Source organism: Cryptomeria japonica, chromosome 5 (genome assembly GCF_030272615.1).
Source record: "Cryptomeria japonica chromosome 5, Sugi_1.0, whole genome shotgun sequence".
NCBI classification, from domain to species: domain Eukaryota; kingdom Viridiplantae; phylum Streptophyta; class Pinopsida; order Cupressales; family Cupressaceae; genus Cryptomeria; species Cryptomeria japonica.
In genome coordinates this window covers 353,993,383-354,137,561 of record NC_081409.1, presented here as the reverse complement: position 1 = coordinate 354,137,561, position 144,179 = coordinate 353,993,383, and the positions used below count along the sequence as shown (strand labels likewise).

The following is a 144,179-nucleotide window of genomic DNA, read 5'->3' as shown; positions in this document are numbered from 1 at the left end:
AGGAATATTAGTACCATTGTGGCCTTTGTTGGTTTTGACAGTTGTATCACGAAGTTGACTATGGGAGATTTGGAAGGGATGTCGGTTGGGTCTAGAACAGAGGTTTAGAATACTTTTTCCTTTCCCTGTGTTATCCATGGAAGAATCCAGAAGGAGCTGGGCTATAAATGAGAGGGAAGATGGATCAAAAAGTTATCCAGATTGATTGGGAGATCCATGTTGGCGGCAGACGTTGGGAAGCTTGTTGTAGAGGAAAGGAGTCATCACAGGGGAAGCATGGTTCATCAATTCAGGGTGAGTTGTATGTGTAGAGATGAAAATCTGTGAATGCAATGCAAATAGTTATTCCATACGGATGAAAGAGTGTTTGTCATGGTGAAGAGCTTAGTTGAATGCATGCTTAGTGTAGGAAGGCACTGGTGTGATGGATTTGTGTATGAGGTTGTAATTAGCCCGCTGGTAGATCATCTGGATTCTAGGGAGGTGTGTATCTAGAGGATTGACAGGTTCATTCGGGTAGTTGATGGGCATGCAGTAGCCAATTCCATCCTGGAGGAGGCTGACTTGGGGGCTAGTGTGTTTCGCACATTTTTCAACCCTGACAACTATGTTTTGTTGGACTTGGAGGATGATACAGAGGAGGATGGGTATGTTGGATCTGAGGAGGAGGACAAGGAGACTATTAAGCATAAGGAAGAAAAGATATAGAAAAGATCGTTCATTGAAGAAGCTTGGGAGGTTTATTGGGTAGGAGTGATAAACAATAAATTGGCTCCATTTTAGAGGATGATCGATAGGGGGGATAACTGGCTCTCAGAGGCTTCCTCTGGAGCTGTGATGGAAATTGGAGAGCAGTTGGCCATCATTCTGCAATATATCTAAAGGGGATGAGGATATGTGTTTTTCTATGTTTTGGGAGGGGGTGGTCTCTAGCATAGGAGGGTCTATTAATAATGGAGGTCGGATGTAATGGGTAGTGTGTTAGGAAAATATGATGTTAATATCTATGTAACTTCATTTGATTTTAATATGGGGAGCAAGAAAGTCATTTCAAATTCAAAATTTTGGATAAGTTCCTGAGAGAAATACAGAATGAACTCAACAATGCAAATAGATAGAGATGAATTCAAAATAATATTATAACACTTCAAAAATATGATCACCTACCTTTAGGTCACTAGCAATCGCCAATGCAGTCAGCAAAAATGGTTGTTCCTGGTCTGAAACTTCGTTAGTGATCCGAATTGAGAGCTCAGAACCGACCAATTTGTGTAGAGATAAATCTGATCATTCACTATATTTATATCAATCCTTATTTGGCGAATTCGGTGGGAATTTTATATGGTATACAAATATTTGGCGAATCGCGCTTAACTATAACATGTCTTATGTAATTTTTGAGGCGATTATGGGTCGTCCAATTAACTGGCAATTATAATAGATTTGGCAAAAATTGGGGTGAATTGAGACACGCTTCCGCAAAATGCCAAGCGAATTGGGTCCTCCTAGCCAATAAATCTTTATATGGCTATTGGCGAATTATGGCCGTCTATTAAGACAACCTCGGAAAGTGTAGGCGAAAATATTGAATTTACCATGTGATGCAAGAGCATCCCCGGTCTATGAGCAATCTTGCATCAACCAAAAATATTTCCTTTCAATTTAGTTCTTGTTCAGTTCTATGTGCAGTTTTTTGTGTTCCTACCGGTATGTTCTGGTGGTGGCTTTCTTTTCATTGCAAATCGTATTTTCGGTTTGCAGGCTCGTTTATGTGCTTAATTCCATATTTTCAGTCCATTTGGATTCTTTTCCGGCAAGATATTGCTTCCGGTTTGACTGTTTCTGGGTTCCAAGGTAGTTTTACCGGTTAGAGATTCTTCTTTTCTAGAACAGTTTCTTTCATTCTTGGGGCTGACCTATTAACACGTTTCATTTTCCTGTCTTGGTAAATGTAATCTTTTGTGGTCGACCCGTATACGTTTTGGAGGGTATATATATGGCATTATGTAATCATTTGTAGGGCAGGAGAGATCGGAAGAAGGATTTAGATTCGTGATTAAAGATCCGGTTGACTCTGAGAGTTTCAGATGGATTGTATCTGGCATGTTAGCCTGCATGTAACTGGTTGACTACTAAACGTTCTATGATGACTGTATGATGATAATAGGTTGATTACCAGAGGTTCTAAGACAATAATATCATCTATTTTTGTAATCTTTCTATGTTTTATTATTTCTTTCGTTGTGTTACTCTTGCTCCATAAGCCGGTCAGTTCTCTTTTGAGGAGTCATCGGTTATGGCTGCATCACCATGTGAAAAATGTAGATTCTATTGGCGAAAACTTGATAGAGATACAATTAATTACATAAAACAATGGGCGATTGGGTCGTGCATTTGACAAATATTTATAAAATTCGGGCGACATGGCCACCCCCGATCAATACAATACATTTGCCATTTTCCAGATCATCGACGTGAAATATTCATCATTGGCGAATATTTGCCACTAAAGTAAACTCTAGTTTAGTGAAAGCGCTATTCTGCTCTGTCAAAGGCACTTTGATTATTTAAGCAATCTCTATTATTTTTATTAGTTCTATTCTTGTACCAGAGGCATTTGTTAATCTTTTTGAGTTTCTTAGAGTTTGTTGTTGTTCATATTTGGGTTATTTTACTATTGTTTTGGCTCCGACAAGATGGATAATACCTTGTTGTTGAGGGATGTTCATATATGTTGTTCTAGCTCCAGCAAGAAGTAGAATTCCTTGTTGTAGAGATCTATGTTGTCATGGCTCCAACAAGAGGATCTATGCCTTGTTGTTGAGGATTTGTTTATGCATGGTTGAGTAAGAGGGATATTCCTTACTCTTGTTTATGGATTTGATTTGGTTTTTTGTTGAGGCTCTTGATTTATCTTGTTGATATTGTGGCTTTGGCCTTGTCCTTATTGTATATGTGTATGTGGATATTTATGATGTTATGGTTGAGCCTCCTTGTTATCTTGGTGTTATTATGTTTGTGTTACCCTTAAGTTCATGGAACAATATTAAGGAGAGTGGCCTTCCACGTGATGGCCATGGTCACGAGAGAATAGGCTATCAAGAGGTTCCTTGTAAGGATGCTTGTAGTCTTGACCACCAAGAACACGTTAGGGGTTTTCCTTGATTTAATTAAGTGAAAACCATAATAATTAATTAGTTGTGTTGGGTAATTAGGACTCACCTAAACAAGATAATGAAATGGATTTGGTACCCCACCTCATGGCCCTTGAGTGGAGACTCAGGATGAGCTTGGGAAGACCATAGAGAAGGTAAGTCAATCTCCCTCTATTCTCTCATAGGTTGAGATGGTTCCACATGTCTATCAAGGTTTGGTGTTATCCCTAATTTTTGAGGATGGAATGCAACGACATGTCTATCAAGGTGTGGCATTATTCCCTTCTATGTGAGTATAGCATATGATGACACTCTTTCCCTACATGTGTCCTTGTTCCTTGTGCCTTGATTATTGGTATGCCTCTGGGAGTTTCTATGTTTTATGATTATCTTTGTAATGTGATTTGGCTTATTGTTTATATGATACTTCTTGTGTGGTTGTTTGTGTTGTTGTAGTCTCTTTGATTGTTAGGTGCCAGCCTATGTCTAGAGTGTCAGTGAGACCTTGTGTCATCTCCTAGCGTGGGGGGTGGTTCCTTTGGTTCCACATGGTTGGGTGGTTTGATGCCTTCTTCCATTGGGATACTCTTTGTTGGATGCTTGAGTGTGGATTAGATTCTTATCTCTTCAGCATATGGATGGTTCATGTAGCAGATTGGTGTAATATGATTCATATGGCATTTGTAGTTATAGAATTGAGAGATAGATGTAATTATAGTTTTAAAGCTATGTAATGATGTAAAAGAGATTGTGTATTTATGTAATAAGAAATATGTATTAGGACATGAGATTGTAATCATCGTTGGATTCATTATATAATTTAGATATGTTATCTATGAAATAAGAAATTGGGAATTATGGTTAAATAAGGATGTCATGGGTTATATTTGGATGCATGGAATAATATGCTCTTAATTTGGAAAGTCGGTACCTCTTAGATGTGCTTGTCTCTTGGTTAAGATGATGCATTGATATCATGATATATTATTGGTCTTTCTAAAAAGGAAAAAGATTAGGCACATTGTAGGTGTTATGATTATTAATGATTTGATGGTAAATGTATAAGGTAGTAGGAACATTTGGTATTGGTGCTTTTAGAAAGAATCCTAAATGGATTAATGGGATTTGGATAATGATAGGTTGCATTCATGATGATTGAAGTAAATGGATATTCCTTATGCATTATTGAAGGCTAATGTTGGAAAGGAAATGTTAAGTAGGGCTGATTATGGCAAATGAATGTGATGTTGTTATGTTATGTTACTTAAGTAATGGCATTGAGATACCCTAGGGAGTGCTTCATGTTTGAGTTTCTATGTATATTTATGCTTCCATAATATGTTCATTCATTTATATTAATTGTTTAGATGTGCATCTATTAGATGGATCGTTATTTGTGTTTGAGTATTGTGTTATATGTATGTATTAGTAGATGTTTTTTGTTTTTTTTAATTATCTCTATTTTTTAGTTAGATGGTATATTCTCTAAGTTATTTTGGTGGGCGTTACATTCATAAAACACAATCAAAACTCAGAAATCAGTTTTCAAAGAGCCAATATGCCATGTGTTTGATGAAATGTCAAATCTATTAAATGAAAAAAATCATACCAAAATTAGTTGGGGATTCTTACAATGGTATCTTTGCGATCTTGCTTGAGTAATTAATATTGTTATGTCTGAATGAGAGACTTCTTAACAATCACATGAGCATATGTGCAAACAATCTCAATCAGCCAAAGACATTACTAAGAGTAGCAAACTATGTGATAGATTGTCTTAACCAGTAAAGTAGAGTGGGTGCAAAAAATTTGGTTGCAAACGTGGGGTGGTCATTATAGTGGTATCAAAGCTATTGAGCCTGACAGCCTGTGGAGTTTGATTTCATAGTGTATACTAACAGTGGTGAAGGTTAGAAAAGTTAACTCGGGGACAACAAGATGAAGCCAACAACAAACAAGTCATGGGTCCTCTTTCAAAATAATTTAATAAAACTTTTCAGTGTGAGCAGCCAAGGAATTGGCAGAAAGGAAAGAAAGTGGGAAATTGGCTCTATTTACTTGGATTAGAATTGAAGTCTATGAAAGTTTTAGATGTTGTTATTTCTCAGTTGGAGGAGTTAGACTCATATTTGTCCAAGGTAGATCAATCAAACTTGAGGAATTTGAATTGGGCTTTGAAGCCAGCAATGGTCACTTTGATTCGGCACAAGTTTTTGGAACATCATTGTGAAGAGGTAAGACTTATAGTTTCTTCTTGTCTTAGTGAGATCGTAAGAATAACAAATATGGTAGCACCCTATAATAATGATGTACTAAGAAAGGTTCTACAACTAATTGTGGAGAGTCTTTGTGGGTTACATGATATCAAAGCCCCTACTTTTGGTAAGAGGGCTAAGATCTTCGAAATTATGGCATGAGCTAGATTATTTGTTATTATGTTGGATCTCAAATGTGATAAATTGATTCTTCAAATGTTTCAATGCTTTTTAACCAAAATTAGAAAACAACATTCAGGGCAGTGTTAAAGCAAGTATGCAAACTATTTTGTCTTTAATTGTGGATGAGGATGATGATATCTACAAGAAGTTGCAATTAGATTTGTTAGCCATTTGGAGAAAGGAGCATAATATCTCACCTATGGCTTATGAGTTTTCAAAAGGGTTGATTGAACAGAAAATTGAAAAGTTCAAGAAACAGATGACTAAAAATGAACTAATCTCAATGGGATTATAGGTTACAAGGTCTCCCAAAAATAGTAAGAACCAAATGAGAAAAGAGTAGATTTGTTTCACATGTCAGGAGGCTTGGACACCTAGTCATAATTGTGGAGTTAATAAGGATAAATATCTATTGCAGCCAAGTAATGATAAGGACAAAGATATAGTTGTGAATGATGCCTTGACTCATGAGGAGCAAGCTACAACAACAATCTTCAATACACCTGATACGGGGCATGTTGAACACAAAATGGATGACGGCTATTGATCAACTAAGGTTGATATTATGGAGGAAGAATCAATTTCTAAGGAGAGGGGTATGCAAAACTCTTAATTGGTGACCTACAGATAATTATTGAAAAAAAACATGAAGAGAAAAAATCTCATATCCATTTGTGGAAGTTCTATCGAATCATCGTGGTTATGCTCATTATTGTGGATATTCCCATTTGTATTTGTAAGAAAATTATTTTACACTATCAAGTTGGCATTATTGATCAAAGGTTCAAGGATTTTGATGAGATTATAAATTGTCCTATTTATTTAATGATTCATGACACTTTATCCCATGTTTATAATGCCATTCTAATACATTTTCAAACATTACCTTGATCATATTAAGCATATCTATGATTAATAATGTTTCATTAGCATTTGTATGTTTATCTAGTTAATGCTAATTTATGATAATATATTATGATGAGTGGTTATTATTAAATGTTATTTATTTTGGAAGGATTATCATGTTGTTTGTGAGAGACTTGAATCCTTCATGCAGTTGGAAACAAGAAGAAGAAACATGTTGATAGTTGTCAAATGTAGTTGTTGCTAGAAAGTGTGAAAAAAGTCGAAAAAACAAATTAGTAAAATAAGCAATATCTCCCTCGTTTCATAATGAAATTAAGACCTTAAAATTGATTTAGAAATTTGAAAAAGAGGAGAAACAAATCTTGAAATCATTTGAAGATATTCACAATAGTAAAGGAGTTGTATTCACCAAAACTTGACTGAGTCAAAAGTGGCGAAATTGAAGGAAATAATTAATGAATTTGGTTGCAGTTTGGTTTTGAATCTTCCACCTCTTGTTGTTGTCGTGGATTGGGAGTAATTGCATTCATAAAAGAAGGAGAAATATATGGTAATGATATAACATCCAGCTCATAAATTCTTATGTCTTGTTTCTACACAATCTTAGCCACAATTGTTTCTTAATAATGTAAGAGTTTGATTGAGATTGTGCCACCATCATCTCATTTTAGTTAAGTCCTTATTACCATTTTTGGGTAGAATAAGTCAAATCCACATTGTCATGAGAGAATGGACCTATGTTATAATTTATTTAAGGTATGTAGTTAATCCAACTCTCAAGCTATTTGAGTTGAAGAGAGGAGAGAAACCAATTAGTATTAGTCTTGTTAGTAGTGTATTTGTTCTATTAGAAAGTCTAATATTAATCTATGTAATCTCTTTGATTTACAATAATTAGATGGTTTTGACAATGAAGCATTTATATTGAAGATAGAATGCTAATAATTAAAATTGTAACCACTCAAGCAAGGGCCACTTGAGGTACTCTATCTCTTTAGTAGTTTAGATTGAAGTTTAAGATGCTTAAGTGTTAGTGATCGGTTGTTTAGAATAGGATCATGTGTTGCAACATAGTTAATTCTAGTAGTTTTGCACCACCTGCAACCACTATTGTGTCAATTAACCAACCATCCTATAGAAACTAATATACGCTTAGATTTACTTTCAGCAATGTTATGTTTTCATTTCAGTTTATTATTTTTAGTTCAATTTCCTATACAGATCAATAGAACAACGTAGAAGGCTTTGCTATTGCACATATAGTGCCAACATCATCCAAGAAGGAACATCCCTATAAGATAATTAAATGAGCCTCTCTATATGACAATAAGTTACATAATTTGGATATTTGTTGCCTCGTTAATCATTTGCATCGAGTTGTCTATATCAATCTACTGCACTTAGTAGAGTCCAATCAAATTTTAAGATCTTTCACTATTGTTCCTAATTTGAAATAACAAATTACAATCATACATTTTAGACTGAGGTTTTATGCATCCATATTTTTGTGCCATATTTTGCAAGTTGCCACATTGGTTACCAACAAAATACATTAGATCAACAAGGTTTTAGCACCAATTTTCACACACATCGGCCACCAACATACTTTCTATCAATAATCATGCATCATACATATTGTATGTGTGCCCTTATCATCAACAGTTTCATATGCTTTTAGAGGTTATTTCCAACCTACACCAACCCAAAATCAATAAGATTTGATTGTTGTACAATTATTTCTAGACCAGTACCTCTATTTGCAAACTATACAAAATTATTCAAGTTGAGTTAAGGTGTTATATACCTTGCATGATGCTTATAATGTATTACTTTATTATTATGTGTGTCAGGCCTAGAGGAACCTAGATGGACATGCATCACTAGGAAATAAAATTCTTTGGGTCACTTTATCTTTTGTTTTGTAATATTAAAAATTATATTTAATGTGGGTGTCACATTGAGATAATTATTTAATATTGGGGAAAGATATTTAATAAAGTAAAAACTTAGTACCTAGTATTAAAAGAAGGGTCAATGGTATTGTATAAGTCAAGAGATGAAATTTTGAGGGAGTACATGTTTTTATGAGATATTCATGATACTATAGTTGATTATCAGACTTGGTACGTCCTAGTACATGTTTACAAGTCATTTTTAGAGTTAAACTTTGATGGTAACAAATACACAAGTTTTCTTTATTTTAGGACATGATTGGACATGGTTTGGGACTTGGAGTCTCATGTGGGTGTTAGTTGAGTGCAAGTGCAGTGATGGTGATGATTATGGTGTCATGGTTATGTAGGTAGACTTTTTTCATTAACATAACATGATCATATTTGTGGTGTTTTGGTGGTGTTTTGGTTTGATATTAGGAGATTGTTTCTTATCTCCTTGATGCTTATTTGGTTCCTTGACTATGGTACTTGGATGTAGACATGTTTGGCAAATCAAATCAAATGTTGATTTGGTGTTTGAGCCATTTAGTCTACAAGGTTATTCTCTTTGATATCTCACTTTACAGGTTATTAATATGACAATGAGTTTGCATGCTTCAGTGTATGCGATCTATGTGTTGTGCAATGTTATAGGTTGTATTTACTTACATGTTGCATAGATGACTCACTTGTGGACTGTCTACATCCGCATGATTGTTTTAGTGTTAATATTGACTTTGTTTGTGGTCATTAGTGCATTTGTATTTTTTCTTTGAGATGAGAGCATGGATATGATTAGAGTGCTTGGATAGTTGGTTGATTGGGGCCTATAGCATGTGGTTTATCATAGTGTCGTGACAGCTTGCTTGTTCATTGGTTATACATTTCAACGGGATTTTTTGACAGTGATGGTTTGGTGGTGCAGGATTGATTCCTGATGGTTTGTTGGTGGTTGTACCTTCTTGGCTTGGATATTGTGGTTTCACTTGATGTTACTGACATTTTAGTTGTGTGTGTAGGCTTGGATGATTTTCATTTAGGAGAAGATTATCATAGTGCCATGTATGACTCGATATCACAGTTCAATGGGAGTTGTTGGCAGTGATGTGGATTCACCATTAGATGGTAGATGATCTTCTTTAGTGTTGCAGATGTTTGGATGAGCTTTTGATCATGTTGTTGTAGAAGGGTCTTTCACATTTGCAGGTACATTAGTAGGATATGGTGATCTTTATGATGATTGGAGATGTTTACATCTTGGAGAACTCATTAAGTCTTTGGTTGAGGTGGTGTATATGCTTTGACATGTTATCATGTTTGCTATTATATCATGGTTTCTCTTAATACATGTTTAGAGTTGTGGCATGATACAACTACATGTTATGTTCATTAGAGCATATGTTTTTTGTTTGTGGAGATGTGAGATCATGTTGCCATTTTTATGTTCTTGATTCCTAGGTATGATTTATAACATGTAACATTAATCCTGGGTGGTTCTCTATGTTTTGAGTACATGATCATTTTCTTGATACTTCATGATGGTGCTATTTTGCATTTGGAGTTTGGCATGGATTGATTGGTTACATATGCTCATGAATATGTGGAAACATAGGTGAGGTTGGAGTTCTCTTGTGATTAGAGACATGTGTTGAGATGGTTGATGGTTTTAGTAGGAAGATCAAGGAGATTTTACCTAGTATTGAACATAAGAGGAGATTATTCTTAGAGTGAGTCATCATGACTTGGATTTATTGGAGGAGCATTCTCATTCCCACTCTTGGTCTACTCGTTGGTTTACTACTTGAGAGATATTGCCCATTGTTCCTTTTAGGTTTATTACATGTGCTTATCTTTCATATACATGGTTCTTCAGCTATGGATAGATAGTTAGTTTTGAAGGATTCAGTTTGAGAGATGTTTGACATTGGTTATATCCTTGTGCATTTGAGTTGATATTATGATATTCATTATGACGATCTTAGGAGGTGATTTATTGGGCTTATTACCTTCATTGAGAATGGTTATTATGAATTTGATCTTCTTGCTAATGAGAGGATTACATCCTTGTTGGCATTACATGGTATATATGTTTGTTTGATCTGAGAGATTGAACAAGTTTGGGTGTTGTTGTGGCTTTTCATTTGGGATGTTTTGGAGACCACACTTGACATAGAGTTGCTTTTTTGATGTGTAGGTAGGACAAATTATGGTTTACAAGTTTTATCTCTTCACTCTATTGTTTCTTCCATGAGATCCATGACTATATATGATATGGGTGGATGGTAACATAATGTGGGAGAGTATGCACCTATTTGGGTTGCATGTGTGGATCGTTGTGATTCTTCTTAGTACTTCATGTTTTGATTTACTTATCACAATTTGATATGTGCATTGATTGGTAAACTTAATATACTTTGAACTTCATTTTAGATTCGGTTTTGCCCATATAGTGGGAGTTCCTAGATATGTATGTACTTCATTAACAAGTGTTGATATAGGGAACTTGATTGCGGTTTATGGGTTGATATGATATTGGCACGAGTTTACCGATGCTAGTTATACCTACAAGGTGTAGATGGTTGCATGTACTAACATGTGTTGTGGATGTCATTTCTGATCATGTGGATTTTTTCTTTATGACAACAAATCAAAGCCTTTGTTATCGCACTAGATTTTGGTGCTTGTGTTCTAAGATTGGTGCATCTTCACTTTGGCTTGTTCATTTTCTTCCATGGGTAGCATATTAGAGGATGAAAGCAGTTCTTGCTTGAGATGGTGGTCACTTGGTTTTATTGCAAGTATCTTGATGGAGCACAAGAGCATGTTGGAGATTCATTTGCTTTCATGTATGGCTATGATGATGTATTTCATTAATTCTTATGCAATGTATACAACAAGTGGGAGAATGTTGGGATAAGGTGTTGTACAACTTGCATAATGTTTATTGTGTATTACTTTATTATTGTGTGTGTTGCACCTAAGGGAACCTAAATGGAAGTGCATCACTATGTGTCATGTCGTAAATTACACCTTGTGAAATTTCATATTACATAGGCCTTCACTTTAGTCGAATTGAAGACAATGATTAAGCTCGCATTCTTGTCTTTTTGTCAATCTATTTCATTATGTTATCTTCTTATTTGGCACTTTCATTATATTTAAAACACATAACAATACACTGGTTGTTTTGTACCTTTTGGTATCATCCACATAGGACATTTGTGCGATGCACTATCATCCTCGACCCGCACATGCATCCTAGGCAATCATCCAAGTGGTCCTCATAGCCCGTGTTTTCATCTTTTGTAATCTAAATATATTTATATGTCAACATATCACAATTGCATAGAGGTCGCAGTGCCTTGAAGGTTTGCTAAGACTAGAGAGTTGGATTTTGAGTCCTCCTAAAGTCTGACCACCCTTCATAGCGGTATGATTTTCCTCCTATACACTAGGAGATAACATTCTTTGGGTCACTTTGTGTTGTATTGCAACATTATCAATTATATTTAATGTGGGTGTCACATTGGGATAATTATTTAATATTGGGGAAGGATTTGATAAAGTGAAAACTTAGTACCCAATATTAAATGAGGGGTCATGGTATTGTATTCACATGGTTTTGTGGTTCATGGATTTACTTTAGCACTAGTTATCTTTTGTGTGAGCTTGACTCTATAAAAGCAAGCACATATTAGTGGTTTAGATTAGTTGATAGAGTGGGTTGTCATTATTGAGTCTTTCTTAGGAGTGCATATGTAAAGCATAAAATGGAATGTGTGGATTCATGTTTGGACACATGGAGGATGAATGGGAGAGACTTGATGTTTCAAAAGTGTTCATTGTAACTCTATAAGTACAATGTATTGCTTTATGGCTAATTAATAGGATGGAACATACATGCTTTTGGAAGCTGGGTTTTTTCCTCAAGAGGGTTTTCCCAAGGTATATTTTGTGTTATCGCTTGTCTATTTGATCTATGTATTAAATGGTTATTTTGTAAGCTTGTATGCATGCTTTTCTCTTATAAGTTATGTAGAAAATGGATTAAATGTAAATAGGTATGAAGCATTCTTTCCTAACAATTCAAGGATTGTAACAAGGTTTGAATAATGTAATAAGGATTTCCAATGCATCATAGAGGCTATATGACGATTGTAAGTGAATATATTAATATTTTGCAAGCCAAAATTGTTATTATTATTGATTAAGGGTTTCTTTTTCATTTGGATTAGAATAATTTAAATGTCATTAGAGATTTTTTCTGCTCATTTGCTATCATTATTGATCCATGTTAAGATCTGAAGTTTTCCCTAATTAATTAGCATTAATTATTGATGATATTTTTCAACTACTCATTGTTTTTATTTTTACTCAAAAACCTAGGCATGAGGGAGTTGTACTCCATATAAATTTTGAATAATAAAGGATAAAGTGCATGCCCTATGCATAGGGGTGCATATAAATAACTACAGTACTCTAACCTTCTAAATAATAACTAATGCAAAAAGTTGCAGCCCATCTAGACATGTGAGCACAAAGACATTTAATTTTCAATATTCTTCCCATTCTTGGAGGATCTTAGCCTCATTTGGTGTAAGAAGGTTTAATTTCTTCCTCTTAGCTTTTGTCCAATCTTGGTATGTTTGAAGGAGTATCTCATTGATTTGTTATGTTTACCTCTAGTGTACATTTTCATTGAGTAAACCCTCACACGAGAAGCCAAAATCCTCGAAGAATTCATGGATTTCTCTTTAGGATTGGAGTTGTCATTCATTGAAGAAGTGTTTGAAGCCTCAAAAGTTTGGATAGAAGCATCCACATTTTTAATTTGCATGTTGCTCTCATTTTTCTCATTTGTCACCTGCAAAGAAGGGACCATCATTGCCTTTAGGAGAGGAGTGCAGAGGATCAAACACCTTCTCAAAGTGCTCAGGAGGAGCGTCCATAGTATAATGTTGTGGAAGCGCATCAACCCACCAAGAACTTTGATAATCGACTTTAATCTTTAGCTTAGAACAATTGTTAACAATGTGTCCTATTTCAAAACATCTTCGACGTTGGAAAGGAAAACCTTCATAATCTAGAGATTGTGGCCAAGTGTGCTCAACAAACTTGAAAGTGATACCAGCTAGAAGATCTCTCAAAGTATCCAAATCCACAAGGATTCAGACTAAGGTAGTGTGTGTGAAATTGGTAGAGTTTGTATCTACTGCTAGATACCTAGACAAGAACTGTAACGAAAGATTTGGGAGACAAACCCAAGTAGGCTTCACCATGAATAATTTAGTAAGAGGATTAAACTTTATATACTAGGGTTTGAGGAGGAGCAAGTTTTTTCCTCGGCACCATTTTTCCCAAAGATTAGCATCCAAAACTGCAACAAAAGAGCTATTGGCACATGTGCAGACTTCCAAATTAACATCAATTGCCATGCATCACTAAAACAATTGTGGAAGTCTGAGGGTCCAAGTCAAAAACAATTAAATTGGCCAATTAAACTACCATAAATGAAAAATTGCTCTCCTTTGATAACCTCTTTTTCCAAATCCTCATAGAACACTAAGATTGGGAAAAGACTATCTATCTAAGAGGAATTACATTTTTTGTGTTGTCCTTATAATGCACTTGAGCATCCAAGATTCCAAAGCTTTCCAACATTTTTTTGGCTTCACATCCCATCCAAAGGGTTTCGCCCCATTGTTCGAGGCACCATGAACAACCGCATCCCTAAAGGAGGAATCCTATGTTGCACCAAATTCCTGATTGTCACCTAAAACATTTGCATTCTTTGAAGGAGGACATAAAGCAACCAAGGTCGACAATGGAAGGTAAAAAATTAAGTGCAGAGGACTTCGAAGGACAAGGCCGTGAAGATGTTACCATGGTCAGAGACGCTTGTTGTCCTCAAAAATGTGACAACCCCTACAAATTTTAGCTCAAAATGTGTCATTTTTATCTCTAAGGCTCATTTTACGAGGTGCAAAACTTATATTTGATAGGGTCAAATCATCAAGGGGTGTCTTTGCCATTGTTGTCCAAATTTTGGTGAGTTTTGGCCTTCATTTTCCTAGCTTTTTCTTCAATTTCGAGTTTCAAAGCAGTCATTGCAAGTAGAAGATTTTTGTTTGCAATTTGAGATTTTAAGGCTCTAGGGCACACTTCCCAAGGTGGAAAGTCTACATTTTTGGATGGTAAATCAATCACAAGCTTATCTTCCATCTCTGTGAAAGTTTTGGTTAGTTTTTGCCTTCATTTTGGTCACTTTGTGCAATTTCATGTTCCAAAGAAGTCATTGCAAGTTGGTGGTTTTCTAAGTGCATTACAAGTGAAATCTATTCACTTGTAATCGAGTCTTTAAGACCCAATTACAAGTATAAAGGGGGTTTTGTTAAGTTTTTTCACTTGCAATAATATCACTATAATAAGCTTAAATCGGGTCTTAAGCATCATAATGCAAGTTTTTGAAATGCAAGTGTTGATTGCTTGTAATCAAGTATCCAAGACCCAACTACAAGCAATGAGATTCCCTATCACGCCATGGTAAATGTTTTAGCGTCCAAGTATAAACCCCGCTGTGAATCTTCCCATTCATTCAATGCAAAGTTCATGTTCTTCCCCCTACACATTCAAGAATGTGCTCTCACTTTGAATCCATCACCGGCCTTGTGTTTGCGTCATGTTCTTTTCATTATCGGTTCACATATTTGCAATCGGCTCATCCCTCTTCAAGTGCAAGTCTTTAAATACAAAAGACTTGTAGTCAGGTCTTGTAGACCCAACTACAAGTAGTTCTCATGCATTTTGATTCCTAACAAAGTTCTTGTTGTATTCAATGTGTTGTGCAATATCAAGATGACTTGCAGTTAGGTTTCATAACCCCAACTACAAGTAATGTATTATCCATTTGGATTGGGTTTTATATTTGCAAGTACAAGTTAAAATATGCAAACATATTTGCAGTCAGGTCTCCAAGACCCGACTACAAGTATGCTTTGGCATCTTACTTTCCCTCATATGTGCTTGGTATCGGATCACAAGAAGAGGATTGCAAGTTGTATTTGTAAACCTTTGTAACTTCACTTGCAGTCGGGTTTTTGAGACCCGACTACAAGTAAAGATTGTCACATTCAAAGTTGCATCTCTCATATTCATGTCATATGTGTATCATGCAAAGATGAACTAAGCATTTCATATGTTTGAAAACTCATATCTACTTGAAGTCGGGTCTTGGAGACCCGACTCCAAGTGAAGCACATTGTTTTACCCCAATCTTCCCCCCCCCCCCCCCCTTGCACACTTGCAATCGGGTCTCCAAGACCCGACTGCAAGTATTAAAATTGTCAATACACCTTAACTTGGTGAGCTCGTTCCATTTGCAAGTCATATCTCTCCATGCTCAAGTGTTTTCCAAGAAGTTATATTGCATAAATGTTCACTTGAAATCGGGTCTTCAAGACCCGATTACAAGTGGAAATGTAAAAGCTTTCCTCCACATTGCTCTTGCAGTTAGCCTCCCAGAACCCGAAATTGGTCCAAAATGCACTAAAAAAACACTTGAAAATGAATCTCTAGGATGCAATTACAAGTGCAAACTTGTGTTTTCCCATTACACATATGAAGTTGCATGTTCATCCTCCATAATTGCAAGTCAATGCTCTTGTTTTTCCACACATGTAATGCAGTCTTTAAAACCCGAAATTGAGCTTTGACCCCACTTTTGCAGTCCCTTTGTCTCACCCATGTCAGTCATGTTTGCACACACGACCTACCAAATCAACAAATTAAGGCATGGGCCTTTTTTGAAAGCAGATTTCAAGATTGGAGGATGATACAAAGAAAGAACAACAACGTGACAAAGCCATAGAAGAAGATGGATAAGTGATGATAATTGAGAGCATAGAATGCTTTCAAGACAGATACAAGCTTCTTACTTTAGCCTTGCAAAGAACTTCCCTCCTGAAAAGCCAATACTACCCCAAGCAAGAAGATAAGATTGAAGTTCGTTGGCCAAAGACTCAAAAATCATTAAGGATTCAAATTCTCATTCCGATTCGAGATGTCTTCACCAATCCTGAATACTACAAGTTCTAGCATCCTAAAGCAGCATGAAGATCATCACAGACAAAGGATGATGTAATTAGAGTCGTGTCTTCAGACACAGAATAGTTTCAATTATGCATTTGTAATTTTGTTTTGACAAATTACATGTAAAAACAAATTTTCTTTCACTTGCATTTTTGTAAAATGTAATTACATGTAAAACAACTACAAGTTGAATTAAATTAGAATTGTAGTTGAAATAAGTTATGGTGGTTGAGAGAATTTCTCAAGTTAGTTGGGATCCTCCCACCTTTTTCTCAAGGCTCCTCTCCTATAAATACTTGAGGGGGTCTATTGTAATCGATATCTTTTGGGCAATGCAACAAGACTCTGTCAATTTGTATGTACACTCTACGACTTTGAGCTTAGTTGTAAATCAGATTGCAGTCAATTAAAAGATGCAAATTGCTTTCAAACTTTGTGTTGATTCAAAGTGTTATGTGACGACATTTTTTGGAAATTGATTGTGAGTTTTAAGGTGTTATACAAGGGGGATTCAAGCTCAATCTTGTAGACTTTGAGCTACTTATTGCGTTTGGAGTTTTAGATTGGTTTTAAGATTTGATACAGCAAACTTTGAACTGCTTGTCACATTTGAAACTATTGTAGGATGCTCAAGCTAAGGGGGTAACTTGCAAACTTTGTGTTGTTTTTATTTTCTATGTTTGTGCATAAGAGGTGCATCCTGTAGTTAGACTTTGCGCTGCTACATACGATGCTTGGTTACCAAAAAATCATCTAAAAAAGGTTGATAGGAGGGTAGATAGTTGAAGACTTTGAGCTTTCTTTTTGTTTCCTGTCCCAGAGAAGCAACGGAGGACTTTGTGCCTTTATGGAAACTTTGCTTCTTTATTTAGTTTACTTCATTAATCATTTGTGCTTTCAGTTGTGATTCTTTTCCCGAAAGAATAGAAAAGAATGAATGTTTTTTTTGAAAAAAGAGAACAAGACGGAGTTTCGCCCAGATTTAGAGTTAGAGTTTATTTTTGAATTGTTAAAGTAGAAAGCAAAGGGGGAGCCTTCCCTAAATTAGGAGAGTTTTATACTCACACATTGTGGCCGAAACCACAATTTTATACATCCCCCGGGTGTACAAAATTTTCAACCAACAACACTCGAGAGATCTAATGGAGATTGGAGAACCCTGGCCACAACGCCACTCAGCAGCAAAAACAGGAGCAAAGGCATTTTCTGCTAATTCGTTAGTCATTTTTATTTTATTTAATTTTTAAACTTTATTTGCTGATAATAATTGCATAGGATTAGTTACATGTTGTTGGCATCTAATCCCAATTTCATAATCAGAAAATACAAAAAAAAAATTACATATTTTTTGAGGATTCCAATTGGAGACATTTCCTAACCTTAAACCAAAAAAAATCAGTATCCATTTTCTCCATATTTTTCTGCCTGTAAATATAAAAATGGGCCCAAAAAATTATTTATGTATATAGAAATTTCAGAACCGCTTTTCAAAGAACTCTAGAAATGAAAGGGCACAACAGCAGGTAGTGATTAATTGCAAGCTTTCAAGAGTAGTGTCTCTTCGGTTAAAATTGATCAGGTTGATGTGACTTGGTTTATCAAAGCGAAGTTTGCCAGTTTTGTTTAACAATGTTGACATTTTGCACCTTGAGACAAAAGCTAAGATATTATCAGTTCTCGTTCTGCAGCAGGACTTTGCAGTGATGTTGTGCAACTGATGTAAATAGTTTTTAGCTGTTATATAAGATGTATTTCTAAGGCAAAGATTTTCCTTGTAACCATTTTGAGATGTAAGACAAGATGTATTTCTTTTTAAAATAAAAAGGTGAAATACAAAAAGACTTATCTCAATACCAAACTTCTAGGCAAAATAGCTGGATCATTATATCATTCTTTGGACTCTGTTAAATGGAAATTAATTATATTTTACACCATCTCAACCTAAGCTTCTCTACTAGACTTTACTGTTAGGTGATTTCTCCCTACGAAAAAATCAATGTTACCTAATTTTCCTATAGATACGAGAGAAAATTCTAGCTAGTTCGTTCTCTTTCAGAGAAAGCTGACTGCAATCTTACAAGAACATACAGCCAACCTCTATTTATTGCAGAATTAAGGCCAGTTGATATTATTCTAAAAGAAGAAAATATACCATAGTGCAGGAGATTTGGTGTAGAATGTGTCTGAGGATCCTAAAAATGTTTAGTTACGTAACACATGCTTCGAAAAAATGGGACATTTAATGCTCAAAACCAACAATACATGATTTCACATAGCTGGTCTTAATCCAAACCACAATCAACACTCCTTCCTTAATAACACTCTTCAATTTACATGCATTGGTGTCAAGATTCAAATTTTCAACAGCAATCAGGAAATGTCAGGACAGACAAATCTTTCAAGGGCTTGACAATGTCAATATTTTTTCATTGATAAAATAACCCAATGACAAAAGCAGTTGAATAGGAGTGATATGCCACTCCTTTAAAAAACCAAGAAACACCAACAACAAACCAAAGCACAGCACAAACAGCTCTGGACAGAAAGCAATCCTTTAAGCTGAATAGCAAACTCTAACGGAGTAGATTAACTATATTCTTCATAATGTAGCTTTTGGTGGGAAATGTCCATAATGATCTGGATTAAACAAGGCATTGGTATAGGAAATGTTACCACAAATTAATAGGACAAATATTTAATCATATAACAAGAATATTCCAATAAAATAGCATTCTAATTGAGGAGTCTAACTAAATACATAACTATATCAGAACCCATATCAAGGATCTGCTAATTATATCATAATTTGTATGCACTTGATCTTCAATTCTCGAAAATAAAACATATAACTGACAGATCAGGCTTTGATGGATCTTGTCACTATAACTATAGAAAAAGAGTTATCTAAATGCAGTCCAGTAAATCCCCAAAACCTAATGACTTTTGTATCAATAATTTCAAAAAAAATTGGAATATTCTGAAGGCCAATCTGATGAAATTGTTTGAGGAATTTCTAGTACTCTTGAAGAAGACAAATTTCACACGCTGTTTACATAAGAAAACATGCCACAGATATTACCTTTCTGCATTACAGGCCTATTTCTTTCTGGAACAGAATAGAAGGTAATTACTAAAAGAATAATACACAAGCTACAGCAAATTCTGCCACACATTGAGAAACAATCTAGCTTTATCAAAAGTAGTCGAATACAAGAAATATTATTAAGACTATTCATCCAGTAAACAGATGCTATTAGATCATATTATGCACAAAGCTTTTGCCTTACAATTGCAATCTCATTTAAAAGATATTTTTCTGCTTTGATATTTACCAAAAAAATGGATTTACTGGTTACTTGACTGAGTTTGCATGCCTACACTTTTGAGTTATCACTTACTTATGAAGCATTTCATTCTTCTCAAGATTTGATTTGATTTATTCATTGTTTTGGCTGAGAGTTTGAATAGGGCACAGCAGGCTGCTTGTCAAGAAAGATTTTTTTTGAGATTATGCTTATTCGGATTAGTCCTAGTCAGACTCATTTGCAATATGCAGGTGATACATGTTCTATGCGAAAATTCTTGTATTGTGCTACCAATATTAAAGTCAAATACACATAACCATCGGTAAAACAGCTTTTAATACATTATTAACCAGGCTATGGGAGTAGGACAAAATTGACATTTCAAAATTCATAAAGGATTGACTTGGAAAATTTTAATTACTTCAGACTTCGTGAAGTTTTAATGCCAAATATGATTTTGGCACAAAATTAAGCTCAGCACCAAAAGCCAATGATATCAACATCAAATTGGTGGAAAAGTTGATATGTCAGAATTGATGCCAAAACGTTCCATGGTACCAAAATTTGTCTTCAACATGGAATGTGAATTAGGTGTCACAGAAGGAACCTGATTTCATTGTATCAAGAAACACTGATCACGTAAGCTCTGAAAGTAGAGCTTAATAGAAAGATGAAGAGCAAAAGCTGATTTTAGCGCAATAGCTAATCTAGCACCAGCAGCAGGGTAAGACAACATTAATGTTGTTCTGATGGTCCTTTTGTGAAGAAGCTGTTTTGGAGGCTGCAACCCATTTGTAGCTGATTCATTGGACTTGAATCATTATATGACCTTTGACTCTTGGCAATTGTTTAAATGCTGGTGATAGATAACATGACACCAATAGTAAGAACCAGAGAGTAGTTCAAAATAAGACTTTCTACAGTAAAATTAGTAATTACATTACAATTAAAAAAATCAAGCATTGTAGATTTTGCGAATCTGTTTGTGGCAATTTTCTCTTCTAAGTGAATTACGCTTCTTATTGGCATCTGTAGATTTAGGTGTTCTTAACAGTAAATACCAAATTCAGATTCCATATGGAGTTCACAGGGAGATTCTGACTCAGCCTCAGAAACAGATCATAGAGATTCAGTAAAAGCTACATGTAGAACAACCATATCAAGGCTGATCAGAAAAGGAATATTAGTAAATATTGTTTATTTTGGGTAATCCAAGATGAAAGATCACCCTTTGTTTTGAAAGATACATGACGTTACTTCTCTGCCAGAACTTGAAATACCTTCCTCTCACATATCATTTCCAGCCTTTGAAATACAAAGAAATTTTTTCTTTGCACCGTTGAGGAATCCGGTTATCGTGTACAAAAGAATTGCATACAGAAGGGACTGACATCGTTCATTATTTCCAATGCGATAATTCTAGTCATAGGCTTTATCAAACAAATTAGTTGCTGAATTGAAGCAAAGATAAGACAGATATACCTCAAGATAGATATGAACTCTGATGGGGAATGCATGATTGTTGAGACCATACAGTCAAAGGGTGTGAATACATGTTGCAGCATAACAAAAAAGTATTTGAGATAAGTATTGGATTTGACTGTGGAGGAAGTTGGCATAGCCTTCGCCAAAGGGTGCATTGTTTGCAATGCAAAGATGTGATACATTTGCTACTGCTATGTCCTTTTGTATGACAAATCTGGAATTTTCTATCCTCCTTGGAAGACCAATCTATGCCTATCGTCAATTCTTCACAAGTTAAGTAGAAATACAACCAAACAATTCCTTTTATTCATAGTTAGTAAACCATACTTGAGCATCAATTCCCACATTTTTCCATTGGAGAATATGGAATCTGTCAATCAACAAGTATTCATGAGACCCTAAATAAACCAAGAACCTTCACCAAATCATATATGGCTCAACATCAAGCAGACTAGTGTCACTTGATTTCTCTGTATAATTGACACCTAACATCAAATCTGCTAGAAGTTATCCTAGCTTCAGTACTGACAAATAGACATTTTCATAGTATGATAGTCACTGCAGCCACCTCAATGCTGGATCCCACAGTGGTGTTTTATTTTGAACTTTGATGGTGCTTATCAGTCAAAAGCTTGACATCTGATGCAGGAGGAATAATTCACAACAGCAGAGGCAAGGTCTAGTTATTATATGACCTTTACTCTAGCAATTTAAGCAATAAGAAAATGGTCCTGCGGAAGGTGTTCTCAGATTCTTCTCAGCCAGTCCTGTTGAAAGGTTCTTGGAGAATTTCGCAGTTTGTCGAGACAATTAAAATTTCAGGATTTCACTCCCTTTTTTAGGAAACATGTCTATTGAATCAGTCAAAATATCTTAGCAAAAAAGTCACCAAAGAGGAGATCTTGTTTGTAAAACATATGTCCTAAAACTCCTTTGTCAGTGGTGCAAACTTCTTACCAGAATTTTTCCAGCGGAATCTTTTGAGCTCCACATGTCAGGATCGGCATTCTGTTTGTTAGGTTTGCTCTGTTTTGCATGTTTCCTGGCACATACATGGCCTCCAACTGCTCAATCAGGTAATAGAGATGCTCAGAATCCAGATTCAAAGTTATAGATTCAATTACATCAAATGACATTGTGTACCCTGTCAAATCGATAATTCGCTGCACTTGTCAGCTCCTTGTGAATTGACCACCTAACATTAATCATTTTTCCTCCATCATGCATCATGTCTGGCAGATTGTTGACACAGATGTCTGATTTGAGTGAACCTTAACATATCAGCTACCAGTATTTAGAGCTATCTAGTAAACAAGATCAATAGCTTCAACCTTTAACAATTCAGTTTTCAACTGTTAGTCTTAGATGCTTTTATACTATGGTTGAACCCATATCTCCAACACAACATCAAGTTTTCTATGCTGTCATTGTGCATAAGCAGATTTTTAAAATTTCACTTGAGACTTCAACCTGTCTGTTGTAAGCAATTTTGGAACCCTTGAATTCACACTGAGATTGACAATCTAAGCAGTAGCTATATTATTTCCGCACCTTGTAGCTCATGGTTGATGATCTTTCTGATTGGTTTAATTAGCAACTATAAATGTGGTATTCCTTTATGATCAAATACTAAAGCCAAGACATTTTATAATTTTGATATTCCATTGATAGTGTAAACAAAAAAAGCACTGGGCTTTCATGTGCATATGCTTTTATTATTTTACATACTGTTAATCACTGTCTTCTGCAGACGTATTGCAATAACTAATATTTTGTATATTCTTTTTAAAGAAATGTCTCACATCACCCCAAAGAACATGCAAGTTACATAAACCCTAAGAGAAATAATCTATAGCTTTACAAAAACATGCAATTTTGGCTTAGATGTACAGCCAAATCCTGCTTAAAATTCATAAGTCTCTACATGTTAACAAGAAAATGTCCTCATGAAAAGTTGATCTGCATATTTTCTTAGAACAACAGATGATTAAAAGGCAACTACATTGTATTCTTGGCAACCTTTTATTTTACGGGGCAGCTATATTTTGTACATCTTTCTAGACAGAGGCCCAAATTTCCATATGATATTAGTATTTTGTTTTTTACCCAGCAAGAATACAATTTGAGGTCAGAATGGATACAATAGCAGTGGAACCACAAACAAACATGCAAATACAAATATGCTCGAAGAAACGAAATATATTACCCAGTATATATGAATCAAGCTGTTGATTTTGTAAAATGGTGAATACAGTTGAGAAGCTGAAGTTTTCATAATTTCATGAGCACGACTTTGAATTATTTCTCAATCAATACACATCCATTTTCTTACAGGGGCACACAATTTCCAGGTTACCTGAAAATCAGGACAATGCAAACCAATGCTATAGCCTTGAAAAAAAAATTCTGTCTTGATGCCAAGATAAGCTCTCAGATCTAAATTGCTGTTGAAACATAATTGCTTGCTTGCCACCAAAAAAATGAATGTTGGATGATTGAAATCAAAGACAACCCATGAGATAGAGAGGTTCATGCAAAATCTTTTTCGTGTAACCTCCTCAGGAAATATTAATAGATATTTGATTCTGGTAATTCTTTATGCCAAATTTTCTGTTTCATGGTCTGATATGATCCTACTATGGGGTCTGAGAGCCTTAATTAGTAGTCTGTTTATGTGATATGTCTCATGTTGCAGTTAGAGGCTTTGCTTCTCAACCATAAAGGTTTTTAGCAATGATGCAAATATATATTATGAACTTTACCTGATCAAAAAAGACATGCTTTCTGAAAGTAATTTCCATAAATGTGCAAATACTCGTCTCACATCTCTGGTGATATCATGAAATAGAATTCTTTGAATCATGAAGAAGAATACCCTCTATTTTGCTCTGCCTCGCTTGTTCACTCTTGTAGATTGATCATTATTTACATTTTCTGTAGCTTGAGACATGGTTATGGTTCTAACTTGTGTTTGACTTGCAGGTACCTTCTTGCTAGCATTTCCCTTCTTTGAATTTAGCATTGTACTAGTAACCTTGCCCAATGTTAAGACTTGTTCACCCTTACGCTTTGAATTGATTTTTTTTTGTTCTCTTGGGGAATTCTTTTTTACTGATTTCATATTTGAAGTCTTCTTCACCACCGATTTTCTAGCAGCACCAGATTCCTCTGGCAAATTGCCATTCATACTTGAGGCCTTCTTTGATGTAGTGCCTGACTCAAAGTCTTTTGCTTTGGTAATATACACCTGTAGTTAAAAGCATGTTATCAGACACCAGACTAAACATAAAGCAACAATTAATTGCATACTTTCAGACTATCACCAAATTTATCATTCCACGAACTACATAAATTGATTATGACATTGTTCCTCTGCCCTGCACAACAAAACTCTTACATTCAGCAATGACCAACAATTTGCAAACGTTAGCATGTAAAATTGTAAACAAAAATGGCAAACAGAAAATCAATTTTTTGCAATATAAGATCTTAAGTTGATGCCAAATTTGCTTTTCATAAAATATTTAGCTCTTGCTTATAAGGGGTGCTTTGGATGTTTCATGGATCAGGCATCCAAAATAAAGTATTTCGCTGGAATCTCCACAAATTGGTGCAGAAAAATGTGACAAGAGCATTCACTGTGCACCAACGCAAACCTCTCTGAACCTGTGCAACTAGTTAGTCAGACAGAAGTTGGCAGATTCAAGGAAAGAGCAGCTTCCCTGGAGGCGAAGGTTCATGATAGAAGAAGGCTATCATTGGTGGCAACAACTATATTGCCAAGATGAAGACTGTCATAAATGGCTTTGTTTCACACGGTTTTTGTTAAGCTGTGAGGCCATATCATGTTTTCCCCAGTGCTTTCCCTGAATGAATGGCAATTGCATCTCCAAATGAGACATCTGCATCCCAACAGTTCCTGTGGAAATGAATACACCTGAGGTGGTCACTCTGTCAGTAAAACAAAAACTGCCGTCTTTCCAAGGCAGCAGGAATAGCTCAAAGGGAAATGACTATTGTAGACATACAGCAGCTCCAATATCTCCCCTCTTTGGGTAATCCGATTGGTAAGACTTTCTAATTCAGCCTTTTGTTTCTGAAAATCTTTTTCAAATGGTTTTGTAAATTTATTCACAACTTAGACCTTGCAGCTTTATCATTTGGGCGAAGGTCTACTAGAAGTGGAAAACATAAAATAAAGTAAATTTCAAGCACAAACAGTAATGCTACACAGCTATATTAGCTAGACTTACATGAGAACCATAAGAAATGAACCATACAATAAAAATTGCAGCAAAAACTTAAAACAGATTGAGACAAAAAAGAACTAATAACATTCAACACCCTAAAATAGGGAATTCCGAGTACAATTAAAGCCTTTAATGGACAACTCTAGCCAAAAATTTCATATCATAAGCTAAAGTGAGAAAATTATGCAGTCTTCAAGCTTTCATTTGTTAAGAAGGATGGCTTTGGCAATATATTCTCATATTACCTAATGCAGAATAGAACATGACTAGGATTACCCAGGGAAACACAGGACAATTTGATAGGTGAAGAATTCAAAATATAAGTGTATTATGAATTATCTAAGTAAAAAAAATTCCTTCATTGAATCTGCATGCTTCAAATTCTTTTCTACCCTTGCAAACCTGAGAAAGTCTCCAAAATTTTATGCATGCATGCTTACGGACAACAGTATATAAAGCTGTCCTTATTCTTAAAATCAAGAATAAAAAGCTTGCCAAGGCTCCACAGCATTTTGGGGATGAGGACATCAGTCCAGGGGCCTTTCTTGGAAGGCAGCAGGGGGATGGTAATATGTGAAAATATATAGGGAAAGAGAGACACCTGCTGCCATCCCACCATACCTGAAACACCATTGGGGATGGGGACAAGGACACATCCACATTGAACATAGAAACCTTGTCTATTTTTTTATCTTTTTCTCCTTTTAAAGCATTAATAAAGTATTGCAGATCACTTATAATAATTATATGTAACCCATATCGATAAAAGTTCCAGTGAAGAATGATAAAAAAATTGAAGGTCTGATCCTTATATATATAAAAGTTCCAGTGAAGTATTAACTTCTATGATATGGACAGCCTTGAAGTTTAGATTACAAAGATTACAACAATAGAGGATGATATAGAAAAATCAGAAAAATAATATAAGTTGTGGGCAATACTGGAGATACTAAATTAACTAAAAATTATAGCATGATAAATGAAGAGCATGCTACATTATGACTAAGCAGCTGCGATGAGCATGCTGGTCAATTTCACTGTTTTACATATACAAGTGAAAGACAACATCATTGCAAAATGCTAAAATTGTTTTTGATCGGGGAAAGGCTCAACTCAGTGAAATGAAAGCAGATTTTCTATTGCTAAACTTAAAAAAATATAAATGGGAAGCCATTCATGGCATAGTGTGGTGGTTAAATTGCGGCATTGCTGTTGTAGCCACCAAGGTTCAAACCCCTACTGGGCCATTGTGAGCATGGGCAGTGTGCCCTCGCTAATCCATTGTGCTTGCCGGTTTGAATGTTCGCATTCAAGATGTTCACGTTCATGCAAATGACTTCGTACTCCAAACCCTTGTTGGGCAAATGTGCTCAGAGGATTTGTACCCCTGCTAGGCTATTGAGCTTCCAAGTTTTGGACTACTCATGTTGATGCAAAGCATTCATGCCAAGGATGAGGTACCTTGTTTGTGGCCTCTCCTAAATTCAGCTAGGCTAAAGAATTCCATGCTACCAATGCTAACAGAAAAAACAATAATGGGAAAATATAAATTATAAATAATAAATATTGAAAATTTGAAAGATGTTTCAAAATTTAATGCGTGAAATTAAAATATCATGACATAATGTTATTATTGCATTAACAATTAAAATTCAATGGTAATGAAGACATTCAAGTTCTAAACTCTAATTCCCACAAGAAAGGAAAGAAGAAGAACTTTAAGAGAAAGAGGGACAACAGCTCAAATGGGAAGAGGTCTTCAAAGAAGAAGAGAGACATTTCTGAAGTACAATGTTTCAGATGTGACCAATATGGGCACTATGCAATGAAGTGTCCAGGCAGGATCAAACAACAAGCTTCAATGGCAGAAATTAAGAAAGGGAGTAATTCCGAGAAGCTAGTCTTCTACTCAGCCCTCTCTAGTCAAGTCACCTCCAGTTTCAACACATGGGTGATTGACAGCGGAGCATCTCGACACATCACTGGATTTCGTGAGCACCTAGATACACTTGTGGAAAGTTCAAATGAAGAAGTGACAATTGGTGATGACTCAAATTATCCAGTTATGGGAATAGGAACCTGCAATATCAACCTAAAGTCAGGCATATCCCTACAGCTGACTGGAGTTCTATTTGTACCTGGTATAAAGAGAAACCTTGTCTCAATTTCTGCACTTGAAGATAAGGGTTACAGATTAACCTTTATGGAAGGAAAGGTACTTGCTTGGCCAAAGAACTCCACCATCAAAAAAGCCCACACCATTGGAGTAAGACAAGGGAGCCTCTACAGACTTTACACCACTCCACCTCTAGCCTTGATTCATGAGACTCCAGATTCCAATGAACTTTGGCACAGAAGATTAGGGCACCTTCATTTCCGTGCCCTACCTAAGATAGAGAAGATGGTGATCGGCTTACCCAAGCTAAGTCAAAAATCTGAAGGAGCCTCCAAAGGGTGTGCCTTGGGAAAGAATACTAAAGGGTCTTTTAATTCTGGCAACAGTAAATCCACAAATGTATTAGAATTAGTTCATTCTGATTTATGTGGACCCATGTCTGTACCCTCATTAGGGGGATTTTTATATTATGTAATATTTGTAGATGATTATTCTAGGAAGACCTGGATATATTTTCTGAGGTACAAAGAGTCTGAAGAAATCCTTTCTAAATTTAAGGAATTCAAAGCTCTTGCAGAAAATATGACAGGTAAGAAAATCATAACCTTAAGAACAGACGATGGGGGGGAATACACTTCTGATATGTTTAAAGATTATTGTATAAATGTTGGGATTAAGAGGGAGTTAACTATACCTTATAACCCACAACAAAATGGGGTAGCTGAAACAAAGAATAGGACTATAGTAGAAGCTGCTAGGGCTATGTTGTTTGACCAAAATATAGAAACCTCATTTTGGACTAAAGCATCTAGGACAGATGTGTACATTCAAAATAGATGTCCTCATTCTCTTCTTGACAATAAAACCCCTGAAGAATACTTTACTGGCAGCAAACCTGACATAAGTCATTTCCGGATCTTTTGGTGTCCAATCTATATTCATGTCCCCAAAGAAAAGAGGTCAAAGTTAGAACCTTCTGGAAAGAAACGAGTATTTGTTGGGTACAGTGAAGCCTCTAAAGCCTACATAATATACATACCTGGTCAAAGACAAATTGAACTAAGCAGAGATGTCATCTTTGAGGAAGACATAGCATTCAGGAGGTCCAAAAGCTCTAATGAATTAGAACACCAAGATCGTCCTACAAGCTTGGATGAGGATTCCACCCCTGAGATTCAGAGGGAGACCCCAAAAAATGCTGAGCATGAAGTTCAAGGCTAACCTTTAGAAGAAAATTATCCCGAAACTAGGAAGAGACCACTTTGGGCTAAAAAGATACTTCAACAAGCTGAAAATTATGCTGCTCCAAAGGGGACCTTCAAAGAAAGTAAGAGACCTAACCTATTTTCTAGTTATACTGCCTTGATGAGTGAGATCATTGATGCAGAACCTTCCTGTGTTGGAGATGCGCTCAAGCATCAAGTTTGGAAAGATGCTATGTCAGAAGAGTATCAGTCAATTCTGAAAAATGATGTCTGGGATATTGTGCCTAGCCTAAAGGCAAATCTGCGGTATCTTCTAAATGGCTCTTCAAAATCAAACATGCAGCACATGGCAGCATTGAGAAGCACAAAGCAAGGTTTGTTGCCAAAGGTTTCTCACAAAAAGAAGGTATTGACTATGAAGAGACATTTGCTCTTGTTGCCAGATACACTTCTGTCCGAGCAGTTTTGGCTATTGCAGCATCTAAAGGATGGAAAGTCCATCAAATGGATGTCAAGACTGCTTTTTTGAATGGTAAGATTGAAGAAGAAGTTTAGTTGGAGCAACTTGAAGGTTTTGTTAGGCATTTTCTAAGGATAAATAGGTCAATTTTATACCAATCAATGCCTAGAGTACAAGAACATCATTCATCAACTGGACCAATCTCAAACCTTCAAAGGGACAACACTTACTCACATATCTTGACTCACTTCCTTGACTAAATGCCCTAGGTCTTAAAGGCAAGGACACCCTTGGATTTTCACTTAGACTCATGGCAAGGTACAAAGATTCCTTTACTCTCAATCAAGACTTAACCCAGAAACAAGTTCCCAGGCCTAACCAAGAGGAAACTTTCAATAGAGACCCTGACCTGGACCACCTACTGACCCATTTGGGCCTAAGCAGACCATCCTATCCTAACGAGCTGACTGGCAACTCTCCAATGCAAAGATTAATAGCCAAGAACCTAAAAGACCAAAAAAACAAACCCTAGAAAGCAAAAAGCAGGGGTCTCCATTTGCAATGGGGCGATGTGTGAATACGTCACAACAATAACCAAGGAAGCTATCCAACATAAAGTCGCACATTTGCACATATAAACCTTGGAGTCATCGTGTGGTCTTTCTTTGCAATCTTGGCATACATAGTGATTTTGTTCAAGAGAGGGTAGAGTGTCCTTGACATTTTATTCTAACGTTCGGTGAATGATAAAACGTACACCAACAGGTACCTTGCTCAAAACTGAACCCAAGTAAATCTTAGTTTGTTGATGCTATAACAGCACTTACAATCTCTGATGAATATTACTAACAAATCCAAGGGTGTTGTTCTTCAAGGCAATGAGTGGATAGAAAGACCCAAGGTCCCCCTCATTGTTGGGTTTTCCCTGAATCTGACGGCAATGGAATAAGAATATTCCACTAGCTGGCTCGAACTGGCAGAAAATAGCTTCACATCTAAATGCTTATGGAATTATGATTATTGCTGGAAATTGGTGAATTCCTCCGTGCGTCCAGCAATCAAACAAAGCCTCAATCAATAATATTACCACTCATTAAAGTGTCAACTCTTTCAAAGACCTTTGCAACACTCAACCTCATATATCCTCCCACCTGCGAAGTGGTGTATTGACTAGCAACAAGAGGCTAGCGATTGGAGAGAAGCACAAATGTCGCACACAACTATCCCAAAACCTCCAGAAAAAACATGTGTCCCTTTATTACCTTTGAATGTCCAGATTTGTACTGACTGGCAGCCAGCATATTACACTTGATTGTGATCGACAACCATGATCGGATGTTGGTGTCTCACACCCAACAAGAGAATACCTCCACAGACCTTTTTTGCTGATTTTTTTAAAGGTTAAACTCAGCCTATTTTTGAATGTCCATGCCCAACACAATAGATGGCAAAGCTGACCAGATTTGAGAATATTAATACCACCAATATCAATCCCATCAACTCCTAAAATTCCATGATTCAGTATTAGAGGAATACAAGTTTTCTCTTCTTTTTTTGTCTTCTAGTGCCACCTCGCCCTCAAATACTGGCAAAGATTAAATCGATTCCCTCAAAGGTTCATGAGGAAATAAATCGACCAATTCATTATTTTAACACCTTGAAATCTGATAATTTTGTTTTTAGTGCAACTATTCATATCTAGAATACACAACTTGCTTTAAAAATTCATTACTTTTTTATCAACTTCCAATATGGAAGGTGTTGATGTGTTTTTCATGCACATGCCAACACAAAATAAAATACCCAAAAGTATCTTATCCTCTCTTGATCAAAGTTACTCAAATGCTGAAGATTAGCTTAAGGATAATTTGAGATAACTCCAAGGTTTCTATATGTTAAGTCACGACATTTGGATAAGCACAGTTGGTCGTTATGTTTGTTGTTTCATCAAGGGGCCTTACTTTTTCTTAATGCTTGAGGAATGGTGTTTAGGCAATATGCAATGAAGCTTTTCTACTACTACTAGATGTTTATCAAAAAAAAAAATAGCAAAAGGATAGGGTTTGCAAGATACTAAAATTAATTTTAGGAATGCAAGGATGAAGGATGATTTTAGTGAAACTCAATTAGTCTTAGTTTTGCCATAACAAGAACAACTCCACTAAGGCTAATGCAATCTTCTAAGGAGATCAAATAGATTTTGAGTTATTATCAAGCAAAGACACCATCTATTTGATGCAGATCAATTATTAAATAACAACTGAACTTAAGCACATTCAAATATTCCAGTTGACCACACAAGGCATATTAACAATCAACAAATAGCTAGTGGTATGGATTAAGAGTTCCACCATAAATCATACGCAACATTCTATCATCCAATTCTAATACTTAAACAAAATTCTAAAATTTGGATTGAGAAGATGAATAACCATGCATATGCTCCAAAGATTAAGTAGAAAACACCACACTTCAATGTCTTTATTAATCTAGCAGCGAAGTAGCAAAAATTGTTCAAGTTTCTTATTGCATTACAAATGAAAAAATGGCAGCTTATATAGAGCTCTAAAATGAAATAAAGGGCCAAGATTGCCCTGAAATGGATTGTTGAAACTTGAGATCAAAACCCTAATTAGGGTTAGTTGTTGCCAACTAACCAAACCAATAGAAATCAAGCACATTTTTTGACACAAACTTTGAGGAAACCTCCTCCAATGAGAAACAATCACCACATACAATCTCATAACAAACTTTCTTCTAGGAACTCGTTCCCTTGGTCACTCTCTGATGGTGAATGCAACAAATCTGGACATCACTGAGTTGAGCTCCTCCAAGAACAGATTAGGCAAATTATCGAGTTTGAAATAGATCACCTCCAATGCATCAGCAAAAGTGGCAAAGATCTTTTGTCATTCCATTTCTTGCTTTTGAAACGTCTCCATGAATGTCATGAATGAACATACCCTAGTTAAAACAACATCTGAGAAACCTGTTGTAGGCAAGAAGATAGACCTTATTTGAATATAAAGCTCATCAGCACTAAAGTCATCTTCATCAAGCATATCTTGGAGAAACACTTCTCTAGTTGAGGTGATGAACTGCTCCTGAATTGCTTTATGTGTCTCTTCCATTTTGATGCAATCTTCTTTCACCTTGTCAGTGGTTTCTTTCTTAGTCATCAAAATGCAATACCATCTATTGAAATCGTTGTTGGCATTCTACACTCTTATGAGAATAGTTGGTGTTGTCATTGATGCCAACCATCTAGCAACCTTCTGGCACTCATCTGGTAAGCCACTGGCAGGCACCGGCACCGGCATAGACATCTACATACACCGGCAGACACTTCACCGGCAACAGCAACAAAGCATACCGGCACCCAAGCCGACAGGGAATAAACTTTTGTTTATTGTATTTAAATGAAATTATCTTTTGTAAAGACGACATGGCATATTGTAAAAGACTCATATATATGTATGAGATCTTATAAGTCATTATAGAGAAGTATGTATGTATGGAAGTATGAAAATTGTGTATAAGGTGATATAGTTGATAGCGAAGGTTTTGGTAATGGAATGAGCTTAAACCGGTACTAAACCTGGCATAGTTGATGCTATTTTGAAGCAGTACATTGTATTGGATTTCATAATCCACTTTTGTAGTCAGTGTGACTCTTATTGAGCAGTGAGCTCTAGGCAGTTGGCCTTCCTGCATGTGTAGGCCCCTCATTGTAAGTAATATTTATTCATTGGCCAGTGAGTGAATATTGTGGGTCACAAATCTCACCGAGGCCTTTCCCACACCGGGTTTCCTCGTTGAACATCTTGTGTTATGGTGTGTTTTCTATTCTGTCTTTATTGTTCCTGTTTAGTGCATTAATTCTTATTTACCGATACACTGTTTTAGGATGCAAAGTTCTTAATAAGTTTAAATATTCAACAAACCGGTTAGATACTGATTCAACCCCCCTCTCAGTATCTTTGGGACTGTCATTAATCCTAACAATTGGTATCAGAGCCTGGTCCTCTATTTTCAAAAGCCTAACAGCTTGAGGAAGATTCTGACACCGGTACAAATGGAGAACTTAAGAAAACAATTGGAAAGAGCTCTTGTAGACTATAATGCAGAGAAGTTGAAGAATATCAAACTTGAAGATGATCTGAGGACTGCACAGGAATTCATTCAAGGACTTCAGGAGAATCTTACTATAGCTCGAAATAAAAGAAAAGAACTTCATGAGAAGATGCTGAATGATAATGATGAAAAGGAAACTCTTAATGAACTTGTGAACAAGTTGAGACAAGAAAACAGTAATACGAAGAATGAAATGCAAGATATGACTATGAGGTTTTGTAAAGACATTGAAGACAGAAAGAAGAATGAAGATGACTTGACTAGGAGACTCAATGATGCTGGAAACGAAAATCTAAGACTTAGTCATGAAAATGATATGTTGAAGACAGATCTTATTCACATGCAACATGATAAAACTGAGCTTATGAGACAAAAAGGAATTCTAGAAAATGAGTTGGCTACTGCAAATCAACACAAAGAGAAATTCAAGAAAAGTTCAAAGGAACTTGATGATATGCTGAAAAGTCAGAAACCAAATGGAGATACTAATGGACTTGGATTTGAAGTTGGAGAAAGTTTCGGTACTACAAACAATCATGATCACAGTAAACCGGTAAGACAACCTAATGCTTACAAGTTTAATGGGAAATGTTTCAATTGCAACAAGTATGATCATAGAGCAAATCAATGTAGATTTAGAAACAATCAAAACATCAATGCACCCATCGGTCAATGTTCCAAATGCAACAAAGTTGGTCATAATTCAGAAAACTGCAGAATGAATGTGAAATGTTATGTTTGTGGAAGACATGGGCACTTATCTAATCAATACAGAACACAAACCGGCATAAGATATGGAAAATCTATTTAGAGGAATAATGTGACTTGTTATGCTTGCAACAAGATTGGACATATTGCAAAATTTTGTAGAAGTAAGACTTCACCGACATATAATAAAGGACCCAGTTTGAAAGGCAAAGAAAAGGTAGATGAGGTAAAGCAAGAATTTTCAAAACAATGGATTAAGAAGACAGATCAGAATGTTGATGAGACTATTTCTTCACCGGTAGAACAGAGTATTACTCCACCGGCAGGAGATTCTTCATCCAACTGAGAAGTAACCCTTTGGGGGTATCACAGCAAATTGAATATCATGCAGATTACCCTCGGTTGATGGTGAGAAGATAGATTTCTTCTTTACCGGCAGATGTGTTAAGTTTTCACTTAACCGGCGAGCATTTAATGCAGTTGTTGAAAGTAATGTCATTATAAATCATCGGATTTCCCTCACTTTTGATTCACTAAGCATTCAAATTAGCAAAGAGAGTGAAATCTGAGCAAAGGCATTCAAGGCGAAGGTGTGAAGCGATTTCTTTCAAGCATTTAGATACTCTAAGGCAGCTAAAGGTATTTTTCAAATGGCTTCATCTTCTGCTCCCGAATTTATTGCAAACCCTACTATCGTGGAAAATGTAAAATGCCCTAGGCCTGTGTTTAAGATAATTCCCGAAGTAGCTAAGCAAGATGATTCCATAGGTACTTTTTCAAAAATTCCTAAAGGTGTAGCTTATGCTGAAGACCCTAGGATTTATATTAATTGCAACATTGAAGAATTAGGTTCTGAGGAATTGCTGAAAATGTTTAAAACCATAATTTGTGATGAAAATGGCACTGTCAAACCTGAACACAAAATTGTGGAGACTTTAGGTTTTATTGAGATACTGAATATCCCTGAATTTTCGGAAGAAGTAGTGAGAATTGGCCTATGTAGAGCACATGGAGAATTTCTATGGTTGGATTATGTCTGCAAATTTACCCGGCAAGCAATTAGGGCAGTAACAGGTTTACCCTCAACCGGCAGCAGACCAGACAAAACAAAGAAAGTTCCTAACAACAAAGTAATGACCCTAACTGGAGCAACATCAGATAGTAGATCACTAAGAGTGAACGACATCAAAGACATCAATGTGAGATTCATAAGTATGGTTTTAGGTTACAAGACTATACATGCAAACAAACTTAATTCAGTTTTTGTCTTTGCATTAATAGTGCTTATGAAATGGTTAACAATAATGCAAAAATAGATGTGTGTGAATGGCTGAAAGATGAACTCATAGATAATTTGAAAAAGATTAAAGGAGATAAGAAAGGGATATTTCGCTTTGGTAATCTCTTAGTATGCTTAATGTTGTATTTCACAAAGGAAATCCCCCGTATAGGATAGAAAGACTTTGGATATGACATACCGGTAGGAAAACAATTACAGGAAGCTTTCACCGGCATGGGAACTGCAAAGGACAACAATATAACCGAATACTTTAAATCTTTTCAAGCCAAAATGAAAACTAGAGAAAGACTACCGCAGAGTGTAGTGGACAAATATGATAAAGAAATATGTTTTGTAATCAAAAAGGATGAGACATGGATGGAAGTTGTACTTCCTAGAACTGTATGGGTAACTGAAATGGGCTATGAAGTAGATCTCAACATAATTGAGACTTATGCAAAAGCTTTGTTAGATGCACCAAGAGAACCAATAGAAGAAGTTTTTGGTAGTGCAGATACTATTGAGAGTGGTGTGAAAACAATGAAGCAAAGGAAGAAAAGAGAAAAATATATTAGGGATGCATCAAAGAAGGTAAAGGAAATCAAAGAAAATGTTATGAACATTACTGGTATAACGGCTAGTGAGCTGGAAGGACTGCAACCGGAGGCACACATTTCATCGGTTGGCACATCTTCTGATAGTGAGATACCAGCTGAATTCAAAAGAGTTGAAAGGAAAAGAAAACCTTCACCGGTACCCTCTCCTCCACCCAAAAGAACAAGGACCTTAAGGAAGAAACAACAGGCAGTAAGGCAACCAGCTAAGAAACTAACTCCCAAGAAGAAACAGAAATCGGTTATACCTTTATTGGATAATTTGTTGAATGAAATAACTGATGATGGCAATTTGGCTAATGTGAGTAAATTGTATAACACATTCAAAGATTCAGACAAGGAAAGCATTGAAAACAGTATAATTTTACATCTAGATATATACAAGAAAATTTTAATTGAAGTAGTGGATGATTTGCCCAATGAACTGTATAGAAGATTAGATGCCAAGAGGATTGCAATGATGGAATTGGACAAGAAACTAAAAGTTGAAAAACTTCTAGTTGTACATCCGGTTAACTCAAGAGGAAATTGATGACCTGATTTGTGAGGCTATCAGATCCGTTTTTGCTAGTGGTCACCGGCAAGTTTGATGGCAGGTAGAGTAAATGAGATTGCAGAGGAGACTGCTGACAAATGGGATATCTTTTTTGTGGAAAAAGAAAAACAAGAGGAAATGAAAAGGCCAAAGAAAACATTCAAGGTATATCAGAAGGATAAGGACAAAGGGAAAGGTAAAGTTGGTGGAATACCGAACATCAAGATAACTGATAATTTGCCACCACCTTTGGATACTGCATCGGTACATACTGTTGATCCACCGGTTACTGAAAGTGAAGGTATCACACATGATAACACTAATCCTAAATCTGAAATACTACTCACCATGAATGTGGATACTCAAGAAGTAAGTATTGTTGTGGATAAGGACAGTACAGAAGTTAAGGATGATAATGTTGATAGTGGCAACATTGCTGAGAAACCGGTAGAGACTATTGAGGTTGAGATCCCAACAGAGCAATCATTACAAACAGAGCAACCATTGGACACTGGGAAGAATACTGAAGGTATAGATGCTAGCACAGAGAAACCTACTGAGACTGAGATACCGACAATTGAGCATACAGAGAAACCTACAGAGGCAGAGGTACATATTGAAGCAGAGAAACCGGCAATCACTAAGACACCTAAACAATCAGACAAACCTTTACTGGTTGAAATGCAAACTCAGACTGATCCACCGGAGGATAACACAGGCAAAGTGGTTACAAATGTTGGAAGCACAAAGGTAATTAAGGTAATAGGTCAGACATCCAGCACTTCATCAAGTCAATTCAAACCTACTAATGTAATAGAGGTACTCCTGGATTCAATCAAGAAGATAATAGACTGTAATGCATTGGCCTACAAGGCAATTGATGACACCATACCAATTCTTAAATTGATAGCACCGAAATGTAACATAGATCATGTAAAGGATTCTTTAGGTAAATTGGACACATTGTCCAAATTCAATACTGACAACATAATAACGGTTGATAAGGTGAATGAGGACACCTTCAAAGAGAAAGTTGAAAAGGAGAAGGATAAATTCTTTGAGGACACAATAAAGAAGTGTACAGAACACTTGAATACACTATTACCAGCACTGAACACTACAATTTTGGAATACAAAGAGCTGTACAGAGAAACATGCAAACCACATCTTTTAACAAAGGACATAGAAAAGCAAACCAGCAGAGTACAAAAAGAAATAGATGATATAGCTGATAACATAATTGGTTCATCCGAACCTATATCAGTTATTGAGCAGGAAATAGCAGGTTTTGAGGAGAAATTAGAGAAATTTGAGAAAGAGAAGGCAAGGATTAAGGCTAATGCCAGAGAACTTAAGTACAAACTTGGTCCTAAGTTGGACAATCTAATCTCTCTGAGAAATGAAATCTCTAAGGCATTATTTCAAGGAGAAAGATCAGTGGAAGAGCACATGCATCATCTCACCAACACGATCCAACAGACTAAGGCAACCCTAATCGACAGTAACAGATTCATGCAGACTCTTAATTTGGTTTTGGCAGATATATTCCAGATTGTAACCAACTGGTTACAAATTTTAAGGTGAAATTTTTGCACTCGTTTGACAATTTTTGACAACCTTTGTCATTGATGTCAAAGGGGGAGTAGTGGACAGAAAAAAATGATTAATAAGAGGAGATCATCTACTCAGGGGGAGCACATCTTTTTGGTAACTTTTTGGACTTCACTTTTTGGAACAGTTTTTGGATTTTTCTCATGAGTGTTGCCATCAATGCCAAAGGGGGAGATTGTTGGCATTCTACACTCTTATGAGAATAGTTGGTGTTGTCATTGATGGCAACCATCTGGCAACCTTCTAGCACTCATCTGGTAAGCCACCGGCAAGCACCGGCACCGGCATAGACATCTACATACACCGGCAGATACTTCACCGACAGAGGCAACAATGCATACCGGCACCCCAACCGACAGGGAATAAACTTTTGTTTATTGTATTTAAATGTAATTATCTTTGTAAAGCCAACATGGCATATTGTAAAAGACTCATATATGTATGAGATCTTATAGGTCATTATAGAGAAGTATGTATGTATGGAAGTATGAAAATTGTGTATAAGGTGATTTAGTTGATAGCGAAGGTTTTGGTAACTGAATGAGCTTAAACCGGTACTGAACCTGGCATAGTTGATGCTATTTTGAAGCAGTACATTGTATTGGATTTCATAATCCACTTTTGTAGTCAGTGTGACTCTTATTGAGCAGTGAGCTCTAGGCAGTTGGCCTTCCTGCATGTGCAGGCCCCTCATTGTAAGTAATATTTATTCATTGGCCAACGAGTGAATATTGTGGGTCACAAATCCCACCGAGGTTTTTCCCACACCGGGTTTCCTCGTTAAACATCTTGTGTTATGGTGTGTTTTCTATGTTGTCTTTATTGTTCCTGTTTACTACATTAATTCTTATTTACCGGTACACTGTTTTAGGATGCAAAGTTCTTAATAAGTTTAAATATTCAACAAACCGGTTAGATACTGATTCAACCCCCCTCTCAATATCTTTGGGACTGTCATTGATCCTGACAATCGTACACTACCTTTGCCTCCATTACTTCGCCATCAATTAGCATTTGTTTCGGAATTTCCTGCAATGCTTGCGAACGTGGGATAGTTTTATCTCAAATGAAATGAAATTCATCCCAAATCTCCATAATATTTTGAATACTACACAAGAATGTGGTGACTTTATCATAAGTCTGTAGATACCCATGAGTGAATGCCCTAGCCTACTGAAAAGCATTCTTGATCCATGTCTTGGTGATTTGAGTTATCATCCTTGTTTCTTCTACTCCTTCAGTTGCTTCTTTAGAAAGCATTTGAGGTGGAGGATGTGCTTCTTCTTCTAGCCTGGAGGACATACGATGTATTTAATCTATCAATTGCTTGTTTTCTTCTTTCAATTGCCTCGTCTTTCTTACCACAATCTCCAATTGCTCCTCCATGTTGGAGGCCGATCCTCTAAACTCTTCAACAACTTGATCACGAGTGATAGGGCCAATGTCTATCTCTCTTATGTCATAATCTTCTTCTGTGATTTGATCCCTTGGCTTATCATATTTTGGAATAGCTACTTGCACCTTTCATGAGCCAGATGCGTCATTTATTATCCTGGAATACTTCTTGGATTTCTTTTCTTCATTTTGTTTTCCTCTTGCAAGCAAAGCATCCAAATCTCTAGCTTCATCTATTACTGTCACCGGTTTCTTCTTCATTCTTTCCTTTAGCCACTCGGGTTCCTGATCATCCAACTCTTCTAGATTAGATTGTTGCTAGTTGCTTTCAGGAACTTTGAATGTATCCTCATGTTGTCCTTGATTCTGATTATCAATATCCATGTCATGTATTTCTTCATTGATGTTGACTTGTTGATTATAGACAGGTTCTTCATCATGTGGTGGTGAATTAACCTCTTGTTCTTCTTGCTGATTAGTGTCATTGGATTCATTGACGCTCCTCCTATCTTGTGCACTATGAATAACTCTTCCATCTTGTTGCAAGACATTCTTTCCTCTCGAAGCTGCACTCATATCTACATATATATTCACTTCTCTTTTAGAATGAATGCTAGTGGTAGATGGAATCTTTACTAGCTTTTGCTTCTTCTGCTGAGCTGCATCATCGTCCATCCTTTTTCTCTTCTTTACTTGTGCTTGTGAACTTTCAAGTATATCCTGTTGATCACTCTCCCCTTGTGTGTTTGCTTGATTTTCTTTATCTTCGAACTCTTCTGAATCTTCATATTGATGGGATGATGATTCTTCATTATCCATCCGGTTATATGTCAAAGTGATACCTTTTTCTCTCAACTTATCTAAATAATACAAAATCCATTTTTTGGTGTTGTCTTGCACTATTTGATTCACAATTTCCATTTGAGTCACCTCAGGAGTATACCAATCTATTGCAGGAAGGGATTTGTCCTTTTCCTTCTTGCAGTGTGGCAATATAACATCTTCATCTCCTTCAATTTGATTTGGTACCCGCAATACTTTTGTTTGCCTTATCAATTTGAGAGAGAACCTTGGGTATGTTCCTTCTCTTATCTCGAGATCATCCGCTGCATTGGCCCAATGATCCTCCACGTGCATGATGTGGGGAAACTTCTCTTTGTTCATTGTTCGGATGTTATAATAAGGATCAAAATAGTTTCTCGAGGTGTAAGTCCTGAGATTATAGTATTGCAATTCTTCCTCCGCTGCTTATGTTGCCAAATAGGTAGGGCATGTTTCAAGTGATTGTCCCACTGAGATCGAGAAAGTAGTCTTTGCTTTCTTCATTTCCCTCTTGATTGCATCATATTCTAACAATTGTCTAGATACTTCTAACAACAATATCTTGTCAGTAGGATATCTTGACAATCAACATGCATAGGAAGAACACCATTGTATCCTTAAGTATGTGAATTTTGGAAATTGAGTATACCAACATCCATACTTCTTTATCAGGTTCATTGATTCCTTGGACAATATGATATGAGTGCCTCCTTGCAATCTTCTCACAATTTGCATGGTGAATGCATCATTCACCCTCCTGAAATGAGCAACACTATTCCTCAGTTGCAACTGTGGATATGCATCATATGAAAGCATTTGTCCTTCTGCCGATACAACAGGTGCTCTACAATTCAAACCTTTGTATTTCCCATATCTAGCCAAGATGTAGACCAAGAATGAACTCATATAGAATGTTTTGGTTTGCTTAGCATTCATTAATTGCTCGTGTAGGTTGTGACTGCCTATCTTAGCCCAATTAATGATGTTGGCTCCTTTAGTCACTTCTTCTACGTAATACCACATCCAAGAGTTGTAAGATGCAAACTATGGGGTTCCCATGACTCTGTTCAGCATCATTATGAGTTCAGCTATTCCTTCCTTGAAATCTGATTTGAGGATTGTCTTCTTGGGTACTCTCTTAGTACTACTCCATGGTTCTATGACCCAATGCTTGTTGAGGATGTCATCACATACATCTGGTTTGCTTTGATATAGTGCTAGCGCATCATCTTTACTCTTGTAGATGAGCTTGTCATGTGTCGGCACATCAAACACTTCTCTTATAGATAGCTCGGTGAGGTATGCTATCTTACTCCCATCCGGTGCCTTTATAATCCTCCTCTCATGATCGTAATGCCTTGCACATTCTAGCACCAATTCACTGCATTGCACTGCTAAAGATGTAACACTAATAATTACTTTTTGCCGAAATGATATTACAAGAATAACAGTTCCAAAACATCCTTATAACAACAATATCATGAAGGAGATTTCAATTGATTGTTTAGTGTTTTCAAGGTTTGGATGGTATCAAAATCCTTCATTTGCTAAGAGGATAACAATTTTAGAAACATATGCGAAAATCAGATCATGTGTTTTATGTTATATCTTGATTCTGAAGATCTTATGCTTGAGATGTTTCAACATTTTTTGGCTGTTGTTAGTAAAAATCGTGCAAAAAATGTTAAAAATTCTAAGAAAACCACTTTGTCTTTGACTCTAAGTGAGAGTGATGATATCTCACAGCCACTCCTATCTACTTTATTGGCCGATTGGAGGACGGAGCGAAATATTTCTCTAGCTGCACATGAGTTGGTTAAAACTATCGTTAAACAAAAGTGAGAAGAAGCTGAAGCCATACTTATTGATTGGAATAATAGCTAAAGAATTACTCTTCAAGGAAGAAAAATCACAAGACACATCAGCAAAGGAAGAGGAGTGTTGGTTGAAAATTTTGTACACTTGGGGAAATATATAAAATTGTGGTTTCAACCACAGCACATGAGTAAAAACTTTCCTAATTAAGGGAAGGCTCCCCCTATCTAACTACAACTTTGAAAATAAAATAGGATGAGACAGCAATCTTTCTTCTTCTTTCAGAAAAGACAATATTCTTTTCTCTTCACAGAAAAGGATAGCGATTAAATATGAACAACAGTAACCACTTTCAAATGAAATGAGAGAAAGGAAATGAAATTTCCTGAAAGCGCAAAGACTTCCGTCACTTCCTTCGAGACGGAACAGCAATATCAGGCTCAAAGACTTGATTATGTGAAGTCCTATCTACCCTTTTCTATACTAATGCTATAAAGAACGAGTTATGACAGCTCAAAGACTGGAAAAACACTATTCTTTTCTACTTTAAATAATGGGAAGTAGTATAAGCGCAAAGACTTACAGCTATTTCTCACAAAACCTATTCCTAAATTCTCTTAAAAACAAGTGAAAGCACAAAGACTTGCTGCTTCTCTCAACAAAATATTTAATTTAATCTATATTAAACTCAACTACTTGCAGCACAAAGACTGCAAATCAGAAGTGATTAAGCTCTTTAGGAACACTCGCAAGAAAGATAATATAGAACACTAACTCAAGAATGTAGCACGAAGACTCAAAGTTTGAGCAATTTCCTTCTATTCCCCTTTCAATTCTTGAATTTACACATGAAAGCTCAAAGACTTCTTTGCTGTAAATTTGGCAGAGTTTTTGCTTGCTTTCCAAAAGATAAAAATTACAATAGACCCCCCAAGTATTTATAAGAAGAGCCTTGAGAAAAAGGTGGGAGGATCCTAACTAACTTGAGAGATTCTCTCAACCACCAAGACTTATTTAATAACTAACTAGGACTTCAATAACTAACTAAGACTTATTCCAACTACAGTCCTAATCGAACACAACTTGTAATTGTCTTACATGTAATTACAAAAGTGCAAGTATTGTGTAACTTGCTTTTTACAAAAAATACTTTTACATGTAACTTGTTGAAACAAGATTACAACTAAAGATTACAAAAGTGAAAAAATACAACTAAGTGTTGAAAAAACACTTAAGTTGCATTTTGTGAAGACACAAATCCTTGAAATTTTTGGATGCTCGTTTGTAGTTCCTCAGGATTTGGTTCATGAGTGTTCTTGGCAACAACCATGGTCTTCACAATAGTGTCATGACACTGGAGGAGCGCAGAATTGTTTTTATCCAGGATAGACAGGATTTCATGCAGAAAAGCTTGGTGTTTCATCAATGTCTGAATTGAAGCGGTCGTGAATTGTTCGCTCCTCCATTCATTATGAATCTTCATTTGTAAAGCAGCAAGAACTTCTTCTTCTGGAATCAACTCTCCATCCTGACTTACTATGTTGCAAGAGGCCCTTTCACAATGTGAGACAATATCTCGGAAAACTTCACCCCGGAATCTCTTTGCATCACCGATCTCCTCAATGAGGGATTTAAGAACAAGGGCCTTGTTTTTCAGGAGCTCTTCAAATTCCAAATACACGACCTTGGAAGAGATGATGGCATGCTCCTGCAAAACACTCAGTTGTTGTTGGGGCATGGTACGCCAAATTGTCAAACTTTCTTCAACACTTTCCAAATTCTTTTTGAAACTATTAGAAGTCTGATCCAGTTTCTCCTCAATGGTCTCTAACTTAGACATCATCTAAAAAATGTCTTTCATTACCTGTGCACATAGATCATGAAGCTGATCAACCCAGGAATCCAGTGCTTGTACCTTCTGAGCAGCCCTTTCCACTCCACGAATTGATTCTTGGGAACCAGAAGAACCTATGGAGTTACTCCCTTCAGCAGCAGGTTTTGTGATTTTATGAACGGCTACCATAAGTTGTCGGTTTTCATCTTCTAGCTTGTCTTTCTTTGCTAGAAGCTCGTCACACCTTTGCACCAACGAAGCAACAGAAAACTGAGCATCATGTTTAATGACCTCATGCGTCTGTTTGCCCAACTCTATCCTCGTAACCTTATAATCGGCAGCTGACATTTCCTCAAGTGGCTTATCTGCAATAGGTTCCACAATTTCAGCTACCTTCATCTTGTTGCTATCAACAGTTACCTTGGAGATAGTCTTGGCCTTCTTAGCAACTTTGGATCTAGACTGTTTCAATTGCTGATAGTCAAAGGCATCAGGTGAGATTTCTTGCTTCTTCCTTTTCGGAGTAAAAGAACTAAGCCATGGAGGCAAAGTCATCAACTCCCCTCCAGTAGCAATCGTAGGCAAAGGAGAAGCAGTTTCTGTTTGAATCACCATGGTCATCCTGGGAGGAATATCTGTTTGGACAGCAACCATGGTTTGCTCAGTTACCAATGGGCATGAAGATTGCCTCATGAATTCTTCAAAACCAAAAGTGGAAGTATCAATTTCTGATAGCTGGATGCAAGTAGGAATATCCTCAAGAACTTCCAACACACTCTCTTGTTGAGGATAAAGAGATGGCTCGTATGCTGAAATGGGAATAGCATTCTAAGGAGACTCATCCACAAGCAAATCAGGAGGAGAAAGAGGCGTCTCAACGGAAACTGGAGGAATGATCTCATGAGGCGAGTCTGAAACTGGAGACTTAGGAGCAACATCAGATTGTTGTCCTTCTTCTGGATTATCCAGATCAATCACCTAAACATGGAATCGTGATTTTTCAAGCCCACGAACTGTCGTCTCCTCAGGAGAAAGCACTACTGCACGACTGACTCACAACTTGATCCTTGTGCCCGAAGATGATGCACCCTCCTTGTTGTCAGCCTGAATCTCAAACTTACGTCCAAGAGGCCCTGTAGAATCATCTTCTTTTCCAACCTTGATTTTTATAAGTCTAACAGCATTATTTTTCAACCATGCGTTCGTGTTAACCAAGATAGGCTGAAATCTCTCAAGGATGGATATGCACTCTTTGTGCGACCGTTGGATCAAAGGAAGTGGAGCTTCCTCAACCCTCCGTGAAATGTATTCAGGATCAAGTATGTGCCCATCATCAATCATCCCTTGTGGGATATCCACCAAGTTCAAATCAACAATTTGCTCAACAGTGAGCCTACAGTAATCCATCTTCAGAACTGCGGCTTCTGTGCGGAGATCTACCCAGATGTCCTCAATGTGATGCACATGCACAAAGGATTTCTTGATCTTCTCCTTCATACCCCTATAATCAAAATCAGCTCTAGGTTTAAACCTTTTGAGCTTGATTTCCTGCAGTTCAGTCTCCATGGCCTTAGCTTTCACAGATGTGACAAGGGAATACCGGCCAATTTTCAATGGGTTTGTGGTAGAGATCCCCATTCCAACCTTGTGTCTAGCAGACTGAAAAGTGTGGACAGCCATGATCTGTCTTCCCAGCTCCATAAGAATGATCTTATCAGTTGGGTATCTGGGAAGCATATATGGCTAACCACCATAGCATCCAATTCTCATATAGGTGAAGGTGGGAAACTGCAGAAACAAACATCCATACTCGCACACCTTTTCCCATGCCTCATCTGATACTCTCTTGTTCTTGAGATTTCTGTCAAACTGACACATGAAATATCTGAAGAATGCATCTTGGACTCTTCTGAAATGAAATTTGTTGGGTCTCAACGGCAACTGCTCATAATATTACCAAACTGGTATAAGTGAGCGATCACCCTTGGTAGAAAGACCTGGAAAGTATCTAAGTGATGCTGCCAAGTATACCAAATATGAATTCATGAAGAAAGTCATGGTGGTAGGGACTGTTGCCAGTTGTTCACACAAGGCATCGCTGATGACTTCTCCCCATGAAATATGATGAGAGTGTCTTATGAACATGATGAACTGGTACATCTATGGCTCAAAAACATTGGAATGCTCAAGGCCCATCATCCTGTTGAGAAGAGTTATGGTGTCTCCTATTTCCCATTTGAAATCGCAGCGGTACAACTTCACCCACCTTGAGAAGGAGGCTCGTGGCTCTTGGATCCACCTATTGATATGTCGCTTGCAATCTTTTTCCCTCTTCACGTAATACTCTACTGCACTTTCTTTGGAGGTTTCCATGTAAACATGTGCAGGAGGTATTCTGAAGACCACCTCGATTGTATCTGCATCAAGACGAATTAGAGCTTCACCATCATCATTTTTGATGACTCTTGTCTCTTTATCAAAATGATGGGCGCAGGCAAGAATAAACTCAAGTTCTAAGGCAGCCACCGAGAAAGATGATGCATGGTGGATATGGCTGTCCAACAGCCGCTGCAAGTTATTATCCTGTGGATATTCTACCCTCTTGACGAATTCCGACATATCCACGTGCCCTATTTCCGTGTCTCTGATGCGATCCAAAGGAGAAGAAACCTGGGAAGGTGCAACCTCGTTCTAATATTTGTCATATTTGTATTTCATCTTCTTTGGAGCTGGAGATGCCGGCAAATCTGACATTGATTGTAAACCTGGAATACTGTGATGAAAACTTAAAAGAGTTAAAGCAACATCATAGTCAGCTGCAAATATCATTCTTGCTTCTTCAAATGGGAAAAACTTCGATTCTTGAACTTCACGATTTTGTGAGAGGAAGAGGGGAAATATATGGAAATGGGAAAATCTTGACTTTGACCAATTTCGGATCTTGGGAAAATTTTTGCAAGTGTACAAGTTGGAAAGAACATACATGCAATCGAGGTTTTAAAACCCGAAAGCAAGTACACTTGTAAAATTGCAAATGGAGAAATGGATGGAAAATAAGATTTTGACTTGCAGAAAATGATGGAAATGAAAAGTACGGATATGGGAAACATGAATGGATAGAAATGGGAAAATCCGGGAATGTCATTTTCATGAAAATGGGAAGAACTCTTCAACATGTAATCCGGTTTTCAAATCCCGAATTTGAAAGGGAGGGGTATTTCACACTTTTCAACTTGGAATTTTAACCAAAAATGGTTAAATTCCTTAACCGTAAGGGAAGAACAAGAATTTCCAGCGAACTTGTAATTGGGATTAAAAATCCCGAATACAAGTAAAGAGGGAAATATCGGAAGAACAATGCAATTCAAAAATTGCATACCAAGGGGAAGATCTCTCTCACAAAAAAACCGATTTTTGGGGGAAGAACAACCCATTTACAAAAATGCAACTAAGAAAGAAAACTAAGAAAACAAGAAAATAATAAAATAAGGAAAGAAAGGAAAGAGAACATACCTTTCTTCAAACTGAAAATGCTTCTCCAAAAATGCAACAATCTTTGGAATGAAGAAGCTAAAACAATAAATAGAGACCAACCGCAATATTAAACCCTTGCCACGTTTTGCAAAAAATGCCTTCTATAAAAAACGTGGCAGCAAACGAGTGTAGTATGGCTTGGAAAATGCTTGGGACCTCTTTAACCCTCAACGCCTTGGCATGAAAGGCAAAAACGAACAAGGAGACTGCAACTTTGTGGAGATTTGGTCCACCAAAATGTGGCATTTTGGAAACACGTGGTTACTGATTTGGAGCAAAAAACCAGTAAATGCAAACCCAAAATGGCGTGACAAGTGGTTTCAAATGCATAAGAATAGGGTAGAAACCAAAACGCCTCTCCTTCCTAGAAGATCTCCACGAAAATCAATTGAAAACTTCAACAAATTTGCTTCCAACTGAAAATCGGGTTTTTGGGAGACAAGAACAAGTTTGAAATGCATAAGTATGTGAAAATCGGGTTTTTTAGAACATATGACAAGTTCTAATTTTCACTTTTTCACTTACAAAGCAAATTCGGGTTTTTTGAGCCAAATAGCAAGTTTTATTTTTGACTTTTTCACTTACAAAGCCAAAATCGGGTTTTTTGGAACAAACTGCAAGTTTAAAATTGTCAAAAATGCACTTTATGTGTAAAATCGGGTTTTTTGGAGAGAAATGCAAGTTTTACTTACTTGTAAAAGGGAAATAAAATCCCTACAACAAGTTAGAATTGCTTGCACACATGTAATGGGGGATTAAAATCCCTATTACATGTAAAAATCATTAAAGTAGGGATTTTTGGAGAGAACTACAAGTTTAACTTGTAATTTAGCCAAAAAATCCCTATTTTAACTAAAAAAGACAAAAAAACAATAAAAATAATAAAATCAACAAAGGGAAAATTTAAAACAAATTACAAGTATCCATCCTTGAATAAAAGTGCACATGTAATAAGCTGAAAATTCCCCTACAAAGACCAAAACCATGGACATCATTAAAACTTGCAGTTTGAAAAAAATTCTCCACCTGCAGTCGAGATTTTAAAACCCGAAATTGAAGGAAAGACATAGCAAACGAACCCAAAATTTGATGAAATTCGAAACGTAGTTCGAGGATGGATTGAGGATTAAGCTAGTCAAAGGATTAGTCGAAATTCTCCCTCGAGAAGCATGCCATAGAGAAAAAAATTCTTTTTTTTTTTTTCACGAAAATTTTATGTAGTGGTCCTTCATTTTTGGAAACAAAAATGAGGACAACAAGGAGTACACGAGTCTTCCTTAAAATGATGAGATGAAAACAGATGACTACACAAACTTCTTCAATGATAGGCAGATTGACCTTCCAGAGAATTCAATAGAAGGGCATGCTGAAATAATCTGTAGATAAGCATTTTGACAATAATTACTGTTATAGTTCAGGAATTGAAGGTATAGAGTTTCTTGATGATTCATTGCTTGAGCATAGTGTTGTCGTACCATAAATTAGAAAAGTATCCAAGGCAACAACCAAAGAGGTAGCTGATTTTGAAGATAATGTTGCTCCTATAAATGAACACAATTTAGAAATCTTGCTGTGTGGTGAGCAAAGACACCTAGAAATAGAGAAAAGGCTTAAGAGTTGCAATAATTGAAGAATCGGTTCCTGGTCACAAAAGAGAAAGAGGTGCAAGAAATAACCAGATTTGACAACACACGAGTTCATTAAAGACCTCATTCTGAAGGCTGAGATTGAGGAGAGAAAGAAAGGTAATGAGGATGAGGCCACTCTTACAATCTTGCAGACTGTCAAAGTTACGTTGAGACGACGAAATCAAAGTACCTACATGTTGATGTGTTTTTTATGCACATGCGAACACAGAATAAAATACCAAGGTATCTTATCCTCTCTTGAACAAAGTTTCCCGACTGCTGAAGATCTTGCCGAAGGATCAATCGGAGTAGCTCCAAGGTTCTGATTGTAGGTTCTCTACGTGTGGATAAGCTTTTGTGGTGTGATGTGATTATGCTGGAATCACAAGGGGACTTACATTTGATGACCTAAGCATCTAATTTGCTTTGGATATCGCTGGAATGTGGGACTTTATTGGTCCTTGATTTTCAAAAAGGAAAAAAGGATAAGGGTTGGAAAGGATCTAATTCTAACACTAAGAATGTAGGAGAAATGGATGACCTTTGATGAAACTCTAACTAAGTCTTGCTTTGACATGCTAGGATCATCTCCACAAGGTTAGTGCGATCTTCTAAGGATGGCTTTATGATGTTCAGATCACCGCTACAAGCATAGACACCGTCAGGTTGATGCATATCAATGAAGAAGCGATAATTGAAGTTAAGCTTAAGCTAAATGATTCCAGTTGACTATGCAAGGCAAGTCTGCAATCAACAAACCGCTAGTAGTATGGATATACGAATTTCACCGTTGATCATACAAATTTCTTCCATTCATCTAATAACATGAAATTAAATTTGAGAAGTATAGAGACCATGCAAATTGTTGAATCGAAACATAGAATTCACCATTTCTTCAATGAAGTTTACAAGTCTTTTGCAACAATGTCTTGGCAATAATCTTTGCCTTCTCTTTCTACTCTACTCTAGAATGCTATCTACTATCAAGCTACTAATTATTGACTATCTCTCTTTTGCTAACTCCTAACTATTCTCTGACTATTAACCTTTACAAATGAAGAGCCAGGGCTTTATATAGAGAGCCCTTTACAAATTGACGGCTCTGATTGACTTAGAATTAATGGCTAGGATTAAAGGATAAAAACCCTAATTAGGGTTTGTTACAACAAACTTCCTTAGCCAATTAGAAAATTACATTCCAGGAGTGAGGACCAATAGGAAGCAGGGGTAGTCTTGACGTGTCTGAAATAGCATTGCTGCAAACTCCATACGGCCAACGCAGAATAGAATAACCAACTGAGTATCCTATCCTCTCTTGAGATAAGGAAGTCCCTAATGCTATTTTTTTTATATTTGATCAAAGGGGACAACCTCAAGATTTCTTTTGTCAAGTCTTGACTGCGGGATTACTCAGTTGTTTGATGTGTTTTGCTAGAAACACAAGGGGACTTACGATTTGCAACAAACTGGTCTACTGTGATTCTCGAATTACACAATAAAGAGCAAAAGGAAAGGTTTAGGAGATCTAAAACTAACAACATGGGTATGCGGGTAGACGGATTCAACATAACCAATTCCTGCTTGGCCAGAATAGCTCACAACCTTGCAGGAACGGTGCAATCTTCAAAAGGACTTGGAAGATTTTCAGACTCGAGACGCACGGCTAAGCACCCAATTCTGGCGCAGCTCAGACGGACACCTGTAATTGAACTAAGCACAATTAAAGGCTCAGGTTAACCATACAAAAGGATACACAATCAGTATATCCTCAATGGTATGAGCTTGAATCTATCAAATACCTGCACACCCAAAATAGAAAGATCTATCTAAAATGTTGAGAGAAACCATGCAAACAGGATGAAAATAAGACAATAAACACCAAATCAATGTTTATATATTGATTTCAGCTGCCTATTACAACAATTTCTGCAGCATCTCTATGATACTGCTTAAAATCTAACCTATTCTAACTCTAAAATCTAACTCTCTCACCAGAGTCTAACTATCTAACAATCTCTAATTATCTAACCATCTACCCCTTTACAAAAGAAAGGCCTCTGCCTTTTATAGATATTACAATTTTGAATCGAAGGCTAGGATGGACTGCATCCAAGGGCTGCAACTTGCCATCCAAAAGCTGACAGCCTTAACCCATGCCCATTAAATTCTCAGTCATCCATTCAACCACAATTTCAACTACCTGCCACTATTTGGCTTCAATTTGAGTCTATCCGGTAGTTGGACATAACTGTCCATAACTGACTTGTTTCCCCTTTCTTTCAAAATATCTGAGTGGGACCTACAAGCATTTTTACAATAAAACAATTTCAGCTTTTTAGAAATTGAATTCCTGGAATTAAATCCAGCTGTGCACTTTCTTGAGAATGCATAGACTTGGAGCATTCAGAGTGTTCTTTGGTCTTTGGTCCCAATGGTGGACTTCAGCTTTGTGGTCTGGTGGCATGCTTCCCAATGCTCGGTTGTTCTCGCGCTCTTGCATCTTTTCTTTTCTAGTCTTCAGTGCCTGGCCTTGATTGCGATCCTTCTTCGATTTGCGTTTCAGGTCTTTCTCCTAGTTCTCCAACGATGTCCAGCGATCAATCAACCAATTTCATTTCATTAAATCAATTTGAAAAATTAAATAATTTAATTTAACAAACATTAAATTTAATTACGACGTATGGCTTGAGAAGCTCTTTGTGAGATGTATCTTGAAAATGCTTCTCCTTTCTCTTCGAATGTGAAATCTGATCCTTGGTCTTGATAGTGTTTGGGGGATTTACTTCTGCATGATTTACCTTTGGAGTCTTGGGCGTTTTGAATGGGTTTACAGCGTTTTGAAAACTTCTTATAGCGCGATTCTGGAGGTTTGAAGAACTTCTGCAAATTTTAAAATCCTAACACTCATGCCCTTTGGATTTTGGAGTGTTTTGCCAACTTTCGCTTTTTAACATTTTTGCTTAAAGGTCCGAATTTGGCCATTTGGGGCATTTTTGCCAACTTTTCACTTTTCAGATTTTGGCCTAAAGGCCCAAATTCGTCCCTTTGGGCACTTTTTGCAATTTTTTGCAATTTTCGGACCTTTTGGCACTTTTTGCAATTTTCGGACCTTTTGGGCATTTTTGCAACTTAAGTAAATTTCAGACCATTTGGCACTTTTTGAAACTTTTAGCATTTTCGGACCTTTAGCCAGTTTTTGCAACTTTTAGCGTTTTCCTCAAGAAGTGCGAGCTTGGGCACTTGGGCGAGTTTGTCAAGATCTCGCCGAAGGATCATTTTATGGAATATAACATTTAAGTATAAGTGACATTTCCTTATATTCCATATATACTTTCAGGATGTTTGAGAGTGGTTTCGGACCTCCAGGAGTTATATTGCAAATTCTAATTTTTGGAGGATTCCTCAGTTTTCCAGACTTAGTCAAATTTCAGGATTAGGACATTCCAGACTTAGCCAAATTTCAGGGCATTTGAAGATCAAGATGACATTCCAGACTCCATCACTCACCAACTTGACCCAATGAGACCTTCAAGGATGATATTCACTCACCAAGCAAGACACAATGAGCAACAAGAGCAAAACCAGGCCCTAAGGAAGACTCTCAAAGAAACCCTAATTCTAGGGCCCTATTGACTCACCCTGGCTCAAGCAGAGCCTACCATCCCAGCGACTCCCCTGACAGCACTCATCATGCAAAGGCTAACAAACAAAACCTTTAAAAAAAAACTAAAAAAACAAACCCCAGAAAGCAAAAAGCAGGGGTCCCATTTATGGGGCGATGTGTGAATACGTCACAACAGCCCCATGAGGCCGAATTTGGTTTTAGCGGCACTTGACCCTTCATATCCCCTTCCTCTTCCGCAAAGACAGAAAGGCACAAACCGGGGGGTCCCTGTCCAAGAAGGGGATGGGTGTGCGATTCGCACAACAGGTAGGTACACCGAAATTTGTGTTGTCCCCGATGAGTCAAGTGCATTGAATCTGGACATGCTAAGGTGGACCAATCCGACTGGAGGAAAAGTGACTGGGATGCCACCTTGTCTGACGTTTGTATTCTTGGTTGATCTCTTTTCCATCTTTTGACGCGATGAATGATGTACCTCCTTGACTCCCCTGTGCTTGATGAGGCTTCCTCATTGTCATGTGTTCTTCCTCTAATAGCATATCTCGCCTTGAAGTGCTGGCAAAGCCTTTCTTTGTCATCTTGTGGTTCCTTAGTGTGGCGAAGTGAAGGTTTTGGAGATGGCTGGCAACTTCTTGAACACCAGTAGTCTTCCAACGCTTCAAAACACCTTGAGTCCACCTTTATGCCTTTGGAATGTCCTTGATGATGATGGACTGGAATAGGTCGTCTTTCTCCTGGCCTGGTCTTCTTTCACCTGCAAAACAAACCAAAAGATGATCAAGTACACATGATATATTTATCCTGTTCATAGCATTTCTTACCTTAAATTATTTACAAGAAGGCATCGAGATAGAATTTGCCTTAGAATCCTTCCCAGGGACAGGCCCTATAAGAAATTCGCTCAAGATCCTTTGGAAGGGTCAGGAGCGAATTTTGACAAAGTTGCTCAATCAGACCTCATTCTCAACATTACCTCACCAAGATCAAGTCATTAACCTCCAAAATTGCCAAGGAATAGGTTTTGCTCAAGGACCTAGGCAAAATATTAAACCACTTAGAAATTTCGCTCTGGACCCTTTGGACGGGTTAGGAGCGAAATTTGCATTCTTGGCTCAAATTCTTCTCACTTTGTGACCATACTCACTCAGATGCATGTCTAAGGATGCCCTCAATATCAACCAATACCAAGTTTGATCCAAAATTGGAGCAAAATGGAGTTTTTAAGGATTTCGCTCTGGACCCTTTGGAAGGGTCAGGAGCGAAATTCCTTAATTAGGCTCAAACTCTATCATTTCTTCACTCCAAAATGCCTCCAAGACAAGCATATGCTAGCCTTCTCTCCACCAAAGTCTAGGAATCCACCACTTGACCTTCATCATGAGCAAATTAGGTGGAATTGAGAATTTCGCTCTGGACCCTTTGGAAGGGTCATGAGCGAAATTCTTGTCTTGCTTGTTTTCCTTCACCAAGGTCTATCCTTTTCACTCTCTATACTTGGACTCTCATCTTTGGATCCCTCTCCCATGCATGCAACATTTGTTTGACCCTCAAAATGGCTAGAAAGGAGAATTTCGCTAAAAATCATGGCCAGAGACAAGACCTATTTAAGATTTCGCTCTGGACCCTTTGGAAGAGTCAAGAGTGAAATCCTAGTTTAAGCTCAAAATCTTGATCATTGGTGGCCACAATCAATTCAAAGGCATGCCTAGGGGTCCTTTCAAGCTCAATCTACCTTGATCCACACTTAGCTTGACACAAAAATGGAAGGAAAAGAGGGATTTTGGGAATTTCGCTATTGACCCCTTGGAAGAGTCAGGAGTGAAATTCTCATTTTGAGCACATTTCTTCATTCTTTCAACTCCAAACCACCTCAAAAGGCAAGGACACGTCACTCCACACCTATCTATGCCATAAAAACCAAGGATTTGACCATCTCCAAGGGAGAATAGGTGTCCTTCAAGAATTTCGCTCTGGACCCTTTGGAAGGGTCAGGAGCGAAATTCTAGTTTTGGCTCAATTCCTTCACGTTTGGTGAACATAAGCAACTCAAAGCCATGCCTAAGGACATCTTCAATCTTGATCCACACTTGGCTAGACATAAAATTGAGAGGAAAAGGTAGATTTTAGGAATTTCGCTCTGGACCCTTTGGAAGGGTCAGGAGCGAAATTCTCCTTTTGGGTTGTTTTCTACCACTTCATCGCCTCAAACCTCTTCTCAAAGGCAAATATGCATCAAAGCCTCCTCACCCATGCCTCAGAAATCCAAAACTTTGCCATATCAACGAGCAAAATAGAGGAAAAGTGAGTTTCGCTCTGGACCCTTTGGAAGGGTTAGGAGCGAAATTCTCATTTTAGGCTCATTTTCACCTTTTTCCTCCCTTCTTTGGCTTGGATATAACTTATTAGGCCTCTCCTGATCATCCTTCAGTCCAAGTTAGCATTCACTTCAAGGTTTTGTGAAGAAAAAAGGGTCTCATATGAATTTCGCTCTGGACCCTTTGGAAGGGTCAGGAGCGAAATTCTTGTCTTGGTCAAAAATCCTCCATTCTTTCACATTCCATTACTACAAAACGCAAAGACACATCATTTTCCTTCCAAATACGCCCAAAGAACAAGGTTGGTAGTCTAAACAAGGAAGCAAATGAGGCTTATGAAGGATTTCGCTCTAGACTCTTTGGAAGGGTCAAGAGCGAAATTCACAATCTTGGAGAAAATCCTCACTTTTCAATGCTTTCAATCACTTCCTAAGGAAAGAACATATCAATCTACCCCCACCATGTCCAAGGAACAAGACTTTCAGTGCAAACTAGGAAGAAAAAGGTGTCTTCTAAGAATTTCGCTATGGACCCTTTGGAAGGGTTAGGAGTGAAATTCACAATCTTGGTTGATTTCACACCTCTTTCATCTAATCCATCTTTAAACTTGATAAAATTTGCCTCTCCTTACCACCATCAAGTTCATTTGCCATCCACTTGGCTCCAAAAATCTTCATTTTCAATGCCTTAGGCCAAAATTGAGGGTCATATGAGGATTTCGCTTTGGACCCTTTGGAAGGGTCAGGAGCGAAATCCTAGTTTCAAGCTAATCTTTCACCTCCTTTCTCCTTTTCATGTCTTGGACACACTTTGTTAGGCTTCATTCCATCATGATCATGCAAATTTGCTCTTCAAGTTGACATATAGCTCAAGGTTTTGTAAAAAATAGGGTTTTACATGAATTTCGCTCTAGACCCTTTGGAAGGGTCAGGAGCGAAATTCCTCCTTATGCTCAAATCTTGACTTCATTTTCATATTTCATCACTCCAAATAAGTGTTTTGCCCTCAATAATGTCTGGGAATGAGTTAGTTCTAAGTTTGGATCAAAGTAGAATGTCCTATAGAGGAATTCGCTCTGGACCCTTTGGAAGGGTCAAGAGCGAATTTTGACATTTTGGTCTCTCCATCAAGATTCATATATGGAATATAACATTTAAGTATAAGAAAGAAGAAAGATACTTGTACTTTAAGTTATATTCCATATATACTGTCAGGATGTTTGAGAGTGGTTTCGGACCTCCAGGAGTTATAATGCAAAATCTAGTTTTTGTAGGATTCTTCAATTTTCCAGACAGTCAAATTTCAGGATCAAGATGACATTCCAGACCAAGCCAAATTTCAAGACATTTGAAGATCAGGATGACATTCCAGACTTCATCACTCACCAATTTGACCTAACTCAAACCTTCAAAGATGATATTCACTCACCAAGCTTCATTGACCTCCTCAAACTCAAACAAGACACAATTAGCAACAAGAGCAAAACTTTGTCCTAAGGAAGACTTTCAAAGATGACCCTAACCCGGAGCATCCACTGACTCACCCTTAGCTAAAACAAAGCCTGCTATCTTAGTGATCCCTTTGGCAACACTCAACATGCAAAGGCTAATAGACAAAACCCTAAAAGACCTAGAAACAAACCCCAGAAAGCAAAAAAATAGGGGTCCCCATTTGCAATGGGGCGATGTGTGAATACGTCACAACACTACAATAATCATAGACAAAGACCATGCCTTCAAATTTGTAGAAGAGACCTTCAATGAATTCAAAGAAAAGGACAAATAGTGATGAGCTCAACTTAGAGCCAAGTTTAGCTTGTTTCTCACTCTATAAAGCTGAAAGTCAAGCAATCTTTGCAGCTATGCCCGAGGAGAAAGAAGAGGACACCAAAACCATGGAGATCAAACAAATAACTAAAGGAATTGATGACCTCCAAAAAAACTACAATTTGGAGTCAAGTTACCCTGGAGATACGAAGAAGAATCTGAGGATGAATCATTGCACAATGACTTAAACATTCCTAATACAATGGAGACTGAGCAAATTCCTAGCATTTGGGAAAAACATCAAGAGTACAATCTCATGGGGCTAGAGGAGCAATTTTCCCATGATGGTATATTTTTTCCTTGGAATCAGAATGGAATGGTAATAGACTTTGCATTTTTAGGAGCACCACCATCTGATGAATATTATCATAAAGCCAAAATTCGTTGCATGGGAAGCATTCTTTCTAGTGAAGGAACCTCGAGAACCACCAAGAGATCTCTAGAAGAAGTTCTCATGAATACCATAATAGCATAGCATAAGCATGGTAGAGCTACTTCATTGTTGAATATTCATGTGAGAGATCACCAACAAGGTATGTTTGAGCATGGACATAATACCCTATGAGTACTCCCCACATTGCCAAGTGATCATGGGTTTTTCAACCTCATGAGTAAACACAAGGTTAACTTGTGACTTTTCATTGCCAATTTCTTATGGGAAAGTTGCTATGTTTTAGGCGAGTATGTGGAGACAAATCGCAACATAGATCAAAGATGCCAATAGGGCAAAAACCATGGGTTAAAAACACACCTATAGGGAACAAAACATGAGTTAAACATGTCAAAAGGGAAAAACACGCTATTTAAATGTGACTAGGATATTAAATGCAGGTTCAAACATGTCGGGCAGCTAAAACACCGGTTCAGACTTTTAACATGAACTTTCATCCCCCTACATTGGCCCCTTCATGAAACATTGTTAACTCATACAGCAGCAATCACAACTTTGATAGCAGATTGGAAAGATTTTTTAAACATTTAAAGAAGAAATTTCAAAATTTCGGATTGCAACAACTTATGTCTTCTTTTTTTCCTTTTATTCTATGCATTTAAATTTATCAATGATTTAATTTTATAATTTGTTGTATGTTAAATCAAAATGATTGAATTTGATTGATTCTATTTGTCAAAATTTCAGAATCGATTAAACTTAAAATGATCTAAGCTAGGTTTTCTTCAATTTTTTATTTGTTTGTAAAATAGGGTTCCAGTTTACATTTTAAGGTTTAACTTTACGAGATGATATTATCATATTCTTAATATTTTATCAAATTCATTAATTCAATTACAGATTACCATTAAACATATTTCCATTAAAAATTTTAAATGCATTTTAATGTTACATTCTAAAATTAAAAAGAAAAGCATGTTCGACTTCAAATTGTTATATATGTTATCACTATTTTATTGTTGCTATCAATATTGTAGGTTAATATATAATCGCAATGGCATTCAGCTCGACATATAGTACAGATCAGACACAGCATCTGCCTATTTGACTATTATTGGTTGCAAGCACGTCAAGTACAGATCAAACACAGCATCTTTATAATTGTTGCAAGACTATAACTTCATATCAGAAATAGCAGTGGCATTGATGAATTATTATTATTATCATCCAAATTACAAGTTGTAAACCATTGTATTTTTATATTATTCATCATATGTTCTAAGTATTATTAGTTAATTGAGGAAAGAAGTCTCTTGCAATTGAACTTTGCGAGTTAATTGCCCCTTTCTCATAGGTTAATAAATAACTGGACATACAGTCTTATTGTAATTCCAAAAACATGTTTAAATTTTACATTTAATTTCAAACCATGATAGAGGAACAAGAGCAAATGATATTAATAACATTGTATAACACAACTTTCAACCATATCATAGAATATAGCATACAACAAGAGTTTAAAATTCAAGATTCCACTTTGGAAAAAGAAAATGAAGACACTACAAGGGGAAAATGTGCTTAAGAATTATGAGTATATAAATTAAATATTGAATATTAAAAATTCTCACTACATCTTATATTCTAAAAAGTGTCTTGTTTGTGAGCTCATCTGTGTGATCCAAACTTTGCGTGCACTGTTCACACTTAATAGACATGTCTCAATTTAATAGGAAAAAGGATGACATAACACTGTACTGAACATCATCATTATTCTCTCTATATATTCATCAGTCTTACTTTAATAACTATGAGGACTGGTGCTACAAAGAATTGGTGCGGTATAGTTCACGTTTTTAAGTACAATTTGTGTTTGTCCTCTTACTGTTGCGGGGCATGAATCAAGATAATGAACACCAATATCAAATTAGAACCTATTTCTTTTATTTATTTATTTACAGTTTCTAAATGTCAGTATAACCCATGTTTTAAGAATAGGTCAAGTCTCGAAAGATTCGCATAAATTATAAATATAGGAAGTAAACACAAACCTTGAATTTTGTTGGTTCAACAAGCTCAAAAACTAGTGCATCACCATCATCTAAATCATGGTCAAGTGCAAACCCTCTCCATCCACCACTGAGGCCTGTTCTTGTTGCAATATATACAGTGTCACATTCATTGCCCTTCTCATCTTCCAGCACCATTGATACATCGTTTTCAGGTAGGTATTTTACACAGAATCCCCTTGGAAGGCCCTGAAAACATAATAATTAGATATAAATCTTTTTGGCTTACAGGATTTGCATAAGAAATTTGGTATGCCTTTTGACTCACCAACCAAAAGCAACTGGAAACATGAGACCGCACCAAAGACTTGACAAAATAGGGATGCTCAGATCCCAAGTCCTTCATACTTGTTTCAGCAGTTTCTTGTGCCTGTGTTCTTGCTTCATAAGAGGCAATGGATGAATGCAGAAACCTTTTGCTGTCATGTTTGGCTCGACTGCCCAGCTGTGTATTAGTAGTAGGAATTCAATTTGTTTAAGTGAGTACAATTTATTGAAAGCCATGGCAAATTACCTTTTCCGAGATCGGGGAGAGTCATCTACCTACCAGAAAACAAGGCATCAATTATCAATACTAATTTAGCAAAATTTGGGATACTGTTGAATAAAGTCAAAAAGCTGCAATTAGCAACGAGTAGATGAAGCATGACAAATGTTCAAATGCAACGAGTAGATGAAGCATGACAAATGTTCAAATGCAAAGACTATGAAAAACGGGCATCTAACTAACTTGACCCTGATGACTTTTTTATGATGGATAAATAGTCAATAATTCTTAGTCCATAAAAAACAAAATCAAGACTGAAGAAACAAATGATTTATCAGTAGACAACATGAACAGATGGCATAGTTTAAGAGAAAACTAACACATTCAGTTCCTGTTTAGGGTGTACATAGCTTACTTCACGATAAATAGGAACTGGAAGACGTGAAACACGTGTTGAGCATCTTCTTTCCACAGGCCCTTGTTGTTTTGGTTTTGGAGACTTTACCTCCCTTTTCTGAATGAAACAGACAAAACTTAAAATTCAAGCTGTGTATGGTAAGTATATTGATAAAATCAAAAAGCAAGCTTCTCTTTCAGATGCTAGATATAGACAATGTGTAATTAAAGTCACACATGCTTGCCAAGGAGTTGACAGGTCAGCCATGGTTCCCAACATTAAATTTACTCTAAACATTGAACTGCATGCTTTGTTACTTACAGGATGATAGGATGTGGACCATAAACAAACACAGATGAATAAATATGTATCACTAATGAGAAGCAAAATAAGGCAGAGCTCAACAATGATAGACATCAAGAACATTAAAGAAAAAGCTTCTCATACAAAAAAGATTGGACTGAAAAGAAGAAAGAAAGAGATTATATTGATGTCCACAGATGACCAAAAGTAGGTCAACAGGACTAGATGATACAGCAGTTAACAATATTGAATATTTACATCTACACTCAACTAATGCAGTAAAAGAGAAGACATGACCCCCCAGCAGAACTTTTCAGAACCAGTTTGAAACTAGTAGTAATGATCTCAGGACCAATTTGAAAGAAGTAGGACTACATAACATTAATAGACACATTTAGACAAGCATACGCAAACATTATTTCTTATTAAAGAAACACATAGACTAGAGCATACCTGATGATTAAAGTGCAAGCTCCCAAACATACCTTTGACTTGGATTCAGAAGCAACAGTTTGTACAAGGTTTTCTTTAAGCTGCTGAAGCCCAAGGTCCTTCACAAAGGCACCCAAAAAAGAAAAAAACAATATTAGTAAAGTAAACCCATAGATGCTAACTCATCCTGCAGTATATTCCCACATAATCGCTAATGCCAAGATAACAGCTTCAGAATCATGCAGGTTTATGGAATGCTATGCCATCACAGGGCATATTGAAAGTAAACCATTAAATGTAAATTTTAGAATTGGCTTATTATGTTCAAGTATATGTAAATATACCAGAGGACCATGATTTGCTGGAGCATTGCTAGGAGTTTCATAGCTATGTTAGCAGCAACAGGTTCAAACTGAGAAGCAAGGGTTCCAAGGTTTTGGAAATAAAAAATGTTAAAGAGTCCTATCTAATACTACAATGCAGAAGCCATTCAAATACACCATTAAGATTCCAATAAACCATAAAGAATAATGGACGATCAGATGCTAGAGTAATAGAAAATACTTAGCCTTTGCTTAGAATTTATGCTAGATTCCTTTGATTGATAGGGCACAGGTTTCACATGAAATACATTGTTCAGGATAGAGTTGTGACCACATGTTTTACATAAAGTTGACACATTCCATCATAGTTGGCAAACTAGGACTCGGCAAAAACTTGGCACACCCAAAATTTGTGACTCGGCAAAGACTTGGGAAAAACTTGGCAACTTAAAAAATTGCTTAAATTTCTTTAAAAGCACATTTCTTGCAAAATTTTATGAAAAAAAATATCTAAAGAGTCCATAAATTAGTAGAAAAGTCTTTTCTATTAAATTTGATTCATCTGAATACAATTTGAGTACAAAATCGCATCATCATGCAGAATCCTGAAGGCTGATACAAGAAGGAGTTGGCAACTATTATGAATTTATGATGATTGCCATTGGGAATCAACATCATAATTCATAAATTGCATAATATAAATTTTACATCTTTCTCTTCCCTAGTCTATTGAAAACTTGGGGAGAGATTCTAATCCTTACTCCATTGCAGCTCCTTGCTCAACAATGAATGATGTGTTTGTGGCTTTGATTTGACCAAATCAATGACCTCCTTTGATTTGTTGTATACCTTTGTTGTGCAAAGTTGACTGTTGTTTTGTATTTAATAATAATGGCATTTGAATCTTTGATACTGACAGTATGATACTTCCTCATTGGTCAATATTTTGATAGTGATAAAGATATTTTGGTCTACACTCCCAAAACCTAACATTGTAATCAAATTTCTTATATCAGAAGATTTTCCAATAACTAGTGGGGGTCTAGGAGTGGTGACCCCGATGGGGTTGAGGGCCAACATCCTTCATGGACATCTAGGGGCAACACCCCCCAGTGAGGTGAAGAACTTATGCCCCTAGAGGGGATTTGGGGGCAACACCCCCAGCAGAGTTGAGAGGCGGCTCCCCTTGCATGGTCTGAGGGCAACAACCCTAGCGCATTCCATGTTGCAATACAAGGTGAGGTTGCGAGGCAGCACCTCTACCACCAAGCCCAAAGTTAGGCCTTTGAAACCACATAGAACTTCATGTCGCACACCATTTTCACAATTTTATTGGTCAAGGGAGTAATTAGGCATTTGACACAATTTTATGAAAAATATTTGCTCTCCAAGTGTTGTGTGACCAAGTGTTGAAGGGCATTCTTGCATTTATAGGGAAAAATAATGACTTTTTTAACTATTTTTTCTTCTTTTTTCTTCATTTTTTTGTGTTTGCATTTTAATGTTTCCACTAAGCATTTTTTGTCAAACACATCGAGTTTTGGCAACTAATGGCCAAAAACACGAGTTTGACTATCAAATTAACTCACAAGTAACTTGGCAAGCTAAATGTAATGTCCCTACTGTTTAGCTATTCTAATTTGCAAGCTTTTGTCTAGCTCCTATTTTGACTGAAACAACTTGGTGTTGATGATGGGAACTCTAATGTTCTTGGAGCATGCAGGTTATGTTCTAAGCTCAATTGACCTTGAGGACTCTATCACACTTTTCAAAGTGAATTTCGGCTTTTGATGTGCTATCCTAGATTCTTGGAGAGAGCATCTATTTAGTGAAAGTCAACCGATTGACACTGATTTTCATTATTGATCATCAATATCATCCCAATATGGTCAGATTTTGATTCTGATGTTGATCAGCGATTTTTGCAAATTGAGCAAATTATTGAGCTTTAATTTAATTATTTCACTTAGGTTGCTTAATTTTATAAAATAATTTAAAAAAGCAACTTAGTGTAATAGCTCGTTGGAAAGGGGATTAAAAGTTTTAAATCAAAGACGCTTGAAAAAGGGACCTTGTGTAATGTCCCCTTTTTGGGAGGCTATCAATTTTCAATGATTAACATACATCACTATTTAAATCAGATTAAATTAAGAAATAATGAATGTTCCATAATACATTTGACAATTAACCAACTTAAGCCCTAATTCCTTACTTCTCTCCTAACATCAACCTGAAGGAGGATGGGGAATTACTTGTCATATGGTGCTTGGAAACCATCGACAAGCAGGCTCCCTCAAGGCATTGGCAATGCATGTTCATACCCATCTCGGGACTTGTTGTGACCTTTTTCACACATCGCCCCATTGCAAATGGGGACCCTCTCTTTTCCGGCTTTCTAGGATTTTGTTAGTATCCTGTGACCTTTTGCTGCAGTTTCACCAAGCCTTGTCCAGTTCAAAACATTTCAGGCCCTGACGATTGAAAGTTAGTTTTTGCAAGTTATGTGATTCCGAAGTGTGAACACCACCAGAGTGCTTAGAGAGGCCAAAGGACGAAGATCGCAATTGATTTGGACGAATTTGGACAACTTTCTATTTTTAGAAAGTTTGCTTTTTTGCTTTTTTCCTATTTTTTAGGAAGTTTCATTTTTGGCATTTTTAGCCCAATCCCCGGTATGGCTATTTTTAGAAAGTTTTCCCTATTTTTTAGGGATGTCTACTTTTTTGCTTTTTTGGGATGCAAACCTAGGGTTTACACTTGCACCACTGACCTACTCCGACCAGATCTCGAAAATTCCAAGTTTTGACCTAGAAAAGCTAAATCCCTAGATTTTAGGCTTTTTGCTTTTTCAGGATGCAAACCTAGGGTTCACACTTGCACCATCGACCAACTCCGACCAGATCTCGAAAATTCCAAGTTTTGACCTAGAAAAGCTAAATCCCTAGATTTTAGGCTTTTTGCTTTTTCGGGATGCAAACCCAGGGTTCACACTTGCACCATCGACCAGCTCCGACCAGATCTCAAAAATTCCAAGTTTGGACTTAAAAAGCCAAATCCCTAAATTTTAGGAGGCAGGATGCCGCAGATGATCCACCTAAGCACGGATTTCAAATTTCAAGTTAATCCGATTAAATTAGATTAAACTGTGAAATTTTGAAATTTCTTTGAAAATTCTTCCAAGTCTGGCTAACAAGGGTTTTGAAGTGTTTCTGCAGGTTGAAACCCCATCACGAAGGTTGAAGAGGCCATGAAGGAGCCTTGCATGAAGTCCGCCATGCATAAAGGAGGCTGTGTGGGTGCTCTCATCAAAGTCCACCATGCCTTAGGGAGGCCATGTGGGTGCCTTACCTAAAGTCCGCCATGAGTTTGGAGGTCACATGGGTGCCCACTCTAAAGTCCGCCCCACCTAAAGAGACCATGGAGGAGCAAGGGTTGAAGTCCGCCCAAGGCTGAAGAGGCTATGTGGGTGCCAAGCTCCAAGTCCGCCATGCATAATGGAGGTCATGTGGGTGCTAAGGTTAAAGTCCGCCATGCCAATGGAGGTCACATGAAGAGGCCAAGCCAAAGTCCACCAAAGCTTAAGAAGCCATGAAGGGGCTAAGGTTGAAGTCCGCCCAAGGTTGGAGAGGTCACATGGGTGCTAAGGTTGAAGTCCGCCCAAGGTTGGAGAGGTCACATGGGTGCTAAGGTTGAAGTCCGCCCAAGGAGGAAGGAGACCATGAAGGTGCTAAGGCTAAAGTCCACCCCACCTTGATGGAGGTCATGTGGGAGCAAGGGTCAAAGTCCGCTCCAATGCCTTAGCCAAATAACATCAACAATGGAGGTCATGATGGAGCCCTCTCCCAAGTCTACCAAGGTAGGAGGAGCCAAGTTTAAAGTCCGCCAAGGTTGGAGGCTAAGGAGGAGGAGTGACCAAAGTCCGCCCAAGCACGTGGGAGCACCCTCCAAAGTCCGCCCAATGAGGGGAAGCTAACACCAAAGTCCGCCCAAGGAGGAGCACTCTCCCAAGTCCGCCAAAGTTTGGGGGGTCGCATGGGTGTCATAGCCAAAGTCCGCCAGGATGATGGAGACCTTGAGCCTACTCCAATGTCCGCCCCACCTAGAGAGGCCATGGAGGAGTCGACACCAAAGTCCACCATAGGCTAGGAGGGTCCATGGGTGTCATAGCCAAAGTCCGCCAGGATGATGGAGACCTTGAGGGTGCCTACTCCAAAGTCCGCCCCACCTAGAGAGGCCATGGAGGAATCAACACCAAAGTTCGCCAAGGTAAAGGAGGCCATCTGGGAGCAAGAATCAAAGTCCACCCCAATGCCTTAGTCAAATTTTCACTTTAATGGAGGCCATGAAGGAGTTCTAGCCAAAGTCCGCCATACCTTGGAGAGGTTGGCAAAGTCTGCCAAAATTTGAAAAAGATGGAGATAAAATTCAAAAAATCAACCTACACATGGAAGGTCAAACAAAGTCAACATGATGTCACAAAATCCACAGAGATTTCAAAATTAAATCCAAAATGAAGAGATATCTAAATAAAAAAAAATCCTCAAAATAAATCCAAAATGGAAAGTTTTTTTTGAGAATATTGGGAGAATATTAAAAAGTTATTGAGATATTAATTCAAAATGGAAAGTTTTTTTTGAAAGGGAATATTGGAGGATTAATGAATATCTTCAAACTTAAATCAAAATGGAAAGTTTTTTTTTAGAATTAGAAGTATGAGTTGGATGATTTTAGGGGTTTTGCTTAAACCTTGTCTACAAATACTTCATTACCAAATTCATTATTACACCAAGAAGTTCAAAATTACTAAGGAGAGCTTAGTAAAGTATGTCAGTTTGAAGATCATCTGGAGGAAATTCTAGATATTGTTGGAAGTGGGATAATATTTTTGGCAGAAGGCTTACAGATTTCTGGAGAAAGACATCTTTTCTGAATTTTCTTAATATTTTGGAGAAAAGTCTAGCCTTACTCCTATCCAAGTCAGAGGTGAAATTAAAATTGTGAATTTTCTGAATATTTTCCAAAATTTAATAAATGATTTTTTTCGAAAATTTTGGAGGAAGAAAATCACCTTTTTTTGACTAAGTATGAAATTTTTTGAAAGTTTTGACACTTGATGGTGACTTCAACCAACCTCAAGGCTGAGGGTCTGGAGGTGAAAATTCAATTTTTGTGGCTAAGTATGAGAGTGAAAAATGGAAAATTTTCCAACACTTAGTCATTTCGCGGCCCCATTTTTTTCGAAATTTTGTAGAAATTTTCTAACTTAAAGTTTTCATCATTCATTTGCAGGTCTTAAGCACCATGAAGTTCTAGGTAGATAAAGATGCTCCTCCAGAGTCGAGGATGACTTCCAAGTGGAAGAACATCAGCGACACCAACCTCGGACACATCAATCTGAGGGAGTTTAAGAAGCGAATGTTTGGTCTGGACAACCTTGTGCCTACCACCATTGCGTGAAAAATGATGAAGAGTGGTATCATGCACGCTGTCGGCTTCCTCCCCACCATGCGGTGCAATGAACTAGTAGTTGAATGTGCCAAACACTACAACCCCATCAGTAAGGATATTGTTGCACCTGATGGAAGAGTGTTGGCGAATGTCAGCGATGAGGCCATCAGAGAGGCCTTCAGGATCCCTGAGTACCACAACGCAGTATATATGACCAAGGACGAAGCTGACAGTTTGTACCACGATCACCTGGAAGAATATGATGCCATAGTTAATCATTCCTGGCTAGACAAGCCGAGGAAGGGCGCCTCCAAACTCCAGAGAAAGAGCCTAGTGCGAGCATACTTCAAGGAGGACATTGGGGACATGATTGTCTTGCTCAATAGAATAATAGGAAATCCTCAGGGAGCTCCATTCGAACCCTGGATGTATTATTTCATTAATGAAATAATCAATGGAGTAAAAATGATAGACTGGGCCCGTATGATCAGCGACAACCTAGACAGCCAGTTAAGGAATCTGGAGGCGAATAGGACTTTCTTCATGAGTTCTTACTTGTTCTATTCTTTAGCCAGGACCTATAGGTACAGAGGTCTCACTTGTAGAGGAGAAGTTGGGAACAAGGAGAACCAATTTCCGGTATATGATTGCTATCCCCAGCTCCATATGGAGGAGAAGTTCCATTTCAAAAGGGTGAATGATGCCTTCCTGATGCACATTACCCGGACCCTTCAAGGTGGCCTGCACCAGAGGCTCTCTCAAGAGTCTATGGACTTCATCGGTCGATTCGGGTGTTGGTGCATCCAATATCCAAAGTTCAATTACCCCCGAATTCAGGGATTCTCTGGTCCTCCATACAAGCTTCCAGCTTACCCTACCAACCGAGTGGTGTTGCTCGAGGTTGTGAGACAACTGGAGGAGTATATAGTGATTCAAAGGGATAAGCAAAGGAAGGCAGGGACATCCTCACTTACAATTGGTAATGGGCTGGAAACATGTCCGTCATCACAGGCTGCAGCTACCGCTGAGAAAGAGCTGGCCTAGTATCCCTTCTACCAATACAAGGCAAGAAAAGATTTTGATCCATTCCATAGGATAAATAAGATCGAAGGGACAACGTTTGAGCACAGACTGGATCTGGAAGACTACTGAGCTAATGCAGCCGATAGTTTCGAGATCCGGAAGAGGTTCTGGTCAAGAATTCCTTTAAGTATGGTTAGAGCAACGGAAGTATTCAAAGTTGCCGATCAGGTAGAAGAAAGCCTAGAACTTCAGCAACCGGGTTTTGAGAACATGAAGAATGAGCCTTTAGTCTTGATAGATTGGACAGAGGGAGAAAAATCAGATCTAGCAGACCTCATGAGGTCGGTGGTTGAGTACTCAAGGTGGTGGGCGTCTGAAAAGACAAAACAATTGAAGGCCAAAGGTGTGGTTCTAACTTATGAATTAATGGGAGTGGATGATACTATGTCTGTCCACCCTTGTACCTCCGCCGATGATGCTCGAAATCCGGAAAGTGTTGGATCTCGAAAGAGAAAGGAGTTGGGTGGAAGCTCCACAAAGTGCATAGGGAAAAGGGTTGTAGTTGAGAGAAGAGAATCCAGCAAAAGTCACTCCATCCTAAGTGTTGCTTCCATTGCACCTGATCAAAGTACAATTGGGGAACAAGAGATGAACATCTATGTGATTGATGATGAAGTAAGAGTGCTTTCCCAGCCAGTTGAGGAAGTGGTGGAGAAGGTCTTCCGAACTCCAGACAGGGGGCAGGTTGAAGCCCCTACAATCTTCTTAGATGGCATACCAGCGAACCCAGGAGAAGCAGACGATGAGTTTGATCGGAACACTATAGAACAATCAACCATTCCTGATTGGCTGAGAGCAAGGATAAAGGCCAAGGTTCCCAAGGATGCCCACTCAACCGAGGAGGTTACCGCAGCATTCCTGGAGAAGGTGAATGAACCCGCTGTAGCTAAACCGCCCAAACCAGCCAGAAAATTCTCCCTGATTCAGAGAGACAGTGTCGGATTCAGGACAGTCCAAATAGCAGTGCCCAAAGAAGGGAAGACTAGGGACAATGTCACCGCAGATGACTACAAGATTACTACCATAGAGATGGGTAAGCCTACCCAGGACCAGGAGATCCAATACTTTGACGACTCCTGTAACGTTCTAAAGACGAGGCTGGCTCATGAGAAAGAAAAGAGGAAGAAAGTGGAAGAAGAGAACCAGCAGTGGAGGAAGTATGTTCTCCATCTTACCAACCCGCTCAACCATGAAGTCTCGGCTACTCCACCACAGCCTCTTCAGCAGGGATCAATGAAGGACTATGATGATATGAAAGGATCATACACTCAAGAAAAGGAGTGGATTTCAGACGTTGTGATACGTGCTGACACACTAGTAGAAAACTTAGTATCAGCACATGAGGCAACTTCTTTGTTGATTGATCGTATCCAGGATCTATCATCCAATTGGGAAGAAGTGGATGAAATTCAGAACGAAATACTCCCTCACCTGAAGATTATCCGAGGCATATCAAAGAAGAGCTTAATGGATGCAGGCATCATACAGACAGGAGACAGGTACGACTTCGGCACGTGGTACTATGCTCTGGTCACTCAGATTGAGGTTCTGAAGAAATCCAAGACCAAGTGTTTTGAGACAGAGGCAAGGGTTAGAGAGATCCTGGGCAAGGTATTCCGTGTGGCGTCAGAAATCTGGCAGAAGGAAAGCCTAAGGGAGAAGCATTTACAAGCAGAGAACCTGAGAGTCGGGATTCAAGCAAGCTTCTTCCGAGATTCAGGGATGATTAACAAAGGCGATCTTTTGAAGATTGCAAACTTCCTCTCCATCGATGACAACTTCCTCACCCAAGCAGTGGAGTGGGAAGGCATCCTTGCCACATGCGCCGACGATGTGGATCTCATCGACTTCCAGATTGGCGGTTTGCCAACTGTCACCATGGAGGAGGTCAAGCTCGTGGTGTCTAGATACGTTGAATCTCTAAAAGAGGAAAGTGGCCACTCACCTCAGTAAAATTAGCAGCTGCGCCACTTGTCACTCTTTCATTTACTTGAACTAATAGTATTTCGGGAAACCCTAATTAGGATTTAGGACTTTCAATCTTGGCCCTTGATCACTATTTGATCTCGGCCATTCATTTATTTTTGAGAAACTATATAAGGTTGCCTCCTCTCATTTGAAAAGTGTGAGGTTTTTGATGTATTGTTGCTTAAGGTCATTTCCAGATAATATATTGCATGTGCGCTGCTTTGTAATCTCTATTATTTGAATGATTTGCATGGTTTCAATTGCCTCAACACTTAGTTAGAAATAATTTAGATTTGCTTTCATTGTTGTTAATTTGAATGAAGGATTTGATAAGTGTCAATTGATGGTGTATCTCCGCTCATACTTTTGGTGTATGGATGATTTCCATCTCACCGTGCAAAGTTAGTCTGAGCCCATCCCCTATGCATCCCAACATCTCGATCATAAGCACAACCCATTGAAGATTGCACCGGCCTTGTGTAGTTGTCCCTAGTGTGGCGAAGCAAGGTTTGGTTTCTCGAGGGCACCCAGTTGATACCGTCTCCAGAATTCGTAGGATTAGATTAACCTCCTCAAACCCTATCTCTTTTTCCCTTTCTTTTGAAAGTCTAAATCCCAGAAAATACCAAAAAAAAAGAAGAAGAGCCTAAAATTGCTAAATCCATCTAAGTCCAGCAATTCAAGAATACTTGTCAAACGTAAGTCCCCCTTGAAAATTTCAGCATACACTACCCAAGAAGCTATTCCACTAAAGTCGCTTGTTCGCACATATAGACCTTGGAATCAGTAGTGATTTTTCAGGAGAGGATAGAATACCTTCGGGTATCCTATCCTAATGTTTGGTAGATGATAAAACAGACACCAACAGGACTCTCCCTCAAGGCATTGGAAATGCATGTCCTTACCCATCTTGGATCTTACCTACCTTGTGAGGTTCTACTCCGCCTCTCCCTAAACAACACCAACATCTCCTCTTAAGGGAGGCTATAGTGAGTGATTAAGGAATAAGCTATGAATATATTAACTTCAATGGATTATGAATAATTATATATACATAACTGATATATAAATTCTGATTACACCATAATAAACTGTTATTTATACTCGGCATACACACTAGACCGTATATTGATCCCCTTATTCATAGCAGCATTCATATACAATATCCTGTAAATTAGTGTGGATCCATGAGTCACAGCATACCTATTTGCTGTTATATGATGCTTACCCACAATAATATATATTTGATTTCTTCCTGATCTCTTTCCTGTGATCAGTATCAAATATATTTTATCATTCCCCTTGATCAATCTGCCTTTTCCATCTCTCCCCCTCCCTATCTGCCTATAATATATCTTCCTTTTATATGTCCTATATCCTTTTAGAGATAACTCTTCTCAAATAGTCAAAACCTTTCCATTAAGTCGTAACTTCTCCTTCTTAGTAATAGCACCCTTTGGCTTAGGAGTAATGCAACTAAATATTTATCATTTGTTTGACTAAGTGTTATCGTCATCTACTGAATTGCTGCCCTTCATAGATCGATTAGCAAATCTCTAATATAATCACTGATGTTTAGTCTTTAATATCTCCAATAAATATGACCGTGTTGTCACCTATTTCACACATCGCCCCATTGCAAATGGGGACTTGTTGTGACCTTTTCACACATCACCCCATTGAGAATGGGGACCCTCCCTTTTTCCTGCTTTCTAGGGTTTTTGTTAGAGCCCTGTGACCTTCTTGCATCGGTATTGCCAAGTTTGTCAGTTTTGAATGGTCCGAATTCTGAAAGCCATGAGTCAGTTTGTGCAAGCCATGGTCAGAACAGAGTCTAGACACCATCAAAGTGGCTAGAAAGGCCGAAGGACGAAGATTGCAATTGATTTGAGTGGATTTGGACAGCTTTCTATTTTTGGAAAGTTTGCTTTTTTGCTTTTCCTATTTTTTAGGAAGTTTTGTTTTTGGCACTTTAAGCACGATCCACAAAATGGCTATTTTTAGAAAGTTTTTCCTATTTTTTAGGGATGCTTGCTTTTTCTATTTATGGAAGGGGATCTAGGGTTTACACTACTGACACTGAGATGCACTGAAAACAATTGTCAAATTCCTCCAAAATTCAAGTTTTGATCAAAAAAGCCAATTTCCTAGATTTTAGGGAACCTGAGGAATTCGATGGATGAAAGATGTACAAATTTCAAATTTAAAGCAAATCTGAGAAAAATTGCACAAGTTATGAAGAATCGAAGTTTTGATCTCATGGTGCGTGGATCTCTTGAAGTCCGCCCTCCTTGGTTCCTGATTTTGGTGAAGTCCGCCATTGTCTTGGTTCCTGAAGCTCATAAAGTCAGCCCTATGAAGAGGGGTTTAAAGTTCCTAAAAGAGATGAAGTCCGCCCTTGATTGAGAATAAGGTGCACAAAGTTGGTGAAGTCAGCCTACTATAAATTGAATGGTGCATGAAAAGAACAAAGTCCACCCTCATGGTAGGGAAGCATGGTCATGATCTTCTCAAAGTCCGCCCTAGGAATGGTTACAAAGTTAACATGATGGTGCACATACTCAAGGAAGTCCGCCCAAAGTAATAAGTAAGATGCATGACTTCAATAAAGTCCGCCCTAGAAAGACAACAAGTGGTGCATATTTTTCACCAAGTCTGCCCTATGGATAATAAAGAAGTTCCTAAGTGTCGAGAAGTCCACCCTACATCAGCATACACTTGGTGCACAACATCAACAAATTTTGCCCTTGGTCAGAAGACTATGGTTTCTAAAAATGTTGAACTTTGCCTTAGCATGATACGTGGTGCCCAAACATGATGAAGTTCGCCTAACTTGATGTGGTGCCTGAAGTTTATGAAGTCCGCCCTGCCTTTATTTGACAAGTCAAATATTTGCAAAGTGTTGAGAAGAGAATATTCTTGGATGATGTCAGCAAGATCCTTCATGAAGTTCGAACTAAGAACCAAAAAGGAAGTTTCTTTGAAAGAGAATATTGCAGATTTAGTTCGAATTATGAACTGAAAATCGAATTAGAAACTTGCATTTGTGAAACAAGATGAAGATTTCGAACTTGATAGAGATGACTTGTCCACTAAAGACCAAATTAGAAACATTCCCTGCAGATTCAAAGACTGAAATGAGATTAGAAACAAATTTTTGGAGAAGATAATATGTTTCTAATTACAGATTCGAACTTCATTACAAATACTTCATTCTCACACATGAAGTTCGAAGTTCGGAGCATATTGAGAGCAAGTTTGAGAGTTCTTTCACAGGTTGAAGGTTATTTTGAAGTGCTTTTTGCAGATTGAAGGTGTTTTTGAGGAAGTTTTAAGTATAAGCCTGAGTTTTCAACCTCTTGTTCACCAAGTTATACTCAGATTTTGAAAAATTTTGACTGATTGGAAGACAAAACCCACTGATTTTCTGAGTGTAGCATCTGAAAGTTGTGTTCTTGACAGCTTCTTTTCTCATTCATCTTCATTCTTCGAAGATTTTGGAATATCTCACAGCCAGGATGAAGTTTCAAGTGGATAAAGATTCCCCTCCGGAATCTAAGATGAAGTCCAAGTGGAAGCTGGTCGAAGACACTAACTTTGGACATATCAACTTGAGGGAATTCAAGAAGCGAATGTATGGCCTAGACAACTTGATGCCTACAGCAACTGCCCGAAAGATGATGAGAAATGGAATCGTACAAGCTGCTGGTTTCCTTCCAGCGATGCAGTGTACTGAGTTGGTGGTGGAATGCTTTAAACGCTAAAATCCTATAAACCAAGAGATCATAGCACCTAACGGGACAGTCTTGGCAAACATTAGTGAGGTTGCTATCAGGGAAGCTTTCCACATCCCTGAATATCATAACCCTGTTTACATGACCAAGGAGGAAGCAACACAACTGTATCAAGATAATGTTGAAGAATATGAGGCCAATATCACCCATTCGTGGTTGGATAACCCAAGGAAGGGTGCTTCTAAGTTACCCAAGGATCTTGTGAGAGCCTACTTCAAGGAGGATATTGGAGACCTAGTAGTTTTGTTGAATAGAGTCATGGGTAGTCCACAAGGCGCGCCATTTGAGCCTTGGATGTACTACTTCATCAATGAAATAACTACCGGAGTGAAGATGATTGATTGGGCAAAGATTATAAGTAATGATCTTGATGACCAATTGAAGAACTTGGAAGAGAACAGGACATTTTAGATGAGTTTTTATTTGGTGTACTCTCTTGCTCGAACTTACAGATATAGAGGACTCACCTGTAGAGGAGAAGTGAGGAATAAGGAGAATCAGTTTGTTGTTTATGATTGCTACCCACAGCTGCACTTGGAGGAAAAATTTCACCTTAAGAGAGTCAACAATGCATTCTTGATGCACATTACTAGGACACTCCAAGGTGGTCTTCATCAAAGGCTCTCTCAGGAGTCTAAAGATTTGGTCAGCAGATTTGAGCATTGGTACATCCAATACCCTAGATTTACTTATCTGAGAATTCAAGGATTCACCGGGCTTCCTTACAAGTTACCAATGTATCCCACCAACAGAGTAGTGTTGCTTGAAGTTATCAGGCAACTTGAAAGTTTTATGATTGTTCAGAGAGGGAAACAAAAGACAGAAGCGTCTTTTCCCCTTCATGTTGAAAATGGATTGGAGACATGTTCATCAGCACAAGGTGCCACTAGTGTTGAAAAGGAGCTTTCTTGTTACCCATTCTTTCAGTATAAGGCCAGAAGGCATTTTGACCCTTTTCACCGGATGAAAAAGGTTGATGGAGAGATGTTCGAGCGTAGACCTGATCTTGAAGACTATTGGGCTAATGCAGTTTATAGCTTTGAAATCAAAAGGAGATTGTGGTCTAGACTTCCCCTGAATTTGATTAGAGTATTAGAATTATTTCGAGTAGCAGATCAGCTTGAGGATGATCCTGAGTTTGAGCAACCTCACTTTGATAAATTGAGAAATGAGCCCCTTGCCTTGGTTGATTGGTCAGATTCTGAGAGGTCTGATTTGAGCGACCTCATTAGACCAGTGATTGAGTATTCGAAATGGTCGGCAACGGAGAAGACAAAGGGTCTTAGATCAAAAGGTGTTGATCTCACATATGATCTCATGGGAACCAATGAATCAATGTCTTCAAACCATGGTGTTTCGTCAAGTGTTGGGTCCAGGAAAAGGAAAGAACCCATTGAAAATTCTATGAGGAGTAAAGGAAAGAAAATAGTTGGAGATGCAAGTAGAAGGTATAAATCAGATGAAGGTCATTCGACCTTAAGTGTTGCATCCGCTGCTCTAGTCAGGACTACAGCTAATGAACAAGAGATGAATACTGATATGAGAAATAATGAGGTAAGAGTTCCTTCTCCTTTAGTTGAAGAGATAATGGAAGAACCAGCTCAAGAACCAAATTCTGCCAGGACTGTAGAAGTTGAAGAACCTGAGCATTCGAGAGAATTCCTTGATGGCATCGTCACTACACCCAAGGAAACTGAAGATAGATTTGATGAGTGGCATGGAGCAATCAACCATTCCAGATTGGTTGAGAGAAAACATAAAGGCTAAGGCTCCTGAGGAAGCTCATTCAGAAGAGAACACAGAAGCATTCCTGGCTATGGTGAATAAACCAATTGAGATAAGACCGCCCAAACCAGCTAAGAAGTTCCCTTTAATTCAAAGAGATAGTGCAGGATTTAGATCAGTACAGATAGTTGTACCCAGAGAAGGTAAAACTCAAGATAATATTCCTCCAGAAGATTATGAGATTGTAATGTCCCCACTTTGAAATAAAATTTAATAATAAATGATAATAATAAAATTAAAATATAAAATAATACAATTAAATATGATTAATTAAAAATTAATTAAGTTAATGAAAAATTCAAAAGACGTGAAAGGAAAAGTTGTGACTCCCTCAACAATGAGATTAAAAGGGAGAAGAGAACCTCATATGAGAGGGGGGATAATTTGGAAATGAGAAGTGCAGATCTGATTTAAATAATAAGTGCAGATCTGATTATGACAGGTTGCGTCCCTTTCAAAGAGCAGAAATAATGAAGAGTTGTACTCTATCAAAGGGAATGGTGAAAGGGTGGGTCTCTTGCCAAAGGGCATACATGATGAAGAGGTGTGACCTCTCCCTCACATTTAGAGATATAAAGGAAAGGAATCAAAAGCATCTAGTAAGATCACCATGGATCAGATCAGATCAGAACTGTTATTAAGTTACAGGCAGTAACATCCTTGTTCTTGGTGGTATGCATGGGGATGTGTTTAATAAGTATGCTTAATATATATAGCCCAATAATGTTCTTATGCAGAATTAATAGTAATACTAATATGGACTACAATATGTATGACAGTCATACTTAATTTCATATATATATTCATAATACATAAGAAATATATATACTTGTAGTCGAAATCATGTTATTACTTTCCGTATTTAAGAAGATGGGATTGAGATGTTCCAAAGAGGGACAATCTAAATCCAAGCAATAGGTTAAGTCCCAAGATAGGGTGGGGATCAACGACCCATAAGCCTTGAGGGTATAGACCCAAGATAGGTAAGGGCTTGGATCTGTAAACTTTGAGGGAACCTATTGTAGTTGGTCTCTAAGTGCTTTGGTAACATATGTAAACCCTTCTCCCTTAAAACTGAAGTAGTAGCAGGGTTTGATATCTGTATTAAGAACTATGAATAATGAAATTAATCAGCTAATGAGGAAAATAGACAAGCACTTGTTAATAACTTATTGAAGAAAATCTATCAATTTTAGTATATTTAAATAGATCAGGTAGGGGACATTACAGAGATCACTACTGTGAACCTTGGAAAGAGTACCAAACTCCAGGAAGTTCAGCAGTTTGATGATACTTGCAATACATTGAAGGAAAGGCTAAAGAAAGAAGTAGAGAAAAGGAAAAGATTGGAAGAAGAGAACGAGCAATGGAAGAAGTAGGTGATACACTTGACGAAGCCACTCAATCAAGAAATACCAGTTGCTCCTCCTGCACCTCTTCCACCGAAATTTATGAGGGACTATGATGATATAAAGGCTACCTTTAGAGAAGCCAAGGAATGGACTTCTGAGGCCTTAGAGCATGCAAATACACTTGTTGCAAATGTGGTATCAGCATATGAGTCTACCTCTTCTTTGTTGGTCAGAATTCAGGATTTGTATGAGAATTGGGAAGAAGTCGAAGAAATTCAGAATATGGTTCTCACATAGTTGAAGATCATCCGAGGGCTTTCTCAGCAGGAGTTAGTGGATGGAGGAGTCATTCAAGTAAGAAATAGATATGACCTTAGCACTTGGTATTTTCCTTTGATAAGCAGGGTTGAAAGCTTGAAGAAATCTGAAGCCAAGTGTTTGGAAGTCGAGAAAATTGTTAAGGATATTTAAGATAAGGTATTTCATGTGGCAGCAAAAATCTGGCAGCAAGAGGTGGTGTGAGAAAACAATCTGCGCACCGAAAATCTGAGAGCTAGAATCCAATCAAACTTTTTTAAGGTTTTAGGAACTATTCTCAAAGGAGATTTCTCTAGAATTTCGAGTTTTCTGCTCATTGATGAGAATTTCCTTGCACAAGCAATTGACTAGGAATGCATACTCGCCACCTGTACTAATGATGTGGACATGGTCGACTTCCAAATTAGCAACTTGCCAAGTGTCACCATGGAGGAGGTACAACTTCTTGTGTCCAGATACATAGAATCTACAGAAAAGAAACTGGAAACTCACCTCAGTGAGAATAGCAGCTGTGCCACTTGTCTCATTCCTATTCATTTTAACTGTTAGAGTTTGGGGAAACCTTAATTAGGGTTTTTAACTTTTAATCTGAGCCCTTGGTCATTGTTCGATCTCAGTCGTTCATAATTTCTAGACTACTATATAAGGTTGCCTCCTCTCATTTGGAGAGTGTGAAGTTTTTGAAATATTGTTGCATGAAGGTCATTTTTCAAATAATATATTACATGTGAGCTTTCTCTTAAGGCTTTGTAATCCCTATTGTTTGAGTGATTTAGCAAGGTTTTCAATTTCTTCAACACATTAGTTAGAATTTATTTTACGTTGTTAGACGAATGAAAGATCTGATAAGTATTGGTTTATGGTGTATCTCTGCTGATACTTTTGGTGAATGGATGATTTTCATTCACTGCGCAACGTTAGTGTAAGCTTTCCATTTTGTGTATGCTTAAACTTTCGATCAAAACACATCCCTTGAAGATTGCATCCACTTTGTGTAGTTGTCTTAAGTGAGGTGAATCAAAGTGTGGTTTATTGAGTTCACCGAATCAATACCATCTCTGGAATTCATAGGATTAGAGTATATCTCTCAACCCTTATCCCTTTTGTCCTTCTTTTTGAAAGTCTTAAACCCAAAAAACCCCAAAAAGAAAGAAAGAGAGAGAGAGCTTTAATTGACAAATCCATCTAAGTCCCAAAGTTATTGATAATTCATTCAAGCGTAAGTCCCTTTTGTGTATTACCAGCAAATCACAACGCCCATTGAGCTTATCCACACGTCAAGACCTAACAAAAGAAACCTTGGAATCGCCATATGATCTTCTAGCAATCTTAGCATATGCAGTGATTTTGTTCAAGAGGGTAAATTATCTTTGGGTACTTTATTCTAATGTTTGGTAGATGATAAAATAGACACCAACAGGACCCCCAGTTGTTTGCTTTTTAGGGTTTTGTCTTAGCTCTGTAATTTCATAAGTCTTTCTTTTTCGAGAGTTTAGAGTTAAATTTTTGAGAAGTCATCCGAGCCAAATAGAGAATTCATGCTCCAATCAGTATCTGGACGTTGTCAAAGCACTCAGAAGGCCCGAAGGATGAAGATCGCAATTGCTTAGGGTCAAATCTGACACCTTCCTATTTTTCAAGAATTCTGCTTTTTTGCTTTTTTTTTATTTTTGGCACTTTCGGACCATTCAAGGAAGCAGCTTTTTTGGCTTGCTTTTTGTTTTTTTCTACTTTTTTGAAAGTAGACCTAGGGTTGGGTCCCTCAGGTCATGGCATCAATGCCCATGTCTTCAAAATCGAAAAATTGTGCCTCTAAGTGTAAAAAGCAGGGTAAAATCACCATGCTAGGGTTTTGTTACAAAAGATCCAACTAAGCAACATGGCAGATCAAAAGCAAGGTTTGAAAGATGACACATGAACCTATGTCCAATCAACTATCAAAGTCCACCCTTGCATGTGCATAAAAGTAGCCATCAATTATGCCCAAGGTTTAGACATGGCCATGGACTCTTCAAGTCCAAAGTCCAACCTGCACTAAGTAATGCAATGTCCAATGGTAGGGTAAAGCCCTCCCAGCCAAGAGGAAGGATGTCCAAACATGGGGTAAAGTCCGCCTAGCATGATGAAAGGTATGGTAAAGACACTATCCAAGTCTGCCCTGCCTAGCTAAGGCATTGTCCAATGAGAATCAAAGTCCACCCACACTTGGCTAGACACACTACAAAGTCTGCCCAAGGAAAAATTGAAGGTGGCAAAGCAAAATTGCACAATGTTTGGCAATGTCTAAGTAGCTGCCAAGTTCGCCTTGGCTTGAGGTTCACAAAGTCCGCCCAAGACATAAAAGTAATGGCCAATGGAAGGGTAAAGTCTGCCCAACAAAGAGGAAAGATGGCTAAACAAGATGGAACTCCGACCTGCAGCAAGAGAAACATGTCCAAACATGAGGCAAAGTCCACCCAGCATGTTAGAAGGCAATGTCTAAACAAGTTTGAAGTCCGCCAAGACATGGCAAGGAGAAAGTAAAATCTGCCTCGGAAAAAGCAAGGTGAAAAGCATGGCACATGATGAGGTTAAGTCTGCCCTGCCTAAGTGAAGGATGTCCAAAAATTCTCTAAGTCCGCCCAAGAGGAGGATTATCCAATCAGCTATCAAAGTCCGCTCCCATAGAAAGAATGGCCAATCAGCAAGCATATTCAAGAATGCATAAAGTCCGCCTTGGCAAATGAAGCGTGAACCCCGCCCAAGTATGGCATAGCATGTGTAGAGTCCGCTCAGCACTTGGGTAGATTTGGCACAACAATCATCAAAGTCTGCCATGAGAAGAAGAAAATGGCTTGGAAAACTATGAAATTTGCTCAACATATGGCATGAAGATGACCAAGTTTGCCATGAAGAAAAGAGAAATGGCTAAAAAACAAACAATTTTGACAAGAAACACATTATGTCCACCATTGAAAGATTGATCAAGATTGAAGGGGTTGGAAAAATAAAGTTCAAACACTTAGAACATTTTTATATTTTTCCCAACACTTAGAATTATTTTCTAAGGAAAAATTAGTTCAATACTTGAACAAATTTTCAAAAAAATCAACACTTGGAAAAATTTTGGAATTCGAGATAAGAGTCTAGAAGATTCTATGCCAACTCGCTTAAAGGAGAAGATTGAATTTCCATTTTGGAAGAAATAAAACATGTCCAAGTTCAATGCACCTAAGTAAAAGCAAAAAAAAAAAAAAACAACATGAAGTTTCCTAAAAATTGAACTTCTCAACTCTATATCAACTCAACCTGTCACTTCAAATTCATTATCGAGTTTGAAGGTTGAAAGTTCGATTGCAAAGGGTGAAAGATTTTTGAAGAAGAATTTTTGGAGAAAGAGAAAATTTTCGAAGAGGAAGGCAGCAAATTAGTAAAATTTTCTGAGTGGAGGACATAATTGTCTAAAAATAAAATGCTTTTTCTGAGTTAAAGACAGAATTTTCAGAATTAAAGGCAAATTTTCACCAAAATCAGTCAAAAGTAAATTCCAGAAGATCAAAAAAATCACATTTTTCAACTGATTTCTTCTGTCTTTATCATTTATTTCTTGAAATCTGCTAAGTACTTAGCCAAATTCTTTCATTTTCAGTCTGATTTTCACAAGAAATTTAGCTTTTTGACAGGCTGAAAGTGAAATTCTGAGATAAAATGTTCCAAAACCAGAGTTGAACTTTAAAAAAATTCTCGAAAAATAATGTTAAATTTTCATGTGTCTCGCAGGTTAATGACAACCAAAGGAGGACCTTCAAGGAAAGCTCAGATGAAGATCGCGGGTAAGGAGTTGCGGCCGGAGTCAAAAATCATTACCAAATGGAAAAATGTCATAGACACCAACCTCAGACACGTGGACTTCAAAGACTTCAAAAAGAGAATGTATGGGCTAGATGGATTTTTGCCCACACCTATTGCTCACCGGATGATGAGAAATGACATCATCCAAGCAGCTCGATTTCCACCAACTATGGAATGTGCAGAACTTATAGTTGAATGCACCATACACTATAATGCCCAAGAGAGAGAAATTGTTGCACCAGATGGAAGAGTCTTGGCTCGTCTCGAAGAATTGGCCATTTAGGAAGCATTCGGGATTCCAAGCTACAACAGGACTTCCTATAAAACTAAGGAGCATACTAAAAGACTTTATGAAGATCAATCTGAACTTTGTGCAACAAATGTTAATAAGTCGTGGCTGGAAAAGCCAAGACCGAGTCTCAAGAAGGTGCCAAAGAAGCTATTCCGCACTGACTTCAAGGAAGACTATGGCGATCTCATTTAACTATTGAATAGAGTAATGGGCAGCCCTCAAGGTGAGCCATTCGAGACATGGATGTATTATTTCATTGATGACATCACTTTTGGAGTTAAGATGTTCAATTGGGCTCAAATAATCAGTGACAACCTGGATGAACAGTTGAGGAATTTGAAAAGGACGAAGTCCTTTTATATGAGTTCCTACATTGTCTACCTATTAGCAAGAGACTATAGATATACAGAACTGATTGCAGAGGCATGGTAGGCAATGGTGAGAATAAGTTCAAGTCCTATGACTGCTATTGGCAGTTGCAGCTGAGCGAAAAAGCCCACTTCAGGCAGGTAAATGATGCATTCCTAATGTATATCACCTAAACACTGCAAGGAGGAACACAGGAGAGACTTGCTCCAGAAGCCAAAAGTTTAATAAGCAAGTATGGATCCTGGTTTATCCAATTTCCGAGATTCACATACATTAGAATCCAAGGGTTTACCAAATGTCCTTATCGGTTTCCAATTTATCCCACCAATAGAATGGTCTTGCTTGAAGTCCTTAGACGGTTGGAGACATATCAAGGCTTCCAAAGAACCAAGCAGAAAGCAGCTATTTCCTTTCCATTCTTCATCGGAAATATGCTGGAGTCTTGTCAGCCAACACAAGCAGCTGAAAGTGTCAGATTATAGATGCAGTGGTATCCGTTCACATTCTACCGATCCCGGGCTAAGTTTGACCCTCATAACCACATTGGACCAATGAACGGAGAAAACTACAAACACGAGATTGACTTGGAAGATTGTTGGGCAAATGTTGTAGATGAGTTTGAAGTCAGGAAAAGGCTATGGTCTAGACTACCAATAAGCTTGATCAAAACAACTGAGCTCTTTCATGTGCCTAATCAATTGGAAGACGATGGAGAATACACTCAACCGCACTTCGATGAAAATTGACCTCTTCCGCCTGTATGATGGTCAGAACCAGAACTCGCTGATCTAACCACCTTGATGCAACCAGTTGTCAAATATTCGCAATGGTGGGTTGACCAGCAGGTCCAAGGGCTGAAGCGAAGAGGTGTGACTCTCACGTACAACCTGATGGGTGCCATGGAATGATACTCTTCCAATGAAGAAAGTGTCAAGCCAATTGAAAGCATTAATTCGAGAAAAAGGAAGGAAACAGTTGATGACCATTCAAGGTCAAGAGGGAAGGAAGTCACGAATGAGGAACTTGCTCAAAAGAAGCAGAGGTCAGAGCCACCCCATTCTGCTACATCTAGGAATTTGAGCAACATTAATGACTATCGAAGATCAGCCACTTGATGAAATAGAAATTCCTTCTCCAATCCATGAGGGAAATGTGATGACAATCCAGCAGGAAGATGAAGAGCCTCCATCTCCTACTGGCACAAAGATATTGGAATCCAATAAAAAAATGAATATTTTGGGCGATGAGTTTCAAGATAGAATGATTTCCACTCTTCAAGGAGGTCAGAATATTCCATGCGAAGAGAGTAATTAGGATGAGGAAGGCATTGAGCAGCCTACGATTGCTGACTGGCTGAAAGAAAGATTGAAAGTAAAAGTACTAGTGGAAATCCAAGAAGAAGAAGATGACACGGCCGATTTCTTGGCCAGATTAGAGAAAGTTGCTGCTACAAAGCCTGCCAGGAAGTTTTCCACAATCCAGAGAGATGAGACAGGTTGTTGTACAGTCCAAATTGTTGTACCAAAAGTAAACAAGTCAAAAGAAGATATAACTCATCAGGAGTATGAAATTACCACCTTTGACTTGGGACCAACTACAAAGGGTCAAGAGGTGGAAGACTTAGATAATTCAGTCGCTTCCATGAAGGCTAGACTAGATAAAGAGGTAGGAAAGAAGAGAGAGTACGAAAGGGAGATTGAGCACCTAAAGGAATACATTCAACACTTGACCAAGCCACTTAACCAAGGCGATACAACAACTCCTCCACTTTTGAAATCCTCACAAGAAGCAGTTGAAAATTTTGAAAAAGAAAAAGTGATGGCAAGAGTGTTGATTATAATTAGGGAATGGCGGATTCCAATTGCCTTGGGCAACACTGGAATCCGCCCAAGGGGGCCAGCCCCTTTCTCCAACGTGTAGGGCTGGGCCCTATACCTCACTTCACTCCACGCTACATGCATAATAACAAGCTTGCTTAAATAGGGCCGACCCTATCTATCAAGGCATTTCGGATTAAAGAGATTCAAATTAAATTAAAAGTAATTTAATTTATATTAGGCCGACATAAAAAGGATTTTGCATCACATATATATAATACATATCTGCCTCATTCAAAATACAATTAATACACATCCTTCAAGCGAAATACATATCTTCTAATGATGCAAAGTTCACACATGCATAATGATGCAAAGTATACAATCTGATTAATGCAAAAGTTGGTGAAGGAATTTATGCGAATCATCCCTGCCAATTAAAGAAGCAAACATCAAGTTCTTGCTGTCATAAAGAAGGCTGAGCTGTTCCAGAATTAAAGTGCCAAGGTTACTGAATCAGTGCAGATCTAAGACACATCAAGAGTGCAGATCTAAGACACATCAAGAGTGCAGATCTAGGGCTTGAGTCTGAGTGCTGATTGGTGTGTTGAAGGAGCAGACCTGATATACATGAAAGTGCAGACCTGTGGTTGATTCCATCAGCCCTAAGAGCAAACACTTCAGACATCTTCAAGGGCTTATTATTTTGTTAAGGGCTTATTATTTTGGGCTGCAACTTTATGTAGTGGTTAAGATCTGATTTAAATAAGAGTTGCAGATCTGATTGTGAAAGGGTGTGTCTCTTGCCAAAGAACATACATGATGAGGAGGTGTGACCTCTCCCTCATATTGAGAGACATAAAGGAAAGAAATCAAAGCATCCACTGATATCACCTCAGATCGGATCGGATCAGAACTGTTATTAAGTTACAGGCAGTAACATCTTTGTTCTAGGTGGTATGCATGGGGATGTGCTTAATGTATGCTTAATATATGATCCCTGATAATGTTCTTATGCAGAATTTAATAATAATATTAATATGGACTGCAATATGTATGACAGTTATACTTAATTTCATATATATTCATAATACATGACAAGTTAGTATACTTAAAGCCTAATGCTTGTTACTACTGTCAGTATTTAAGAAAGTTGAGAATGGAGTTGTTTCCAAAGAGGGGCAGTCTAAATCCAATCAATAGGATGATTCCCAAGATAGGGTAAGGATCAGCGTCCCGTAAACTTTGAGGGTATAGTCCCAAGATAGGGTAAGGGCTTGGAACCGTAAACCTTGAGGGAGCCTATTGTATCTTGGTCTCTGAGCGCTTTGGTAACATAACCATCCCCTTCTTCCTTAGAACTGAAGTAGTAACATAGGTTGACACTTGCATTAAGAATTATGGATGATAAAATTAATTATCTAGTATGATATAATTAGTTCTCTAGAATGGTAAATGAACAATTTACTTATTAATAATTGATAAATTAATTGAACTATGGAATATCACAAATTGATTCATGTTAAGATAGATTTTGTCTTCTAATCAATTTAGTTGAAGTCATATGTATTTTGAAATAGATTAATTATGGTTAAAACAGGCCTAAACCTAGTAGGGGAAATTTTGTGTACGTGCCTGTCTGTGACCTGATCAATTAAATACTAAAATTAAATATGGAATGTATGCCCACATTAAATATCTAGTGCTTAATTGTTCCAATGAGTGAGATCAAAACAAGGAAGAAAAGTTGAACTTCATATATTTGTAAAGACATTGCGAACTTGAATATTTCCTCTCTGTTTTGAGCTTCGTTTAATTTGTGTGTGACTTTATCTATGTGCGTAAGGGAAAATAAGCCAGTTACATAAGTATCGCTACTAATTGAGTAAATGAAGTATTCATTAATGTCATAAGTAAGTGAGTTGGGAACTTATTGTTCACAATGCTTGTATTTGTTGTTGGATATCTAGAGGTTGATCTGAAATCCTTTATCAGAATTATTTTATTATATACTGTAGCTTACTAATTGCTATCGATTCATGGAATTATAGGCTCTCACTATCATTGCTTGGTTAGTATCTTCATTGGTAAATATACTTCACACTCCTTGTAAACATTCTATCATTACTTCCTCACCTATGATCTGATTGAGTTTTGACTATCAATTGAATGATTCTATAATAGTTACATAAAACTGACTTTTCAATTGAGTATTTACTATCATGAAGTGTGAAGTATGGTGATGTACAAGTTTTCAAGGTTATGTGTTACAGGCTGGCTCTTTTAATTTGTGTCACATAAGTATTGTCTCAGCATTCTATGGATCATTGGTTATACTGTTAGAAGAACGCATCTAACTTATCATGAATGTTGTGATCCTCACCCAAGGTCATTTTTATATAACCTCATATAGTAGGTGATGTATGTCAAGGGCCAAGGCCTTATTGACATCAGAAATCCATAAGCTTAGATTGATGTGGCTTCAAAGGGAGCTTTGAAATAAGGCATAAGGATCTTCTCACTCAATTAGAAGAAGTTTGAGGATATGTCCTGATCATAATTGCACCATGGGTCCAATTCATAAAAGGTGAAGTTGGCATTTCTCATCCTTGTTTATGAATGCTTATGATCTATGATGCTTGGTTATCAGTCTGATATTGAGGATTAAGAGGGAGCCCTATGACCTTCAATAAAACTCTTGGTATGAAAGAGTATTTGATAAGCCTAGGGTTTTTTTGTAAAGATTCTAACATGTTCCTTAAAGTATTTGAAATGCTAATTCTGATGATCAAACTCTGACTGATAAAGATAGTCTCAAGATTTAATATAAGAAAGAATTGGCTCAGAATTGAGATGGAAGATCTAAACCTAAAATGCATTACTTCTAGTTTAGAAGTGTGGCAAGGATCTAATGAAATTATTCTAAGTCAAGTTTTCTATTGTTATGTTAGAATTATGGATTATAAACTTATATGGAAACTAACTTGAAGAAGTTGAGTATGTTTGCAGGCAACTATGATCCTGCAGATTCATCTGAATAGAGGCAAGTTGATTGGCGAGTGCTTCAGCTAAGCATATTGTTGCAGGCAAGCATATTTTGATATTTGCAAGACACAATTGATTATGGGTTGAAGCTGCTTAGGTTTAAATTGGTCAAGAAGTGTTACGGACAAGGAAAACACTTCAAGTATTAACCCACTACGATCTCTTGGACCTACAAGGACAGTCCTCAGTTGCATTAAGTATTACTGTAGCTAAATACATTGTTGCAAGTGTTGCATCAAGAGAAGCAATGTGGTTTCTCAAAATTCTTGTTATGTTGTTTTGATTTATTATCAGGGTTGTATAGAGATACCTGACAATTCAGTGTTTTATGGCAACACAATCCTGTGTTGCAGATGTTCTCACCAAGTCTCTTGAAGCTTGAGATAGACTTGGAGTTGTGGAGAACACCGCCTTGGTTGAGAGGGAGTCTCAACCTCTGTGATACATTGTGTTGTATCAACCACCCTCTGCAGGCAATGTAAGGTGGTAGTGTAATCTTCTCAGGGAGAAGAGTAATTGTTACCATCCTCTGCGGGCAATGTAAAATGGTAGAAAAGATTCTCTCCACCCTCTGCGGGCAATGTAAGGTGGATCCAGTCTATACTTGTGTGCGAGCTGGAAGACAAAGTTATGTAGTTCTATTCTATGCTTGTGTGCAAGATGGAAGACTACAATATTCTGATTATGTCTATTCCATTTCTTGCTTGTGTGCAAGATGAAAGATTATGTTTATTAGATTCCATTCTATGCTTGTGTGCAAGATGGAGGACTATGTTTGCATTTTATGCTTATGGAGAGCAATGATTATGTATCTCCACTCTATGCTTGGGTGCAAGATGGAAGATTATGATGTTACGTTCTTCTTTGGGAGAAGACTGAGGTAAAGACAATGAATGATAGATATGCGTGATCGATGGCATGGAAAGACTCCATGATGTGCATGAATAATTGTGTATGTATTCATGACTTGCAAGTGTGCATGTTAAAGTTTGATGTCACCCTCCATAGGCAGTACAAGATGGATACTATGGGATACTTGTTGTGATCCTCTCTCAGGAATATTTGAAGTTGACAGCTAAGTTCGGATTACAATTTAAACATTGTATGTATTACTTAGGGCTAGGCCCTAATCTTGTAACCTGGTTGTAAGATTATTTTTCTCCCTAATTAAGAGGGAGTGTTGATTATAATTAGGGAATGGCGGATTCCAATTGCCTTGGGCAACATTGGAATCCGCCCACGGGGGCCAGCCCCTTTCTCCAACGTGTAGGGTTGGGCCCTATACCTCACTTCACTCCACACTACATGCATAATAACAAGCTTGCTTAAATAGGGCCGACCCTATCTATCAAGGCATTTCGGATTAAAGAGATTCAAATTAAATTAAAAGTAATTTAATTTATATTAGGCCAACATAAAAAGGATTTTGCATCACATATATATAAGACATATCTGCCTCATTCAAAATACAATTAATACACATCCTTCAAGCGAAATACATATCTGCTAAAGATGCGAAGTTCACACATGCCTAATGATGCAAAGTATACAATCTGATTAACGCAAAAGCTGGTGAAGGAATTTATGCGAATCATCCTTGCCAATTAAAGAAGCAAACATCAAGTTCTTGCTGTCATAAAGAAGGCTGAGCTGTTCCAGAATTAAAGTGCCAAGGTTACTGAATCAGTGCAGATCTAAGACACATCAAGAGTGCAGATCTAGGGCTTGAGTCTGAGTGCTGATTGGTGTGTTGAAGGAGAAGACCTGATATACATGAAAGTGCAGACCTGTGGTTGATTCCATCAGCCCTAAGAGCAAACACTTCAGACATCTTCAAGGACCTAAGATAAGTGTTGTAATTGTTATATGAATATAATCCATAATCAAATCTGAGGATCTTTTATGGCTGGGTTTTTCCTCCTAGGAGGTTTTCCCAAGGTAACCATGTGTTGTTCTTATTTCTTTGTTCATTTCTATGTCATGCCTGAATCTAGAAATCTCTAAATCTTTCAGCTAATCAAACTAAATTCTGATTTCTGAGTTTATATTAATCTGAAAGTTGTAAAAATAACAAAGAGAGGCTAAAGAATGGATGGCAAGCAATAAGGAAGAAGCAGCCACATTCGTGGACAAATTGATGTTGACATATGGACAGACTTCCTTCTTACTTTCTAGAGTTGCAAACATGGCAGAAGCATGGGCCGACCTCCAGGATATTCAGGACAAAGTTATCCTGTGCCTTAGAGTGTTGAAAGTCGTGCCTAAACAGGAACTAATTGATGGAAAGATAATTGCAGCAGGGGCCACATATGACTTCAACGCATGGCATAGGGCATTGGTTGCACGCAGTGAAGTCCTGGAGAAAGTAAAGGCTGAAAGTGTTAAATCCAAGGAGCAGATAAAGAAATACAGAGTAAAATTTTCCTTGTAACTGCTGATTTGCTAGAAAAGAAGACCATCCGAGAAAGTGATATGCGGCTGGAAAGTCTCAAGCGCAAAACTTAGGAAATTTTCTTTATAGTCACAAGACCAGTCCTAAAGCAAAATTTGACCAAGGAATCAGAACTCTTTCCATCTAAGATGCCCTCCAAAAACAGGAGCTGGAATGGGAGATTGCATTTGCCGCTTGTGCAAACGATTTGGATGGATCGGAATACAAGGTCAATATGCTGCCAAAAGTCACCATGGAAGAGGTCAACCTAATTGTGTCCAGGTTCATTGAACACGTTGTTGCTCGCGAGGATAAGGATGCGCCTTCCTAAAAGATAGCTCTTCGCACCACTTGTCTAGCGTGCATTTGTCTCTAGTCTTATTTTGGGAAACTCTATCTAGGATTGTGTTGTCTTAATCTCAGTCGTTGATCTTAGATCGATCTCGGCCTTTCATTCATTTTTCAGAACTCTATATAAACTCTCATTCTCTCATTTCATGTTGTTGTGGAGAGATTTATAAATTGTTGCTTAGAGCTACTTAATAATAAAAAGTTCATTTGCAGATTTTGCTTTGAAGTCTTATTGTTATTAAGTGGTTGCATGGTTACATACTTTCTTCAACAATAGAATAGAATAGAATAGATTTGCTTAGAGTAAATTTGCTTTCAAAAGTTGTTAGATGAATGAAGGATTTGATAGTTTAGATTGATGAAACTCTTGTTCATACTTTCTTTGGATGGATGATTTTCATTCAATGTGTAAAGTTAGCCTGAACTTATGATGTGGATGCTTTAACTTCTACTTTGAGTAAATATTGTTCGATTGATGGTATTATTCATAGGTATTAAAATCTTCAGCACAACCTTAGAAGATTCTGCCTGCTTTGCGTAGTTGTCCTAGTGTGGCGAAACAAAGTGTTGTTATTAGTTTCACCCAGTCTTTACTATCTCTTAAGTTCATTAGGAGTAGTATAGAACTTCTAAACCTTCATCCTTTTTATCTTTTTTTTTTAACTCCAAATCTGAAAATCCGAAAAAAAATTAAAAAAGAGAGCAGTTATTGTTAAATCCATCTAAGTCCTAGCTTGTGAATGATATTTGTTGAGCATAAGTCCCCTTGGTATTTCAGCATACATCACCAAGGAAGCTATCCAACATAAAGTCGCTTGTTAGCAAATATAGACCTTGGAGTCGCCGTGTGGTCTTTCTCGCAACCTTGGCACACGTAGTGATTTTGTTCAGGAGAGGATAGAGTAATCTTGGATATTGTATTCTAATGTTCGGTATATGATACAACATACACCAACAGACCGCATCTTTCCTTTCATTGGTTTATTCCTCATTTTCTGATTTGGCAATCGCTGTCTTAATCCATTGTTCAGGACCTAGTGACTTAGTTAAGATAGTAAGTATTAATAGTACCGTTGCCTAAAAACATTAGTTACTATTTAGTGGCTGTAAAGGGAGACAGATCTAACATGCATCAGATTTGGTCTGCCATTATATATTACTTTATAATTAATCTAATTTACCTCAATTTGCTGAGATAAAAACACAAAGTCTCGTTTTGTTTAGTGTTTTTTTTTATTAATGGCAAATTGCTTGAAATCGGCTAAGGAGAATTGGTTATTTATTTAATAACAGTGAACTGAATTTATTCATTTTAATCGGGGACATTACACCTTGCATATCAAATATAATTATTATTTTATAAAAGGGATCTTTTTGAACAAAAAAAGGTTTATTTTTATTAAAAAGTGAATTTAAAAATGTATATTCTAGAAAGTTCTGTGAGAAAAGTATAAAAGGTGATTTAGAGAGCTCATTTGGTTATGCAAATTATTTTATCTCCTCTAATGAAACCCTTGTGTTTCTGTGGGACTGAACTTGGTTCATCTCAGCCTTCTTGAGGACGAAATCGCTCTTGGAGAAGATTAGCCACAGTAATGAAAGAACATCCTTGGTTAATAAGGTGTATTTATTAAAAGTTTTAGTTTCTGCAGGAAAGGTTTTGCTAGAAGATTTATCCAAAATCTATGTTTGTGCTGAAAGCTAAAGACTTGGAGCAATTTCATTTAGATATTGTCTGTTGTGTTGAATGATGCCAATTGAGATTGCTACAGCTGAGAGCAAACATGATGAATATCTGTGGCAAATATTATACTTGTAAAATTGTGACGAGAAAGATTGAAAGATTCTGGAGTATTCTTTTTTTGTGAAGTTATTTGTATTTCTTTGACCCCTCTAGGCTTGGCCGCTCCACTTAAAGGGGTGTCTTATGGATCGTGTTAAAACAAACTTGAGAGCCGCTCATGTTTAAAGTTTTTTCTACTATAAAGTAGAGCCAAAGATGAGGCATCTTGGTGTAAAGAGGGCAGCCACTCCATTATAAGGCTGAAACATGGACTATGGGCATTCATTGTTGTTATATTCTTGGTGTGCAACACCCTGCACATTAGTACACTGCCCTTTTGAGAAGTGTTTGGGGTTCCAATGTATTGTATTTGGAGTAAGGTGAAGCTATAGCTCCTCGGTCTTGCTGTTTGGAGGTGATTGGAGGTGCGAAAAGGTTGATTCTTTCATATATTCACCTACAACACTCTGATGATAAGTTACAGTAGTAAATATTTCCATGACAACGACATAATATCAATGTGGGGCATCGAAATTTGACATTGTAACACTGCTGTTGTAAACAGAACTTTGTAACAGCAAGCATAAGACAATCAATACACTGCTGGGGTTATTAGTTATCTCTTTAATGCATGCAAAGAGTTTGTTGAAATGTCTATGATATTTCTATGAATTGTAGATTTAAGATTTGAAAAAGTATTGTCTCAAATTGCATAATGCATGATCCCATACCAAAACACAATGAAAATACATTGAAAACCATCACTATGCAAAGTGTTTGACGAAATGCCTGCATGATAGAAGATAGAAAAATTGTGGGTGTTGGAAAAAAATTAGTTTCAATTTGGGGTGGACATTACACTACAAAAGTGGTGTGCACTCGCCAAGTTTGCTAACTATGCATCCCATGCAGTGTTCCATGGCCGTTGGGGATGGGGGGACGCGGGGATGGGTTTTAGGGACGAGGAGACAAAGGGCCTAACTTTGGGGACGGCAGGGGAACGACGGGGGGACAGCGACGGGGGTTTGGGGGGGGATGGTGCTGATATACATATAGTACTTGAAAGACTAGTTATGAAGAGATGTAAAAGAATTATATTTCAAATGAAACGTTGGCAAATTAGTAAAATAGCAAAATTGCAAATACTAAATTCTAAGATTTCTTGAATACTAAATAAAATTTGAAAAATGAAATTGCCAAATTAGAGATTTCTATTATATCAAAAATATGATTTATGATCATGATTCATCATTGGCTTATTACTTGCTTAGAATTATAGTTTGATGGGGGTTTAAGGGCAACACCAAAACAAGGTTGAGGGTAGCACCCCTAGCAGGGGCCTGGGTAAGAGAGAAAGATGTAGAGATAGGTCTAGATCTTGGGCCAAAGAGAAGAGAGTGAGATGGACAAAGGTAGAGAGAGGGGATAGAGGAAGAGTGATAGATAGAGAGATAGGCCTAGAATTCAAGGGAGACAAAGAGAAAGAAATAGAGAGTGAAAGAATGCTGATAGGAGGTTGCTGATTACTGAAATTTGACTAAATCTGAAAAAATTTAAATCTTCTAAAACCTAGAATCTGCATTATAACTCCTAGAAATCTGAAACCACTCTCAAACATCTTGCCAATATATACATGAAATATAACTTAAATTTCTTATGCTTAAATGTTATATTTCATGTATATATCTAATGAAGAGAATGATACTGGCTTGAAGACAAGTATGCCATTTTCACAAATTTTCCATCATTTTTGCTTAGGATTTGAATTTCTAAGTGGGGGCTATGGGAGACTCCTAGGCATCCTCAAAACGGCCAGGAGATTCGTAGGAGTCCCTGAGACATCGCGGAGACGTCTGGACATCCTTGACATCTCCAGACATTCCTATGGAAATGGCGGGATGGTAGGGGACGCCCCAACCCCGTCCCCCCGTTCGAAGATGTCCCCGTCTCAGAAACACAGGGGTTTTGGGGGGGGGGGGAACGCATCCCCGTGGTTCACTGATCCCATGTCTTATGTATGATGGAACTAACTGCCATAGTTTCTTAAAACAATGAACTTAATCCTATTGATGACCAAGGTTTAAGTAGGATTGTCTTGTCATAACTAAGGTAGTATGAGGGTTAACATGGACAGCTATTAGTAGTTTAACTGGTGGAAAAAAATGAATGAAGCCTCTCGCTGCAGTATTAGCAACGTTTCTCTAAATCTCTGAGGTTTGGGAGGCAAGTTTCATGTAACAAAATGTTTTTCCCAGAATTTGGGCATGCAAGGGATGAGCTTTTAAAATGATATAAAAATTAACATTTGAAAATTAATTACCAAAAACAGTAGAAGAAAATGCAATTTATCTTTTTATGTCAAATTTAGCCATTTAGATATTATCATCAAGTATATAAAATGTAAATATGAGAAAACAAGCTATAGAATTACAGAATTTAATTTTGTTTTTATTGCCTTAGATCACACAAGGTGCAAAAGCAAAGGATACAGATAAGTTCAATCTCTTTTACCATTATTTTATGTAAAATTAAAGGAAATAAAAAACAGGTATCTATTCTACTTAATGTTTGGGAGAAAAAATTAAAATAGATTTCCAGTTTTAACTTTGAACTAAAGACTTGAAAATGGGAAGGAAAAAAAAATTAAAACAAATATCAATTTTATTTTTGTTTAATATACATTGAAGTAAAAAACAAAGCAGCTCTCTAGCTTGAAATTCAAAGTAAGAACTTGAAAATGGGAAGACTCGACAAAAATTAAAACAGCAATTTAAAGTTCAATATGAATTTTGATCTAAAAACTTGAAAATGTGACCTCTTCCTCCTCCCCCTCCATGTTTGTCTTGCCCTTATGCACCCCCTCCTCCTCATCCTAGCATATTTATATTCCTTTAGGGGGGGAGCCTTGTTGGGCACTCCTTTATGTTTAAGAAATTAGGATTTTATGTCTAAGTGAGTTTTTAAGGACATTAAGATGTCCTATCATCCCTGGGAATGTCTACATGCCCCTTGCGCCCCCCACTAACAACGATAGTGCATCCCCAACCACCCCTCTTAAGGGTGACACCCACACAAGCATCCTTGGAATTATATGAAGATAGGGCTCTACAAGGGTGTCCCCAAGGGAATGGCAACAAGAGATTTCACCCTTGTTCTACCATCTCTAGGGTATATTCATTCCAGAAAAAAGGTAAACACTAGAAGTTATTAGGCATACTTTTGAATTAAAAAACCTTTATAGGTCTTATATTCATCTTAGTAGACTAGAGAGATGAGTTAATGACCACACCAAAGTAATAGATGAGGCTCGATGAGTATATGCCAATCACTACTTGTAACCTTGTTCTATTGCACTAGTCAGGGTAAGGATAGGCAAGTAGATGCAACTTACAATATTCTACAGTAACCTCATGAACTAGAAAGAGTAAGGTTATGAAAATATATGCCATTGACTACAATTATCTAGTCTAATCCATCTGGAATGAGATAAGATCAATAAAATACAATCATTTATCTAGTTGAAGTTAAACATGTCATGCCAATCATCCCTAAGCCTTTGGCCAAAGCTTTTATCTCTAAATTCGTTCTTGATTGTTTTCTATGCATGCTTGATATTTGCAACCCACACGACTGTGTCATTCTCTTCCTTTCTCCAATAGTCACTGCCCTTGATATCCCTCATGACAAAGAGGGCCACATCATCTCAGAGTGTGGAAGAGACTAGCTTTGCAGTTGGAAGAAAAGTGACTGCATGATATCTCATCCCATCACATTTGGCTTCAATTAAATTTCTCGTCATGATCATTTCAGCAAGATACACTTCAGGAGGTTGTTTGCAAGATATTACCATATTTTACAGCTAATATTTACTGATAAACTGAGCTCTTGAATCTATATGAAGGCAATATTGATGGATAAGTCTTCGTATTCATGACAGAAGATCAATGCATGAATGAAATAACCTGGCATTTGATCCCTTGATCTTAGTTTGAAATGCTCATTATGAACATTGAAGTAACCAATATCACTCACTGTCATTTGATGGTGAAAATTAGTGCTAGATCTAGAACAAATCCTTAAGTCACTTTGTAATATCCTGTACACAAATATTTTAACATACATGCAAATTTTTTGATTTTTCACTGAGACATTTTGTCAACCAGTTGGTATGCAGCTGGTCAGATTGTGTTTATGCAATTTTGTTTGAGGAATATGATCATGACATGAAATCCATAAATTCAACTATTAAAATTTATGTCAAAAACGCAAAGTTATAGCATCATATATTGCATTGAAAATTCTTCCTTTTACTTTATTTTACTTTATTCATGCTGATACAAAGCACATATACTCAGAAATCACATCAGCAAGAATATCATTAAATAAATTATCAATATTTTATATTCCAAATGGTTGACCTCCTTGAACTGCTTGATGTGCTTGACGTGCTCAAGCAGCTTGCAAGCCTGTTGTTGACTGGTCAATATTCAAATTATTATTGCTGATATATTAAATTATTTTTGCAGCACCTACTTATGCCTTTCCAACTTGTATGGCATCCAATGAAGAAGTACAACAGACTTGTGAGTGCCATTAAAAAGTTGCATTGAAGTGAGATAAGCTTAATAAGTCTCCATATATATAAATTGGCCCCTCCTTTGCATTTGATATGATGTACGGGTGGCGATTAAATATGGTATTGTAGAAATATCCTTCCTCAAGGTTGCATTGAAAAAAGCTTAGGCTTTTAAGCCCTCATAAACCATGTAACTCCCTCAATAACTTTCTCGTATAATACAATAGCATTTTTATTACAAACTCTCCAAATCTAAAAGCACAGTGAAATATCTATAAGATATCTCCAACAATAACAACCAGAGTAGATCTTTAACTACCGTAGCTAGTCTTCTTCAAGAGGGATTCTGTCCTTAGGAAGGCTGAAATGGACTAAGTCCAAATCTCCAGAACCACACAAAGTTTTCTTAGAGAGAAATATCAGAAATTATAAATTCAACATAGTGCAAATGAGCTCCAAAATTCCTTTTTATAAATTCCTCCAAACCCAACCCATAATTAGGCTTTTCGCACTTTTAATTTAGTTATAAATTCACCTTATGTCTCCCTATGATGGCACCCACTTCTAAAAAGCACTTTATGTAATAATTTAAAACCTCGTAACTCCCCAAGCACTAATATAAAATTACTTTATTAAATTAAATAACATTAGTCAAATATTTAATCAAATCGTCAAAACCACGCAAGGTTTTCCCAAAGAGAAATTCAAAAACAATAAACTCAACATAGTGCAAATCATAGATGAAAAACTCGGATTTTGCAATAACTCGGCAAGGCCAAAAAAATTTTAAAACTCGGGACTCGCCAAAACTCGGCAAAAAACTCGGCAAAACTCGGCAACTTTATCGAACATTTGAAAATACATTTTTTTTTTATATATAATTCAAAAACACACATTTACACCAAATTTGTATAACATATATAATTTCCATGATATATAAATCAATTTTTTTTGGTAATACATAGCAACAAATGCAAGTATCATAGCATAAACCAAAAACCAAGTGCAACATATGTATAAGAGTTCAATACATATCAACGTATCATAGTGACAGTCTCATAGAGTTATAGAGTCATAGACCACAAAACAAGAACCTCTGAAATTCTGATTACATATCAAGTTCAAAGTTTGGTATCAATGAAAATAAGAAATCATAAATTGCGTCTACGACTAAAGCTCAAAACAGATTGTGGCCGTTGGGTGGGTGGTGCTGAAGTAGTGGCAACATCCTCAACACTAACAGGTGCCTCTGCTGCATGATCAACCTCCTGCTCCTCCTCACGTGCTGCCACTTCCGCATCCCATTCCTCTCCTGCCCTCTCCAACTCACTCAGCTGCTCATTAGTAAGGAATGGATCCAAATCATTATCAACATCATCAGGAGAAGCAACCCATTCTGCTGCATATGGATCAATGTCATCCAAGTCAAGTGCTTCATGTGAATCTTGCTCTAGCACCTTCTTCTCATGTAATCGAATGTTGTACCGCACATAGACAAGATCATTCAAGCGTTGTTGAGTCAACCTATTGCGCTTTTTTGTGTGGATGTTGTCAAAAACACTCCAGTTGCGCTCACAACCAGAAGCACTACAAGGCTGTGATAATATGCGGATGGCAAGCTTTTGAAGATTAGGCGTTGTGGCACCATAATCTTCCCACCACAAATCTGCAAGGATACAAAATGTGATTTATAACTTGTAAAGATTTCAATAATCTTAAAGAGAGAAATAAATGGTAAAAATTAAACATATGTTTTTTTTTACCTGGTAGTAAGGTGGCTCTCCTACGTTTGCAATCAGGTGAAGAAAACAATTCCCCTAAGGCCTTCTTATAACTCTGCAACTCATCAAGTATCAGGTCTCGAAGGATCTCATCATCAACTAATCTCCGAATGCGTGTGTCAAGGCCAATTCTAACCTCTGCATCTGCTCTGAAACTCGGAGAGTAAAAAAACTTGGGATTCAAGAAGTAGGCAGCAGCATGAATATGTTGGTGGAGTTGATGGTTCCACCTCCGATCAATTATGCGCCATATGGGTTCATACTTGGTCTTGTTTGACCCATACAAGTGTTGAATCGCCTCTTTGGCCTTATCCATGGCCTCATATAGATACCCCATGGAGTTATGATCCCCATCCACCATTCGTAGCACCCTCACCAACGGTTCCGACACCTAGATATAAAAAATCTAACAAAATCAGCAGATTGAAATATTAGAAAATTAAATAATAAATCATCAATTAAAGTTTCAAAACTTACATTGATGATCTCCTCCACTATCTTGGCAAAATTAGTATCAAAAATGGCAATCACAACCTTCTCTGCTTCAGGCTTTGTAGCATAAGGACTCCCCAACCATCTTTCACTCACGAACATCCGCTTCAGGTTGGGCAATGTAGCAAGTATGCTCTGCAAGGTGAGGAAATTGGTAGCAAAGCGTGTAACCCCCGACCGCACAAGATCCTTACCTTCAGTGTGCTCTCTCATAAGATTCAGGACCCATGTGTGATTGTAGATGTATTTGGTGATATTCCTTCCATCTTCAACCACTTTCTTTACCCAACTTAGTTTCCCTATGTCCTCAAGGAGCAAGTCAAGACAATGGGCAGCACAAGGGCTCCAAAATAATGTCGGATGTCTAGCCATTAGAAGTTTGCCGGCTGCCACATATGCAGCTGCATTATCAGTCACAACTTGGATGACATTCTGCACTCCCACATCCATCACCACTTCATCCAACATGTTGCACAAGGTCTCCGTATTCTTCACTTCATTGGAGGCATCAATTGATTTTAAAAATACTAACTGTCCTCCTGAAGCAACTAGAAAGTTGATGAGTGTCCTGTTCCTACCATCTGTCCATCCATCAGAAAGAATGGTGCAGCCATTCTTTTCCCAAATAGTCCTTTGCTCTTCCACTAATGCATGAGTGTTTTGGACCTCATCCTGCAATAACGGTCCACTTACCTCGTAATGGCTTGGGGATTTGAACCCCTTACCTGCCACAGTCAACGCGGTGACCAATTGGTCCCAAGATGGACTAGAAATAGCATTGAACGGAACATCGTTGTAGATAAAAAATCTAGCACACGCCACCTTGGCTTGTTGGTGAGCCTCTTTATTCCATGCAGTGCCAAGCAATCCAGGTTGTGCACCAGGAGTGTTACGTGGAATAAAGAAGTTTTCCATGTTGCTGTCCAAAGTTCCCTTTGCTCGTATCCGTGGCCCAAGGGAAGAACCAGATGTCCCCACATCTGTATGTGACCCCATGGAACTCAAATCTGCCCTTGGGGCTGCCATTGCCTCTGCTGTTCTCTTTTCTGTTGCCTTCCTTTGATCATATGCTTCAAGCGTTGCTATTGCATCTCTCGTAGCCTCTTCAGTACATTCCGTACAGCTTGTGGTATCTCGGCATTGAATTTTTGCAAGGTGATATTTGAACCTATTAATGCCACCTTTTACAATTTTTTTGCAATGGTTGCAAAAAACATCTCCTCGTTTTGGACCTGGTCTCCCATGTTTCCAACAAGGGTCTCTCTTTTTGCCACCAACTTTAACTGTAGAAGCTGAATCCATTTTCTTTCAAAAAGATGTGGAAAAGAACCTAGCAAAAGAGAGGCAACATTTAGAGATAAATAACATTGTTACCAAAAAAATCACAAACATCCAAAAATTACAATGACTGTATAACTGTATTTTATTTACAGTCATCTATTAATAGATGACTCTCTAAAATTAAAATTTTTAATTGGTTGTGTATTTTTTTAAGTTTTTAACTTCAAATTTAAATTTAAATGAAATACTTTAATACACATTGACATTACACAGTTGACAGTCATTTCAAATGACTATGAGTATTTCACAATTGACTGTGTAATACACAGTCATTAATTACAATGTACATTAATGATTAATGTATTACACAGTCATCAGTCATTTCAAAATTTGAAAATGACTGTGTATTACACAGTCATCAGTCATTTGAAATTTTGAAAAGACTGTAATGACTGTGTATTACACAGTCATTTTCAAATGACTGTGTAATACACAGTCATTTCTCATTTGAAATGACTGTAATGACTGTGTATTACACAGTCATTTCAAATGACTGATGACTGTGTAATACACAGTCATTTGAAAATGAATGTGTATTACACAGTCATTTGAAATGACTGTGACTGTGTAATGATGACTGTGTAATACACAGTCATTTGAAATGACGGTGACTGTGTAATGATGACTGTGTAATACACAGTCATTTGAAAATTTGAAATGACTGTGTATTACACAGTCATTTGAAAATTGAAATGACTGTGACTGTGTAATACACAGTCATTTAAAATGACTGTGACTGTGTAATGATGACTGTGTAATACACAGTCATTTGAAAATTTGAAATGACTGTGTATTACACAGTCATTTGAAAATTGAAATGACTGTGATTGTGTAATGATGACTGTGTAATACACAGTCATTTGAAAATTTGAAATGACTGTGTATTACACAGTCATTTGAAATGACTGTGACTGTGTAATACACAATCATTTTCAAATGACTGTGTATTACACAGTCATTTTCAAATGACTGTGTATTACACAGTCATTTCAAATGACTGATGACTGTGTAATACACAGTCATTTGAAATGACTGTAAATTGTAATTACTAATGATTGTGTATTACACAGTCATTTGAAATGACTATGACTGTGTAATACACAGTCATTTGAAATGACTAAGACTGTGTAATACACAGTCATTTTCAAATGACTGTGTATTACACAGTCTTAGTCATTCGAAATAAAACAATACAAAAAGATACCTGGTCGTGCGTGCAAATGCAAACAATACAGTCATTTTGACTGTGTAATACACAGTCATTTCAAATGACTGTGTATTACACAGTCAAAATGACTGTGTATTCGAAATAAAACAATACAAAAAGATACCTGGTCGTGCGTGCAAATGCAAACAATACAGTCATTTTGACTGTGTAATACACAGTCATTTCAAATGACTGTGTATTACACAGTCAAAATGACTGTGTATTCGAAATAAAACAATACAAAAAGATACCTGGTCGTGCGTGCAAATGCAAACCCTATGCAAATCGCGTGGCGTTTTTTGCCTTCCGGAGTCGCGCGAGCCGCGAAATGGAATAAAAACTTCGGTTTTTTTTTTGCCTGCGACTTAAGTCGCGTTTTTCTCGCATTTTGTGCCACGTTTCGGGCGGGTTTTGGCCATTAACGGCGATTATTTGCCAAAAAAATCGCGGCGAGTATATAAAAAAATCGCCCCGAGTATTTCCGCGATTAACTCGCGCGGCATTATGGATCGCGATTACTCGCGAGTTTTTGAATTGCTAGCCGAGTTTTGCAAGTATGGTGCAAATGACCTCCAAAATGTCTTTTTAGAAACTCCTCCAAGCCCAACACCCTAATTAGGTTTTTTGCACATTTAATTTTATTTTAAATTCACCTAATGTTTCCCTATGTTAACGCTCACTTCTAAAAAGCACTTTATTTAATAATTTAAAACCTTATTACTCCCCAGGCGCTAATATAAAATTACTTTATTAAATTAAATAATGTTAGCTAAATATTTAAGTTAACTTTAGTATTTTAATGTTATTTAAAAAAATATCTCAAAATACCTTATGTTGCCAAGATATCTTGGATTAAAGCAATCACCAACTATCCAAAAGTAGTAACTCTACCAACTGACCATATCGGTGTCCAGACTGACACTTACTAGAAATAGTAAGTAATGTCCCACCCTGTTTGCTACTAATTTTTGCACTTCTACCCTAGAGTAATTTCTTCAAACAATTTGTTTACAAAGTATTGTTTTCAGTCTGATATTGATTTCATTAAACGTTCACCAAGGATTGCATAATAATAACAAAGAAAGTAAACAAGATTGCAAGCATAATACCAATAATGCACCCAATGAAAATATAACAATAGCAATGTAATCCCTGACCTTTATTTGATATCATAGTATGTAAGTGACAGAAATCTGAAATACAAGCTAACCCTTATAACTGAAATCATTCTGAAAATGACTCAACGAAGCTCAGAAAAAACATATATCAGACTGCAATATAAGTTGCAGCACTCAATTAAATAACAGCAGCATCCTCCAACAGAACTGAGCTCTCATTTGACACCAAGCCAAGGTATATTGCTGCCCCTTACAATACTGAAGATGTATAGCAGCCAGTACATACCGTTTACTTATGCTTATGCCAAGAATGAAGAACTAATTACACTGTAATGTGCTGCCCACATCCAAAGAGTGTGTAAAATAATTGAATTGAATAATCAAATGATATTGAATTAACTTGAACGAATTAATAACAAATATACAAGTGTATATAAAGGAATTACAAGACAGTGTTCTAAAAAGAACAAACCGTTAATCTAAAGCTTCAACATGAAGCTAAAACACTTAAAGTGCTAAATAAAGCTAAAAAGCAAACTATGCGTTCTTATAAAAGAAGCAATAGTTTCACTTAACGAACTAAAAAGCAAAAGGCTAAATGACTAACTAAATGACCATTAATAGAACCAATAAAAAGGTAACTGACTAAAACAATTAATTATTCTAATAGAGTGAACCAAGATTTGAAGAATCCCACACCAAAGCTAAGTGAATGAAAACAAATCACTCAAGGAAGGATATCAAATCTCCACGCCAGAATAAAGGAGTCCTCACGCCAAGAACTATGCCATGTTATGATAAACCCTCACACCCAAGCATAGAGAACAATCCACGCCAAGGAATAATGAGAGGAGAGATCATATTACTTCCCAAAAGCACCTAACAAAAACTTCATTAAATCTTCTTAAGTAAATCTAGGCCACAATAGCCCATTCATGGGCCTTCTCAAGTTGATCCGATGCTCTCCTCGACAAATACGGAAAAATGGGAAATGCCACAGACAAGGTGGTTTAAGGCCAATTTTGATGATGCCTCTAAAGGCAATCCGGGAATTTCAGGTGCAGGGGTGGTTATTAGGGATTGGCATGGGAATATTGTGATGTTGGGGGCTCAAAAACTTGAAAAGGGCACCAATAATGAAGCAGAAGTCCAAGCAGTGTTATTGGCGGTTCAGTGGGGTTTGGAGTTTGGGGTTCAAAATTTGCATTTGGAAAGGGATTCACAAATCATTATTAATGTGATCATTAAAGGGAATGCTAATGTATGGTTTTTAATTAAATACATCTCCAAAATCAGAAATGATTTAAATTTTTTCAATAATTACAAGATTACACGTGAGGACTGGAAATAAGGTGGTTGATGTGTTGTCCAAGTGGGCAATGTGAGAAGGACTGGAAATGAGGTGGCTGATGTGCTGTCCAAGTGGGCAACATCATTTGATGAAGTGCACAAAACCCACTTGGAAGATTTTTGAAATCTGCAGGAAGTTGATGTGGCAGGCGAAGTACAAGGGTATAATTAATTCTACTCATTGGTTGGAATGGGAGGAATGTGGGGATGGGACAGGCATCAATTATTTATAGGGCCTTGGGGCCATTTTTGGCATTATTGGTTGCAGGTTTTTGTGAGGTGACAAGTATGGAGGCCGCCTTTACTTTGTACACCTCCCAACAATAGTTGGTGTTCGTAGGAGATATCTCAAAGAAGCGATTGAAATGCATTTTCAAACACGATGAGGATGCCTTCATTCAAATTATGATGATGCTATTGAGGGAATGCTTCCTCAAAACCATAAGTACATAACCAATGTTGATGTAGTGACCGTAATTGTGGCGTGGGGTCTGGAACTAGGTGAGAGGAAAGAGGTTTTGGTGGAGGTCATGAGACAGTGTGTGGAGGATGACTGGTTGGGTGACTTGATGGAGCTCTTGGCAATGGCAATGTCGGGGACTGGATTTGATGCTGGAGAAGGACTAGACATCAATGGAATTCATGAGTTGCATGAATTGGTCCCCTATATTTTGTGGCCCTTTGGGTTGGATAGAGATGAACGGCGAGCAGAGGCAACTATTGCCTGGGACTTTCTCAAATTGTTTTTGAGAGAGGAGGTGGAAGCTCGAGGCACTCCAGCAAGCAATTCGAAAATCCAAGAGAAAGGCAATAGGAAGGTTTCGAGGAAGCGTAGGGCCAAAGTGCGAAAGGTGTCGTGCGAGCATGCTCGTGCAGACATGGGTGGAGGTGGTGGCGGCAATGCTAGTGAAGGGTCGAGTGGGTCTGCCCTAAATGTGCCCTAGTTTTTTCTATAGGGCAGGTTTATGTCGGATGGTTTGTTGTGGTCTATGCTCTGTTATTCTATTTCATGTATATTTTTGTACCTCGGTTGTAGTTATTCACTCTCTATTATATGTTTTTAGCTGTATGTAATGCAGTCTTGTGAAGGTGTGGTACTAGGTGGGTTTCAGGGTGTATGGCTCGGGTTTGTAATAGAAGTTTGGCGTTTTTGGTCTTCTATGCCCGAATTTTTTAATCTTGGCAGTTTTATTATGAATGCCAAAACTTTCAAAAGCGTAGTGGGATGTAATGGCAGATGGGCAGAAGGTGCTGGTAGGCGGGGTTTGATTTATCAAACTTATTGGAATTATGCAATGTAAACCTTTATTTCGAATATATTAATAAATCAAGCATTATTATCGATAAAAAAAAAAATCTAGGCCACAATAGGGATAATCCATGCCAAAGTTTAATGGTAAAAACCCCATGCTAAGAAATGGTAATGCAAACCAAGTGAGGAGACGGCCAAGAATATATCGAAATAAAACCACCAATATCCAAAGCTTCTTGCCACAAATTCTCCTACCAAAGTCACTGAAAGAAACCATACAAAGAAATCTCAAATTTAAAAGCAATGTGAAATACTTGTAAGATATCTTCAACAAATACTAGTCAGAATAGATCTTTCACTACTATAGCCAGTCTTCTTCAAGAGGGATTTTGTCCTTAGAAAGGCTGAGATGGACCAAGTCCAAATCTGCAGAAGCATGTAGGGTTTTCTCATAAAGGAATATCAGAAATAATAAACTCAACAAAGTGCAAATGAGCTCAATGTCCTTTTATAAACTCCTCCAAGCTCAATGCCCTAATTAGGTTTTTTGCACTTTTAATTTAATTTTAAATTCACCATATGTCTCCCTATGTTGGCACCCACTTCTAAAAAGCACTTTAGTTAATAATTTAAAACTTTATAACTCCCCAAGCGTCAATATAAAGTTACTTTATTAAATTAAATAACATTAGTTAAATATTTAATTTAACTTCATTGTTTTAATGTTATTTAAAATAATATCTCAAAATACCTTATTTCACCAAGATATCTTCAATTAAAGCAATCAACGATTATCCAAAAGGAGTAACTCTGCCAACTGACCACATAGGTGTCCACATTGACACTTGCTAAACATAGTAAGTAAACAAATTGCCTGAAATCCCTCCAAAGAGTGTCAAACAACTTTGAATTGGCTAACACAAACCCTGAAAGTCAACACCAACTGCATTACAAGAGAACCCAAAAAAGGGGACATTATAATAGAGTTGTTGTCACTTGGTAATTCTTCATCACTCCCAAGCTCATTAATTCCTACAATCATCTGTTGGACCTCCATAGTTCGTATATCAAATTCTCGTTCTTTCAATGTGGCTAAAATAGATAACTGATTTCCACTTTGGAAAGAGGAAAGTGAACTAAGCTTAACTCAAGGTTAAATTCATCAACTTCTTTCTCCTTTTTTATTAATGCTCTATAAGACTTCTCTACAAACTTGATGGCATGTTCTCTATCGGAAAGCAAATGCAGCTAATATGTTTTTATTACTTCTAAAGCATGCTTGATTATTCGCAAACTTGATATAGTGATACCAACCATTGAACTCTTTTGTCTCTCTACATGTTAAGCTATCGAAAGGAGGTATTCAATGAATTTGTGTATGCTTTCAAAACGAGTTAAAGTGTGAACAACCTTTTCCTCAATGGCCAACAATTGATCCTTCAAATCTTGCAATGCACTAGGTCCTTGATCATAATTAGCATCACACAGAGAAAAATTCTTATTTGCATTCCTTAGAATAATTTTCAAAATCAGCTACCTCATTATCATTACCCTTGCCAATTTTCTGGATTGAAGTTAGAACAGCTCTATGCTTAATTAATAACTCATCAAATACAATCATGCTTTCAATAGTTACTGATCTAGCAAACTTCAAATCAGGATATCATTCAGTCATAGCACTATCATGAAGAGCAATGTACTCCTCTCCATTTGCAGAAGCAAATGAAGAATTAGCTTCACCCTCATTTGTAGAAGCAACGATACCCTCAGGACCAAATTCCTCTTTAAGTGTTTCCTTGCAAACTTCTTGAAGAGATGGCATGAAAGCATTTAAAAAAATTGAACCTAATGGTTGATGGTCCATATGGGCAATATTTTCCTTGATTTTTCGTAGATTTTCTTTGGATTGAGAAGCTATCATCTTAGCTTCCTTGTGTCATGTCCCCTCCTTGATTGTTATATATAGCCTAAATAAAATAATTATTATTTATTAATTAATATAATATAATATAATATTTATCAACAAATGATTATTTGAAATTTATTTGTTAAATATTATTATTTAATTGATATTTATTAATATTCATTATTAATAATATTCTTGAAATATAAGTTAATATTATATTGTAAACATTAATTTAATATTTCAACTTGTTTCATGTTTTTAATAAGAGAATATTGTCTTGGAACAAAACTTTACAGTCTTTTGAAATCCAACTCGATTCCTTTTGCAAGAATATGAAGCACACCACGCTATAAGATGCCATGCATATTGACTTCGATCCATCTTACACATGTGGCCTCAGATGAATCATTCAACCAAAGAGATATAGTGAGCAGTAAAGATTGTGGCACCTTGGCAGACAAATCTTATGACTCTGGCAAGATCATTACAGCATCGCTGAAGGATGAATGCGATAATATAAGAGCAGTGATATTAACATTGATATTCTTATATCTATCGCTCCAATGCCTGTAATGTTTGGCAATCACTTTATGATGAGTTCCACCTACGATTGAAGGCATGAACGCCGGCTGTGAGAATCTTGATTGTGAAATGCGTAATGTATCGATGGTCAATCTCCTTGGGCGATAGTCAACAATTGTCCTATGTCTGATGCATCAAGACATATAAGGTGTTATGCAGCAGGTGATTATTTATAGTACATAAATCTTCTTTGGGAACTAGTTCGTTATCGGGCCGCTGAAGTTAGTGAGGTAAGGAGTGATTCAATGATATACTAGTTAAAGCCTTGTTAAGGAAGTAATAGCAATTCCATTAAAGTACAAGAATTAAATCATGGAGGGGTGTGATATTTGCTTGTGAGAAGGAAGTAGCGCAACAAGAGAAAGTGTGATTACCAATAGTAAAGAGATGCAGTTTATCAAACTAATGTAAGTCTCTTACCTTTACTAAAAAGCCACGATTAGTCAGAGACGTGATTATGCTTAGATAAGATAATGAAATTTAGGAAAAGACACACTACTTCGTTAATTATTGAAGAGTCACAGCTCTTAAGGGAAGAACATATGATAGATATATAAGGCAGATCTAAAACATTTTTGGGGAGAATAGGGGAAGGAATTGAAGAATAAGAGATTATTATCATCTGCAGATCCGTATTCACTGACAGGCAGTAAATATCCTTGTTCTTGGTGATGCGCTTAATATGTATGCTTAATATATGAAGTCTGATAATGTTCTTATGCAGAACTTAATAATAATATAATTATTGAAAATAATATAATGATTATAATTACTATAATATTTTATAGAACTACTCTGCAGTAAAACATATATAATACTATCTGAAAATAAATAAATATATATATATATATATATATAGAAATAGAAATGGTAATTTGAATGAACAAATAAGTCTGAGCCTATAAATCAGATCGAGTTATCAATTTAATATCAGGAAGAAGATTATGATAACACTGATTTGATTCATGTTAAGATAAATTTGTCTCCTACTCAAGTTAGCTTTAAGTCAAAATGTATAGAAATAGATTAATTAGGGTTAAAACAAGCCTAAACCTATTAGGGGACATTACACCTTGGCTCTTCTTCGCCGTTCATCATACTGACTAAGCCTATCATACAACAGATTTTTTGATTTGCCTTCATTTTTAGGAACCATTTCACCAACACAATCAGCAAAATTTTTAGTTGATGCATTGCAATCCTTGTGTGTGAATGGTGCGTCAGCGTTGTATCACCAAGACAATCCAACCCTTCAATTGTCTTGTCAACAACAATCTCTATATCACCAACATAGAGAGTTGTGTGCACCTCACTTGTAGATGCATCACATGATTCTTCTTTCTCAAGATCAATGTCTTTTTCCAAATTATCACCTTGCTGAAGTAGACCTGTGTTGGAGTGTTGTGCTTCCTTGAAGTAAACCTGTGTTGGAATGTTGCACTTCTTTCATTTGACTCTTTTTAGAAGCACTAGCTGTAATAAACCCATTTCTTTCATCCTTGTCCCTGAGTGACTTCATGATCTTTAACTTACTTTCAATTTCAACATGAGTTTGTTTGAAAGCTTCCAGCCAAAAGTTTGTTCCATTTCTGCCTTTGATGCTTTGGTCACTGGACAATGTTACACAACTCCTGAAATTCTGCTTTGAAACTGAATATCTGAAACCAAGTTTAAATTCCCAACAGGCTGGCAGTAATTTAGCTCTGATACCACTGTAGGCTGGCGAGGCTCTTTTCTTCATCATTATGTAGGAGGAGAATCAATAAGTTGAGTTAAAAAATTGAATCTTTTAATCACACACTCCTTTGATAAATGCAAATTTATCTAAACATTACAAAGCTTTACTAAAAATAATAATTTTTGAAATGTCTCGTTTGTATATTTGTGGTTAAAAGATTGTAATGCTTGAACACCAAATCTTCAAAGGTATAGCCATTTGGTTTTATTGGTAGCCCTATAGCAGTGTTGAGCAAGCACAATGAGAGCTTGTTTGAGAGCATTCATGATAAGAAGAGAAACAAGTTGACCCAAGAGCACCTCAATGACCTTGTCTTTCTCCAATACAATCTTCACCTTCACACCAAAAAGGGGAAGAGGAAGGGATTTCATGATGCCATTGACTTGAATAAAATAAATTCTTATCTAATGTTTATTGTTGAAGAATCGGATGTCATGTTTATTGACAGATATCTTGTTGGAGAAAGAAGCAGCAAAAGCAAAAAAACACTAGGAGATGGCAATTGAGTAGGATTATGTAAATTTACTTTCCTATTCAAAGTTGGATGCTACTAGGATAAGAAAGAATTTGTAGAAGTATTTTAGATGAACAATATTTTAAATTTTAAATTTTGATCATTTGAGGGCTACGATATATGAAGTCACTGATTCATGACAAATCGGTAGACTTTAAGTTTATTTTATGAATTTATGTATTTTACTTTATTTTCAATCTTTTGTCAAGTTTTTCAACAAATTTGAGCCCGAGTCAAAGCTTTGAGCTGTCAAATTTTACTCCAAGATCAAATCAAATTTTTGACAGCAAAATTTTAAGCAAAGTCAAAGTTTTTGAACTATGCTATGAAAGTTGTTTTTGGAGCCCAAGTGTCTTAATAATACAGATACTAGTTCAGTTAAGTAGCCTAGACTTGCAAGTTATATGGAGCTTGCATATGTTATTAGGCCTACATGTGTAAGGTGCATTATGACATCATATTGGGACATATGCCTCTATTATGTTGACTTATCCTCTTTTCATATGTAGGAATGGTGTATAAATAGAAGGCATTCCTCTCAACCTTTCATCTTATTCTAATTCAACGATTCTTTATACAAAGTCAACGGTGCTTAATGGCATGAAGGGATTTTTCTTAAATTCTTGTTTCTCACTCCTTCCTTTTGTTGTTGATTCGAGCTTGTGTCACTCCGTTCCTAAGGAAGCAAATGTTTGCATTTCTACATGGATTAAAGCAAACTTATAAAGGTAGGTTGGCTTGAGAAGTTTAATTCAATAGTAGAAGGCATGGAATGAACAATTTAAAAGGAAAATAGTAAAGGTATATGGGCATTAGCTCTTGCAATAATCGTTTGGAACCATTTGTTAAAGCAAAATGCAATCTTCAAAAAAACTGCATGTCCAATACGGAGAATAGGGGCAAAATATAAGTGGCAGTTTCTAAATTGATTAATACATAAAAGGCACATGCTAGTAAGCTTAGAACTGTCGAAATGGAAGCATTGTAAAAATGGAAACTTATCAATATCCCCAATGGAAACCGTGGTGAGCGAAAAGCCTCTTGGCGAGAGAAAAAAGAAAGAAGACTTTTTTGTTGCATATTAGCAAATATGGGTTGACTAAGCAAACAAGCGTTCAGTATGTGTTGTGGTTACAATGAAATTCAAATCTGCATTCTTCCTTAGTGAGCTATCCTTTGCTCTATTCAGATGCACTTTTGGGAATAAATAGGTTGAGAGAAATGCCTTCAGGGAGAATATGAGAAAGAAGGATCATGAAATGACACTCCAACAAAAAAAAGATATTGCTGACCCGCTACATGGACAAAATTTTGTCAATTTTGCTAGCATAATATGTTCAGTGGCATATTTTGATTACTTCAAAGGGTTAAGCGATTTGAGTCACAGGTGAGAGACAGAGAAGGGTGATTGATCTGGATTAACCAGAATAATTACTTCACAATGTAGGCCAGAACAGGGAGTTGCATTTAGATGTGAACATGTGCGAGGTAGCTCCAAAGTGAGAGATTTATTAGGACCCTCTCGCGTAGCAGCGTGAGTCATATGATTCCTAGATAAAATCCTTCAAGATATCTAGCTTGAAACTGATTTCGAAATTTAAAATTTTATGTATATTGTTTTCCCAGTTTCATTGATACACGCCAGCTGTGTGTTGCCACCTTGCTAACGGCTTTTTGTAAAGATATGCCAGAACGCAAAATTGCACGACTGAAAATTTGTGAAACACCGCCAAAATAAAAAATTGAACAAAATTACATCAATGGAAAGGTTAGGATGAAAAATCATTATAAAGAATTATAATGGACAGAGTAAAATGGTGACGGTATAACTGAAAAAAAAAAAATATATTGTGTTTTTATAAGTCTTTTGTCCGACTTGGTGAGCCAGCTGTTGTAGGCTTCATAAACTTAAAAGCACCATTTTTATCATAACGAGTTCTAGAATGCAACATCCCCTATCTATTTGATTTCAGGTAACATAGTTTCAAACTTCCCCTCTAGATTCCATCATAATCAAGGTCTGCCTCAAGAAAACATAATTTCATATGAGGCATTTATTACCCTCAAGCATGTCTTTCACGTGAACGTGTATTTTGCACATGAAATCTTACCAATTTACTTAAAAAAAAGGTAAATTTGATGAGACAGTTAGTCATAGACAGGCTTCTTTGTGCTTTCGAAAGTTAGCGTTTTAATTAGACTACAAAGGATAAATGAAATGTGAAGGGCCCGTTGCATATAGCACCTGCGCGTGCATCTATAAAGTTGTAGGCTAACTTCGTTGCAACTTGCTCTGACCATTTTTCAAACATACTATAGAATCAAGGCAATTGCTTTCCATATTTCTCAACAGGGTATCAGACTCAGGATAAAATGTCACATGGCATACATGTCTTGAAGTTAAGTAGTGCATTCTGGAAACTACTTAAACATGGTATCAGAGCCAAGCTAGATGCTTGGTCCATATTCTTCAACTTGGTATCATAATCATAACGGTCTCATCATCTAAATGGATTGAAGCAAAGTAATCTACGAGGCATCCATTCCGGAAACTAATTAAACATGTGAAGGGCATGTATTTGAGCGGCATGAGAGAGGACTAATCTGAGGGCTGTCCTATGTAATCCAAAATATAGCAGAAAATCTTTATCAAATTTATGGTGACGGCGGCTTACCATTAAAATCTTCTTATTGGCTTCTACGCGCTGCCGCCGGTGTTCCTCATAAGAATTGGGCATCTCCATTGCTGCGGTAGAAGCCCTGGAACAGCACAAAGTGTAAGTAGAATAATAAGAGCGTGTGATCAAAGTAACCTACATTGCATACATACCTGGGTGAAATAACAAGAAATGAAAGCAATGTGTGGTCTGAGAGGTTATAGGAAGATGAAAGAAGTGAAGAGGCGCAGCTGCCTTGCTGAATAACAGCAGGACTGAGAACAGAATACATACGAATTTCAGGGTGACACCATTTCCCGCCTTTGTTTCGGAATACGTGAGCAACGAGGGGAAACTTGGAAGGGGCCCACCCCGCATTATGAATGGAGTTTAGTTAAAAATGGATAAAATGGTTTAAAATTTATCATGCTTCAGATAGATCCGCATTTTCATATTATGAGATTACACTTGAGTTCTTTTTTTATTAGTTTGAATTGTATTGTTGTAAAGATGTCATGTAGCATTTTTATTTCAAAGGGCATCTTAAGGAAAATCAATTTGAGATAGATATTTAGAATTTTTAAAGTCCATTAGGTTATAAAATAGTTTTAAGGGACAGCTAGTTTTGTTATTTTGGTTTTCTGAATTTCAATCTTTTTCTAATTTAAGGAGATGATGAGCATCTTCATCTCAATATTTTTCTTGTTGAATAAATTGTATCGCGAGACGACTCTCATTACATTGCCATGCTTGTCTCATATGTTCTTGAAGACATCACACTTCATAATAAATTGTTTCATTAATTCTATTGTCCCGGTGTTGCAAAACATACACACCCTTTCTTCTCATGCATCTTTAGGTATTTTCCATCTTCCCACATCAGAATTGGTGAGAGTTAGTTCTTAATTAAACAATATATTGTTGTGATTGAAGGAGAGTGAGGTTTACACAAAGATTTTAAGTGAAAGAAGTTAAGGTTTGGATGAAATAAACGATTTTATTGTAATTAAAGGGGAGTGTAGTTTTGAAGACATTTTTAATAAAGAAAGTTAAGATTTTGATAAAATTAAAGATCAAGGTTGCTTGAAAATTTTGAAATGGTATGGAACGTCTTGATCTCAACTTTCCTCCCTGGTTCAAATCAAAGTTAGTGAGAGTTGGTTATTAATTGAACAATGTATTGTTGTGATTGAAGTACAATGTGATTTACAAAAATATTTTAAGTGAAATAAGTTAAGGTTTAGATGAAATCAAAAAATTATTGTAATTAAAGGAGAATGTAGTTTTGAAGACAATTTTAGTAAAGAAAGTTAAGGTTTTGATAAAATTAAAGATCGAGGTTGTTGGAAAAGTTTGAAATGGTGTGGAACATTTGATATCAACTTTGATTAGTTGAGAAATCTTGAAAAAAAAGGTGTTCCTAGTGTGTGCGGGAAAAGCGGGTCAATAGAACTTAAAATGTGAAAAATGAAGCCTAAGGAGCCTTGTCCACACACCCACATGACTTCTTGGTGCAAGCTATGGAGTCACGAAGGATGACTCAGCTTCCCAAGGTTGGTTCCATGGTTCTCTATCTCACAAGGTCCCTCAAACCAATGTCTTTGCTCTTAGATCACTGAGCAAAGTGGTTTAGGGATGACAAATGCAAGAACAAGGGATGCTTTAGTTGATTTTATTATGAAATGCATCCTAAGCTATGCATGATCTTACAAATGCAATAAAACTAGATTATAAGATGACAAGATTAGTAGCAAGACTATCCTAGCATGATATATTAGTCTATGATTGAGCTAAATGATAAGGAAAATACTCTAAACATGCATATTTAGATTAATTCATATTTAAAAGAAAGGCTAAATGATGAGCATAAATGAGATATTAAAGCTTGGATGGATTTGAGTATAAGTATGATGGTAAAGGCTTGGATATATTAAAATGGAGGATGGAGAGCTCTATTTATAGCAAAAATAGGGCAATGGATGGCCAGGATTGAAAGAGTTAATCAAGGGTTGACTTTGAAAGTTCTCAATCCATGTTTGCAATTTGCACCAATGAAAACGTGGCAATTGTCAACATAAGGTTGGGTTGAGAAGAGAGGTAGGAAGCATTAAATGCTTGAGAAGACCTCGTGGTTACCTTAGGGGGTAAGGGTTAAGGTTAGGTTAAGGTTAGGTTAGGGTTATCCAATGGATAAAGGTTTTACCCAAAGGATAAACTCTTGTGCAAAGGATTAAGGACTAACCATGGTCAAAGCAATAAAGGCTAGGTTAGATGGAGGTTGAGTTTAGAGAAAGTCTTTAATCGTGCTGGAGGGTTGAGTTAACCATTAATGGTTTGGAAGAGAAAGTTGTTGGAGACTTGAAGCCTTTAATGGTTATCAAAGACTTTGAGGATTTGAGAAGTGACTTCCTCTTGCTTAGGGATGTGACAATATTTAGGAGATGGGTTAGGCTAATTTAGAAGTGATTAGAAGAATCTAAAATAGGGTTAGGAATAGGGTTTAGGAGGCAAGTGGGAGATGTAGGAAAATGCAAGTGGGTGGAGAGATAATAGGACTAATTAAAATAAATTGTTTTATTTTAATTTGGTTGCAAGTGGAGGTTTTTAAATAAATTAGATTTATTTAATTGGGATTCCCTGTTTAATTAAATGTAAATTTAATTAAAAGGTTTAGAAGAATAGATTTAATTAAATAAAATGATTTATTCAATTAAATGACCTAAAAGGGGTTAATTGAATTTAATTAAATAAATTGAGTAATTTACTTGATTAAATAGAGGAATGTGCATAATTTAATTAAATTGGATTTAATTGAATAGAGAAATGAACATAAAATATTCATTTAGGAATATAGTCATTTTTATACGTCTACACCTAGTTTATGTGTGAAATTGTTGATTGTGCATAAAAAATGAGAAGTGACCTTCAAAATGAAGGAAATGTACCCATGCCCTACCACCAACAAATATAATTGCTTTGATATCACATAATATGTAAGAAACTAGAATTCATATTCTATATCATATGTTACATCTTGTAATTTATTTTTCTTAAGGACGTGCTTATTTAATGATTAATTGGTAAATTTAGCGTGTGTAGTTAATGTTTTAAAATTTGCACAATATTATGAAAATTTAATAATTAGTTATATGTACTAAATGTTTTATATTTATATTGATTGTTGAATTGTAAGTGGTAAATGTCAATGTTTGTCGTTGTAAATTAATAAAGGCTTTCTACATTATATGCAATTTGTATTTTAATTTGTTTCGTGAATAAAAAATTTCAATAATAATTTTGTTGGGTGAAAATTTTGTAAAGTGATGAAGATTTACAAAAGGTATGTTTCATGACAACACGTGAGATAATATCTCTTAGAAGGCAAGATATGATCTCTCCTAATTGTTAAGGGAAGGCTCCCCCTTTCTACTGCAATTACTTTATATTCTACCTACTTGCTAACTTTACACTATTCCAGGATGAAACAACTACTTAGTTCTCTTTTTTTAGAACCGGATATATCTAATTCTCTTTTAAGAACAGATATCCTTAATTAACAATTCTAATCTTGTAGTCATATTAAAACTGATCTAACTGGGAAGTAAAGTGTCTGTGAAAGAACAAAGTCTTTTGTTACTTACCTTTTTTCTGAAAAATGACCTAAGAACGGGAATTATGCACACTAAGAACTCAAAGATTCTTTTGAATACTTAAATCCTATCAATCGTTGTAACCCAAATATATTGTCAACTCAAAGACTTACAAATGTATTGAAAGATCTTCTACTCTAACCAGATAATTCGTACAACACAAAAACTTTATTTTTTATCTTCTCAATACAAATTCCAAAAAAACTTGCAAAAGCTCAAAGACCTAAAACAACCCTCTCTCAACCAATTTCCAATTCTTGAATTTTCAAAGTAATTCAAAGATTACTTGTAAAGACTCAAAAAACTTTTCAATGTTTAGCACCGAGAACTATACTCAACTAAATCATTCAAGAAGATATGATACAAATGACATAAGAACATTCATACCATACATAAGTTTGTTCTCAAAACAAAGTTTGAATGCCAAGTTTATCTCCTCTTTGATTAAATTACAAATTTACAAAATGAAGACCAAGTCTCAATTTGCTCTTCATTTTGACAAAGTTTTGTTGCATAAACAATGATGGAAAATAGATCTTTATTATAATAATAAACCTCCTCTATATAGAAGAGGGGTGCAACATGAAAATAGGAAACTGTAACTAATTATAGGACTAAGTCAAAAGAAGAGTTTGATTTGACTTAGGACTTGTGCACTCAACACATGCACATGAGCATGTACAAAATGACACCTCAGGTGTCAATTGACATAACAAAATGCCACTAGGAAAACATGAAAATGACTATCATTTTCCTCAAGTTGACTCTCGCTTCTGGAATTCTTAAAACTTTTGCAAGACATTTTTCATTTGAATTTCATCGGGTCCCTGGGTATGGCTAGTGATGACCTTGACCCTGGTGATGGAATCCTCTAAGTCAATGTAGTACTTCTTGTGTTTCTTCATAAGTGAATCTAGAAAATCCAAGATGAATTGGAGGTCAACCAATCTATCAATTGAGGACAAAGAGAAGTCCTCTCTATCAACTTCGATAGTCACAAGTAAACTGAACTCCTTAATGATTTCATCAACATCAAGGACCTTTTCATTCTCATCAAGGAAAGCATGTGGAATTTAAGAGATTTTAGCAACAATCTCCTTCTTCTTATCTACACATTGTTTTTGGGCTTTCCTCGTGTCCTTGACTAGGTGATCTGTAATATTCATTTGATGTTTTAGCACCTCTCGTTGTTCAATATACATGCACCATGAAGGAATAACACCATTTGGAATGAGATCATCCAGATCATAATCCTCAAATTTCAATCACGCTTCAAAGTCCTTTTCTTATGTTTCAAGTTCCTAGGATAAGGCTTCTATGGTGTTGTCCACCTCTATTATTACAACATCAAGATTACCGACAATGGTGTAAGATGAGCTTATGAGTTGCGTACCTTGACTCAACATTATATCCATCCATTCTCATACAACCTTTCTTCATGATGTTGCTTGCTCAACTCTTTTTACAACCTGTTCATCCAGAGATGAAGCCACTGGTTCAATAGCTTTCGAGGACTTCGTTACTTTGATAAGAATTGAGGTGAGTTGCTCAATTCATGCCTTGAGTTTATCCTTTTTTGCTTTATCTTCATCGTATCTAGATACAAGGGCCTCCAAAGTTGATTGAGCATCTTGTGCAATAGAATCATAAGTTTGCTTCCCTAGCTCTATCCTAAGAATTAAATAGTTTGACTCCTAGATCTTATCAATATCTGTGTCTAGAGGAGGCACAACAACCTCAGTATACTTGTATCTTGGTTTTTCAACTTTTACTCTTGACAAAGTTAGCTTCCTTTGTAGTTTTGGGTTTGATGGGAACAAGTTAACTGAAATAAAAAATCTTCAAGTGAGACTACCCGCCTCTTTCTCTTAGGTGCATTGGAAAATAACCATGGTGACAAAGCTAAATCATCATCATCACCTACCACTACATCTTGAAAAGGATTGATTGAATCCTGAATAATGGTAGTTACAATAGGAGATGTCACAGTGACAACATTGGTAGGATTTTCATGGGATGATTTACTAGATCTAGGAGCAATCTCAGTCATTAACTTGTCAAAATCATCTAGCATCGTGGTAGACACTACAGAAAATGTGGGAAAGGTAAAGAAAACATTCTCAATGTTGTCATGAAGAGTATCTAGGGCAAACTCACTAACACTGGTAGACAATACATGAATAATATTGCTAGGAGAAATGCAAGTAACCACCGGAGGCTCTTTAACTTAGAAGTAGAAACAAGAACTTGCATTGTAGGTGGAGGAAGGGATACCTGGGGTAAGCACTTATTTGCTTTTGGTAGTCCCTCTTCATCAAATTCATCTTGTTCTTGATCACCTTCCTGACTTTCTTCCAGCTGGTCAACACCAATTGGTTCTGCATCGGGATGCTCACCTTCCAATTGTTCATTTAGTACCTCAAACTCTCATGTCTCATGAACATTAGAGGTCGATGGCTCTCCTTGAGCTTTCCCTTTATTGGTTCCAACTATGAATTTCAATTTGGGAGCCTTTTTTGGAGTAGAGAGATCCTATTTGTTCTTGGTTCTAATTTCTAATCTCCTTCCCATTGGACTAGCAGTGTCATCATCAGAACCAGAGGAGAAGGGTTTCAATGGAATACCTTTTCTTGAAAGCAATACATTTATATTCATAAGAATACTTTGAAACCGATCTCTGATTGAAGTTGATTCTTTTTGCGACCATTGGATCAAAGACAAAGGAGTAGAAGAGACCTTCTTTTCAACATAGGTAAGGTCCAAGATATTACCATCCCCTTCTAGATCATCGGGGATGTCGACAAGATCGAACTCCCTAATTTGATCAAATATCAACCAAAAATAGTCAAGCTTTCTAATGTCATGCTCGGTCTTGCAATCAGCTCAAACATCTTCAATACGATGCCCATGAGCATATGCCTTCTTCAGCTTATTTCTCATCCCTCTGTAATCAAAGTCTCTCGTGGTCTTGAAGAAACTCATGGTTTCATCTCCTCGTCCATTTCTCTAGGTTTGAAGATTGACGTGATGGAATATCTGCCAATGGTAAGAGAGAACTTCAAACTTGCCTTATAAGAATCTGATTGGGCCTTATGAACTACCACCATTTGATGAGCTAGCTCCATGAACACAATTTTGTCTGAGTGATATCTTGAGATCATGAAAGACTTACTATTGAAGCATCCAACTCTGAGATATGTAAAAGTTGGGAATTGTAGGAACATGCATCCATATTCACTTACCACTTCCCAGGCATGATCATATACTCTTCTATTATATAAAATCTTATTCATCATACACGTGTAGTATCCAAAGAAAGCGTTATTCACCATATGAAAATGATTGTGACTATTCTTTGATACCAATTGGGAGTAGTATTCATGTACCTCAACTTGCCTTTTGTCACATGTTGCAAATAGACTTGGAAAATGTCTCATTAAGGTTGCAACATACACCAAGTAGGAGGTCATGTAGAACTTAAGAGTGGTAGGCACTTTGGTAAGCTACCCACAAATGGCATCACTGATTTGCTTTCCCTAAAATATCTTCTCCTTATTCTGTCTAATAACATGGATATATTGATACATCCATTTATAGAAAATGTTGGAGGTGGGAAGACCTTTCACCCTACTCAAGAGAGTTATCAAATCATTAACTTCTTCAATGAAGTCACATCTAGGAAGAGTTTTCGACCATCTAACAATGGTAGGCCTTAGGGTCTTCAACCAATTTTCATTCATGTTTTGCCTACACTTGTCAAAATTTCTATCAAAGTAGGCTAGAGTTGATTGCATTGTGATGTCTGAGTATTTCTCGATGTTGGGACACTTAAATATAGTGTTGAAGAAGTCCTCATCCATCCTGATGAACTTCTTACCAGTTTCATCTTTTACACTCATACTAGCTGGATCAAAGTGGTTCTCAACTGCCATGATGAACTTAGGGTCTTGAGCAGACACAGGGAAGGCTTCCACTAGATAGATTCCATTTTTCTATAAGAAGAAGATTGCTCAACTCTATTTAGAAACTCAGATAGGTTAACATGACTTATTTCTATATCTCTTGTGTGATCTATATTTGATGTGATTGAAGAAGGCGGGAAGACCAAATGAGGGTCTTGCTTCTCAAACTTCATCGCCTTCTTGCTCGGAGAAGCTTCTATCATTTGTATGATGGCAACACTGTGATAGGAAAACTCATCAGTACTGGAGGAGTGCAACTGATCAATCATTTTGTTCATTTTGAAATGAATAGTCTTCTAAAAATGATGCATTTTAGGCCATTAGGGTTTCCAAAACCCTCATAGTAACTTGGGAGTTCCGAGGTAAATCAAGCTTAAAAACCCCATTTGTGTGTGTGATAAGTGAAATTCAAGTTTACAAGCCCAAAATACACTTATGAAAAAGTGTGGCTAACAGGTGTAATTCAAGTTTATAAACCCAAATTGCAATTGGGGAAATGCCAAAATAGGTACAATTCGGGTTTATTAAACCAAATTACACTTATTGGGAAAAACAAGGTGTATGGCGGGTTTATATCCCCGCCATACACTTAAGAAAGCAATAATGTGAAAACTAGGTGTGAGGCAGGGTTACAAACCCACCATACACCCTGCTTTAGTGCATGGCGGGCTTACAACATCACCAAGCACCACACTTGGTAGAAAAAAGTGCGAAGGGCATAAAACAGTGATTATGAATGTGGTGTGAGGTGGGGTCGCAGACCTGCCACACACCACTATTAAGTGTGGTGTGTGGTGGGCCTACAACACCATCTCACACCCCATTGACAATGATAATGTGTGCAAGTGTGTGGCGAAACCCGCTCTACACCATACAACTTGGGCAATGCAAAAACACATGACGAGGTTGGAGACCCACCATTCACCAAACAAACATATACGACGCATGGTGGGCCTACGGCCTTGCCCTGCATCATATTACAATGCAATAGCTAGGATAAAATAAAGGTATCACCATAGAAATAAAATACAATGTACTCATAAAAAGGGTAAAAAATGAGGTACATACCCAAAGGAAATCAAAATGTTGAATTATAAATCCAAGCAATAATCATTCCTTCCATGATTGCTAATCAATTTGGAAAGAAAATATTTAAAGCCAAGTAATAGACTCCTATTCGATTTAAACAAAGGGGCATTAAATAACTTCAAGTGCCATTAATAGGTGTAAATCAGGTTTATAAACCTGATTTGCACTTGCCAAGGTTCATTTTGGATTTATAAACCCGATTCGCACCTTGAAAGCAAAAAGGGAAGAATTTTGGTGTAAATCGGGTTTATAGACCCAATTTGCACCTAAAAATAATAGTTAGTGAGAAATGGGAAAAACAAGAGATAAATACACTTACGACGACAATAATATCTCGTAAAGCATGCATAGAGTATTGAAACCATAAATGGGCAAAAATCGAGGATAACAAATTTAAACTAACTGTTGCTTGATGACATGAGGTGGATGCAAGATAGTGTTTTTTCCTCACACACATCGAGGAAGAGTATCGTCTAGAAAAGGAAGGTAGATGTTGACATTAAGGTAATTGAACCATAATAATAAGAGAACCAACACACTCGCACAAGTTTGACTTTGAGTTGAATGCATTTACATGTAGATGGTATACCTTAAAGTTTTCATAAGTTGGTCTCTTTTTTTGGATTTATTTGTAATGATTGGTCTAAGTTTTTTATTTCAACATGTTTTTGGTTTGATTCATGAATATTATTTCTTGGATCTAGCTCATAGTGTTTCCATGAAAATTAATATAGAAAATAACAAAATACTTGAAGTAGATTATAAAGTTCAAATTAAAATAATAATATTGGCTCTGTCCCTCTCTTTCTATTGATCTATCTCTCCCCCTCTCATTCTCGTTCTCTTATTCACTCTATCTCTCCTACTCTATAATCCTATCTCTATCTTTGTATCCCTCTCACTCCTCTCTCTATATCTTTCTATCCGCATTTCTCTACCTCTACCTCCCTATCTCTCTTTCTCTCTTTCTCTCTCCATATCCCTCTCCATCTCTCTACGAATCCCTCTATCTATATCACTCCATTTCTCCCTCTATCGATCAATCCATCTCTCCCTCTCTCCCCCTCTCCTTCTCTTTCTCTTATTCACTCTATCTCTCCTAATCTCAATCTCAATCTCTATCTCTATCTCTATCTCTATCTCTGTCTCTGTCTCCCTCTCCATCCTCTCCACCTCTTTACCTATCCCTCTTCATCTATTTATATTTCCCTCTATCTACATCTCTTCCTCTCTCCCTCCCTCTCCCTCTTCCTCTCTATATATTGATCTATCTCCCCCTCTCCCCCACTCTTCTCTCTCTATCCCACTCTCCTCTTCTCTCCCTCCATTCCATACCTCTCTCTCTTGTTTTCTCTCCCTTCCTCTATATACTTTCTCTCTCGTTTTCTCTCCCTCCCTCTATATATACCGCCTCACTATTTACCCCTTTCTCTCTCCCTTGCTCCCTCCTTGTCCCCTATCCATCCCTCTATATCTACCTCTCTCCCTCCCTCTTCCCATACATCTCTATCTCTTACTCTCTTTCTCTCTCTATTTTCTTATATATCTATATGTCTGCCTTTTTCCCTATCCTCTATCTCCTGCTATTTCTCTCTCCCTCCTATTTATCTATCTCTACTTCTATCTATTTCTCCATATCTCTATATTTCTTGCTTCCCTCTCTCTTTATATCTCCTTATACCTCTATCTCTCCATCACTCCAACTCACCATCCATCTCTCTCTCTCTCTCTCTCTCTCTCTCTCTCTCTCTCTCTCTCTCTCTCTCTCTCTCTCTCTCTATTTAGCTCACTATCTCTCTCCATCTTTATCTCTCCCTCTACCTCTATCTATCTATCTATCTACTTATCTTCCTCTTCCTCTTTGACTCTATTTTCATCTCTACATCTATCTTCCTCTCTCCCCCTCCATGTTAAAATATTTATCCCTCTATTCATCCATCTCTCTCCATCTTCCTATTTCTAGACCTCTATATCTCTCTCCATATTTCCTCTTTCATCTCTCCCTCTATATTTATCTCACCATCTCTCTCTCTCTCTCTAACATCACATCTCTCCCTCTCCACCTCTCTTTATATATCACTTCTTATCTATATATTTATTATTCTATTTCTTCTTCTCTCTTTATATATCACTTCTCATCTGTATATTTATTATTCTATTTCTCCTTCTCTCTCCCTCTATATATTTATCTCTTCCATATCTATATGTTCCTCCCTAATCTCCCTCTTTATCTCTCGTTCTCCTCTCTATCTCTATCTCTCACTCCTTATTGCTCTCTCTCGCTCACTCTCCCCCTATATCTTTCCCTCTTTGTATCCCATCTCTCTCTCTCTCTCTCTCTCACACACACACACACACACACACACACACACCCTATCACAAACATAGCATGAACATTTTGGTAATGGAATATGATTTTTTTCTTAATTTAGAGGTTTTGTTTTAGCCATGTTTGGATTTCTATAAGGAGATGTATAGTTTACTTGAAGCTATCACTTCTCCATTGAGACCATTGTTGCACAAAAAACATCATTTTCTAAATGACCTACCAATTGAACAAATGTATGCAAAAAAATAGACCAAAATTTTCACTAACTGACCTTCCACACCTTTTGGACGTACCCATTGCACACCAAGATGCAATTGCTAATTATTATAATATATAATCAATGGGTATAACAAATAATAAATAAATAATTACATTGATTAAGCGGGTCTGGTTATGATTGTATTTGCTTAATGGCAACTACTAAGGGTGCAGTCCCATGGAGGGGCTTAAGTTTCTTATTTTTAGGAAGAGGAGGTCCCATTAAGAAAAAAAATGTGCTATTGATTTTTTCAAAATCTTTTCCTAGAAAATATAAAAGACAAAAGTATTATATTTGTTAATACTTATTTTTATCACTGCACACTATAAAAGACAAAAGTATTATATTTCATGAGACCACTAGTTTTCTTTAATTTTGAAGCTTAAACTTTTAAACTGAATTGGATTACAAAATTTATAACATGTCAGCTTTTAAATATTCCTAAAAAATTTAACAGCTCCAGCTCTAGCTCTATTTTTTTAAGAAGCCCCTCCATAGGACCCAGCCTGATAAGATTTAGCTCCATTAGACGCTCCGAACTTTTGAGAGCCTTTCAAACAAGAGAAGTGTTTCATTCTTTCAGGGTTCTAATAAATTTAATATTTATAGTAATTATGATTATTACGACAGAGGAGACGTATTATCCGCCACATAATTCCAATGCAGATATAAATATCTAAACTTTCGGCGTTAGGAGATGCAGGAGTAGAATCACAAGGAACAATACTGGCCTTCATTTTGAGGTAATCTACACAGGCCTGTGAGAAATCACCAAGTTTAAATTTTGTACCATATTGTGTATTCTGTTCTCAGGGCTTTAAATGCACGGTATGATTTATCTGTTTACTTATTGTAACGAGAATTACACAATGCCACAGCAAAATCTGTAGGCAGAAAGCCGAGCAATCCTTTACAGTCCAAGGGATAACGGATTACTCGTTTATATAAAACAGACTTCGACACGTGGCTCCGATTAATCGTTTTTCTTATGTTGATTCACGTTAAAATCAGAGCTATTGCCAACACTAACTACATTACAAATAGGTTGTAATTTTCTTTAAATTGCATTAGGAAACAGTTTCAAAAAAGTAATTACCCATGCTTGTGGGGGGAAGCCTACATAACTTTTTAAGATTCGGCCATCCTAAATAAACTACTTGTGGAGCGAAGTACATAACCAAAGCACCGAACCAGGACTTCACAACCCCATTCAGGGAGCTTTGATGTTTTATCCCATAACGATTTTTTTTCGTAAAAAAAGGCTGATGCGCCTAGGTGGGTTTGGGTTTCCTGGATTTGGGGATGGATTCATGTTTGGTGCCTTACGGAGGTCTAGTCAGGTCACTATAGATATTTGCTAGGCTGGGTGTTGGAAATGGGAGTGCTAGACTGCGAATTGCTTCTGTTCAAACTTTGTCTTAGTTCTTTTTTTGTCATGCTGGTATTGTACATGCAAATTTGTTATCTGCAACATTGTTTAAAATCAACAAATCAATGCCCCTTTGTCTTGGACAGACCAAGGCTTGGGATTCTGTACACATTTTTTTTTAGTTATAATAGGTTTTCAATATTTAATAAGAAAAAATGAAAATTGGACCATGTAAGAGTTGGTATAGAATGCTCTATACCATGCAAGATTGGCTGAAGATTATAGCCACCCAAGATGTAGGCACTTCATGAAAGCACAAGAGAGATCAGCTATGAAGAATAATGCTATTCTATCGAAGGATGCAAATGATACCCACGAATTAAATTCTAAATGGCTCTGATACCATGAAATGGTAATTGCTTGATTCAATTATGAAAACGATAGTGTACATATAGGCAATTACAAGACAATGTTTCTAAAAGAAACAATCGTAAACAAAAACTAAAATAGAAACTAACTAAATAAACTAAAATAGAAACTAACTAAATGACCATTAAAAAATATAATATTACTTTAATACATAATGGGATGGTGAACTGGCTATAAGCTTAAACGAATCTTCATCATCATTAATTATGCATATATATAGTAATGATAATAATAAATAAATATGTAGTAATAATAATATATTAATTACATCCATTTCTACTAGGATGAAAATATAGCAAATCAATAATATCATGGTCTCTGCATTATGCATCGGATTCAAACACTTATATAATGCACAGGGATTGTATGCTGAATATTTTTCATTTATTCAGATTTCTACTTGATGGATCTCTCTTGATGATCTTTTATTGATTTTTTTGTACAGATCTGAATGTGTAGATCTGATCTGCTGGTTATATTCAGATATATATTAGAAATATACTTCACATATCTCTCTCTTTCAAATCTGTATGCATGAACTCATGGACATGCTGGTATATCATTGCTTGTTGATATTACAGCAGAGAAATGTGGATGTGTATCCTTCAAAAGAAACATAGAAATCAGATGCTTTTGAGGAATTTAAGCATTTTTTAATATTGTTTGTAGATAATCAAACTGGTGAGCAGTTCAAGGCTTCCAGATTTGACAATGGGAGAAAATTTCTGAGACATTTGCTAATTTTTGAAAGAACAGATTCATAGGCAAGTATCAATCACATATACAACTCAGCAAAATGGCATCATGAAGGAAAGGAATAGGATAATTATAGATATGGTGAGAAGCATGTTCAAAGAAAACGAAGTTCCAAACAAACACTGGGCTGAAGCAGTCCATACTCTTGGTTATCTGCTTAACAATAGTCCTTAAAAGGCATTCCAAGGCATGACATCTCAGGAAGCTTGAAGGTAGAAAACAGAGGTAAGTAATTTCAAATCTTTCACTAAACTGCCTATGTTACAATTTTAAGTTCAGAGATAAATTTGTTGGTTATATTGAGCACTCAAAAGCATATAGGTCAATTGATTCTTTTCCAACAAGGTCATCATCGGCAGAGATGTGATGATAGATGAAAATGAGTCTTTTTAACCTACATCAGGGTGAATATGTTAGTTCAAGGCTAACAAACTAATAGAGGAAACAAGAAGGAAATGTGTGGTCATGTGCAACAGATTCATGATGATGTACAGATTTGACATGATGATATTAGATCTTGTTTTAGGGCTGAAAAGATTCATCTCGAGGATGTTTGTAGATTAGATCAGCAAGTTTTTCCAGTGAAGAATAGAATCATGTGATACTATCAGAAACATAAGTAGCAAAAGAATGTGAGATTTCCATTTCACAGGGCACCTCAATAGGGGGACCTAAGTGCAAAGTAAGAAGGCATATGATTATCTCAGTGTCATTGATGAGTCAACGTGTTGTCATTTTGCTTTGATGGTCATTTCCACCTTACAAATACGATGAAGCAAACCCCTAAAGAATGAATGTGGAAGGGCTATGCAAATTGAAGTATGATACCATGATGACAAATAGTACCTAATTTCCCACAAAATTATCACAAAGAAAGAAATCCATAGTAGATTAAGAAAATACAAGATTGATGATTCCTTGAACAAGAGCAATGTAAAATAGGTAGCAGACGAATTTTCCCAAAAGGAGTTCATAGACTAAGGTAAGAGCTTTCCTCCCAAATGGTTGTAGCCATTAATTCACAATTTTGAAGAGAAGCCTATCAAATATGTCATCTCCGCTTTGTAATAACTTGTGTTGTGGATCAAAATTCCTATATCCTATTTCCCATATCTCCCCTAGTACAATTTTGTATGTGTGTTCTTCCTCTTCTTTCACCTATGTCATCTAGGGTCCCCAAAGTCTCTAAGTACGGTGGCATGTCTAGTATTTTAAGTGTTTATCAGTTATCGAAGGTTCAGAGTTCCTTGTCCAGCCATGCCTTTCCATCTAAGTCCAACTTTTTCTTGATCCCCACCCGACTTTCAAACTTCACCATCCCAGCGCTCCTTTCCACCCAACTCCCTTTTTCCTTTAAGCTTGTCAAAGTTTCCGACTTATCCATCTAGGCATACCTCACGTCAATCCCTCGCCTTCATTCCCTTCCTCTGTTAAGCTATTAGAATTGTCCATCTTGTCATCCCTTTCCTCCAAACTCTGCTCCTTTCCCTTGCCTTGTCAAAGTTTCCGACTTGTCCTTACCATCATGTGTCCTACCCAAACTCCGATCTCCAACCAGTTGTAAGAGTTATTAAGTATCTCCCATGCACAAACTCCAATACTCGTCTATTTTGCATCGTTCACCTCACCTACCTTTCGGTTTATCTTAGAGCACCATTAATGATTAGACCAAACATGAAAACTTCCATAAAGGGTTTTCTCTTGCCAAGAAAATATTATCTAATCCTTAGCGCAAGGATATACATGTACCTCCAACAATGCAAACAAAGAAGGTGACCTTTGCTGTCATTAATACAATGGTTAGAGTTCAAACCCCACGGGACCTCTTGCCATTACGACAAAGGACATTTGCAAATCATAGAAAACATTCCCCCGTGCCTCCTAAGCGTAGCATGATTTAACAGAAAAACAATGCCTACTAGGTATGGGCATTCTTCGTCACGTAGCAGTCAAGAGATCTTGGCATTTAATGCAATCTTCAACATCTTGGCTGAAGAAGCAATGTCCCCAAATGTCATATTGAATGTTAATAGTGGCAAATATCAACGATATTGAGTCTGCATGACACTAGCAATTGTCACTAACAATTTTCATGGGAGTAAGCTTTGTGTTTCCTCGCCTATTTTGCTGTCGTAGGAGTGTATGGCTGCATACAAATTTATGGCTGTAGAAAGGAAGTGTAGAACTTTTGAATAACTGTATACAACTATAGGATGAAAGTGTAATGACAACATACTTTTCTCTCTCTCTCCATCAATAGGAAATTGTGGGACCGCATGGAACTATGGAGAGAAAGTTTATAGTTGTTGAATGACTGCATACAACTGTGGAATATAAATGCATCCCTGTTGAATAGCAACATACAGTTGTTACCCTTTTTGTCAATGGGCAATTGTATAGCTACATACAGCTGTAGAGGAGTGGACAATTATAAAATGAGAGCATACAGGTGCAGAATGAGCAAAAGCATACACATCAAAGTGAAATCATGCATATGTCGAATGGAAGCATACAGTTTAAGAAACATATGTTGTCTTTGGGCTGATTTCATGATGAAAACATTGAGAAATGAGATCAGAATTTTTTATTTTTTATTGATGCCATACTTGAATCAATGAATATGTTACATTGAATGTTGACTTTGATACATTATAATATTATATGGATGTCTGATCTTGAAATTTGATGTCATGTATAACAAAACTTGTAAAAATTTGAATTTATATATGTCCCCTGTTGTCCCAAAAAATGGCCCTCCAGACTGCTGTCTCCTGCCATCCTTGTCTCCGAAATGCTATGGAACATGGTTGAATACATGTATATTACATTTTTTGTCTTTTAATTAAAACTTTTAGCACCTCAATCAGTTAAATAATGAGCAATATTATCCGTTGAATTCTCTCTATATAAAAAAAATAGTCTCTCAAGTATTTCATCTCAATTGATTTTTGTGGTGATAGGTTGACTGATTTCTGATAATACCTTCACAAGCAATTTCATATATCTTGTTTGAAAAGAAAATTTGGAATCCCTTATATTTAGGTCTATTTCAGCTTGATGATTAGTTATTAGACCAAGGGCTTTATAAAACGTTATCAAACTTTCTCTATTATCTCTATAAATTCCTGTGTATCCTACCTTAGGTCACTTATTGATGCAATCTAATAAAATGTAAATATTAAATACATTCCTGTACAGCTATCCTTTATCTTTGTTGTTTTGTCTTTTAAGAGAAACTTTTGATGCCATAACAAAGGATTTTCCTGGTGCAGGTGTAGAAGAACTGAGATGAAAGAACTAAATTCTGATATTAGCATGGTACAAGCAGAATTAGCACATTGAAAGCTAAATTCTGAAGAAGAGCTTGTTTATATATATTTTTTAATGATATCCTCAATAGTGTCAATTCCGTCCCTTTTGGTGGGAGGAGTCACCATCCAATCCCACAGTCATTGTATTAAATTCAAATGTATAAAATATGATTGGAGCTATGTACCACAAGCAAAGAACTTCCATGTGCTAGCACAGTGTGGTACTGTATTTCGTTCAAAAAGGAGAGGTGAAAAGAAAACACCTACCAGTCCTGAGCATGTGGTTCGGTTGATAATGAAGTGTTCTGAAGAGGGAGTTGCAACTTTAGCTAAATTACTGGAAAAACACTCCAGACTGGTGCGACTTGAAGAATGTTTTCTTCTCTTTGACATATTTGGTAGAAAAGATAAATGGCTCGAGGCTTTGGAGGTAACTTCTGATGTCTCTTTATTTACATTAATGCTATACAAAAAGCTCAATTTTTTGGAATAGGGTTGAACGCTTTGCATTTGCTTATGCATTGTTGAAAATGAATTTAAATCCTTGTGTTTTTCTCCTCCAGCCATGTGACATAGAAGAAAGCCGTTGTTTTACATTAGTGATATCAGTAAAGGAAAACGGTGTCAAACTCGTCTTGGCTTATGCATTGAAATAATTGAGTAATTGAATACTTGGTGGTGACAAGCACAACCATGAAAAACTCTCAAATGAATTGTAGTGATGATTGGGACATGAATTCATTGTGTTTTTCAATTCCAAATTTTTCCATCGCATATTAACATATAAATTTACAATTGTTTTATTTGACAACTCAAATTAGTTGGTCCATATTGACTCCAATGAAACAATAACAAGAAGCAATGCTACTGTCAAAGTAAATGCCTTGCAACTTTGCAAGTTAACCAACTACCTTATTTATGGAATTCAAATTCAAATAGCATGCATAGTTTGAGTGCAAGATTCAGTAGTGCTTTATTGCTTGAACGTCTCTTTTAAAATTTGTGGAAATTTTGATGTTCCCCTCTTGATTTTCCCTTCATCTCAAAAATTGTAGTTTTTGATCCAATTAACAAACAAGAGATTCTTACTGAGAAATTCCCAAAATAGTTTTAGCATAAGACTTCACAATTATACCTCAGCTATCCATATATTATTAGAGAATGCCAAGTTTTCATTTGACCAGGCAGTATCACACTTAACTGAAGTCAGATGCCTACAATTCAACCTTCGACAGGATAGAGATACAATTATCAAAAGAGAAGCATATGGCACTTCATTGGAACTTGGAGATGGGACATCTCAACATCTCTGGCAGTAGTGTGCATGTTGGCCTTTTGCTAGTGTCACAGTTCAAGTATGCCTCAATCAGCCTGTAGCCCAACAAACAAATAAAGATGAAATAAATACAAACTTCAGCAGAAGAGTAGAAATGGAACTGGTGCAAAGATGGGTTAATGAAGAGAATTAATGTGTTAAAAAAAGCATGGAAAAGATACTGATCCTTCTTGTATAAATTTAGGGATACTAACTAAGATTCTAGCAAAGGATGTCCACTTCAAGAAGGGGAACCCACTTTTATGATGCAAGGGCAAATTAGGTCTATACTGTGAGTTAAGCAAGGTTGGCCACTTATGTAAGTTAAGCAAGGTTGATCTCTTATGTAGCATAGGGCGTTGGATTGGTTGAAAGGACCAGAATACTGAGAGGGGATGAATCAGTATTCCCACAGATTCTAAAACTTTCTCACAATTTCTAAACCTTTTACCGATATATCAATTTTATTAATTAAGCTCATCAACATGAAATAGCAAATACAGAATAAACAAGAAACACAACCACAAATGAAGCACTGGATTTTATACGTGGAAAACCCAAATGGGAAAAACCACAGAGAGTGTTAGCTCTCAAGATAATATAACTAGTTATATGGTGTTTACAAATTGGGTTGGCTCACTGCCAAAATACAAAAGCGGCTCACTGATGGAATGCTCACTGCAATAGATACAAATGAACTAAAGAAAGTTGCATCTCCAAATGTATGAGTTCAGTTCCAGAATTAGCTCAGTTGACAAGTCACAAAACTTATAGTAGATCCGGTAAAGGATTACTATACCATTGTCCACAAATACCTGCAGCAGATCCGATAAAGGATTACTGCAACACTGACCACAACTCTGCACGCTTCTTACTCTGCCTCACAACACATATTCCGCTGATTCACACTCTAATCTTCTTCTATCTTGCTTCACACACGCGCGCACACACACACACACACTACTCCACTGCTTCAACATTACACATATAGGTTTATATATATACTGGAAAGCTTATACACTAGGATAATATGTCGGCCAAGCACAAGTAATATGCTGCTTGGAAAAACACATTATCCAATTAAGCCTTAACCAAAAACATGATAACAAAGTCGGCCTCCACAAGATCTTCTACACGCTTCCTTCACACATTTTATTTACCGATGCATGTCCCTTAATTACCGGAACAAAACAGGGGTCTACCGGACCCATAGATATGGACCCATAAGCACAAAACTCCAAGCACAACTCCTAACTTCAAAATACAGATACCATGTATACCACAAATGTCGGAACATAAAACATGATAGATACAATCAGATACAACTGATATGACTGATGTCAGACCACACAACTGATACCGGGACAAAATGTAAACCAAGATAAGCACAACTCAGGATTTCGGAGATGAGGATCTTCCATAAATAACTCCAGTAGATCATTTATCATATCTCAAACTTTTCTTTCAGCAATACCAGAACTGCAATACCAAAACTGCTACCAACAACATACACCATCCGGTCCTAATCGGATAACCAGATTTGACATCAATGACAATAATGACAATATTCACACAAGTCTAACAATCTCCCCCTTTGTCATTGATGGCAAAACATCTAAAAAAGAAACATATCTGCATATGACTCTCCCTAACTCATATATCTCATTATTTCTCCTACTCCATCACCTTTCTCCTATTCCATTTACCTTTCTCCCCCTTTGACATCAAGGACAAAGGATGCCTTTGATGAAAAGTAAAAGAAAGGAAAAAATGAATGCTTTCAATTTGCAAAAAGGATGCCAAAATTGCGTACCAACCCAAAAGAATTTTCAACTACTCTTCTTTTGAAATATTAGCTTGTACTTTTCCTTCAGTTCCGAAAGAAGAACCTCCCAAGAATGCATAGCCAATTTAATGTTAATTGATAAACTTCTACATTCTACCAACAAATCAACAACATGAGAAAAGTTGTTCGAAGCAGGCGGATTCAACTCATACATAACTGCACTATCAAGCAATGCCGATAAATGTTCCAACTTTGCTTCAATAATCTCCTTCACTTTCCAGAAAACACTCACAAAATCTTCTCTTTGCCTTTGCAAAAACAATAATTCAGCTTGAAGGGAATTTATCTTTTTCCTTTGCTCTCCATTCTTGTCACTCAGAAAATCAAATGATTTGCCCAAGGAACATAATTCATCTTCAACAGCATCAATTTTTGCTTTATGCTTCACTGCAGCTACCGGCCATGAAAGACAGTACCTGTAAACTCTCCTAGCTAGCAGTGTTGATACAATCTCGCATTTCATCAATGCATACGGACAGGGCTCTCTGTGCATCATCGCACTTCTTCAGCATACTCTGCATATCATCACCTTCTTTTTCTGAATCTTCAACATCAACAGTTGCTCAATCAATTTTTCCTTTACAATCTCAAACAAGGATTCCAAAAGCACATCACTAACATCTTCAATCTTGATATTGTTCCGAACCAAATGATTTATCAAAACATCCTCAATCCTATCTGCCTCTACAGAAGTCAACCACATCTTTCCAATCTTCCTTATTCCATTTGCACTACCAATGATCTCCAACAAGTTAGACTCATCATCAGATTCATTTACTTCCTGCTCTACAACAACCAACTCTCCCTTAGCCACAGGAGATATCAGATCTTCAATTACAACAATGTCTTTCTCCTTTTGACCCTTCTTTTGCTTCTTAGATTTCGGGGCATTGGTAGGCACAAACTCTCTCCTTTTCCTCTTATCGGAGGAAGAACCTTCTCTAGCATCATTGGTAGCAGGGGATACCGAACCGATACTTCGCATATCTAGAAAAGATTTGAAATAAACATTGCATGCATCCTCTCTCTTATCTAATCCATTCAAATATCTAAAGATTTGCCTTGCAACCGGGACTCCAGATTCCCATATCACATTTTCTTTAGCCGAAAGGGTTCCCAGACAATACATAGCTAAACATACAAGCAGTGATCCAAACCAGAAGGGGTAACCTTGCTCTTTTGATATCTTGATGTTCTCTAGCAATAAATCTCTTAACAATTCACACAAGTCGAACATTCTGTCTTCCATAACAAGCATATGCGCCATGTATACAGCAATAGACGAAGTGGAACTTTCCTTATTTCTGAAATAAATCTTGTAAGAAATGCCATATACAACATACTTCACCACGGGATTGATAATTTTGTCGATAATCAATGCTCTCTGTTTACCCGTCACATTGGTTAGGGTTTCAACTTCTTCATTCTTTATATATTTCTTAACCAGAACGGATCCACTGTCGCACAAACTAGTAGTAACATAAATAACCTCCTTTGTGATTAGATAGGGTTTATCCCAGGATGCAATTATTTTGCACATGACTAAGAATTACTCTGATCACCTCCTCATCATCAAACTAGGGAAATTCAGTCCACAAAGTCAATCCTTTATGCTTGAATTCTTTAATCTTTTGCAAGTCTGCATCACTCAAACTCTTTTCCACCTTTTTGATCTTTTTAGGGTTAAATTCATCTAGAAATACCTTCTCCACAATCTTAAAGTCTCCGCTGCTTGATTCTCCAACGATCATCTTGGCTTCCATGATTATTTGCTCTACTCTTTTGCTCTTCAACTGTTCACAATCTCTTCAAGCATAGATAGCTTCTCCAACATAGTCATGCAAGACCAATGACATGATCCACTTAGAAGGGGGGAAACAAAGATTTTCCTTCAAGAACTCCCCCTGAGTCGAAGCAATACGCTCAGTTACCGAAGGAAGAGGTGCCTGCATCGGATTCCGGTACACCAGGCTCACTTCCATTGTTCACTTCCTTCTTTTTCCAAACCAAAATTTCATTTTTCTTTGATTCATTAGCCTTCATTACATTCTTCTCTATAGACTCCTTCATATTTCCATTTCTACACTGATTAGCATAATGTCCGAATTGCTTGCACTTGTAACAATTGATGTTCTTCTACACTGAATTTTTTGAATGTGTTCTAGATCTGCACTGATTAGCTTTGTGACCATAACCATTGCATGTATGACAATAGCCATGAAAGTTATTATTCACTTTATTTGTTCCAATCGGATTATGATTCTGACGATAGCCATGTATGATTTCTGCAGTAATTTGCCTTATGACCATACCTTTTGCAATTGTAACACTGAATGCTTCTACAGTTTGCAGCCTTATGACCAAATTTATTGCATTGAAAACAATAGCCACTAAATGATGGGTACCTTTGTGCATTTTGTTGACCAACTGGTAGTCTTCTTGCATTGGTATTCTGATTTTGGGTCTTGCTTGCATCTTTTGATTTCTTCTCTGCTTCTGCTTCTTTGCTTTTGTCATTGTCATTCTGATTTGAACATTTACCGGGTTGAAATCCAAGTCTAGTCTTGTCTAAATGAGCTTTCTACATGTTGATCAATTCTTCCAAAAGCTTACTGCTATTGTAATATCCCTTGCTAGTGTAGATGTAAAAAGGTGTAGTTGAACTCAAGGAATATTGTCAAACAGTTTGCAGGCACGCTGAAATCTAATATATTCTGATTGCAATTGATGTAGGAAGACATACAACAAAACTAACATGAAGTAATATAGCTCAAATGCATCTTAGTATGGAATGAACATTACAACAAACACTTGTCATGCGTGTTTCAGAATAAGCAACTGAATATTGAATAATGCTGTCATAACATTCTGAATACAATTTCAATCTTTTAGAGAAGCAAAACAACTTATTTCTTCATGGATGATTGACAAATGAAAACCCTATTAATGGCTGTCATAAAGTCTGAACACTAATACTCAGAAAAACCATTATTATTGCTATCAATTATTGGTCAAAAACCTGATTTGAAGATGCTAAATTGGAGAGTATCCCTCAGCGAACATCAAGGAATTTTCTGAAGATTTTTGGAGGCTCCAAAGATGAAATCGCCCCCACTAGCAGCTAGCCGCTTTATGCCCTTGAGTTGCAGGTTCAGGATAAATTAAAATGGACTGTCTTCAGCTCCCAATGAGTTATTAAAATGATTGTCTCAAATTCCCAAACCCAATGCACCAATGCTGACAAAATTCTGATTGTCCAGCAGAGAGAAATGAGTGAAAATGTGACATCTGACAGGTTTGATCGACCCTTATGACAGACCTGGTAAGGTCCTCAGAAAATGCTTTCCACACCCTACAAATACTCCCAAGTAGAACGCCTATCTCCTCAATATATGTGGATGCAAGTAAAGATGTCAAATCCCTCAAGCTGAAGTAATCACCAACAAGCCGTCCACCATGAAGCTGCTGCAGGTATCTGACAATGTCCCTTACGCAGAACAGTGCCTTGAATTCCCTTCTATGATAAAAATCTGAGTTCTGGTGTTGAATTTCTCTTTTATTTTCTGCATTTTTCTCTGATTTTGAGAAATGTTCGTTCCTCTAAAACTATCATTTGTTCAAGTAGAACAGCAGTTAAATTTCATGTTCTACTAATTTCAAGCTGAATTTGAGCAGTTACAAATCAGAGGGCATTGAGCCCATTGCCACATTCTCTGAGTTCATAGATGATGCTGCTAAAAGAATGGAAAAGACTTTAATTATAACCCGACTAATGAAGTAGTTCCTTGTTTGTGTGAGACCTGGTTATATTGATTGCATCTTCAACTGGTACCTTTGTGAAGAGCAACACCATGTCAAAGCTCATGATTGTGTCTTCATCATCAACAAGGTAGGAAGAATCCTTAATGAAATAAGAGGTCTTCCCCACCAAGGGTTTGATCCTATTTGCCAAGTACACTACAATTTTAAAGTTGGAGAGTTTGTCCTATAATCTATTTGATAATTGGTCTGAATGGAACCTCTGTTCTGTGAATTTTTTGAGCTCCAATAATCCATAATGACATTAGAGGTCTTCCCCACCAAGGGCTTGATCCTATTGGCCAAGTACACTATAATTTTATTGGTTGGAGAGTCTGTCCTATAATTTATTGTCAATTGGTCTCAAGGGAATCCCTGTTCTAAATAATTTTTGAGTTCCATAAATCCTTGGCACAATCTCCTTCTTGATTGTTATTTTTCATTTTTATATTGTCCACTAATCAGGATCTTTTGAAAGCTCTTTACACCCTTTTGACTATTACTGAGGCTGGATTGAATTTTTTTTCTGTAGCTTCCATGCAATGGTCTTCCATCTTGGTTTCTTAACTCACCTTGTTCAGCCTCTATCCTCCTTAATGACCACAAAAAGTTATCCCTCTCTTTTGATCTCTTCAAGGGAACCATTCATTGTTGGAAACACTATTCTTTGGTGGTCTGGCATGCCTCAGTGCTACTGCTTCCTGTCTTAACTCCTCTTTGATCTCCACAGGAAGAAACCTTTAAGCATTATCAATTTCTGCTGTAAAATTTTTCAGATGGGATGCAGCAAGGAGTAACAGCGAATCCCAATCCTTTCTTGAGAATGTTAAAAAGTTGGAGCATCTAACCTGAGATCTGATAAGTTCACAATGAGATTTTCTTACCATTCATCAATTGGCCCATGAGTACCAAGGCCCAAAACCTGTATCATATCAGAATTTTCCACCTTACCCGAAACAACATCCATCCTTCGATAAATTGGAGAGCAATACATTCAGATTTTAACCAAATCATATATATAATGTTCAATTACATTTATAATCGCAACTAACATTTTACCCTCGAAATGTGTTACACTATCACCAAACTTTGATGTCCCTTGTCCCATGCTTGTGTTTGACCAGTGGTTGTATAATTTTAAGTTTGTTTTTTTATTCAAATTATGTTTCTTATATACAAATTATGTTTCTTATGCTTATATATAATAAATGGACTAAGCTCAATACATTGATTGCTAGGTATTCAGATGGATGCAACAACAAAATTGGTACCATGTGGACACTGGTGTTTATTCAAAGTTGATATCAATAATGGGAAAGAAGGGCCAAATTCGATTGGCAATGTGGCTTTTTGCAGAGATGCGGAAGAGTGGATGTCGACCTGACACCTCAGTATATAATGCAGTAATTCAAGCACATTTGCATACTAAAGATAAGGAAAAGGCCCTTGCAAAAGCATTTGGGTATTTGGAGAAAATGAAGGAGAAAGCTAGATGTCAACCCAACATTGTAACTTACAACATTCTTCTTAGAGCTTATGCACAAGCTAGAAAGGTGGATAAAGTTGATGCATTGTTTAGGGAGATCCAAACTTGTAAAATTGAAGCAGATGCTTACACATACAATGGTGTGATGGATGCTTATGGTAAAAATGGAATGCTTGCAGAAATGGAGCAAGAACTTTGTCGTATGAAAAAAAACAAATGCAAACCAGATATAATTACTTTCAATTTACTCATAGATGCCTATGGTAGGCGTCAAGATTTTAACAAAATGGAAGAAGTTTTTACAAGCTTGTTACGGTCAAAGGAGAAACCTTCATTGCCAACTTTCAATTCAATGATTACCAACTACGGAAAGGCTAGGCGTATAGAAAAGGTGGAATCAGTCTATAAAAAGATGACTAGCTTAGGCTATGAACCTAGCCATGTTACGTATGAATGTTTGATTCTTGCATATGGACATTGTGGTAATGTTACAAAAGCGAGAGATATATTTTCTGACATGATAGGCACAAATATAAAGCTACCTATTTCTACTTTACATGCTTTACTTGAGGTCTATTGTAATAATCGACAATTGGATGAGGCACATATATTGTTTTGTAATGCAAGTAGTATGGGTATAGAGCCGCAAACTTCAACATATAAACTCTTATACAAAGCATACACAAGAGCCAAAGAGACACATCTGGTAGAAAAACTTCTGAAAAGCATGAATGCTAATGGTGTTATCCCAAACAAGAAGTTTTTCATGACTGCATTAGGCTCCAATAACTCATCGCAGTCGAAGGATGAAACAAATGATGCTAGTAATGATTCTGGTCCTCAAGTAGTGGATAACCATAGAAGACAAGTTTAATCGTTTTGCAATGTTGAGCTTGAAGTACACAACAGGAAACTGCCTCTTATCTGATGTTCTGTAAAGTCTCCATTTTGTTAATTGATGACATCTTCTGTCAGGCTTCTATAATTTCAGCTTACCTTTTGGGGAGCCGAGCAGGTTTATTTTGCTTTGTTGTGCTTGTTTTTAAAAGAATTTTTTTCGGTTGTCTCAGGCATTTTCTTTGAATAATTTTTGAATTGATAAGAATATTGTCAATTCGTTAGCTTATCTTTTCAGGTCATATTTTTTAACTTTGATGTCTTGAAAGTGAAAACTATTCATCTTCTACGTCAAATGTTATATGGAGTTATGTACAAAAGAAGATTAACCTTAAATGATCTCTAACTTGTCTTTAGATTTTTGGATAATCTGGTTTATTGGTTGGCATGCTTGAATTCATAAGCACATGGAATTGGAGTTGATTTTCCACTTTTGGTCAGATACTAATAAATGTGGTTTTGGGTATTTTAACTTGTTACTGATACTAATACTTGATTTTACATCTGATTTAGCTGGGCAGCATGTAATATTTGCAAGCAATATTCTGAATTGTGTTTTGATTAAAAAGAAATAAACTAGTCTAATTTATTTGCATTATCCACTTCTTGACATGCCAACAAAAGACTTGGTGTGAATTGACAAAGCTTTCTACTCTAAAGATAATTTTTCATTTATGGAAGTTTTCTTGAATCCTATGTTACAAGATGGGGTGGATAATTTCTAATAATAATCTGGAATTTTTTTAATGTTCCCCGAGAGTTGCCACGGTAGTATACCTTTTCTGGATTATTTTGCTGTTGATGGTCAACAAATTGTTTTTAGGTCTTGATGTGAACTTTGTATTGGTTATTGGTGAGTGGTTGTTAGAGCCATATGCTTTTGAACAAATTATCTTTTTCAATATAAAACGATTATAATCTGGGATATTAAATTAACAAAATGGCATGGCCTAAACATGTTTCGTAATTGTTACTACAGCGTGTATAGTATGCTACTCTGGTCCTCTCAACAATCCCGTAAAGAACTTAAATAACTTCTAAATGAGTTAATCTCCGAAGATTCTGCATTTTGTCTGAGATTCATTTCCAAATAGTTTATTGTGAGTTTGGAATTATCTGATGTGTTTTCACATGAACTATATAGGATAATTTCATTTGTATTGTAAAATGTAAAATTAAGGACGCATTGGATCATCAATCACCAAGGTTCCAAAATGTCCTATTTTTGTTTTGTACTCGTCAATCGTCATCCTATTTGTTCCTCTTCTTACCTTTGTTTGCTTCGTTCACATTTTGCCTGTCTTGTGGCTCACGAAGATGCATTTCATATCTGTCCATAAAATAATGCTTTGCATCTTCCTTAGAGATTTTTGTTTTCAGTCCATTACGAACTTATTATCATTAAAAAGTTAGAACATTTATGGAATAGTTATAAATATTTGGTGGTTCCTCAAAAAATTTAGATCATAGCCACACCTAATTGTCAAAAATTCCAAAGAACTAGGATTCCATAACAAATTCTTTCGGTGGATTTCCATACTGGATTTCCATTCAACTAGTATGGTCTCCATTTACTATCACATAGCTGAATATATATGGGCAATAGATTTTACAGTTAACATTCTTGATTAAAGAAATGGCATCCAATGTGCTTATTTGGATAGAAGTACAATTATCCTATTTCTTGAAAGTTGACAAAAAAAATTATACCTAATTTCTTTGAGTCCCACTTAAATGCATGCCTTATTTCGCAACTATGATCACTAAATAGAAAATTGCTTGACCAGTAAAATGATTCTCAATCTGCATAATACTTATTATCCAGTAAAATGATTCTCAATCTATATAATACTTATCCAATTTAAGATTCTAAACATTTGAATATATTAATCAAAATAAAAGTGTACAATAGAAGCTACATGTGTAAAAATGTACCTTATTATTCAAGTTGGATTAAACTATATACAAATGGTACCCAAGAAAGAAGTCCCAATATAATAACTCATGTTATCATATGGTAGCCAATTTTACTACTACATTTCATTATTTTCAAAAACTAACTCACATGTTACACATTATTAATTTATATAATTGAGTCCATGTGCTATGTATTAAACCTATTATGACTAACTAATGGTGGTTGGTTTTATGATATTATACACAAAATAATATGATTGGCATTGGCTTATACTTTTACACCAATCTAATGCCATTGTAGATATATTAAGTAAATCAACATAGGTAATTTAGGAGGATTCATTAGATAGGATGCATTATCATGATACATATACAAATGGAATCGACATAGGTAATTTAAGAGGAGTTATTAGATGGGATGCATTATCATGATACAATACTTTACAAAATTTGTTGCATTTTGTTATCCTTGTTAACTACTGTCAATATTTGTTTCACATAATTAACTCTACACTTGTCGTAATGGAGGATGTTGAAACAACTCCTCTATATTTCCAAGCATGATGAATCTCACTAGCTTCATAGGCCATTGATGATGTCATAGATACCAAGCAACATTTGATGGGATGGTGAATATGCTCCACATGTTTAGGGTCTTAGTAATGTCCATAGCACGTGGCTAGTAAATTCTAATTCAAGATATAACATATTATTGAGATCAATTATAGTAGTAGTTGAGATTATGCAAGATAACTCACAACAATTGTGTAGTGATTTTATATGGTTTTCTTGGAGTATGAATGGAAGACCTTGAACAATTTCAAGTGCAACCTCTAAGAATCCCACCTATACTCTACTTTTTCACACATTGGCGGTCTTCAAGTCTAGTTGGTATAAACCCTGCTTTTCGTGCTCTTAATTTAAGATTTACATTATTGTAGAAGTTTGATTTAACAATGGCTATTGCATTGACAACATGGAACATTTTAATGCAAGGTTGAGCATAGTTATTGATGTTGAAGAACTCTATGTTATTGTTGTCTTAGGGAGATTTGTTTTGTACTATAATTTAACAACCATAATATAAATGTTGAACAATTGAAACATATTGGTATCAACTAGATGCACAATTCAATATTAGTTATGTCATTATCTCACACCTTATTGGCATACCCTCACATTGTAGTTATTGAACTATTGCTATTTTAAGACTATGCCCTCTAATGTCAACAATTCTACGATTTTACATTATGGGAAGCTTATTGTTTAGTATTTTTTTTTTTAGTTAAATCGCTGCTAAGGAGCATCACCCATTGTATTAATAATAAAGAATTTTACATCCATTGCTACTTACAAAGAGTGTTCTTCAACCATGCTTCTATTTTAAACTACTAGACGCTATTGCCAAGTTCCAAAAAAGTGAACTGACCCCAAACCTAACTCTAATTGACCTACCATACATGTCTGCACATTCCTAGACCTATATTTCTAGTGCTCATCTACACCAAACAAAATTGGAGACCATATCCATATAATATCCATGTCACCGGAAGGCAAAATGGTGACAACAAAGATCATTTGCAAAAATATATACAAAAACAAATAAAACTAGCTAAGACTTTAGAGCATTCACAACTAGTCCTCGCCTGATATTCTCAATTTCCGAACATCCAAAGCCTTTGCCACCACTAGACATTTAGAGCCATATGCATCATGAGCAACACTCATTGCAATTTCTTCAATGTCCCATTCGTCATTCTGTAGCCATTCCTTGAGCTTATTGTTTAGTTTTGTTTCAATGTAGTTAGCAAAATACATAGTTACATTGCCACACCTAGTCTTGGGTTATGGTTCTTCTCTTAAATATGTTTGTGGCTCTTTTTTAATTTTGGTCTTAGAAAGGACATCTTGAACATCATGTAATCATGATAGCTTTTATGCCTCTTATGTTTATGCAAACATTTCTTTTACTTCAAACAAAAAATACAATGTAAAGGATTTTTTGTTTCATACTTTCATCCTTTAGATTTAAAGTGAAATTTGTGCCATTTATTCTTTATTTTACCTCGTATACTTATATTTACTCAATTAATTTGAAAAGCTCATTGATGGTCATATAGCGTAAGTGGTTAGTTGGTGCACATGATGTGTTTATAGAGGGCATCACATTACATGTTTAAAAAATATTTCAACAAGGCATCTCATAATAGGTAGCATAAAAAGTATTAAAACTTCTAAGCTTACAAATGCACTAGAAAAGACAAGAAATAAACTTAAGGTCTAAATGCTACAAGGGTAGAGTGTAACACCCCAATAAAAATTAAAAACAATGCATATAATCATGGAAATGCAATAACAAACACATGAAGTGGTAGAGGATAATTCACTTAAGATATATATCCCTATGACCAAGGATCCTCACTAGATTCCCACTCATATGAGTGTTATCTAGTGAAACAAATTCCATGAGAGCCAAAGTCATAACCATACCCAACACTATGATGGTGCAAGAGAAAACCTATGAGAGGATGCAATGGTGACAAACTTGTCCAAATGAGAGGATGGGGACAAATATCATAACTAGAAAGAAGAAAGTGAATAGGCCGTCGAGGGGGTGATTGAGAATAACTGCTTTGGAATGAAGGCACCGATATAGAAGCCATGTTGGGTGGCAACTCCAATTGCACTCGACTCATGATGCTTGTTTACTCCCTTGATGCTTCTTGGAGGCATTGAAAATCCAAGGCCATGTTCTATATCTGAGTTTGAATCTATTCTAAAAAATGGTTGAGCATGTTGATCTTCCCTCACAATGACATATATTGTTGATGGGTTATTTATTAGAAAATACATAATTTATTGGTTTCCATAGTTGAAACACCCTATTTAAAAATAAAGTAAAATAGTACAAGTGGACCATTGAGAATTGATTCAAATAGAGGAACCTTGTGGGAATGGTTTTTTGAATATAATGGAGAGGATAAGGTATGGATCTAATTTTTTATATCATGGTATCTAGGGAAAGTCCAACAAATGCATTGGAATTTCTATAGGTCAATCAAATTAAAGAGAAGATTAGTAATTGCAACATGTTGAAGCCATTATCCTACATGAATCTCTTGATGAATGGATTCCAAATAAAATGATCTTTTTGGAGATCAATCCTTTTACCCATAGCTAATTGATTTTGTTAAGCTAATTTTTTAATGAGGACTTAAGAATCTATCTCTATTGAGTTCGTCAAAGGCCAAATAAACTGAACTTAAAGAGATTGTAGAGAATCTAATAATTAGTTACAATGGCTAAGGGCATGCCACATGTTCAATATGAATAACATCACCACCTTAAGGGGCTTGAAAGATGAGCTTATAGAAGATAACATCTAGTATGAACTATTAGATTCATCAAATGGTGGTGATGTTAAAAGTTGTGAGACACCATTGTGGTGGTAACATGTGAAAGAAATGTAATCCATAAAGGAGGTTATCTCTAATGGGGAATATACCTTTTGTAAATATCCCAAGAGATATGATACTAATAACTTCACAACTAGAAAATACTAGTTCTTTTGAACTAAAGATGAAGAGAGTTGAAAAAAGGAAATATCATATTGGTTCAATCATTTCTACCCAATGAAGGAAATATTTGACAGGTCCAAAGTCCCTCCATATGTTTAGCCACAAACACCCCTATAATTTTTAACAAGAGGGCTTGTGTAATGAGAATTTTTTTGAGGCCAAGGCCATTCCAATGTTCTTTCTATAGGAAACCCTTGATTTAATGCAATGTGTGATGCATCATCCTTTTGTCACACCCCTCAATGGCTTTGTAGTGGACATTTCACTATAGTTTAATTTTAACAAAATCTCCATTCTATTAAAACTTTGTAGATCACATTGTAGGTTTAGCAAGAATAATTTTTAATGTGTCATATTTTATATAAATGTATCCCCTCCCCCCAATGATGAGTGTGAGACATATAACTTGATGTGATATCAACAAATTCAAACAAAAAGTCTTGTGATTACCCAAGTCAAGGAAGATCATAAAAACAATAATGACAAGGACCACTCTTCCTTAATTTATGCAAAAGCGGACATGTGTTAAAAGCTAAGTATTGCACTCTCAAAATATTGCCCATTGGATCTCTTGTTAGACCAATTAGTTTGGATTAGCCTTCCCTTTTATGGTGATATACAAATAAGAAG

General features: G+C 36.8%; 2 protein-coding genes across 5 annotated transcripts; one reads left to right on the top strand and one right to left on the bottom strand.

Moving 5' to 3' along the window:
• Nucleotides 1–23,460: 23,460 nt before the first annotated feature.
• Nucleotides 23,461–111,950, bottom strand: LOC131034254 (B3 domain-containing protein Os06g0194400). Of its 2 annotated transcripts, none has more exons than XM_057965688.2 (8): nucleotides 111,853–111,950; nucleotides 111,577–111,661; nucleotides 61,108–61,173; nucleotides 60,338–60,436; nucleotides 59,950–59,978; nucleotides 59,704–59,872; nucleotides 59,418–59,624; nucleotides 23,461–24,519 (listed from the first exon to the last, which is right to left on the bottom strand). In XM_057965688.2, exons 2-8 carry the CDS (start codon nucleotides 111,643–111,645, stop codon nucleotides 24,151–24,153), a joined length of 1,008 nt encoding a protein of 335 aa, XP_057821671.2. In that variant the 5' UTR covers nucleotides 111,646–111,661; nucleotides 111,853–111,950; the 3' UTR covers nucleotides 23,461–24,150. The 2 variants fall into 2 exon arrangements, with proteins under 2 accessions (XP_057821671.2, XP_057821679.2); XM_057965696.2 differs by having other exon boundaries at nucleotides 111,732–111,885.
• An 11,448-nt stretch (nucleotides 111,951–123,398) lies between these two features.
• LOC131034240 (pentatricopeptide repeat-containing protein PPR5, chloroplastic) lies at nucleotides 123,399–138,142 on the top strand. 3 transcript variants are annotated; one of them, XM_057965675.2, is made up of 4 exons: nucleotides 123,399–123,590; nucleotides 125,402–125,626; nucleotides 128,674–129,142; nucleotides 136,910–138,142. In XM_057965675.2, exons 3-4 carry the CDS (start codon nucleotides 128,786–128,788, stop codon nucleotides 138,029–138,031), a joined length of 1,479 nt encoding a protein of 492 aa, XP_057821658.2. In that variant the 5' UTR covers nucleotides 123,399–123,590; nucleotides 125,402–125,626; nucleotides 128,674–128,785; the 3' UTR covers nucleotides 138,032–138,142. The 3 variants fall into 3 exon arrangements, with proteins under 3 accessions (XP_057821658.2, XP_057821644.2, XP_057821649.2); XM_057965661.2 differs by having other exon boundaries at nucleotides 125,315–125,626; XM_057965666.2 differs by lacking the exon at nucleotides 125,402–125,626.
• The last annotated feature ends 6,037 nt before the right edge of the window (nucleotides 138,143–144,179 follow it).

Bases quoted from the DNA above. Each gene is read 5' to 3' on its own strand.
- LOC131034254 (XM_057965696.2), bottom strand. From the start codon at position 111,850: ATGTATTCTGTTCTCAGTCCTGCTGTTATTCAGCAAGGCAGCTGCGCC. The intron at 111,662-111,731 runs GTATGTATGCAA...GTGCTGTTCCAG, and splicing joins TTTCTTGTTATTTCACCCAG to GGCTTCTACCGCAGCAATGG. The intron at 59,979-60,337 runs GTAAGCTATGTA...GTTTTCTGGTAG, and splicing joins CAGTTCCTATTTATCGTGAA to GTAGATGACTCTCCCCGATC.
- LOC131034240 (XM_057965666.2), top strand. From the start codon at position 128,786: ATGATATCCTCAATAGTGTCAATTCCGTCCCTTTTGGTGGGAGGAGTC. The intron at 129,143-136,909 runs GTAACTTCTGAT...ATTGATTGCTAG, and splicing joins AATGGCTCGAGGCTTTGGAG to GTATTCAGATGGATGCAACA.